The 138,203-nt window shown below is 54.7% G+C and overlaps 5 protein-coding genes across 7 annotated transcripts; 3 read left to right on the plus strand and 2 right to left on the minus strand.

Annotated features, from left to right (window-relative positions):
• The first annotated feature begins 6,749 nt into the window (after nt 1-6,749).
• On the plus strand, nt 6,750-30,378 carry DAGLA (diacylglycerol lipase alpha). The gene is made up of 19 exons (XM_069470100.1): nt 6,750-6,844; nt 7,318-7,529; nt 8,880-8,981; nt 9,458-9,596; nt 12,853-12,940; nt 15,017-15,151; nt 15,760-15,837; nt 17,641-17,765; nt 21,296-21,449; nt 21,978-22,061; nt 22,157-22,234; nt 22,657-22,737; nt 23,636-23,778; nt 24,282-24,350; nt 24,697-24,769; nt 25,980-26,176; nt 26,921-27,050; nt 27,619-27,806; nt 29,421-30,378. Exons 1-19 carry the CDS (start codon nt 6,750-6,752, stop codon nt 30,376-30,378), a joined length of 3,129 nt encoding a protein of 1,042 aa, XP_069326201.1.
• Nucleotides 30,379-38,202: 7,824 nt separating this feature from the next.
• Nucleotides 38,203-71,073, plus strand: MYRF (myelin regulatory factor). Of its 2 annotated transcripts, XM_069471468.1 has the most exons (27): nt 38,203-38,305; nt 50,223-50,310; nt 50,529-50,792; nt 52,899-52,960; nt 53,867-54,146; nt 55,012-55,262; nt 55,340-55,463; nt 57,080-57,275; nt 58,554-58,630; nt 58,827-58,937; nt 59,288-59,378; nt 59,768-59,968; nt 60,229-60,340; nt 60,865-60,974; nt 61,685-61,845; nt 61,919-61,991; nt 62,262-62,350; nt 62,633-62,701; nt 63,130-63,210; nt 63,379-63,464; nt 63,567-63,734; nt 63,975-64,226; nt 65,788-65,890; nt 66,106-66,180; nt 66,883-66,988; nt 68,338-68,412; nt 68,609-71,073. In XM_069471468.1, the coding sequence occupies exons 1-27, from the start codon at nt 38,260-38,262 to the stop codon at nt 68,687-68,689; spliced, it is 3,432 nt and encodes a 1,143-aa protein (XP_069327569.1). In that variant the 5' UTR covers nt 38,203-38,259; the 3' UTR covers nt 68,690-71,073. The 2 variants fall into 2 exon arrangements, with proteins under 2 accessions (XP_069327569.1, XP_069327570.1); XM_069471469.1 differs by lacking the exons at nt 38,203-38,305; nt 63,130-63,210 and adding an exon at nt 40,939-40,957 and having other exon boundaries at nt 63,376-63,464; nt 65,803-65,890.
• Nucleotides 71,074-71,779: 706 nt separating this feature from the next.
• TMEM258 (transmembrane protein 258) lies at nt 71,780-74,691 on the minus strand. Of its 2 annotated transcripts, XM_069470102.1 has the most exons (4): nt 74,671-74,691; nt 73,041-73,150; nt 72,392-72,528; nt 71,780-71,865 (listed from the first exon to the last, which is right to left on the minus strand). In XM_069470102.1, exons 1-3 carry the CDS (start codon nt 74,671-74,673, stop codon nt 72,402-72,404), a joined length of 240 nt encoding a protein of 79 aa, XP_069326203.1. In that variant the 5' UTR covers nt 74,674-74,691; the 3' UTR covers nt 71,780-71,865; nt 72,392-72,401. The 2 variants fall into 2 exon arrangements, with proteins under 2 accessions (XP_069326203.1, XP_069326202.1); XM_069470101.1 differs by having other exon boundaries at nt 71,780-72,528.
• Nucleotides 74,692-75,030: 339 nt separating this feature from the next.
• Nucleotides 75,031-78,836, plus strand: FEN1 (flap structure-specific endonuclease 1). The gene is made up of 2 exons (XM_069470103.1): nt 75,031-75,137; nt 76,937-78,836. The coding sequence occupies exon 2, from the start codon at nt 76,958-76,960 to the stop codon at nt 78,098-78,100; it is 1,143 nt and encodes a 380-aa protein (XP_069326204.1). The 5' UTR covers nt 75,031-75,137; nt 76,937-76,957; the 3' UTR covers nt 78,101-78,836.
• A 4,698-nt stretch (nt 78,837-83,534) lies between these two features.
• Nucleotides 83,535-94,914, minus strand: FADS1 (fatty acid desaturase 1). The gene is made up of 12 exons (XM_069471470.1): nt 94,696-94,914; nt 92,560-92,670; nt 91,810-92,007; nt 91,038-91,139; nt 90,802-90,930; nt 87,451-87,511; nt 86,045-86,121; nt 85,085-85,182; nt 84,801-84,897; nt 84,480-84,559; nt 84,265-84,390; nt 83,535-83,887 (listed from the first exon to the last, which is right to left on the minus strand). Exons 1-12 carry the CDS (start codon nt 94,897-94,899, stop codon nt 83,836-83,838), a joined length of 1,335 nt encoding a protein of 444 aa, XP_069327571.1. The 5' UTR covers nt 94,900-94,914; the 3' UTR covers nt 83,535-83,835.
• Between the last annotated feature and the right edge of the window lie 43,289 nt (nt 94,915-138,203).

The raw sequence follows: 138,203 nt of genomic DNA on the forward strand, positions 1-138,203 counted from the left end.
TTTGTAAAGGCTTAGGCGAGGGCCAAGACACTGCGGGCAACTTATAAATGATACAGGAACTGAAACAATGCACTCCCCGACTCACAGGCGGGCTACGATCTCCCTCTTCCCCTTGTCTCCTGGAACTCTGGAGCCGCCCTGCATGTTCATGGCGGTCCTAGTTGCTGGCCGACCCCTCCATCTGCCCTCTCAGTTAATCCTCACGAGCCAGTGCAGAGAGGCTAACTAGCCACCGCAGTCGTGCAGCTGAAAAGTGGAGAAGCTGAACTTCACCACCACCGTAGCCGGTGCTTTGGACGCCACTAAAGAGAGTAGGGAGCAGTTAGGCCAGACAGTGACCTGTCGGTGAGCCTGCCTCAGCTGGGACAGAGCCTCTGAACACACCTCTGCCAGGCGCCGCCACCACTTGCCCTGCAGGCTGCCAGGGGCCCAGCCTCACCGTGGTTAGTCTCCCCAAATCAGGTGTTCCCCCGACACTAGGCAAACTCCAGCGCTCAATACAGACACACTCAGAGTCAGACGGACCAATAGGGCATGGCAGGTGGCAGGCAGCAGTCCCTCTCAACTTTTTGGGAGCACCTTGCCTTCCAATTTCAAATCCCTTTCTCGTAGGAATCCCATTCATTATGGAAATGGGAGTCTTGGGCTGTCCCTTTCCGATATCAAGGATCAAAAAACCCTGCAGAGCTAAAAGAGCCCTTATGGACTAGCCAGTTTCCCCTTTCATTTTGGCCACAGGAAGTTTGGCGTCTCGTGACAGTGTTACAGCAACTATGGGGGCCCTTATGTCTCACATGTGTGCAACTGATTCATTCTCGAGCCTTCTATTTTGATTTACTGAGGCCTAGAGGGGCTGTGACTTTCTCTTCTGGGGACACTGCTTTTGGTCCAGCACTAGGCAGTTCTAGGGTGTGGCTCAACCTGGTCCCCGTCACCAGCTCCAGCAGGCGAGGGTGAAATGGGGGCCCCAAGAAGGTGGCTTTGGGCCTGAGAGTGTCCTTTCCTTCGCCAGACGGGCTGCAGAGATAGGGGTTCCACCCCCGGGAGGCTGCGCTGGCCATAGGTGACTGTTTGAAGTAGCCAAGTGATCGATGCCTCCTTGCAGATTTATCTCCACCCAGGGAGCTCGTGTGGATTTTGCCAGCTTCTCTGAGAATTAGACATCGTCAAGAGCTTGAAGGAGGATCTCGGCCCAGGCTCCCTGGGGTGACACTTGTTAATGGTAGTGTCACCGGGGAGTTTGAGCAGGGCATGCCATGAGGTAGGAGAAGGAGTACGCTGGCTCAGGAACGCTGGGGCCATGTGTCCAGCACCTGGTAGTGACAGTGTAGGGAGGGACATTATGGGAAGAGCTGGGAGCCTCTGTGTCCTTTCTGAACCTCAGTTTCCTCACCCATAAAAGGGACCGTTCTGAGACCCCTTCCGACTCTCACCTTCCTGCAGGAGGTGTGTGCTCTGGATGGCGGCAGGAATGACCTGTGCCTCCCGCCTGCTCAGCCTTTTGCTCCTCGGACAGTGGCAGGGCACACCGTCAGTGTCTGGGTCTCACTCCTCGCTCTTCAATAGTCGTAATAATGGAAGAGGCAGCACCCAGCGAACACTTACTATGTGACAGGTGCTGTGTTAAATGCATGACTCATTTGACCCTGGTGACAATTCTAAGGTGGTTACTCTTCTTATCCCATTTTAGAAGGGAGGAAACTGAGGCACAGAGAGGTTAACTTGTCCAAGGTCACACAGCCAGTAAGTGGCAGAGCCAGGAGTCCTCTCAGATGCAGTCTGGGTTTGGAGCGCATTCTCCTGACCACCCCTCGCTCTCTGTGGGATGAGAGCGACACCGACCCTGCATCACTGCTGCAAGGATGGAAGGCGGTGAGCCCAGGACTCGGGACACAGGAAGTGCTCAGCTGATGTCGGACAGATCCCATGGCCTGGACCTGGCTGTCATCCCCTCCTTTGGGCTCCACCTCCATCCCATCCCTGGGCCCGGATGCCCCAGGCCACCTGTGGCCAGGTGGGAAATCTCACCAGCTGGAGGTGGCACTGGACGGGGCTCACAGACACATGACCGTGGTTCCCCATGGGCACTCCGGAGCCCTGACCCACTGCAGGCAGACAAGGTGACCGCCCGTCTTTCACCAGTCCTGGCCAGAACTCTCTGTACAGGGCCATCCAGAGGCTGACCCAGCACCCTCCTCCCTCCCCTGAGAGCTCCCAGAGCACCCCCAGTGGGGAGCCCTGCTGCCAAGGGGCTCTGCTCTCTGAAACTTCCTAGGGCCAAGTCCATGGGGACCTTAGGATGAGAGGGCGAGGTCCCTTATGGGATGCTTTAACCAGCAGCACCGGAAGACCCATGGCGGGGGGTGCACTCCCGAGTTAGGGCTTATATGTGCTCACTCCAGCCCTTTCCTGGCAGCTGGAGCCAGTCATGGGCCCCAGCGGCACCTTCTAGACCCCCAGCACCCACTCACAGATCACATCACAAGAGGTCCCCACAAAGTCCCTCGGGTGCCCTGTGGATACAGTGGCCACCACGAACAGATCCTTGGGTGTGCCAGGGCCTGTGCAGAGCCCTTTAGTGACATCATCTCAGTCTATTCTTGCCACAGCCTTGGGAGGGGTGTTGTTATTCCCACTTCACAGAGGAAGAAACCGAAGCCTCGAAACGGTTCAGATACCCAGAGGAGGGGGTGACGGTTCTCCCTGAGCTGCCGGGGCAGGCGCTGGGGTGGGAGGGTGTGAGCTGAGAGGGGAAGGCGGCACTGTCCCGCGGTGAGGGAACTGCGCTAAGCGGGCTGTGCCCTGCCAGTGGGGATGGAGGGGCGGTTGGGGGTGGGGCCGAGGGGCTGGAGCCGGGCACTATAGGCAGGCACCAGAGCGTAGAGATGGTCACCACAGGGCCCTGGCCCCCAGGGGCTGTGGGTTGAGCTGGGGCAGGGATGGGCAGCAAGTTAACTGTAGGACCGTGTGACCAGGGCCACACTGGGGTAAAGGGCCTGAGGATCCCATAAGACAGTGGCCTGTCTCCCAGAAGGAGGGCTGGGTACATGGGACCTTCAAAGAGGAGGTGACTTTTGGCTGGCCTAGAAAGATGAGTAGGCTTTTGCTTGTCAGAAGAACTGGGGTAACCCAAAGCGTGGACCCTTCCAATGAGGTGGTTTTAGGGAGCATCAAGTTTGGGGGGGTGTCAAGAAATGAGGGTAGGGCAGTGTAAGAAGGCCAGAGGGACCTGCTAGCTGAGGGTGGGCTCCATGTTGGAGTTGCTGGAGTCTGTCCACACCCAGATCCCTGAGGGTGGGGGATAAGGAATGCATGGATTCAGAGAGGGCGAGGCACTTGCCCAAGGTTGCACAGCCTGCCAGTGGCTGAGGCCCTTCGCTGCTCACCTGAGGGCCCTAGGCTTTATCCCGCAGGCTATGGGAGCCATGGAAGGTTTTTAAAGTAGGGAGAGGCATGTGCATTTTAAAAAAGAGTTTTGCATTTTTAGAAAGAGGAACTCCTGGAATGGTTAATCCTTAACCCAGGGGCCTGAGTCACCAGCAGGGAAATTGGACCATGTGGGTGGGGGAAGAAAGAGGCTCCCTAGGGCGACTTAATTCCACCCATGGGAGGGGGGCCCCTGGCACCCCATTCGCACCTGCCTGGGCTGGGGGCCCAATCAGAGGCAGGCGGAGCCCCCAGCAGTGCCCCTGTGTCCCCCTGGATAGGAAGGGGAGGCAGTGCCCACCCACTCCTCTGTGGGTGTTGGAGGGCACCACCTCGGTGCCCCAGGGGACGAGAGCCAGAGGAGATGCTTTGTGACAGCCCCAGACCAGGAAGTAGCCTCTACCCTTCCCCCTCCTAAGACATTTCCTCCAGATGAAATCACATCCCCAGCAGGGGAACAGGCCCCCATTGTGACGGGCTGGGGTCTCTTCAGAAAGGCTGCCTTTCAGGCCCTTAAAAATAGCAGCCCTGAGACGGAGATGTGTGAATCAGCACCACCCAGCATGCAGCACAGGCCCTGCCACCCCCACCCCAGACCATGACCCGTTGGTGACCAGCTGGAGAATCCGCTAGCCCAGGAGGGGAGGGGCGGCGGGTCCGGCAGGAGGTTCCCATGCACTCCCCCCGCCTCCCCCACCCTGCTAAGACTGGCTTTGGCGCTCGTCCAGCACAACGAGGGCCTCTGCAGACCTCCTCTCATGGGATCCTCACCAGAGCTTTAGGAGGTGGAGATAATCGACACTTTACAAATGAGGAAACTGAGGCACAACTAGTAAGTCACACAATTGGCGGGTGGTAGAGCCTGGGTTTGAAGCCAGGCAGCCTGGCTCCTGGGCCTGGGCTTGCGGCGCTGTGCCTAGGGTGCTGCAGTGGTGGTGGGGCCCCAGGCACAGGACTGTCACAGGGTGCCCAGTGGGGCCAGCCCGCAGCGCCCCGCTGTGTGATCTAGTGGGCATTGGCGCTGACCATGGCTAGTTGCCCCCTGAGCCGGGGCAGAGTGCCACTGGCAATATCACTCCAGTTTTTGAGACTCCTACGGCCACCTCTGCAGGGCTTGGTGCCAGGCGCGGCTCACCTTGCCCAGCCTGAGAGCTGGGGAGGGTGGGCGCAGTGCGGGCAGAGAGGGGGTGCTCAGAGGGTGAGGGTATTGGGTGAATGGCTCGTGTGAGCTGAAGGAGTGCTGGCCATTCTGGGCTCCACGGGTGAACAGTGGGAGTGAGCGGAGGGTCCCCATGGGGTGCACCTGAGAACGGGCGTCCTGGGCTGCTGGCAGGGGCTGGACCCTCACCCAGCTGCCAGCCCCTCTGGAGTGGCACTGCCCCTCCTTCTGCCCCATCTGGCCTGATAGGACATGGGACCACAGCACCTGCGGGGGCTGTGCTGGCCCTGAACTCTGATTCATTCCATTCCATTCCTGTGAGGGGGTTCCCAGCAGCCCCCTGAGCCCGACCCCACACCCCCCCTTACCCTCTGTGAGCCACCTGGAGCTGGGAGGGGGCAGTCACACCAGCTGTGTCCTGCCCCAGCACAGCTGCCACCCGCGGTGCCCCAGCCCCTCCTGTCTCATCACTTGCAACCCGAAGCTGTGACCGGGCTGTCAGCTGCTGGCCGCAGACTCTGCTGCAGCCCCAGCCCTCTGCGGTCCACAGACCCCGGCCCCAGCTACCCACCACCGCGGCTCTCCACCCTTCTCCAGCTTCCCAGAATCCGTGCTCCGACTCCTCCTTGGAGAGACAGTGGGATGATGTCACTTCCTGAGGGTGGGGGGAGGAGTAGGCACGACCCCGGCAAGCCAGCCCGCCAGCCCGCCAGCCCGCCAGCCCGCCAGCTCCCGAGCAGCCCTGGCAGTGGCCGGATGAAGTGGCTGCACCCGGGAGAGGCTGCGGGGCCGGGCCACTCAAGCCGCCGGTCTCCCGGCCCCACGCCCTCTCGCCCACCCTGAGGGCTGTGCCCACTGGCCGGGAAAGACTTGGCTGCTTCCTTCCCAGACGATGCCTGTCTCCTCTGACACACGTTTTCCCCGGAGCCGTTTCTGGGGAGAGGAGGACCTGCTGCCCGCCCCTGGACCAGGTGCCATGTAAGCCTCTACTGGCCTGGGGGCAGCTGCCCCCAGCAGTGTGCATAGCCAGCCCCCCGTAGCAGGGCTCCCTCTGCCCAGTCCCGTGCGGGGCTACCCCAGAGCCCCTCACAGGTATCTCTGGGGACCAGCCTCCCTGTGGGGGCACCTCCCACCCACACTGTCACGCCTCTTCCTGGGGCTCTAAGGAGTAGGGGCCCCGGCTCCCAGACTCTCCTCTCTGAGCTTGCTTGTGGCTGACTTGAATGCAGCCACTTCAGAGAGTTGGGAACTGGGCAGTTAAGGCCGCTGGGCTCAGGGTGGGTATGGGAGGTGTGGTTGCCAGGAGGGGGTTACCCTGCAGGGCTCACCCCTATTCCTCCAGCAGTGTGGGCAGAGGGTGTCCCACGCCACGCTGCTGGCCCCATACCTCAGCCGTGTCCTTCCCTCCCCAGAGGCAGAGCTGTGGTGGGGAATTCTGTCTGGTGAGTGCAAAACCAAGCCATACAGCGTGCTCGCAGGTTCCAGCAGAGCAAGAAGCTGAAGACCTCACGCAGTACATACTAGCTGAGCACCTGCTGCGTGCTGGCCACTCCTCACCCTCCCTGTGTTGTCAGTCCCTGCCACCAACCAGACACATGCCCTTGCCCCCACCTTCCCCAAGGCCCGCAGCCTTCCTCCTGCCCTGTGGGCTTGTGCTGAGGAGTGGGCTCGTTCTTAGTCTGGGAAGCCCCTACCCTGACCCCAAGCACTGTGTGCACTCGGCCAGACCTCGTGGAAAGACAATAAGGGGGCTGGGGGCTGAGGGGGCAAGGCGGGGGAACCTAGGTCATTAATAGAACCGAACAGTTACTGTCAGGGTAACCCCAAGCACAGGCCAATCCCAAGGGGCCAGTGCCAGTCTTGGGGGACAGGAGCGACCTCAGGGGTAAGGCTGAGGCCCGTGTCCTGCTGCTGAGGTCCTCTGGGTTGGCCCCTGCCCAGGGATGGTCAGCATTTCCAGGGGCCTGGAGGCCCTCACGCTGGACTTGGGACTTGTGGCCAGCTCTGAAGATGCCTGTGCTGCTGGCCACACCAGGGACTGGCCCAATGGCCCAGGAAGGTGCTGACCCTGGGTGCTGCTGCCCACCCAGGCAGCTACAGGGGCCTCTGCTTTCTTTCAGGAGGTGAGCGCCAGGCCCGCTGAGCCTCTGCAGAGCCGCCAGCCATGCCCGGGATCGTGGTGTTCCGGCGGCGCTGGTCTGTGGGCAGCGATGACCTCGTCCTGCCAGCCATCTTCCTCTTCCTCCTGCACACCACCTGGTGAGTCTCCAGGGTGGAGGCCACAGGCCTGAGTGCAGGGAGAAAGGCCTGGAAGGAAGCTTTCGGGCCATCTGTTTTTCCCTGCCTGGACCTGAATCCTGTCCCTGTCATGCCCCCAGCTTCTGGGAGGAGGTGCCTGAAACATCAACCCCTTAAAGCAATGCCCACATGGAGCCCAGAGACCCCTCCTGGCCACCAGTGGACCCCACCCCTTCTCTGGGGGTAGTTGCTGCTGCTGTTTCCCAGTGGCTGTCCGCCGGACCTGCTGTTCTTACTCCCCTGTCCCCAGGTCTTTCACTGGCCGCCCATGCCCTCGGAGGCATTTGATGCCAGGGGGACAGTGGCCTCGTGGGGGAGGCGCATGCTGTCACCCCTCCTTCCGCCAAGTCCATGTGGGACAGGGCCTGCCTGCTAGGGGCCGTTCGAGGTGCAGGGGCTGCCCGGCCTCGCTCACACAGGTGTTCCTGTGACAGGTTTGTGATCCTGTCCGTGGTGCTCTTCGGCCTGGTCTACAACCCGCACGAGGCCTGCTCCCTGAACCTGGTGGACCACGGCCGCGGCTACCTGGGCATCCTCCTGAGCTGCATGATCGCCGAGATGGCCATCATCTGGCTGAGCATGCGCGGGGGCATCCTCTACACGGAGCCCCGCGACTCCATGCAGTACGTGCTCTACGTGCGCCTGGGTAAGGGCTGCCCGCCGGGGGGTGCTGCTCCGGACACCCCCAGCCCCGTGCTTCTCCTGTGCTCACTCATTCATTTGGCCAGTATGTGCTGGGCACATGCCATGAGCTAGGCTCTGTGCTAGCACCAGGGTGCAGCAGTGAACTAAGACTTTCTGGGGCTCACATTCTAGTCCTGGGGCCAGCAAACTACAGCCCGAGGGCCAAATCCAGCCTGTGTTTGCACATAAAGTTTTATTGGAACACACCCAGCCAGTCATGTATCATCTCTGGCTGCTTCGGCACTGCACTGGCAAAGTTGAGTCGTTACTGCAGAGACTGGAGGACCTTCAAAGTCCGAGATATTTGCTCTCTGGCCCTTTATGGAAAACGTTTGCCCGGCCCCATTCTAAACCACAGGCATCTCTGCAAAGCGTACCTGCTCCGTGATCCTTTTCAAAACAGGTCCACCCCTTCCTGGGGGGCCCTTCAGGGGCCTGGACCAGCTCCCCAGAGGGCCTGCCTTCGTCCCCTTCCTGGGCACTTCTAGCTACTTCTCTGGTCATTCCGTGAACACTTCTCTCGTGCTTCTGTGTGCCATGTGTTAACTCACAGGGAGGAGGTGTTATTAGCCTCGTTTTATGGATGAGGAAACTGCGGCCCAGGGAGGTTAATTATCTTCCTCAAGGTCACATAACTAGTAAATGTGTTAGTGACAGAGCTGGGATTTGAACCCAAGCTGTCTGGCTCTGAAGTCTGGTCTTAGCTGCCACATTATGCTGCCTGTGGAGCCAGAGCTTCCCATGCTGCCCCTGGGAGGCTGCCAAATCTCCTCCTCACCCCCCACCCCGAGCCCTCCCCTCCAGTCTCAGCCTGGCACTGGTGGGCTGGGTGCACTGGCCTGGGCAGGGTGCAGACCTGGAGCAGCCCGGCCACAGGGGCTCCTCTCACCTAATTCTTATGTGGTCCTATGACATAGACGTTGTCACTACCATTTTACAGGTGGGGAAAGAGGCTCATAGCTTAGGTAACTTGCCTAAGATACGTCTGATTCCAGAGTTCATGTGCATGATTCTGAAATCCTGAAAGAGCGAGAAATGCCTCTTCATCACCCGCCTTTGCAGCTACCTTCTCAGGGAGGCACCCGGGACCTGAAGGCACATGAGCTAGGGCGGGTGGTGGACACATTGCAAGGGACCGGGCAGGGCCAGCAGGGTAGAATGGTGATGGGACAGCCTTGGGGCCCGTGAGGCAGGGGAGTAGTGGGGGTCTGATGTGGAGGCCCTGCAGCAGCGGAGCCAGGCTGAGGTCCCCGGGCCCTTTCCCGGAGGGCAGACGGCGGCCATCCTTCAGCCAGGCCCACTCTCCTCACAGCCATCCTGGTGATCGAGTTCATCTACGCCATCGTGGGCATCGTCTGGCTCACTCAGTACTACACCTCCTGCAACGACCTCACTGCCAAGAACGTCACCCTCGGTACGTCTGGGCGAGGCCTGCTGGAGCCTCAGCCAGCCCTAGGGGTGGAGGGGACAGGATCAGTTTCCAGGAGAAGCAGCTTGGGCCCCACCAGAGGGCATCGGCTTCTGCGTGGGTGTCCAGCAGGTTGGCTGGGCAACGCTGCTTTCCTTATCCTTGTGGTCTGCTGCCCACCCTCAGGGACCATAGTCTGGGGGGCAGCGGCAGGCCCACAGCTGCCTGGGGCAACAGTTGAGGCTCCTCGACCCCTCCTTGGGAACCCCTAGAGCTGCCTGCTCCGTCTCAAGGGTGGGACTTGGGGCCACGACTCAGCAAGTGGTTGGTCACATACATGGCCAGAGACCTTGTCTGGGGCTTTCTGAGCCTTGCTCTTGGGCCCCAGACGTAGGTGGGGGTAGGGAGGCTCTTTAGAGCTGGTGAGCCTGGGAAGTGTCCCCAACATCTCCACCCCTTGCTTCCCACTGCCGGCCCCCCAGGGATGGTTGTCTGCAACTGGGTAGTCATCCTCAGCGTCTGCATCACTGTCCTCTGCGTCTTTGACCCCACGGGCCGTACCTTTGTCAAGCTGAGAGCCACCAAGAGGAGGCAGCGCAACCTGCGGACCTACAACCTGCGGTCAGTCAGCTGGGTGGGCGGGCCATCCCCCGGGGGGCTTTGCTGACCGGTGAGCAGAGGGGAGCTCTCTGCTCTCCAGGAGGCTGCCCCAGGCTTCGTGTGAGCCCTGGGCACTACTCAGAGGCCTAACCTCTCCCCGCCTCAGTGACCTTGTCTGTAACATGGGCACAATAGCAGTTCCTGCCTCGTGATGTTGTTGTGAGGTTTACAGGAGATAAAATGTGCTAAGTGGCTAACACGATGCTCACGTTTGGTAAGTGCTCAGTAGATGGTAGCTGTTGTCATCATCGTTATCAGCACCAATAACAAAGATAATAATAGTAGCAGACACTTATAAACCGAGCCAAGCACTGCATATAGTGCGTCACAACAACTCCATGAGTTAGCTGCCATCTGCCCTAGAATACAGATGGAGAAACCAAGGTACAGAGAGGTCATGTGGTTCGCCTGAGGTTACACAGCTAGTAAATGATGAGGCTGGGAACTAGCCCAGGCAGTCTGGCTTTAGAGCCCTTGCCTAACCACTAGGTTAGGCTGCCTTTAGGATTCAGGGGTTGGAAGAGGTTAATCAAGGAAGCCTTCCTGGAGGGGGTGAGTTTTGCATGGTGTTTTATTTTATTTTTTTTCTTTTCCCTTCAGATAGCATCTGAACCCATGCTTGGTGTTTTAAAGAAGGGGGAAAGTGTCATGGCAGAGAAAATGAGGGTGGGCACCTAGCAGGGTTACAATAATTCCTGTTTGTTGAAAGAAGAAAAGAGGGCGGCTTCCAGGGTGGGTCCCAGTAACTCCCGTTAATTGAGCTGCTGAGTTAGGCCTGATGCTGAGCCCTTTACACAATTAGTCCATTTAATTCTTTTGCCAATTCTTTTGCCGATGCAGTTGTGAGACCCATTCTGCAGATGAGGAATGCAAGTCCCAGAGAAGGCAGGTCACTCGCCCTGGGTCACACTGGTGGGGTGCAGAACTGGCACTCCTTCTGCAGCCCAGAGCAGCTGGCTCAGCAGCCGTCACCCCGGGAGCAGGCTGCCCAGGCGCCCTGTCCAGCAGGAATTCTCCCCATCCCACCCTCGTGTGCCTCTACGCTCAGCTCCCCTCGGACCTTCCACGTCAGCTCGGCCCTGCAGCCAGAGCCACACCCATGCCTGGTCTGGCCACCTCCCAGCCCAAAATGTCAGGTCTGGGAGCCAAGGCTCTGGAGGCCATTCTCCCTCCCAGCACAGCTGGCCACCGCCACCCATCCCATTCGTTCACTCTGAGCACATGTCCCCACCTGACCTGATTTCTGGGCTCCCTGGGTCCTGGAAAAAAATCTTCCCTTTCTGACTGTGGTGATTGTCTTTGGGGCCAGGGCGGCCAATGCCTTTGCAGTGGGGGCTGGCGGTTGCTGTCGTTTTAATTAGAAAGCTTTCCTGCAGCTTTCAGGCCCCAGTGAAGCTGAATAAGAGGACTTCAAGTTCACAGGCTGTCGACCTGCTGTGGTTTCTCCAGCTCTCGTGTGGGGCTTGGGCGGGCAGCCTAGGCTACGGGGTTTGGTTAAGTCTGACCACCTCTCAGAATGTTCTTCACTTGCTCTCCCTCTGCTCTGAAACTTACAAATAGTTTTTTTCGAGGACATTTTCAAGCCAGCATGGGGACCCCTGATGCCCCACACTGTTAGGTTCTCTGATTTTTGGAAGTCAGGTTGCTGTTTAAGCCCTTTCTCTTTCCAGTCATATCTGAGGGTGGTTATTCCCAGCGCTGCTCCCTGGAAGCCTTGACCTTGGATTTTTGCAGCAGGAATGTCTGCCTTCCTTTCACTTTAGTGAGCTGTGAGGCAGAGGGTTGCAGGGCCCAGGGACTTTCTGTTCAGACATGGTGTGTGGCTCCCCGTCTTGGTCTTGGTAGCCTTATCGATGCACTAGACCAAACCTGTCACTTTCTCACTGACATTCCTGAGATCATCTGCCCCCTGGTGTTTATAAATAGTACTGCCGTGCAGTATAGAGTCGGCACTTTCATCAGGCCAGGGGCCCAACGGGAAATTCTCTTTGATGCCCATTAGGTTAGAAACCTTTAAAGAATGTAATGCTCTGGGATCCCAGCTTGGCCATACCCCGTCCCTACATCAAGCCCCTGGAAGGTGGGAAGTTGGTTTAGGATGCAGGGCTGCCCAAGTACCTAAGAGCTGGCGGATCCCCAAAGCAGCAATTTCCTTGTACCCTTTCCTAAGCCCCTTCTATAGCCCTGGAAGACCCTGTGGCCCTCCTTCTCCCTGTGGCCAACTGCCTAGTACAGCCGGGGTTTGGGAGCAGGAAATGTTCCTTGGCCACAGAGAGGAGCCAAGAGGCTCAAGGAGAGCCCGGCCTGTCACTCCTGAAGAATATTAAGTGCCTTGAATGCCACCCTTGCCTTCCCCTCCTGACCACCCAGCACCAGGCTTTTAAGGGGCCAGCACATGGCACAAACACAAGCCAGCTCCTCTTGCTGGGTTTGGAAGTCTGCGTTTTTATCATTGGATCTGTTATCTTTACGCTCAAGCATGCTGGCTTCTGGACCACCGAGCACTGGAGGAGCCTCTCGCGGAAAATTGGCCCATTGCTCTGCCTTTGGGTGCAGACCCCTGGATACCCTGATTCCCCGTCCGAGCAGCCAGGCCCTTGGGCGGGTTGGGGAGAATGGACGGGGCAGCCATGCCCGTGAGGAGTGGGAGCCCTCCCCCTGCTTAGCCAGCAGATCCAGGGAATTGGGAAATGCAGAGGCTCATTTAGTCTGTAAATTTCCTGTAAGTACACAGTTTGTGAGTATCTGGAATCGTGTCTGAGAAGCAGGTCTGTCTGACAGGTCTGTTCCAGGCCTTGGAACAAGATGGTAGAGAGGCCCAACGCCCTGCTGACATGTCCCAGGGCACTTGGTTTGAGCCTCTGGACACTCAGGCTGCAGGGTAGCCCCCACTGTGGGCTCCTGGCCCTGAAGCCCCCAGGGCATGCCCGAGCTCAGTCTTCCAAAAGCTGTGGAGCATCCCCCCCCCCCACCCTTGGCCAACAGCACACACTGTCTTAGCCTGGCAGAGTCTGCCAGGGAGTGTCCCTGCTGGCCGACAGCCAGGTCACTGGCCACCCAGCTTCGGTGGAGCCTGGGCCCTGTTCTCCCCCAGACCCCCTGCTGGGGAGCCCTTTGGTAGGGTTGGGAACAGGCTGCCCCGTTTCCATAACATCTGGGCCCAGCTCTTCTGGTGCAGCCCCCTGGTCTCACACATAATGGCTCTCTGCCTTTGCAGGCACCGTTTAGAGGAGGGTCAGGCCACCAGCTGGTCGCGCCGGCTCAAAGTGTTCCTCTGCTGCACCCGGACAAAGGACTCCCAGTCAGTAAGTACTGGAAAGTCGCTTCCCTCGGGCTCACATCATGTGGCCAGGTGACTCAGGGGCCTTTCGCTCATTTGGCAAAGCCTGGTGGGACAGGGCTGGTGGAAGGGGGCTGGGCTCCCAGCGTGCGCAGGGTGACAGCCTGCTCACGTGAGGGTCTGTCACTGACCAACTCCCTCCGGCATGTAAGACGCGGCTTTGTGCACTTGCTTGGCAAGGGAGCAGAGAGATGTTTAGGAGAAGAAATACCCGAAAGTCAGGGCAACGCGAAGGCAGAGAAAAGTAGCCTGTCACCAGCAGCGACTCGGCTGGAAGATCTGGCGAAGCCGTAAAGTGCTCGGCACGGTCCTGGGCGGCACGGTCGGCCTCCCGCACCTGGGAGCTCTGAGGAGCGACCAGAGGGGCCAGACCTGGTGGTGCCAAGGCACTGCAGAAGGAAGGCAGGTCAGCTGGGGGTGGCCCCTGGGGGGCAGGGCCCTGGGATCTTCAAGGGGCGCCCCGCAGAGAGGCAGGGACCTTAGGGATCATCTAGTCCCACCCTCGTTTTGCAGATCAGGCAGCTGAGGCCCAGAGAGGTGGACTGACTTGCTCAGCGTCCCACAGCTAGTTAGTGGCAGAGCCAGTGAGGTCAGGAGACCACAGCTCCCTGAGGCAGACAGCAAAGTGCCCTCCACGGAAGCCACCGGGAAGCCTCGAGTGGCTCCTCCCCACCAGCCGCCCCTGGTGAGCCGTAGAGTGAGTAATCAAGTGTAAGAAAGCCCCTGAGGTCCCCTGGTGGGTGGGGAGCACCCCCACGGGTCTCTCTCCCGGGAGGTGTGAGGGGTCACAGCCCAGGGCCTGCGGCTGGCCCTGCAGAGCTCAGGGAGCAGCCCCCGGCAGATGCAGCTGGGTCTGCAGGGCGTCGAGGGCCCGCCCACCCCTCCCGGGCACGCGGGCAGAGTTGGGGCTGTCCTCAGACCCTGGTCCCATGAAAAAGGAGAAAGGGAGCACATCCCTGGGGAGCCCCAGAGGAAGGGTCCTGTTAGGCACTGGCGGCCCTGGGGCCAGGTCCAGTCCAAAGCACGTTTTGATCAGCCTGTGCTGTGTTGCTTACAAATGTGAATTGGATGCCAGCACTTAAAAATCAGGGTGTTTACACAAATGCCTGTGTTTCTGAATCTGGCAGTGCAGGCCCTCTCCCAGGGCCGGTTAGCTGGGGCTGAGTAGTAGCTGGCTCCGGCCCCATTAGGCATTTGAGTTTGCAGCCCTTGATTTATTCTCTTGCAAGTGCCAGACACTCAAGGGTGAGACCCGGTGAGACAGAATTAGTTGCCCTGGGTTTGCTCCCACCTCAGTCTCTCCTGACAGGTTAGAGAGGACGCTCCAGACTCCAGCGTGGCCCGAGGCGGGGAAGACGCAGAGCACACCGGCCTGCAGGGCTTGCCCCGTCTACCTCGCCTCCTACCCCAGGCCCAGACACGCTGTCCTCAAGCCAGGGGCCCAGAGAGAAGCCAGATGGGCCACTGGTCTGGCAGTAACACCCCTTCTCAGGCACGCTGTGGGGGTCACTGAGCCGGCAGCCCATGGGCAGCTGGAGGAGGGAATCTGAGACCTGGGGGGAACCCACAGCCCCCAGGGGGTCCTTCCAAGGTCACATCTGGTGGGGCAGAAACAACCAAGAGCTTAGTTTGGTTTCTGTGCTCAAGAGAAAGAAGCCAGGGCCATCCGGGCCATGGCTCCCAGTATCTAGGGAAAGGGAAAGGGAAAGGGGAATGGCTCGGTAGGCAGGGACAGCTGTAGGGACTCCCAGGAGAGAAGGGGGCAAGGCAGTAGAGGAAGAAGGTCAGTGCTGTCCCTGACAGCGACTGCCAGATCTGTGGGGCCCCAGCACCCAGACAGGGCCCTCAGGGCCACAGCTGCACGGGGCTGCTCGGGGCTGCTCGGGGTCAGACCCAGCTGGTGCTGCAGAGGTTCCAGGGCGAACCTGCCCAGGGAGCCCAGAGCAGATTCCCAGCTGCCCGGCCCCGAGGGATTTATTTTTGGTCTCTCGTCCTCTCTCCTGTTCCCCTGCCACCACCTTCTGCCTTCCTGGACCTGTAGGATGCCTACTCGGAAATCGCCTACCTCTTTGCTGAGTTTTTCCGGGACCTCGACATCGTGCCGTCCGACATCATTGCTGGCCTGGTGCTGCTCCGGCAGCGGCAGCGGGCCAAGCGCAACGCTGTGCTGGACGAGGTGAGTGTCGTGGCCCCTCCTCCAGGCAGCCTCCCCGCACCACTCTCCCAGGCCCCATCCTGTGGGCTCCCAGTGGTCACGCACCCTCTTGGGTCCTGGAGGTCACCTGCTACTCACCACCCCCCACTTGTCCTTCAGCCAGCCTTTCCATGACTACTGCTTGAGTGGCCTGCCTCTCCGGGCCACGTGTGGCTGCTTCTGGGGCCGGCCCCAAAGACTTCTAATCACAGGGGCCTAGGGAATGACGCCAGCTTTGAGCTTCAGGCCTCTGCGTTTGCTACTCCATCCCACCCCGAGTCCCTGCCAACACAGCCATCCCAGCTGGGGTCTCTCAGGATCTCAGACCAAGTGCCATCCCCCCCCCTCGGTGAGGGCTTGGAGCATCCCCATGGGCATGATGCTTTGGGTAGAAGGGGAGCAACTGGAAATATGGGGAAATGTCAGATTTTGGAAAACTGATTGCATTTTGGAAGAGCGAGAAGCCACGTGCTCCTGTGGGCTTCTTAGGCCTTTGGGAAGCGACAGAACCCGGGGCCTGGACCTCGTTTCTCAGCCATGCAGCTGGGTGAGGGGCAACAGGCGCCCCTCTTCACGCATCTGCTTTACAGGCAAACAACGACATCTTGGCCTTCCTGTCTGGGATGCCAGTGACCAGAAACACCAAGTACCTCGACCTCAAGAACTCGGTGAGTCAGAAATCACCTCCCACCCCATGCCCTGTCCATCTCTCAGCCAGCATGACCTAAGCAGCTGCCCTCCCAGTGCTGGCCACACGGCACCTGACCAGTCTCCCTGTTGGCTCTGCAGGGAGCCGGCCTGCTCAGCTCCTGCCCCCACAGGCACCCCTCCATCACACCGGTTCCACAGACAATCCCCTGATTCCTTTAACCAAGCTCAGAAACGTTTGGTCCCGGCCTTTTGAGGGTACAAAGTGCTTCACGAGGGTGAGCTGCTATTATTGCTGCTGCTGCTGTTATAAAAGGCAGCGGGACGTAGCACTTTGGTGCCCAGGCTTTTTTAGTAGGAGAACCTTCTCTCAAGCACCCTTTGCAGAAACCCAGTGTGCTACAGGGAAAGGTGGGGCTGGTCCCATGGAAACCACAGTTGGCAGCAGGGAGAGGCTGGCCCTGCCTTGGAAGCAAACCGATCTGGGTGTGTATCTGCTCCACCGCCTGCCTCCATGGCCTCGAGCAAGTCCCCATCCCTTCTGAGCCTGTCCCTGCATCTGTGAAATGACACCAGGCATGCAGAGCTGTGCTGGGAGAAGATGGCCATCGCAGGTCCAGGGCCCAGCACGGTGTTGGTCAGGATGCCGCTAGAAGGGGTTCAGTCCCTTAGAAATCGCAGTCCTTCAGGAAAGCCTCACTCTCCCCGTCTGCCCACTCCCCAGAGCAGGCATTTGTATCCTCACTAAAAACAGCCGTGTCCATAGCTGGTGCCACAGACCAGCTCGTCTCCGCCTAGCGGGGTCTGCCTGGCTGTTCTGCCACCTCTCATGCTGGGGGGGAGGGGCTGGGGCAAGCAGCCACGTGCCTTGGGGTGCTGGGGTCCACACCTGCCACCTGGCAGAGGCTGCCAGCGCCTGCCCCGCCCTCCCGGCCTCCAGGGAGCTCCCGGCTGAGAGGATAATTACCCCTCAATTACCCCTCTGCTCTCATTCCTGAAGAGCAGACAGAGCCGGCCCAGGGATGCTTCCACCCCTCTGGGCCCTGATTAAGGCACTACCTATTTCAGTTCACAAGGTGACTAATCATCCTCCTTAACTTTTACAAGGTGACTAATTCCCTCTAAATGCTGAGTCTTCCTGGTGCCTGGGGCACTCGGGAAAGACTGGAAGCTTGGCTGGGACACCTCTGCCTCCCCCTCCCTACACCCCAGCAGCTGATAACCACCATGGTGTCAACAGCAGAGACACACTGGGTTTCAAACTGGCACCTTTCTCCAGAGAGATCCCAATCTCCCCCAGAGGCAGCCCCTCCCCAGAGCCTTGGGCGGCTCTGACTCCTGAGTCAAGCTGGAGTCTCCTTGCATTGCAGACGGAGAACTGAGGACCAGAGAGACTTGGTCTCCTGCCCAGCACGGCCCATCCTGCTGCCCACGGCCTGACACCCCCAGCTGGAGGGCCGGGGCCTCTCAGGGTTAAATTTTCCCAGCAGCAAAGCCCCTACTCAGGGCCTGATTGCTGAGGTGGGGTGACGCTCTCTTCCCTCCTCTGGAAAATGGGCGAGGAAATCGATCCAGTGCTCCAAGTGATTTTCTGTCCCCAAATCATTAATTCTGAGATTGGAGCAACAGGACAGGTCTCAGGAGGATTCGTGCCCTGGTTGCATGGAGATAATTAGGGAAATGCAATTATCGTCCGCCAAGGCCCGCCCCCACGTCTCAGGAGGACACCAGTGGACCCTCCCTCTGGGGGGTGGCTCTGCAGGGCTGGGGGGCTGCAGACAGGGAGGGCAGGAGGTGACCACCCTCCGCCTCCTCTCTCCCAGCACGAGATGCTCCGCTACAAAGAGGTCTGCTACTATATGCTGTTTGCCCTGGCCGCCTACGGGTGGCCCATGTACCTGATGCGGAAGCCTGCCTGCGGCCTCTGCCAGCTGGCCCGGTCCTGCTCGTGAGTACCCTCTCGTCCCCAGCACGATAACGCCCCCCTTCCCGGCCTGTGTGCGATAAGGGGCTGAGACAATGAAGCTGGATGCCCGAGGCGGGTCCTCCTAAACGGGACTGTGCCTACTGCCCTGCTCCCTCCTGCCTTTGGCCTGAGTGCTCTCCTCCTCACCTTCTCTGGGCCCTTCTAGTTCTGCCTCATCCGTGGGCAGTGGCCTTATGGACTTTGGAATCACACAGTTCTGGGTGTGAGTCAGACTTGTCACTCGCAGCCTTGGGCAGATTGGTCTACCTCTCTGAGCCTCAGTTTCTTTATCTGTGAAATGGGAATGTTGAGACCTCATAGAATTTTTTTGGAGAGGACTAAAAGAGATGTTGCGTAATGTCCACACTGCTGGTTCCCTCCCCATCTGGATTTCTCTCTGCCCCCTCAAGCATTCCCTTCTGTCCACATTCTTCCTTCTCTCAGCTCCCCTCTTGGGCTCCGCCTTTCTGGAAGAAAGCACTTTCCTGGTAGGGAGGCCCAATCCATAGAGGTCTCTGGAAAGGCACCAAGAAGACCCTTTAAAGGCTCCAGCCTTCTTCACCGGGAACTGGGAAGGGCCCCAGCCCCAGATCTGGCCTGCAGCCTGGCTCTGCCCCAACCCACCACCTGGGGCTTGGGTGGACTCTGTTCTCCTAAGTGGACCAGAGAAGGGCACCTGCTCCAGGGAGAGCACCTCCCCGTCCTTGGTGTCTCCGCCCTCAGCCCATGCCAGGCAGAAGGAGGACAGCTCCCTGGGCTCCTGTTCCGGAAAGGCTGGCATGCTGGGCGAGCAACTTCTGTCCTTGACACCCCTGCCCTTGGGGCCCAGCCGCCTGCTCTGCGGTGCCTTCCTCTCCAGGAAGCTGGTGGTTCTCGGGCTTGTGGTTCTTGTGCTCGCCACCCCTAGCAGCTGACCAGAGAGGACCAGGGCCCCTCATGCCCCCTGCCCACCTTTGCCAGCTGCACGTGCCTGGCATTCTTCCCAGTATCCCTGGGAGTCCCAGCTGCGGCTGCGAACTTCTCAAAATGAGCACCAGTCCTGAGACTGGGGCTCTGGCGGGCCCTACTCCATTACTCACTGTTGGAGCCTCAGTTTCCTCATTTGTAACTGGTGGTGTGTGTCCTACCTGCCCCTAGGGTGCTTCAGAATCTAGAAAGTCACCGGCAGGTTGGGCTCTCGGTGCCCTGCAGACGGGAAGGATGTTGGCATTTGTGTCAGACTTTTTAGTGCTACAGAGAGAGAGCAGGGGTCCTCAGACCCCACAAGGGCCAAGCAGGCCCCTGCCTGGAAGGGGCGGGTGCCTGTGGGCAGAGAGGAGGCAGGCCTGCAGCACAGGCCCACAGACCACGATGGCAGGACAGAGGACAGAGGCCAGTGCCCGTCTCAGCACCCCAGGCTGTCCACGGCGGCCAGGCTCCCAGGACCAGTCAGAGGAAGGGCGGCCCACCTGCCTTGGGGCCAGGACTCTTACCTGGCGGGGTTTCTTCCATCCCAGAGCACTGCAAGCCCTCGGGAGACCCGCTCAGCTGCACCCCGCCCTGGATGTGTGGTAGGTCTCCCTCCCCCGGGCAGGAGATGCCCTGCCAGAGACCAGGCTGGTGCTCAGGCCCCACAGCCTCCTCGGGGTGGGCGTGCTGCCCTGGGGGGCTGTGGGGCTTCTCCTGTCTGGGCTGTGGGCCTCAGATCACCGACTCGGAGGCAGCCCTCTCCCCAGAGAGAGCAGGAACCACCACTTACTGAGCACCAGCTGTGTACCAGGCCCTTTGTGCATCTTGGGCCTTTGACCTCATACCTGCCTCGTGAAGTAGCCATCAGCACTCATTCTTACAGAGGGGGAAACTGAGGCTTAGAATCCTCATGGTCAGGAGATGACACACCAGAGCAGGGGTTCAAACCTGTCTTCAGTCTCCGGAGGCCACGCTGTGACAGCCTCGTGCTCAGTTGAGGTTGGAGAGAGGGACGGCTGCATCGTGCCCAGGCCCCGGACCCCCAGACCCAGGCCTGCTGCTGCGGGGCCTGGCGGCGTGTGGGCCTGGCTCTCCCAGCATGCACTGGGACATCTCCCACCCCCAGGCCCAGTGGCTTCCTTAGCGCGGCATCTCCTTGTCGGAAGGTGTGAAACGGGCCGCAGGTGCTCCTCCTCCGAGTGCAGACAAACCTCCCAACATCACCAAAATTCAGGATTCTTACTAAAATCTCAGCTCTCACCCCATGGCAGCTGGCAGGCGGGTCACATGCTCCAGGCGGCTGGTGCCCGATCTATTGGGTGCTGGCTCCCTCTGGTGGCCTGGGGAGCAGCCGCGCCCAGGTGGGTGCCCCCGGCAGAGGCCCCCTCGTTCACTTTCACGGGGCCTGCCGTGTGCCTGGCGCTGTTTCTGGCATGGGGACCTAGCTGTGAACCTGCCCCGTGGAGCTCCCTGCCCAGCAGGGAGCAGACAGCACACAGACGAGGAGACATGTAGTCTGTGGGAGCAGATAGGTGCTGTGGGCAGACGTAAAGCTGGGTGCCTGGTGGGGGTGGGGAATGCCAGGGGCAGGGGAGGGCTGGCTATGCTAGACGAGGTGGCCAGGGTGCCCGGCCCCGTAACGTTTGAACAGAGGCCTGAGGAAGTGAGAGCAGAAGAGCACTTGGGCACGAGGAGCTGCAGATGCAAACACACTGAGGCAGGCCTGTGTCCGGCGGGACAGTGTCCAGGCGTCTGAACAGGGCAAGGAGGTAGAGAGACCAGGCCAGGTGGGGCAGGCAGGGTATTGCTGCATGGCCTGAATTAAGGGTCACTCTGCTGCTGAGTTGAGAACGTAGGGGGCAGGTGTGGACAGGGATGCCGGTCACGGCCACTGCACTACTCCCGGGCAGATAGGGGAGGGGGTGGAGGCGAGGGAGCAGTCGGGGTCCGGCCCTGAGTCTGAAGGTAAAGCCGAGTGGGTGTGCTGACCAAGTGGCATGGCTGCGGTGGAGGGGGGCTGAGCACCTGGCAGGGCCCAGGGAAGGCCCTGGGAGGACGGGGGTGGGAGCCGGGGGCAGGGTTTGGGACCTGGAAGTTGCCGGATGTCCGAGGGGGGATGTTGCACAGGTGGTTGGGTGGAGCACCTAGAGGTCGGAGCAGGTCTGGAGTGGAGTCCCGAGCACCGGAGCACAGGTTGCACCTAAGCCAAGGCGGGATGAGCACACAGAGGAGTGAGCACAGCTGGAGGGATGCGGAGGCCCAGGGCTGGCCCCTGGCCCCTCAGTGTCGGGGTGCCGTGAGGAGGCCCCACCTGGAGGAGAGATCCAGGAGAGGAGGGGCTCTGGGTCAGCTGCTGTCAAGAGCTCTAGTAAGAGCACTGGGAACGGCCGATGGATTCGGCGATGTGGAGCTCACCCAGGACGTAGCAAGGGCCGTTTTGGAGATGATTTAGGAGAAGGGGAGGGGCTGAAAGCCCAACCGGAGCTGGTTCCAGGGAGGACGGCAGGAGAAGATTGCTCAGTCAGGGGTTCCCTGGCCCTGAGCTCTCTGCCACCCCACCCCAGGTGCTGCCTGTGCCCTGCGAGGCCCCGGTTCGCCCCTGGAGTCACCATCGAGGAAGACAATTGCTGCGGCTGTAATGCCATTGCCATCCGGCGGCACTTCCTGGACGAGAACATGACTGCGGTGGACATCGTCTACACTTCCTGCCATGACGCGGTGAGTGTGGGCTGGGGCCAGACAGGGCTGGGGCCTGGTGTCGCCAGGAGCAGGCAGCTAAAGGCCTGGGGTGCCAAGGCCATCCTTCCTGGCCTCCCCGAGCCGAGCAGGCCAGAGGTGGGCCCCTCCTCCCCGGGCCCTGGCCGGCACCAGCTCGGGGGCAGAGAAAGTGACACCAACCCCACACGCAGCACTGGGATTTTCCGGCCCCAGCCCTTTGGGGAAAGGGAACGAGGGCAGGGGCAGCGAGGCTTTGGGGAGGGGCAGCCATCCATCTGGACTCAGCAGGCAGGATGGCAGCGCTCAGGGCCGCCCGCGTTGGTGAGGAGCCGGGAGGGCAGGGCAGGCCTGTGTGCTGGGGAAGGGCAGGAAATACAGTGACCCCGGGAGCCCGTCAGTCTTGCAGGTGGCCAGGGCCCCATGGCTGGCAGAGTCAGGTTTCCTGGCCAGGAAAGATGCTGAGGTCACTTTCCCCGAGTTTGGCCCCATCCAGAGGCCACTCAGGCTCACAAGCTGCCCACCTCCTAGGTCTATGAAACACCCTTCTACGTGGCCGTGGACCATGACAAGAAGAAGGTGGTGATCAGTATCCGGGGGACCCTGTCCCCCAAGGTACGCTGCCCGTGGCTCCCAGCCCCTGGGGGTGCCTGCCTCCCTCTTCCTGTCCTCCTCAGCAGCCCCTCACCTGTCTCCTCTCTCGCCCCCAGGATGCCCTGACCGACCTGACCGGCGATGCTGAGCGCCTCCCTGTGGAGGGGCACCACGGCACCTGGCTGGGCCACAAGGTACCCCGCCCTGGGGGCCCCTCCCTCCGCTCCTCCCCTGCCAGCCTGCAGACGTGTGCTGCTGTTGGCAGTTCTCCCAGCCCACTGGGCTCACTGGAAGAGACTGGTCAGAGAGGTGTGGATTCATCTGGAGGGTCCACTGCAGCCCACCCACTGAGACCCCCAGGGCCCTGCCCAACCCAAACAGGCAGCTGGGAAGAGATCACGCCAGTTTCCATTGGACACACCATCCCTCTGAGCCTCAATTTCCTCATCTGTGAAATGGAAAGGATGTGATTAGTGTCCCTGGGCCCCCACGGCTGGGCTGTTATGAGGACCAAAGAGGAAAGTGGGCGGGACAGGGTTAGTGAGCCACATCCGCTGTGGTTTGCTGGTCACCGGGAGGCCTCCCTTCAACACCCCGCTCTGTTCCTCCTCACCAGGGAATGGTCCTCTCAGCTGAGTACATCAAGAAGAAGCTGGAGCAGGAGATGGTCCTGTCCCAGGCCTTCGGGCGAGACCTGGTGAGGCATCTTCTATGCCACCAAGCCCTCATTGCACCCAGCTCTCCCTCTGGCAAGACAGCAAAGGGGAGGGGACAAATGATGGGGCCTCACTTCTGCCCCCACAGGCCCGGCCCCTATGCCCCATCTGATGCTGCCTCCCACCCGCTCCTTGCTCTCGGTCCTGCCGACCCCTCCTCCTTGGTGCCAGCTCCTCCTGGCACCCTGCTTGGCCCCACCTGCAGTCATGGTCACCTGCTCTGTGCCAGACACTGGAGACACAAAGATAATCTGGGCTGGGTGGCTTCTAAGCCTCACAGCTGCAGAACCATTTGTCACAAGGAAATTTTATGGAGCAGCTCAAAACATGGAGCAGAATGGGAAAGTAATCACAGAGCAGATAGGAGGAGCGCTGCCTCGCTTGGGGGCGACTTGAGCCCTGCCCACGGCCACTCCCAGTGCCGAGGCTCCCAAGGCTGCCAGCTGCCCTTTCCAAAGCAAAGCAGTCCCTGGGCTCAGGGGACTCAGTCCAGCAGTCAGGGTAGAAGGGGATGGGGACAGATAACCAAATGATTATAACAGAGTGTAGTGTAACCACTATGGCGATTAAAAGGTCTGCCCCAGGTACAGATGCGAGGCCTAGGAGGGAGGGAGGGAGCTGCTCCTGGAAAGTCAGGGAGGGCTTCTTGGGACACGGCCTCTGGGCAAGGTCTTGAAGGGTAAGTGGGGGTTTGTTAAATAGTCTCCTAGGCAGTCACTCTGTGGGGACCTAGCTGGACTGTCCCTCTGCCCCAGCATCCACGCAACACAGACATGATCCCAGGACTCTGGGAGGACCCTTCTGTGTCCCTGGTGTCGGCTAAGGCAGTCCACTTGGCAGGCGGTGGGGCAGCGCATTCAGGCTTCTCTCGGTCCCCAGGGCCGAGGAACCAAACACTACGGCCTGATTGTGGTGGGCCACTCCCTGGGTGCAGGCACTGCTGCCATCCTCTCCTTCCTCCTGCGCCCGCAGTACCCGACCCTCAAGTGCTTTGCCTACTCGCCCCCGGGGGGCCTGCTCAGGTGAGTAGTCTGCGGTCTCCAGGTTGGCCGGGGCAGGTAGGACTGGTGGGGGCTGAGGGCCGCACTGGGCAGTCTGGCTTCCGGTCACAGGGAGGCCTGGGAATGGCCTGGTGGCTGGAGCATGGAGGTGGTGGGGACTCTGTAAAATGCCCTGCAGACCCTGGGATCTACCCCAGCAAAGCCTTAGCAGCAGGAGGCAGAGCGGGGAGTCCAGCCTGGCACCTGTCAGCTCCCCAGAAGGCCTCGAGTGCAGGAGCTGGGGGAAGGGTGCCACGGCAGGTGCAGGAGCTGGGGGAGGGGCGCCATGGCAGGTGCAGGAGCTGGGGAAGGGGTGCCATGGCAGGTGCAGGAGCTGGGGGAGGGGCATGGAGGCAGGTGCAGGAGCTGGGGGAGGGGCGCCGAGGCAGGTGCAGGAGCTGGGGGAGGGGCACCGTGGCAGAGCTACTCTGGAACACCATGGCCCCTTCCTCTCGACTCAGCCTCCACCTTGGCTTCCCTTGCAGCGAGGACGCGATGGAGTATTCCAAGGAATTTGTGACTGCTGTGGTCCTGGGCAAAGACCTCGTCCCCAGGCAAGTCACCCCTGCATATGGTCCCCTGCCAGGCTACTCCCCCCTCCTCCGGGCCACGCCCCACTCTCTCAGTCCTAGTCCCTCAGCTCCAGCCCCCACGTCTCCCTAGGGACCCCAGGGCCCCCATCCCACCCTCAGCTGCCAAGGTGAAGACAGGTTCCTCGCCCTCCTCAGCTCTGCTCTCTGAGCCACAGGCTGCCCTCCACCCCGGGAATCGGGGCTGACTGGTCTTCCTGCTGCGGGCTGGGCGTGCACCTGCCCCCACTGGCCCCACCGCCCTCGCCCTCCGCCCCTCCCAGCCCCTGGCCAGGCCCAGCTGACCACGCCCATCTCTCGCCCTCCCCAGGATCGGCCTCTCGCAGCTGGAAGGCTTCCGCAGACAGCTCCTGGATGTGCTGCAGCGAAGCACCAAGCCCAAAGTGAGCTCCCGCCCGGGCACCCTGGCCTCGGCAGCCTTGTCTGTCCCCATCCTTGTCCCCGCTGGTCCCTTGGGACAAAGCACAAGAGGCCTCAGCCGTGGCCAGGGCTGGATATGGCTGGTGTCGTCGAACTTCAGGCTATCAGACCCTCAGTATCTCCAAGCTCAACACATCCGACCCTTGTAATTGTGCAGATGGGGAAACTGAGGCCTAGAGAGGGAGGGATTTGCTTTTGCTCACGTGACAAGTCCTAATGGAATCAGGACTCCCGTCACATAGAACTGCCCAAAGTCAGGAGAACGTGATCCCTGAGGCTTAGCGCTGTGAGCGGGTGAAGGGGGGCCTCTGTGGGAGCCTCCCGGGACTCCCAGGCTCAAGGAAGCTGGAACTGCTCTGTGGAGAGGATTTGGGTACAGTTTGTTCTGATTTTCTGCGGTGGCCAAGAGGAGGAGGTCAGCCCTTCCTAATCTGCACGAGGGCTTTAGAGGACACTAGTGGGCTCTTCCCTGTGCCAAGTTGGCCTTCAGCAGCCAGGCCAGGCACCCTGAAGTGGGCTGGGTGCAGGAGGCAGCAGGTGCACACCAGCAGGTCACCCCGTTACCCCCCCAAGTAGGCCTCACCCCCATTTGCCGGTTTAGCCCGGTCTGGACTGTTCCCAGCTTTGGTGCCCATGACCCTGTGGCAGGCAGGGCCCTGGGCCAGGTAGCAGGCTCCAGGCAGCAGGCAGGGCAGCAGAGCTCTGTGGGACCACGTCTGCAGCAGGAGCCTGGTTCCGGGGAGGTGGAGCTGCTTCCTCCAGACCCAGTCCGGGCATTTGTCAGGCCAGCCCTGGCGGCTACAGCTGGACTGAACTTCGGGGTCTATTCTGCCTCTGACTTGCGGAGTGACCTGGAGCAAGTCCCTGCCCCTCACTGGGCCTGTCTCCCCATCCACTAGATGAGGGGTTGGCTGGGCTTCCAGCCCCTTGCCGGCCCTGAAATTCAGCAATTCCATGTCATCTGTCCTTGGCATCTTATTGGCCATCTGGCCACCATATACCTCAGCCTCTGCCTCTTCAGGTGGGCACCAACTTTGCTGCTCTGGCCACTGCCCTTCTCCCTCCCATCACCCGCCCCCCTCACCTATTGAGCCCTCCTCCTCGGCACCCCTGCTCCTGCCCCCCAGCCAGTGCTGCTCAGCTCTGTCCTCATCTCCCTGCTGCCCCACACAGTGGCGAATCATCGTGGGGGCCACCAAATGCATCCCCAAGTCAGAGTTGCCTGAGGAGGTGGAGGTGACCACCCTGGCCAGCACGCGGCTCTGGACCCACCCCAGCGACCTGACCATTGCCCTTTCGGCCAGCACCCCGCTGTACCCACCCGGCCGCATCATCCACGTGGTCCACAACCACCCTGCAGAGCAGTGCTGGTAGGTGCTGCCCCATGTCCTGGGTGGGCTGCTGCAAGGCAGCAGTGGCCAGGGCAGGGGCTGCGTCCTCCAGGGGTAGTGGGGGTAAGGCTGGCCTTGGCTCAGTCACCCCTTAGGTCTGGGGGCCAAGGCCGGCAGACAGTGGCCCACAGAGGGGGGTTCCCAGGTTCTGGAAGTGGAACCAGAGGCCAGCCCCGAGTGGGACTCCAGACTCCTCTCTCAGTGTCAGCCCTTCCTTGGTGGTTCCCAGGGAAGCTCCCCCAACTCATGGTCCACTTGAATACGGGGACCCTGGAAGGCTCCCCGCTAAGGCCTTGGCCAGCTCACACCCCCATTCTCACTTGGCGTCACTGAGAGGGTTAGTTGGCACATAGCCATGGGCAAGGATGGGTGTCCGGGGCAGGAGAGAGCAGGCATGGTAAGTAGGCAGACTTCCTGCTCCTTCAGAGGGTTGGGCCCTGGCCCCTCCTCCCAGTGTGGGGCCGCCCGACACAAAGCTGGGCAGCTGGGCCCTGCCCAGGTGGAGCAGGTGAAAAGGCCACGTAGGAGCTGTGGCTGAGGCTTGAGGTCTGCCTTCCTCAGGCTGAGCACAGGCCAGGCCAGGCCAGGCTGGGCAGGGGGCCTCCAAATCCACCCCCAGCCCTGCTATTCATGGGCAAAGGGCAGAGCCAGGCCCTGGAGGCCAAGGGCTGGGCAGGCAACCCCACCCCTCAACTTCTTTCTGGCCTGCTGTGTCCCTCTCAGCTGCTGTGAGCAGGAGGAGCCCACCTATTTTGCCATCTGGGGCGACAACAAGGCCTTCAACGAGGTGATCATCTCGCCGGCCATGCTGCACGAGCACCTGCCCTACGTGGTCATGGAGGGCCTCAACAAGGTGAGCCCCAGGCAGCCCCTCAGCAGCACCCACAAGTGCCCTGCAGGTCAGATCACTGTCCCCATTTCACAGAAAAGGGGGCTCAGGCTCAGGGAAGGCAGGTGGCTGAGCCAGAGTCCACAGCTGGGTTCTAGTGGGGCCAGAAGGCCCAGCTCAAGTCCTTCGACTCCACACCCTGGCCCTTTCCATATCACCGCATTGCCCCATTGTGGGGAGGCATTTAGGAGACTCCCAGGGGCCTGTCCCTGAGGCAGGCTAAGCTCAGAGGCCCCGAAGGCCACCTGGCACTTAACAGACACATGGCCAAGCAGCGACAGCCTCAGCTGTCCCCCTGGCTACTGAAAGGCGGGACACAGGGCAGTAGCACCCCAACCTTGTCAGTCTGTGGGGCAAGTCCCAGGCCTTCTCGAGGAATAAGGACCTCAGGAGAAAGAGAGTGGGACCCAAGGGACCCCATGATGCTCTGTGTGGCCCTAGAGGCCCGGGCTTGGGCTCCTGCCCGGCTCTGGCCCCAGGGCTGGGTCTGCCACCCCTGCACCACCCCCAGCTTGCCCCATCCTGTCCACAGGTGCTGGAGAACTACAACAAGGGGAAGACAGCTCTGCTTTCTGCTGCCAAGGTCATGGTGAGCCCCACTGAGGTGGACCTGACTCCCGAACTCATCTTCCAGCAGCAGCCACTCCCCACGGGGCCGCCCATGCCTGCTGGCCTCGCCCTGGAGCTGCCAGCCGCAGACCACCGCAACAGCAGCGTCAGGTGAGTCCTGGCCTCCCCCAGCCCATCCCGCAGTGTGTGGTTTCAGAATGCGTGTACTCATGTGCACATGCTGGGCCATGTGTGTTCATAAAGCTCCGCCCAGGAGGGCTTGAACTTGCCCTCTCTGCTCTGCAGCTCTCTCCCTCTGCTCTGACTAGCCCCCAGCTATGATCCCTGAAGCCCACGTGGACGAGGGGGCATCTAGGCACACACAGCCCCACAGACCTTGGGCCACAAACACAGATTCACTCACACTCACTTAGACCCAAACAGATGGATGTCCATGTATTGACACACACATACATATTAGTATGAAGCTCACACAAGTAGGTAATACATGTGCACACAATTATTAGTTATAAATACATGGGTAGCCCCATGCAAACATGCACACGTACAGGACACACACCAAAACAGAGGCGGTGACACACATGTACAAGGACACTTGCGGCAGACATGCATGTAAATGCATGAATGAGCCTCTGCCCAGACCCAGACACACAGACACACGTGGGCTGGGCAAGAAACACAGACATCTGGTCTACACATGAGTACATGTAAACACAGAGGCGTGGCCAGGCTCTGTGGCTCATGTGAGGATCACTTGAGCCCAGGGGTTGGAGATCACAGTGAACTGTGATTGACTGGGCCATGGCACTCCAGCCTGGGCGGCAGAGCAAGACTCTGTCTCTGAAAAACAAAAGCCACAGTGGCTTGCACACCTGCTCACGGGCGCGCACACGGGCTGCAGGCACTCTCCGCATTCACACACACTCTTACGGTGTCAGGCTCTGAAGCAGTGGCTCTTCCAGGGGAGGATCTGTGCCCTCCGTCACAGATCTGGCCAAGGGGCTGCTGAGAAGCGTGATCCCTGCTTCCTGGCGGTTGGTAGGGACCCTGGACATCCCTCCTCGCCATCTGTGCCTTTCCTGTGGCAGCCGCATGGCCAGATGAAGGAGTCAGTGTCCATTTTCAGCCACCGTGACTGCTGCGGCCGCCCATTCCCTCCCTGCAGGCTGGTCTGCGGGGTGCGGGGCTTCAGGGCTGTCTGTCCAGCGGAGGGCTACAACCTATAGGAGAGGCGGGAGAAAACCCCACGATGAGGGAGGAAGTGACAGGAGCCCTGGGAGTGGCACAGAGGGATGCTGGTCCTGAGGGGGAGTGGAACCACTGGGTCAGCTCTGGACAAGGCTCTGTCCCCTCCCTTCCTCCCAGCTTCCCTCCCTCCCTTTCCTCCTCTCTCCCTGCCTCTCTCTGTCTCTCCCATCCCACCGTGGGCTCATAAGTGACCTAGGGCAGCCAATCTCCCAAGGCCTCAGTGTCCCATCAGTACAGCAATAGGGGTCCCAGTGCAGGGGATCCCAGCAGCGTTCCTGGGGCCTTAGCCCCTCAGGGCCCCACGCTGGCTTCACCCAGCATCAGCTCTTTTGTCTTCCATGTTGGGTTCTTGTGAGTTGTTTTAAAATAAGCATTTCCTGCCCCAAACCATTCAACAGCTGCTGAATTAACTGTAGCCATGGTTCCTGCCAAGTGCCTTCTGGCCAGGGAGCTGGGGTGCTGGTCTCCTCTGCCCCTTCCGAGTGTCACAGCGCCTGCCCCGCCTTCCCTCTGCAGGAGCAAGTCCCAGTCTGAGATGAGCCTGGAGGGTTTCTCGGAGGGGCGGCTGCTGTCCCCGGTGGCTGCTGCGGCGACAGCCCGCCAGGACCCGGTGGAGCTGCTGCTGCTGTCCACCCAGGAGCGGCTGGCAGCAGAGCTGCAGGCACGGCGGGCACCGCTGGCCACCATGGAGAGCCTCTCGGACACGGAGTCGCTGTACAGCTTCGACTCGCGCCGCTCCTCGGGCTTCCGCAGCATCCGCGGCTCGCCCAGCCTCCACGCCGTGCTGGAGCGCGATGAGGGCCACCTCTTCTACATCGACCCCGCCATCCCTGAGGAAAACCCGTCCCTGAGCTCGCGCACGGAGCTGCTGGCAGCTGACAGCCTGTCCAAGCACTCTCAGGACACGCAGCCCCTGGAGGCCGCCCTAGGCAGCGGGGGCGTCACTCCTGAGCGGCCCCCCAGTGTGGCCAATGAGGAGGAGGAAGAGGTGGGTGGTGGGGGTGGCGGGGTGGCCCCCTGCGGGGAGCTGGCACTGCACAACGGGCGCCTGGGGGACTCGCCCAGCCCTCAGGTGCTGGAATTCGCGGAGTTCATCGACAGCCTCTTCAACCTGGACAGCAAGAGCAGCTCCTTCCAGGACCTCTACTGCATGGTGGTGCCCGAGAGCCCCACCAGCGACTATGCCGAGGGCCCCAAGTCCCCCAGCCAGCAAGAGATCCTGCTGCGTGCCCAGTTCGAGCCCAACCTGGTGCCCAAGCCCCCGAGGCTCTTTGCCGGCTCAGCCGACCCCTCCTCGGGCATCTCACTGTCGCCCTCCTTCCCGCTCAGCTCCTCGGGCGAGCTCACGGACCTGACGCCCGCGGGCCTCAGCAGCCAGGAGTGCCTGGCAGCAGACAAGGTCCGGACTTCTACCCCCACTGGCCACGGGGCCAGCCCCGCCAAGCAGGATGAGCTGGTCATCTCAGCACGCTAGCACCCCAGCCGCGCTGCCAGGTGCGCCCAGGCCGGAGCAGGTGGCCCTGTGGGCACCTACTGGCTGCCTCCAGCCGGGCAGCTTTGAGGAGAGGCCCGGGGGGCCAGTTTAGCCTCAGGCATGGGGCACTGCTGCTGAGCTGGGGGTCCGCATCCCTACCTCAGCTTTGGACCCCCAGAGCCAAGGCGGCTGGGATCTGGCCCCCCAGATGGGGAAAGATGGGAAGGGCATAGAGCAGGGAGAGCCTGGGGCAGCCTGCCAGGCGAGCGGGCTGTACTCTGCCCTCTCGGCCTGACTGCCCCCACTGGACATCCTGGCGCCCCCGTTCCTAGACAGGCAGTCGGCAAGCTGCCTCCCCATCACTGCCTCCCGCTGCCCTCCCAGGGCCGAGATGGAGAGCAGCCCCCTCCCCACGATTCTCATCTGTGGTCCAGGCTGGCATCTGCCCTGGCCACCCCCCAGATCTGGTGCCTGCTGGCCAGCCCCCTGGGGTGACACCCACCACGGTGGCCTGCAGTGCTGTATATGTTTACAGAAGCTGCTGGGCTTGGCTCAGGATGTGTCCTGGGTTTGCAAGCCCCCCATCCTCTCCAGTCGTGTTCGGTAGACCCTCTCTGAGCAAGGCCCAGGCAGCTGAGGGGCCTGGAGGGTCCTGGGGGAGGGTGGGGTCAGGACCGCCCCTCCTCCTTATTGTGGCCCTCATGCTGAGCCCTGTGTCGCTGGGTCCTGGCCCCAGGCCTGCCCTGCCTGCCTGCTGCTTCCGGGCTGCCTGGCCACTCAAAGGGTGGCGGGCACTGTCCTGACCACCCTGGCTGCAGAGTCACTGCCCTGGCAGGAAGGAAGGCACCTGAAGCCCTTCCTCTGGGGGCCCCACCTGACCCCTTTATGTCCCCCCATCATGCCTAGGCAGCTCTGGGCCCTGGAATCTGACACCAACACGCCTCTGCCCCCTCAGCCTTCCCTCCTCCCTGGCCTGGGCTCCCTCCCCCAATGTCTTGATGGCAGGAAGTGGGGCCAAGAGTCGGGTATTGTGGGCCTTGGCTGCCCAGGGGAGAGGCCAGGAGGGACAGGGACTCGGGGGCTGTACTGGGTTAGCCTGAGGGCCCCATAGGGGTTCCTTCCCTGCTGGGTTTGGGAAGCAGCTGGGGAGGTGGAGACCCGGCGTTTCCCCAGAGGAAGGGGGAGGTCGTGCATGCTAGTGTTGGGCGTGTGTGTGCATGTGCATGAGTGTGCACCGTTCCTGAGGAAGGGGTGCTGGGGGCCGCCCACCCTGCCTGCCCTGCCTGCTGCCTCTCCCAGCCTGCCCAGAGAACAGTCAGCGAGCATGATGGGACCTGTGCAGTGGGGCCGTGGGACAAGCTCTGCTTCAGACGCCATCTGTTTCCCTTGCGCCTGACCCCTGGTTTGGAAAAGTGGTGTGTGCTGAGGTGCTGACCGCACGGCTGACTGCCCGCTTGTGCCTTGTCTCCTTGGAGGCATGGTCCTTCCCACTCGGGCCCCGCCTGCCGCCTCCCGCGTGGGCTAGCTTCCCCTGACCAAGACCCCATCCCATGATCACTGGTATCCGGCCCCCCACCCCCACAGGACTGGCCTAGATGGCTGTCCTGGGAACTCCTGCCCACCCTGACAGAGGGGACAGAGACCTGGGAGCTGGGACTCCCTTCATCCTCTGGGACTCCCATCCTCACAATACCGCAGGACACCTGTCCCTGCCAAGGCATAGCCTCAGTCCAGCACAGAAGCAAGACGAAATCAGTGGCCCTTAGACTTTAAAAACCAAGACAAAATCTTAAATCAGAGGAAGGTTCCAACAAGCACCCCGGCCAGTCACAGGGAGAGACTTGAAGTCTGGCCTTTTAATTTCTCCCCTGCCAGGGTGGGTCCTGGACCTCTAAGGTGGGTGTGTTGCCGACCCATGCCCAGGACTGAGCCATCAGGGACAGACCCCCCCCACCCCCAAGGCTGCAGTCACACCGTGTTTCAGGCTTGGGGCTGGGGCAGGCTTGGACTCAGCCCTGGACACCCAGGGGCGGCCCACCCCTGACCTGCCCCACGAGCCCCTGCAGGATGGGCCTGCTGCACAGCTCCCCCTCCACCCCATACCACACTTGGGGGGTCTGAGCCACCCCCCTCGGCCCAGCTCGGCTCAGACCGACCCCACTCTGTCCCCCAGACCCGCAGCACAAGCTCTCCAGCGTGCGCTGGCCTGTCCTCCCAGGGGCCTGGGCGACTCCTTATGCAATCGGTAGCGAGCAGCCGGGCCCCACAGACCCTCACGCACTCTCTACGTGCCATTCTCCCATGACCTTTTTTGTACTTAATGTATGAAAGATCCAAACTAATATTGCTGTAAAAATGAGAGACAAATTAATATAGCTTATTCTATAAATATATCTGTATATAAAGGTTTCTGTATATTGTATAGAGCTGTGTATAAATTGGATGTTAGAAGCACACTGGCTCGAGTGACCTCTCTTCCATAGGGTGGGGACAGGGGAGTTTGAAGTCGCAGCAGAGTGAGGGGAGGGGACTTCTGTGACTATTCCCTGGACAAACCAGAAAGCCTAAAGGGGACACTCAGGTTCCTTGAGACCAGAGCCCGTTCTGACCCCCAAGTTGCAGGTGTGTTTGGGTGGTTTAGGTACAGCCCAGTCTGAGGCTGAGTGTTAGCTGGGTTACATCTGGGCTTCTCAAAGTTCGCAGTGTCCGTGACTCACCTGGGCTCTTGTTAAAATGCATGTACAGGTTCGGTGGGGCTGGGGTGGGGCCAGGAGTCTGCAGTTCTCTTCTCTTCTTTCCTCTCCTCTTTTCTCTTTTCTTGTTGCTGTTGTTTTTGTTTTGAGACAGGGTCTCACTCTGTTGCCTAAGCTAGAGTATAGTGGCGTCATCATAGCTCACTGTCCCCTCAAACTCCTGGGCTCAAGCCATCGTCCTGCCTCAGCCTCCTGAGTGGCTGGAACTACAGGCACACGCCACTGCACCCAGCTAATTTTTCTATTTTTGTAGAGATAGGGTCTTGCTCTTGTTCAGGCTGGTCTCAACTCCTGGCCTCGGGTGATCCTCCCGCCTCGGCCTCCCAGCTGAGAATCGGCATTTCTAACAGGCTCCCACTCTGCCAAAGATGGGCCCAAGGCCATGCTTTGCGTGGCGGTGAGGGAGCAGAAGACCCTCAGAGCCCCTGTGCATGAGGACAGCCACTGTGGAGTCCTGCTTGCGTGAGAGATGTACCAGAGGATTCGTGTTCACCACATCATTACAGCCCTGAAAGCTATAGCTTGTTAGTCACTTTTTCCTCCCTAAGGGGTCGGAGGCTCAGAGGGGGTAAGCTGCCCAAGACTGTAGAGCCAGAGATTGGGGTACCAGGCTGGTCTGACCATGCCTACCCCTCCCCCAGTGCAGAGAGCTAGGACAGGAGTGGAAGATCCCAGCAGGACAGCACTGAAATGCAGGGGCCACTAGAAGTCCTTGCTGAGAGCTTCCCTAGGAGGGCACAAAATATGTGGCCAGGCCCAGGGCACCCCAGGGACCCCAGCCCAGCCTGGCTCCAGGGCAGTGAGGCCAGGAGAGTGGCTGGAGGGGCCCGGGGTAGGCAGGCTGCTGGGCCTCCTGCCAGCCCCACGCCTGGGCCTGCCCCCTCTGTACAGCAGGTGGCGCTGTTCCGCCAGCCAGTCCTGCCTCGGCGGCTGAGTCTGGCCCGGGCACTGACGCCGTCAAACTTTCGCCAACCTTCCCCTTCCCCACCCTGCCTGCCCCCTCAAGTCTAGAGTGGCCCTACTTGGTGAGGGGTTGGAAAAGGTGATAGAACAGTGCTCTCAGCCTCAGAGCCTGTCTTCACCCATGACCTCTGAACAGAAGAGGAAACTGAGGCCAGGTAAGGATGAAGACCTGCTCAAGGTCACATAGACCAGGAACCAGAATCTGGGCCTCCTGGTCTAGGCCTCTGCCCCCACCCTCACCTAGTGGTTTTCAGAGGTTCTTCCCACCCAGGTCTCCTTGGCCTGCACATTATCCTGTCCGCTGAGCGCAGCAGAAGCAGAAGAAAGCAAGGGGAGAGAGAGGTTCTGCTGCTCGCCAGGGTCACGCAGCTGAGCGAGGGATGCGGAGGGCTCTCGCGAGGTGCTGGGCAGGGCGGGAGCAGCACTCTCCCTCCCAGTCCCCACCCAGGACCTGGGGTGCGCCCTCCGGTCTCTGTGCTCCTGCAGTCGGGGAGGGAGGTCTACGCCACAGGTGCCGGACTCCCAGGTGTGCCCTTGCACCCCAGTCCAGGGAAGCTGCAACCCGCCTCACGGGATCACTGGGTTCACACTCACCCCGCTTTGAACCTTCCTCTCTTCCTCTGCGACAGCGGCTGATGCCAGGGCTGTCTGGGCCCACAAGGAGGCCAGGTGTCCTGGGTGGAGAGGCCAGGGCTCTACCTCCTCCTGGGCTGGCCTCCACAACTCCACTCATTAACCCTTAGGACCCTGCGCCTCTCTCCCCAGTGCTACCCTCTGTCCCCCACCTCCTCCTGGTCCTGCTGCCACTCCAGGGCTAGTGAGGGGTGCCGGGAACTGACTGGAGCTGGAGAGAGCACTGTTCACTTGTCACCTCCCTATACTTCACCTGTCACTGTGAGGTGGGAACAATGAGCCGTGCTTCACAGATGGGGCCTCCAAGGACAGAGGGCAGATCAGAGAACGGGCTGCGCTGGCCACAGGGGACAGCCATGTCTGCTGGGCTAGGGCTGAAGTCTTGGCCCCTCACTCACTGTGGTTTGGTGGGGAAGCTGGGATGCAGTGGGGGACTCCTCTCCATGGATGCGACCCCTCAAGTCCCCTCTATGTAAGCCTCCCTGGGGCTCCCTCACCAGCCCAGCCACTGCCCTGGCCCAATCTCTGCCCAGCCGTGCTTGGGCCCCAACTTCATTATGGCATTGGCGGGCAGCCTCAGCTCCCGGCTGAGCCCTTGAGTCTGGGACGTTTCAGCCACCTCCTCCCCCAGTCCAGAGATGAAAACCCCTGGAGATAGTTGTTCCTTTGCTCAGTGACCTAGCAGAATCAGGGGAGGCGGCAGGGCCTGAGCACCCCCAGCCAGGTCAGCTCCTATGGGGTGAATAGCAGGCTCCTCCAGCCCACCCTGCCCAACTTCCCAGAGACTGCATAGTCTGTCTTCTTGATAGATTGTAATATAATGGAGTTGGGGTGCTAGGGACAAAATGCCTGTCTTCCCTTCCACCCTAGCCCTTGACGAGCAAGACAAGGGCAAGGTCAGCCCCCCGGATGGCCCTCAGATGGTGGGCGTGTAGGCACCGTGTGGGATGTGGAGGAAGGACCTGTGGGTGCGTGGAGGCCTGTAGAGAAGCTGGTTTTCCAGCTGGTCCGAGGCAACTCATAAAATAAATTCACTTCAAAAAAATCGCATGGTGTGGGCGGGTGTCTACTTTGTCCACGGGCAGGCCTGACCCTGGGGGGGGAGGAGGGGGCAGCGTGGAGAATAACAATTGTCTTAAGGGAGTCTGCAGAGGGAGAAAAACCTCTGGGTGTATCAGCAGGGAAAGAATAGGCGTCTCAGTGTAGCCCCTCTCCCCCCTCTCCGCCCAGCCCCTGCGGGGTGGGGGGGGAACATGGTCAGCACACACAGCTGGGGCCACCAGCAAAATCCCATCCTATATATCTAAGAGCAACAGCTCCGAGAGCGGCCCCCAGAGGGACAAAACCTCATTGTGAGGCGCCCGCCGGCCTGAGCACCCCCTCCCCCAGCCCCAGAACTGTTGTGGCATTGACCCTCCTCGGCGGGCCACTGCTGACTGGACCACATCTGGGGCTCGGGCACTGGCTGCCCCTCCCCCATGGCTGGCCACTGAGGGCCAAGAGGGAGGCTGGGGGTGGGAGCAGCTTTGAAGGCAGCCTGGCTTGTGCCCCACCCTCCTCCAGGGGGCCACTTCAGGCAGAGTTGCGAGTTCTAGGATACTCGCTCCGTTGCTGTCTTGATCTGCCAGCAAGTCTCCCACCCCTCTGGGCCTTGGTTTTGTCGCTTGCCAACCAGTGGTGGGATGCAATAGGTTTTTCCAGCTCTGACTCTCCGTGTTGAAGGGTCCTAAGAGGCTTCGAGTTGAGCCGCTCCGTCGTGGGATGATTCTCTGGGTCTGGGAGTCCAGAATTCTCTGCTTCCAAGCTATTAGAGGGCCAGGATTCTGTAGTTTGAAGATGCCACAGTCTAGTCACTCAACACATACTTATTGAGCACCTACTATGTGCCAGGTAATGTTCTTGGTGTTGAAGCTATAGCAGTGACCAAGACAGAAAAAGTCTTTTGCCCTCATAGGGCTTCTGTTCCAGAGCAAGAAGGCTGGTAACTGACACTAAATAACTATCTGACATTTGGTAAGAAAGAAAGTCCCAGGTAGGTAGAAAGACTTTAGGTTTGGTGACCAGGGAGGTGACATGTGAACTGAGACTGACTGCTGAGAACTAGCCATGTGGAGACAACCATATAGACTGATGAAATAGCATGTGCCAAGGCCCTGCGGCCAGTGTGGGCCTGGCAGTTTGAGTGATGGCACGGGAGGCCGTGGTGGCTGCTGCTTAGCAGTGGAGAGAAAGGGAAGAGCTAAAGTCAATGGTACGGACAGGGGCAGATCACACAAGGCCTCAGAAACCAGGGCAAGATTTCCAGGTGTTATTTGAGTGCCAAGGGAAGCCCTTGATTTTAGCAAAGGAATGACGTGGTCTGGTTTATGTTTTAGAAACAGTGATCTGGGAGGATTGCAGAGGAGATCAGTGAGGAGCCAGGCTGTGCGGCTGGGCAGGACAGAGGTGAGGAGGCACTCAGGGTGTAGGCAGGGCTTGAGGGCAGTGCGTTTATCCAGGACATGCTCGGAGGCAGCAGTGAACGAGAGCTTGGATTCCGGGGTCAGCCAGGATTTGGCTCTGAACCCTAATGACCTTGAAACTCTTAGACCTGCATTGTCCAATACTGTAGCCACATGTGACTATTTTTATTTGCATACATTTATTTATGTATTTATTTCTTTATTTTAGAGTCTTGCTGTGTTGCCCAGGCTGGTCCAGAACTCCTGGCCTCAAGTGATCCTCCCACCTTGACCTCCTAAAGTGCTGGGATTACAGGCGTGAGCCACCTGAACAGGGCTAAATTTAAACTAATTAAAATTAAACACAATTGACAAGTCACTTCCTCAGTCTCGGTAGCCGCATTTCAAGTGCTCACTGACTGCCGTAGGGGACAACACAGGGCACATTTCGATCATCACAGTAGTTCGACAGGACAGCACTTCCTCAGACAGCACTTAACCTCATTAAGCCTCAGTTTCCTCATCTGTAAAATGCAGATATTAATAGTATCCCCACGGCAGGGTGCTAAAGGAGACAGCACCTGTAAAGTGCTTAGTGCCGGCTGGGCACATAACACTTGCTCATTAAATGCAGACTGTCATTGTTGCTGAGACAGAGGAATTGTGGGACGTCTCAGCGGTCTGGATTCCGAGTCCCGAGGAGAGGGCGAGGACGGGGGAGCAGGGGTGGCCTCTGACCCCAGCCCCACCCAGCCTACCGCGACCCTGACGCCGCCCCCCTGCTCCGACCCCAGGCCGGGCTCCTGCGCCCCGCGACTGGCCGGGACCGACCCCCGCGCCCGGCGCCGCCCGAGGAGCAGCCGCGTCCTGCACGCGGAGGGCCGGCAGGGGGCGCTGGGCGCGGCGGGCGGGGCGCGCGGGCGGGCGGGGGCCGGGCCAGGGCCGCGCAGGGGGCGAGCGCGGCGGCGAACCGGGCGGGACCGCAGCCGGAGCCGAGCCGGGACTGTCGCGCTGGCCGCGCCGGCGATGCCGCGCCCCCGGGCCGGGCTGTAGCGGGGCCACGGCCGGAGTGCGCGCCGGGCAGGCCGGACATGGAGGTGGTGGACGAGACGGAGGCGCTGCAGCGCTTCTTCGAAGGTGAGAGACCGCGGGCCAGCGCGGGCGGCGACCGTCCTGCGCTGGGAACCTGCAGCCGATCTCCCGGGGACTGGGCCCCCCCGCTGTGTTTCCACCACGCCGGGACCCCCCAGAACGCCTGCTCTGGCTGGGGCTCTCCTGCTGGGACCAGCCTGCCGTGCGTGGCTCCTAGGACCCGGAGTCTCCTGGAGGCTGCTACCGCCACTGAAGTTGAGCGTCCCCTCCCCGTCCCCTATCTCGCAGCTTCCTTGGGGCGGTATCCCTTTTCAGTCTCGGACCTCCTTTGAGTTCTCCAGGACCTGGAGTCTTCCCTAAATTGTGACACCCTTCCCCCAGAACACTTCCCTAGTCTGGGGATCCTCTACTGTGCTTCTCTGGAACTCCAAGCAGACCAGAACCGGACCCCCAGCACACCTTCTGGGATCTTCCATGTCTCTTGAGGCTGGCACCCCAGACCCCTAGCTTGCTTCCCAGAGTTTGGGCCCCCGTGCCTAGAGACCAAGACCCCCTGTGTGCCTTTCAGGTTGGCACCCTCCCCCGTGCCTGAGTCCTAGTAGCTGGGACCTCGCCACTGTGCTTCCAGGAGGCTAGGGGCCCCTTGAGTTTGGGACCCCCTTCCAGACTGTCACCTGCCTTTTGCAATGCCGCCCCCTCTCCCAAGGCTGAAATTCCCCTTGAAGCAGCCGCTCCTCCCCTACTTGGGGCTGGGACCACCCTCCTTAGCATGCTCTCCTGGGGCTGGAACCTTCTTGAAGCTGGCATCCCTGCCAGCAGCCACCTCTGCTCTCCGAGACCCTCCCAGTGCTATGAACTGCATCCTGCCAGCCCTGTGAGGCTCCTCTGGGGTTATGTCCCCCCCACACCTGTCCCTGGAGCTATGCCTCCTCTGACTTTGTCCCTGAAGGAGTGACCTCACCTCCTCCCCGTGACCCTGAAAGGACCCTCCTCAGGATGGGATCTATGCACACCCCACAATATTTTCTTCCTCCCCCACCCCCACATTGGTCTTGGAGGTCTGCTCCTGCATCTCACCAATCCCCCCTCCTCCTGAGCAGCCCCCGGCCCTCCTCCAGGGCTGTCCCTCCTCCCTGAGTGCTGGATTCTGGAGGGATGGGACCAGGTGTGGGAGGGGAAGGAGGAGGGGAGGTGCAGGCTGAGGTCTCCCAGCCCACTTTGCTTCTCAGAACCTCCCTAGAACTCTAGCCGGACCCCCTCTCTATTACCTTGGGGGCCCAGCCCCTGCCCCCACCCTTTCCCCAGTCCCTAAGCCACACACTGCTCCTTGGTGCATTCAGAACCTTTCAGAAGTGTGAACCCAAGTTTTAAGCCCAGTCCCCAGAGCCCTTTGGAGTCCCGTGGAGGAGAAAGGAAGGCCTTTCTCTGCCTCAGTTTCTCTTTCCGTGACTTGGGGGGCAGGAACTCTTGGCCACTCCTGCTTGCCGAGCAGCCCAGGGAAGGGCACCCCCCTCCAGGATTCTGGACACCCCAGTGCACCCAGGCCCCAAGAAACCAGGCTTGGACTAGATGAAATATTTGATCCTGAGGCAGCTGGGCCATGTGAAGGTCTTAGGCAGCCACCATCAGTCCCAGGGCTCTTGTTCTCCCCAGGCACTGTGCATCCTTTAGGAGCTCTTGAGGGGCTTTATGGGGCTTAGGGACCCCCAGGGAAGAGGAGCGGAAACAGCAGTGCTTGCTTGGGGGACACTGTTTGGGATGCCCTGAGCCTGCTAGGTACCCACATGGTCCATGGGCCCAGCTGCCCTGACTCCTGAGGATGTCCCCAGGGCCGCCTCCCGCAGGACCCTGGGCCCGGGCAGCGGGGTGGGGGGCCTGGCTGGCCGGGCTGCTGCCTCCTGAGCCAAACTTCCCTCCTGGCCGTGGTGGGAGGGGCGGGGGCTGACGCCACGGCTCAGCCATGCGGCCTGGCTGGGAGGCTGTGCTGCTCCCTCCAGAGAGATAAGAGGAGACTCAAGAATGTCTGTGGGGAGCAGGGGCGGGAGTGGGCCACCCGCCCAGGAGGGCCGGGCTGGAGAAGTGCTCCCAGGGCCTGCGATGGGGGGAGGTGTGGGTGGGCGATGGTGTGTGTGGGACCCTGGTGTGGGTGCGAAGGAGCGCCTGGGAGCCACAGGGCCTGGTGTGCTTGTGAGTCCAAGCGTGGCAGTGCGGGGGAGTGGGAAGCTGGGCTTTCTGCGGGTGGATAAGTCACTCCTGAGCACGTGGGCACAACATGCGCTCTCACACGTGGGGCAGGGGACACCTGAGTTCTCGTCTTGGTCCCAGCTTGGCCGAGGTCACTCCCTCTAGACTACTGGTAGAGGGGTCTGTGCTTTGGCTCTGGGCTGGGAGCCTGGGCAAGGGTTTTGCCGAAGGGGCAGCAGCATTCCGAGACCCCTCACCTGATGTGGTGTCCCCTCCGTAGGCACATCAGGCATAGGTCCTGGGTCCTGCCCTGTGCCGGCGGTGGGCTGGGGGCTAAGGCGCTTTGGGCCTCGGGTGGGAGGCCGGGACAGGGCGGCCCCCTCGAGGCTGGTACAGCCGGGCCCCCGTGACTGCCCAGCTAATCCCCTGGACAGAGGCAAGGCAGCCCAGATCGGCGGGCACAGGGCCTGCAGAGAGGGGACCCACCAGGCAGGATGCACTGGCTCCCAGCAGGTAACGGGGTCTCGGTGTGGGTGTATTCCTCGTCATTTGGCTGGCTGGGGGCTCTGACCCCAGAGCCAGGTTGGGGACGGCATGGGCAGCATCTGAGGATCCTGCCAGCCCTCAGAGGTTCTGGTGCTGCTGAGCCACTGAGCTGAGTACCCTGTGTGTGCCCCCAGAGACGCCCCAGGGAGCATCTCTGCCCTCTCTGGGCCCTTTTTCATCATCTGCAAGACAGAAGGGGATGGCAGAGAAGGTTTCCATGATGCCTTCAGTCCTGAAGAGGCTCATCTCCCAGCCCTGGAACATTTTGGAGCCTAGAAGGGGGCGGGTGCTGGCCCCTGATTGTAGGGGCACATGAGGCTCAAGTGAGCAGCCAGTGCCCCAGAAAGCAGGTGGGTGTGGAGGGAAGTGGGCTTCCAGCAGGTGCCTCCACCTGGCCTCTGGAGCCCCACCGGGGCTGGAGGTGGGAGGCCCCAGATATCGCGACTTCTGAACCTGATGGGTGGCCAGCCTGGTCACCTTCTCTGGCCTCGTTTCCCCTCCCAGGGTAAGTAGGTGCGTTGGACCAGAGCAGGGGCTTCCAATGTCATCTTTTTAGCCATCAAACAAAGACAAACTCATGACCTCCTGATGAGACAGACGGGGGGACAAAGGGGGAGCTGGGCTCCCTGCAGCCCCCAGAGTGCCAGGATCCTGGTTTGAAAGCTGCCCTTCCCCCAGCCATGGGGTGGGTGCGTAGGATGGCACTGGCTGAGGTGCCGGGAGAAGGGAGTTGGCCAGAGCTGGCCGGGGCTGGCCAGAGCGGACACCCAACCCCCAGCTCTCTGCTCTGCCACTGGGGCCTTGGGGGAGGGTTGGGGGGCCACGTGTCAGGGACCAGTATCTCTGCCTCCAGAGGGCAGGAGGAGGCCCCAGAGATCAGCCTGACGACTGGAAGAGAGGACCTGCACCTGGACAAGAGTCTGGGGCTGAACTGGGGTGTGCGATGGGGGTGGCACCGCACCCCGGCTCAGGCTGTCTGTCTGTCTGGGATACACACAGGGAGTAGGCAGGTGGCAGAGGCAGCCAGGCGCAGGGCTTGCCGAGCCCTACTCGCAGGGAGATGACAGGAGAAGCCCTGGAGGACTCCTGTCCCAGGCCCCATCCGTGGAGCTGACTGCCAGAGCTGCCCAGGTCCTGGGCCCAGGTGGGAGGGGAGATGGTAGTGGGGGGTCTGACTCATCCCATGTCCCGGACACAGAGTGCAGGGCCACAGGGCAGGGGTGGGGGAGGCAGGAAATGTTCTTGGGACAATGGAGGCAACAATGGATCTGTGAACAGAGGTGGCGGGGTGGGGGTGTGCCCTGGGAAGTGCCTCTCTGCGAGGGCCTGGGGTCAGCGCAGGGGTGAGGAGCATGCCCTCACCAACCAGCTGGCCTCAGGCCTCTCCTGGGTCTTGGGGGCCGGTCACAGTGCCCCTTGGGGTCTTAGGCAGAGCCAAGGAGGGCTTGTGAGGGCATGCCTCTTCCCTGGGGACCCAGCCCCCCACTTCCCAACTCCCAAGGGGTTACAGCACAGGGGAACCCTGGCAGCAGAGGCTGCTGGGTAACAGCCCAGCGGGGCTGCTGATTGGCTGCTGCCCTTGGACTTTGCCCTCCCCGATAAGGAACTCGGAGCAGAAATTATTAACTGAATCATTAACGGGGTGGCCCCGCCCTGCCTGGGTGGCCTGCCTTCCTTGCTACCTTCTTCCTCCTCATGGCCTAGCGCCCTCCTCTGGGCCTCAGTTTCCCTCACAGCCTGGGGGGGGCCTCCTCTCCCATCCCAAGATCTCAGAGATGATGCAGGTGGCCCCGTGGATGATGTTACGGTTTTGTGCACTTACTGGGGTGGGCAGCTGGGGTCTGCTGTCAGCTCTGCTGCTCTTGGCCATGTCCCTGCGCTCTCTGGGCCTGTAGCCATGTCCCTGCGCTCTCTGGACCTGCATCGTCCCACCTGTAGAATGGGAATGCAGTTGTCATGCCAGTGCCCTGTGGGGTTAGGCGAGATAGTGCCCGTGCAGGGCCTGGCTGGGGGATGCTCCCCAAAGTCAGCCTTCATCCAGGTGATTGTCCCATGGGGCTTGCACAGTGCTGCTCTATAGGCCTATGGCAGGTGTCATGCACCGTCACCGTGAGGATTATTCACCCACAGATAGGTCGATGCCCCCAAGCTTGGGCTGAGGCCCTGCGGCTGGCACTGTGTGCTTTGGGAAGGCCCCTCACCCTCTCTGGGCTACGTATTCCAGAGGTGAAGGGAAGCCATCAGCCTTGCTGAGCATGTTCTGTGTGCAGGGGTCTGTGCCCTGGCAGCTCTGGCCCTGCGTGGCCCTGATGCCTGGTCCTGTCCCTGGCACATCCAGCGCATCTGCCCCACCCTCCACCTCAGAGATGCGGAACTTGTTCCTGCCGCACGCAAGGTGGAAGGGGCTCCACCCAGGCCAGAGCTCTTTGCAAGAGGCAGGTGGCACCCCCTCATTTCTGAGAGAGGGCGCTGGGGCAGGAGAAGAAGGTGACACCTCAGGCTCACTCAGGGCGGCCACGGCAGAGCTGGGACGGGACCCTGGGGTACAGTCGGTGCCAGCCGAGAAGGGGGCTGCTCCTCCCTGCATCCTGAAGGTCCTGACCCACCCCGCTGGCCATGCTAGGTGGTGTCCGTCCAGCTCTCGCCCTTTCCAGACCCCAGAACCCTCTCTCAGATGGTCACAGCTGTGTGACGTGAGCAGTTTGACCCCAAGAGTACCGAGGCCTGGAGTGGGAGGGGAAGAAGGGCCAAGCTCCTGGGTATGGGGACAGTTGGGTCCAGAGCCCCCACTGGCCTGCACTACGGACGGGGGCTCCAGGACATCTTGTCGTCCCTCTGCCTCCGGTCACATCAGTGAGGAAAGTTCTTCCTCCAGCTGACCTGGATCCCCCGAGCCCCTAGCTCAACCACGGCCTGTCTCTCCTCTGTGGAGTTTGGGGACCCTGCCTCCCTTGGGGCCTCCCTCAGTCCCCTCTCTTCTCTCTCCACAGTTCTTCCTCTGGCGGGGAGGGGAGTCGCAGGCCCTTGCCCTGCTAGCTTGAAGGCAGGGGGCTGCCTTTGAGGGGGAGTTCGGCCTGTGACACTAAGTTCACTCAGTGGGATCGGGCTCCAGCTGGAGCTGATGGGGAGGGGATTGAAGGGAAGAGGAGGAGGAGGAAGGTCTTCCTGGGTTGGGCCGTGGCCTGTGCATGCGAAGCTGTGCCCGCGGGGAGGTGCGTGTGGTCTGGGCTCACCATGGGGTCTGTGAGCACCGTGTGCACTTGTGTCCTGGCACCAGGCCTGTGCGGTATGCTGAGATGTGAACACGCCCCGGCGTGCTCACGCCTCGGGGCCTATGCACTGGCTGTCCCACTGCCTGGGACCTTCTAAAATGCTATGTATTCTACTGATCTGTCCTGTCGTCTGACTCCGCTCCCTAGAGTGTCAGCTCCGTGTGGGCAGGGATCTGTCTGCCGTATTTACCGCTGTATCCCTGATGTATAATAAGTGCTCGATAAATAATTGCTGACTGAAGGAGCACACGTGGAGAATGCTGGTGTGCACGCACGTGGGCTACCGTGTGCATGTGTTGGTGCTATGCTTGAGTGGCGGGCACACCGGCACGTGATCATGTGCGTGTCAGTGGGTACCTGACTGCGGGGTGTGCCCTGCTGTCCACGCATGAGTGTTGGAGTGTGGCCGTTTGGGGAGGCACGCTGGTGCACGTAGCCCTGGGGGAGACCTGCCCCCACCTACGCTGCATCTGTGGCCTGCCTGCCCTGGACCCTGTGGACAGGGTCAGGGCACTGGGTGGGAGCTGACTCAGCCTTGGGGAGTCAGGGCTGTGGCCCCCAGAGCAAAGCAGAGATCCCTGGGAACCAGCGTGGGGGTTCCCTAAGAACAGGTCACAGCCACTGGCCTCAGTTCTGTTGGCGCTGACTTGGGAGCATCTTGGGGCTCTGAGTTCAGCCTTGTGTTGGCCTGAGGACAGGGTGGCAGTTGTGTGGGGTCTAGGGGAGGACATAGCTGTAGCCTAGGGGTGGCTAAAGATTCTGGGTCCCCTGGAAGAGAGGGGTCTCTACAGGCAGGCTGTGGGGCTCTTCTGCATTTTTGATAAAAAGACGGGAGGGAACAAAAGCAACTGTGGCTCTGGTTTAAGGACCTGAGCAACATTTTGTCAGGTGTGGCTCTTGGCCTGAGTTAACTAAGGATTTCATGCAGAGGTGCGAAGCATTGCTGGCACTATCAGGCATCTGACTGGAAGGCATTTTGACTGAGAAGGCTCTGATCATAAGTTGAAGCCTTCATAAGTTGAAGCCTAAAGCAGGGACAGCTAGCAGTTGCAGATCATATTAATAAAGATAGAAAATCCAAACCAAAGGAGGTGAGGGCCCACTGTGCCTTGCCCCAGCGTGAACTTGTTTGGAGCATGTTGGTTAGCTCAGTGGACATTGGGAGGAGAACCACAGCACTGGGGGCCCTCTGTGACTGGGGTGACTGGGGAGGGGCTGCCTGGGTAGCCAGGGAGGCAGTCACAGAAGGCTTACCCACTGCAGGGGATGGCAGGGGCCAAGGCCTGGGGCTGGGCTGTGCCACGCATGTGCAAGAATAATAGTATAGTACCGGTCGTGCCTCAGAGGGAGGCTCCAGAGCAGACATGCAGCAGGGCGGAGAGGCCCCGGGCAGAGCGGGACAGCCTGGGCAGAGGTGTGAGGGCAGGAAAGGAGATGGCAGTCCCAAGAGAGATGGAAGCAGAGCTATCATCGACTGAAGACTGGCCTCCTGGGAGTGTCGCCTCATTCAACATTCAAGGCTCGCGACCACCCCACGATGCAGGGATTCATGCTCCACTTGATAGTGAAGGAAGTTGAGGCTCAGAGAGGTCAGGTCAACTGCTGAGGCCCTCGCAGCAGGGACGTGGGGGTCCATTAGAAGCCCCGGGGGCTCTCTCAGGGCACTGTGGGGATGCCAAGGTGGGCAGCCCCCTGGCCACTACCACACTGGTCCCTGGCTACTGCCTGGAGTCAGGCATGCTCAGGTTCAGATGCCTCGGCTGGACGCCCAGGGCACCTAGGGTCTTCAGGGGACAGGCTTGGACCCTGGTGCCCTGTGCACCCCAGGTTCGGATCACCCAGGCCTGGCCAGCAGCCTCAAGCCCTGGCCCACCCTGCCCGCAGCCACGTGGCTGACGGGATTTCCGCCATGTTTGGGGCATGAATTGACAAGTGCCCCATTGACGGGGCAGGGAGGGGGTGGGCAGGGCACAAGCCTCCCACTGTGCCGGGTCCCCACCCTCCCCCGTCCCCCGGGACAATGGCCGAGACTCAGCCAGCGGCCACAGCTGGTGGGGGGGGGATGAGCACGAGGAGGGTGGGAGGGGTCCAGAGTGGAGGGACCACCTGGGCCCCCACCCGCTCTCTTCTCACACCTGGCTTGGGTGCCCTGGGCCCCTTTCCTGCCTAGCTGGGTGGCCCTAAAGGGAGGAGAAGAGAGGAGGGAGAGGATGGGAAGGGGCTACCTCCCCCTAGCCGGGATCCCAGCCTGCCCGGGGAGGGGCCGTGTCTGGCTCCTGTTGAAGGCAGGTAATAAAGGGTGTAATTAATGAGGAGTGGCTGGGGCCAGGGCGGTACCTGGAGGGGGCCTGTCTGGCCTTGGACCCTGACCTCGGCGTGGCCTAGCTGAGGTCCCCAGACTTCGCAGGCCTGGCTCCAGTCTCCTGCTGGCCACTTGGCTCATTCACTCCATGAACATTTCTTGGGTGCCTGCTATTTGCTGGGATACTCATATCCTAGAGAGACGGAATAGGGCAGTGCTCCTAAGCCAGCTCCCGCCCCTGTGAGCCTTCTGAGCCTCAGTTTCCTTATCTGTGAAATGGGGAAAAAGAACATCACCTGCACAGGGCTGGTATGAGACAACACGAGCCGTGTAAAGGGCCTGGTATGGGGCTGGGCACAGAGTGGTCAGCCAGTGAGCAAGCATGGGCAGCGGGCAGCTGGGGACAGACAGGCACCCTGCCCAGGGAGGTCTGTGCTGGCAGGAGAGTAAGGAGAAAGTAGAATGGGTCCCCTGAAGAGAAGGGGAGAGTCAGAGATGGCTTCTTTGGGCAGTTTACATTTAAGCCAGAACAACCTAGAGTGAACGGGAATTGGCTTTCTCTGGCTGGGAACAGCATGGAACAGCATGTGCAAAGGCCCTGATGTGGGGTGGGGGGTGGAAAGGAGGCAGGGGGTGGACTGTGGAGAGGAGGGAGGGACCGTGCCAGGCCTTGGCCTGCCGGAGGGCTCTGGGTTTATCCAAGCAGTGGCAAGTTGTTGAAGGATTTGAGGAGGGAGAGGAAAGAGATGCCGGTTTGTGACCTCATGGTGCCATTTCCTGGTTGTTGGGCCGTGGGCAGCCTCTGGCAGGCCCCGCCTGGCCTCTGCTCAGGGAGGTCTTGAGGATCAGAATAAGACGTGTGTCCTTTGCCTGGCTTCTTGCCTGGCAGATCCCTGTTGTTAGGATCCAGTGATGTTTTAGGGCTCCTTTGGGAGCAGAACAGTGGGATCCCAGGGGACCCTGCCCCACCCTGGATTCCTGGGGGCTCTGCTCCAGCCTCAGCAGACCCTGGGCTCCGGAGTGTTTGTTAGGAATCTCCAGTGTGGTTGGTGGGGCAGGCCGGGGCCGCTGCCTGGTGTCTGGACACGGTGGGGAGAAGTTGAGGCAGGCCTCCAGGGAGAAGACAGTGTGGGGTCAGCGTTCCTCAGGAGGCCCTCCAAGCCCCCAACCCTCAAACTTCTCCCCTCCCGTTGGCCCACCCCCACCCTGCCCCATCGGCTCCCTCCTCCCTCCTCCGTCCTCCGTCCACCTCGGCCCCTGGCACGGAGGGTCCCTCCTCCCCCCAACCACATCTGGTTCTTGTTAGGGTCTCCCAGGGTGCCTCTGCCTGAGGCCCCCATCCCGGGGGAGGTGGGCAGGAGGATTAGGGGCGATTAGGAGTGCTCCTGGCGGGGGGAGGAGGAGGAGAAAGAGAGGAGGGGGCTGGGCTGTTATAAATAGCAAGGCCATGACTGCGTCAGCCCATCACTCACTGTAGATTTCAAGTTCAGTCTCAGAAACTTGCAGCTTCAGCAGCCAGGGTGGGGGTGACGCTCCAGTACCCCCTCCCTCCCCACTTCAGGGCTGGATCCTCCCCAAGGAAACTTCCAGCACATCAGATGGGACAGCTTAGGTAGGCTGGGGAAGGTAGGCAGCCACCAGCCACACCTTACCTCTTAAAGTCGGCCCCTGCACCTGGGTTTGAATCCTCCTTGCTGTGTTGCTTGAACCAAGAGACTTGACCTTTCGGAACAGTGGGGATGGGGATAATGACACCAAGGTCACGGGGTGAAAAGCACTTAGAATAGGGCTGGGCCTGGTAGGCACTCAGTTGGTGTGAGCCCTGGTCACCGTCACTGTCATCATCGTCGTCACCATTATGTGTTGAAAAACACTGGTAGTTACTCCGTATGAGCCGCCATCACTGTCACTCTCACTGTCACGGTCACCGTCATGGGATGGTAGGATTAAGTGACACACTGCACGTGAAGAGCCTACAGGATGCCTTGGATATGATAAACTCCTATGGCTATTAACATACTTGGCTCAAAGAGTGCCTGGCACACAGTAGGCGCTCAGTCAATGGGAACTGTGGTTACCAGGACAGGGTGGGGGCCGGAGCAGAGGCGGGAGTCCTGGAACCATTCAGGCTGGTCACTCCGGCTCGAAAAGCTCCTCTTGCCCTGGCCACATGGGGCCCTGGACAGCCGCTGGTGGTGCTTGGTGGGTGTCCCTTGTCCCCAGCTGGTGAGCTGGGGGTGGGGGGCAGCAGGAGGGCCTGGCCTGTCGCAGGCAGCGCGTGACTCCTCGGAGGGCTTAGCTGCTCATTAATCACCTAAGCGGGGCTCAGCATTCTTGAAATGCCAGCCGGGGCCAGGGAGGGGCCTGGGCGGGGGGCTCCGAGGGACCCCAGGGCTCTGGGGGCTGGGAAGTGAGGACAGCCACTCCATTTGCTGAGTACCCACTATGTGCCGGGCACTTTTCAGACCTTATCTCAGTTTATACTCACAACAGCCCTGTGAAGTGTTAGCTGTTCATGTCCCCATTTTACTAAGGAGGAGACTGACGCTCAGAGAGGGTATGTGACCTGCCCAAGGCCACACAGCAGGGAGTGCCTGAGCCAGAATTTGTTCCTGGACCTGTATGAGCTCTGTTCCAGGTCTCAGAAAGGGAAGGGGCATGAGGGCAGACCCCAGATTCCAGAGGCCTGTGGGAGGGGCCCTCCTGCCTCAGTGGGGCTGGCCAGCCCAGGTTAGCAGTGTGGATGGGGCTGCCCTCCATTATCGGGGTTGACGAATCTCCCACGTCAGCCCCCTTATCACCCCGCCCTCTGGCTCCCCTCGCAAGGTGACCCTGGGAGGGAAAGGCCAGCGCCTCCCCTCGTGGTGCCCGAGAACACTGGGCCGAACTTTCTCTGTGAGCCCCTCCCCATCATGGGGCCGGGGCCAGCGGGAGGGCCCAGGGAAGGGCGGGCAGGCAGAGGAGCAGGGCGCGGACAGCCATGGTTCCCTGCTGTGAGGTCCGAGCCAGCCTTTGCCTCTCTGGGCCTCTGCCTCCTCTGGAAGATGGGGGTAGGCTGGGCCCTCTCCATCCTGATCGCCACTCCCCGCTGCAGCTGGGGGCCTGGGGTGCAGGAGGCCCCCCCAGCCCTATGGGGCCCCCGGATGTGGGGTCCCACCCAGCTAGGCCTCGTGCTCCCGCGTGCTGCAGCTGGGCCATCTGGAACTGACCGCTGGAGGCCGGGGCAGGCCTGTCCGTGCTGGGTCTCGGCCATCACGGCCAGTGGGCACCCACTGGGCACTCCACTCCATAAAGACCTGTGTGCTCCTCAGAGCACCCCATGAGACAGAGGGACAGTAACCCCACTTTACAGATGAGGGGCAGGGACTCGAATGGCTAGAAAGAGGCACAGTGGGGCAGGATCAGCTTCTGTGGCCCCAGATCCATGCTCTGGGCCTCTCCCCTCCTTGGAGACTCAAGGTGGCCTTGTGGGCTCCTGGAGGGGCGTCAGGTGGTAAAGGGTGGAGGACCCACCCCCACCTGGATACCCAGATAGGGAGGGGCTGGGGGCATATGTTTTGGAGGGCCCAGCCTGGGTGGGGACAGAGGGCTGCGCCCAGGGGCCTAGGGTCTGCAGGGAGCCAGACCCCTTCCCTGGCTCACCTCCCCTGCCCCGCAGGCCACGACATCAACGGTGCCCTGGAGCCCTCCAACATAGACACCAGCATCCTGGAGGAATACATCAGCAAGGAGGACGCCTCTGACCTGTGAGTTGCCCCGGGGCCAGCCCCAGCCCCTCTGGCCTCCACGCCTCACCTGGGAAGTGTGAGGACAGGACCCGGGGGCTGGCGTGGTCCCACCTCTGAAGCTGCTCCCCATCCTTTCCTAGCCGCTGACTCCCCTGCAGTCTCCATGGGGGTGGGGGAGGCTGCCTCCCGGGGGACTGGGGGCCTAGCTGGGGCTGAGCTTCCCCCTCTGTCCACAGCTGCTTCCCTGACATCTCTGCACCCGCCAATGCGGCCTCCTACTCCCACGGGCAGCCAGCGATCCCTGGCTCCAGCGGGGTCCACCACCTGAGCCCCCCTGGGGGTGGACCCTCCCCAGGACGCCATGGTCCCCTCCCACCCCCGAGCTACGGTGCCCCGCTCAACTGCAATAACAACAACGGCATGGGTGCTGCTCCCAAGCCCTTCCTGGGGGGCTCTGGGCCCCCCATCAAGGCGGAGCCCAAGGCTCCCTATGCCCCAGGGTGAGTGAGGGCAGGGAGTGGGGGGTGCAGGGGCCCAGGGACAAGGCAGGGTGTGGGCCATGGCCGTGGCCTGGGAGGTGCTGGCCGCCAGCCTGGCAGTGGGAAGGGCCGGGGTGATAGGCTCCCGTGGGTAGGTGAGGAGAGGGGAGGAGGGACTCATGGGTTTTGTTCTGGGGCAGTGGGCAGCCACGAGGGTTCTAAGCAGGGGAGTGATGAGGGCTGACGTAAGTGCTGGAAGAATCTCTGAGAGCTGTGTGGAGAGTGGACGGGAAGGGGCAGGACTGCAGGCCATGACTGTTTGCCTTCATGGAACACCTGCACATGCGTGCACACACGCAGGGCAGCCAGACACCCTTCACCGTGCCAGCCCCTACTCACTCGTGCATCTAGCTGACGAGGTCCCCCACCCACGCAAGCCCTGCAGAGCCAAGGACTCGTCCCAACCAGGCCTCTTCCTCCCAGGCCCTTCTGCTTCTGAGGAGGCAGCACCAGTGGCCTGACCCAGGGCAGCCCCCAGGCAGACACTCACGGAAGAGGCAGGCAGCTCAGAGACAGCTCTGGGTTGCCCAGCCCGGGGCAGGGGCCCCCATCTCTGGGTGGATGAATAATAAAGTGCTAGGTGCAGGAAGCCTGGCCCCGGCCCCTTCTGCCTTGGGAACCCATAACCTCCATCAGGGCCTCAGTTTCTTCATCTGCAAAGCGAACCCCCAAATGCTTACCCCGGTGAAGTAAGTGGGGGTGTGCACAGAGGAAGCACTGGGTGGACAGGAGCGTTTCCTGTGCCCTGCCTTATAGGGGGACGGTAGTGGAGGCCAGGTCCAGGGCGCCCAGCGTGAACTTTGCTGCAGAAGGCAGACGTCTGCTTGAGGCCATGAGGCTGTCCCTAAGCCACAGACCCCTTGAGGGCCGAGAGAGGAAAACTAACATTCAACAGGTGCCTGCTAAGTGGCTGCCACCATATCACATGGCTGCCTGAGCTCAGCCTTCTCCAGGAACCAGCGGCCGGGATTCTGGGGGTGCACTGAGGCTAACAGGGGAAGGACCCAGGCCCAGGACAAGGTCTAGGTGATAATCAAGACAGACATTTCCCTCTGCAGCTGGGGGGAGAGCTACTAATCAATACAGCACCAAACGGGAATAATGAGAAGCCAGAGGAACGTATGAGGAAGGAACACAAGGTCCTATGGACTTGGGGCATTTGACTGCAGGGATGGAGAGTGTGAAAGACCTTGACACATACAGAAACCCAAGGCCATTGTCAGGGAAGTGCAGGGAGGGGGCGGGAGGAGTGTAGGTTTGAGTCCTGTCCACATTTTTGTGTCATCCTCACAAAACCTGCAAGGTCCATATTCTTGAACCTTTTTTTAGGTCTACACACGAGGCCCCAAAGGTGGGTGGCTTGTCCAGGGCACACTGGGACTCTGGAACCGGCCCAGGGCTGTGTCCATGACAGTGTGATGGCCTTTCTGGTAGCTCCCTGGGCAGGGTGTGGGGAGCCTTTCCAGACGTGGAGACCAGGGATGGCCACGGAGATGGACCCTGCGTGGCTGCAGCTGCCCCTTGCTGGGCAAGTACAGGGCTCATGCAGGACGCGTTGACCTCTTGGGTTGAGTTTGTCTTTTTCCTGAACCACTGATAAAATAAAACCTGCAAGAAAAAAATAAACCCAGGCCTGGCGGCGCTGGCCCTCTGCCCAGCCCACACCTGCCTCTGGCAGGGCAGCCCCCCCAGTGACCCACTGACCCTCCCCAGGCCCAGCCCCCAGGGCCTCACATTTCCAGGAAGCTGCAGGGCTTCAGTGGGTGCAGGAGGAGAGGAGCAGGCCCAGCCCCTCGGTCTGGAGCGGGAGCCCTTGAATCCCTGTGCCATCACGAGGGACACTAGTAACTGGCCCTCCAGTGCCCAGTAGGTCTAAGAGGGTCCTGGGCAGGACCTGGACCCCCCCACCCACAACTCAGCCCCAGGCCCTGCCAGGCACCCCCAGGTGGGTGGTACAAAGACATGTCGCTAATGGTGGGTGTGAGGAGACCCCACCATGCAGAGGTGCTGCCTGGCCGAGAGGCAGGGCCCTGCTGGTCACTCCGGCCCTCCCTCCGGCTCCCGCAGCACACTGCCGGACTCGCCCCCGGACTCGGGCTCCGAGGCCTACTCCCCACAGCAGGTGAATGGTGAGTCCAGCGGGCACCGCCCTCCCCCTCTGGGGTTCGGGCAAGTGGTTGGGGCGGCCTTATCGGGGAGGGAGGGAGGGGGCCAGCGGCTGCCCAACGGGCCGAGATTATCGCTGGTCAAATACTCCCCGGCGCTGGCTATTGTTTCCCCACGGGCGGGTGGGGAGCCTGGCCCTGCCTCTGAGCTAGCGTCCCTGCCGGCAATGCCACCCGCCTGCCTGCCTGCGCCATCATGGATGTGCCCTTCAGCGGTAAGTGGACGGCTGGGGAAGGCCGTGGGTGCAGCCTGAGCGCAGGCCTCGCAGGCCGGGCCCACCTCACCTCGGAGGGGGTCCAGCAGCCCCCGGTGGCCAAGAGCAGAACCACCACAGGCAGCCCTGAAAGGGGTCAAGAGTTCTGTTTATCTTACCAAAAACATCCCTGGAATGCCTCCTGGGGAACAAAGGGAGCTGGGGCCACCCCCACAGGCTGGGGGGCTGGCCCCTGGGAGCCCAGGAGAGGGGCTGCCGGGGAGAGGAGCGCTGGTTAGGGACTGGGGCTGAGGGTCTCTGGAGACTCCTTCCTGAGGCCCAGAGGAAGATCGGGCATGGGAGGAGTTGGGGGACTTGGGGGATCTTGGGATTTGGCTCAGATCTCCCCCAGGGAGCTGGGCCTGGCCTGGGAGAAGGAACTGGCCAGGATGGGGTGAAGGGCTGCTCACCCCCTGGACCAGGTCTTGCTTCCCTGCCCAGGCCTCTAGTGGCTGGCTGCCCAGCCCCCTCCTGGGCCACCAGCCCAGCCAGACTCCTGGGCAGGCCCCGGGCTTGGCTCAGGAGGAGCTGGAAGCAGGAGACCCTGGTAGGGGAGGCCGGTGCCGGGGAACCTCAGTAAGGTCAGTCTCTGACGCCCACCCCCATCTTCCTGCAGACCCCCACCTTCTGCGCACGATAACCCCTGAGACCCTGTGCCACGTGGGAGTGCCCTCCCGCCTGGAGCACCCACCCCCACCTGCAGCCCACCTGCCAGGCCCCCCGCCACCCCCGCCGCCCCCACCTCACTACCCTGTCCTGCAGCGGGACCTGTACATGAAGGCCGAGCCCCCGATCCCCCCCTATGCTGCCATGGGGCAGGGGCTGGTGCCCACCGATCTCCACCACACCCAGCAGTCCCAGATGCTGCACCAGCTGCTGCAGCAACACGGAGCTGAGTAAGACTTGGGCAGCCGCCCCCCGAGGGTGGGAATATAGTTTGAGGGCATCAGGGCAGCGCCAGGCAGGCCAGGATGGACGTAGGGATGGGGCTGAACCCCGGGAGGGCAGAAGGCTCCGCAGGGCAGGTCGAGGGGCAACATATTTATACACACGTGTCCAGAGTATCTTGGGGGACTACAGCCAGGGCAATTGCTCACAACTACCTTATTTGGTGGGTACGTAGGTAAACTGAGGCTCTGAGAGGGGGAAATGGCCTGCCCAGGTCATGAACTAGGAAGGGCAGAGCCAGGACTCAGGCCCGGGGCCGTGCTCTTACCCAGACACCAGTGACTTTCTGGGCGTCTGACGGAGTCCTCGGGTTTCTGAGGAGGTTCTGGGCCTGGATCCAAGGTCCCCACTCTGACTTCACCTGCACAATTGTCTTTTTCTCTGTTCTGTGTATGGGGATTTCATGAGAGATGTAGTCCAAGGGAGGATTCTTCTGTCAGGACGTTTTGTAAACCAGAAGGAGAGGGTGCTGTGCAGGCCCCCAAACCCCCTGCCCCAGGAAGCTTTCCTTCCACGGCTTTGTGGCCTGGGAGCCACTCTCCATAGAGCCCCACTGTAAAGAGTGACACTGAGAGTGCCACCGAAGGAAGGGACCAACTAACTCATTCACTGAGTGATGGAACAGAGAATGCCAATGCTGAGCCATGAGGGGAGCACCAAGGGGGCAAAGCCCAAGGGCTTCCTGCAGGAGGTGTCCTCTGGGCTGGGCATCTCCTGCCCAAACAGGGTGGAGAGGGGAGAAGGGTGGGCCCTGCCCAGTGGGAGGGGCTCAGAGAGGGCCAGCCCCCACGGCACACACCTCTGTCCCCCCAGGCTCCCCACACACCCCTCCAAGAAGAGGAAGCACTCTGAGTCACCCCCCAGCACCCTCAATGCCCAGATGCTGAATGGAATGATCAAACAGGAGCCCGGGACCGTGACAGCCCTGCCCCCGCACCCCGCTCGAGCCCCGTCCCCACCCTGGCCTCCCCAGGGCCCGCTCTCACCGGGGCCCGGCTCTTTGCCCCTCAGCATCGCCCGGGTCCAGACACCGCCTTGGCACCCACCGGGTGCACCCTCCCCAGGTATATGGCTGGCCCACCCTTCTAGTTGGGGAGTGGGGCCAGGGCCCAGGGCCCACACGGGCGTTCCCTCCCTCCAGGCCTCCTACAGGACAATGATAGCCTCAGCGGTTCCTACCTGGACCCCAACTACCAGTCCATCAAGTGGCAGCCGCATCAGCAGAACAAGTGGGCGACCCTGTACGACGCCAACTACAAGGAGCTGTGAGTGATCTGTGCCACTCCCCGCTCATCCTGGCCACCCCATCTTGGGACACCCCAGCCCAGGACCCCATCGAAGCCCTAGAGCAGGGCCTGGGAGCACACTGGGTACAAGATGGCCCCAGAAGGGCAAACAGGCTCAGGGAAGAGCTGGGCCTGGCTCTCGGGCCTGACCTAGGCCAGCCCCAGGCTCCCCGAGAAGGTGGTGCCTGCCAGGGCGGGCTGGGAACCAAGTCAGGGAGAAGTGGGCGGATGGGTGTTTCCTGGCTCCTCTTTCCCCTCCTCCTCCTGCATTCCAGGAAGGTAGCCGGAAGCTGAGTGTCAGCAGGGCCGGCCCTGGAGGGAGGGCAGAGGGGTGGGGAGGATGGGTCAGAGGCTGCCTGGGCATTCCTAGCTCTCCCTCAACACCCACGTGGCTTCAGCTGCCCAGACCCCAGGTCAGGAGCCCTGTGGGGACCACTTCCCCAGAAGGCCAGCGGGCAGGGTAAAGGCGACTCCCCTTATCCCACTGTGGACATTGCCAGGCATGGACCAGGTGGCTGGGACTTGCCGTCTCACAAGAACAGTGGCTGAGACCAGCCTCCTGGAGTTGGGCACCCCAGGCTTTGTGGGATTCCTAGCTGGAAGTTCCCAGGGCTGGAGATGGGGGGCAGGGTCCCATGAGGTCCTATCAGGACCCCCCAGCATGGAAGAACCCACCTACTCTGGCCTCCATAGTCCTTGGGCCATCCCTGCCACCCCAGACCTGAAAGTGAGGAAGCTGGCAGCTGCAGCACCCAGGGTGGCCTAGGTACTTCCTGGGTGTTTTGCTAGGTCCGGCAGGTGGGCAGAGCCCCGGCGGGGAAGAGGTGATGAGCCCAGGCCTTCTGGAGACATTAGCCAGGCCCAAAGGCCTCTTCCCACTGGCTCAGAAGCAATCTCCCTGGCCAGCTTCCCCCGGCAAGCAAGGGCACTCCTGTGACCACCCCCGTGCCTGGGCACCCGGGTGAGGGTGGGCTAGCCATGAGTCAACAACTGCCCTCTTTCCTGCCACCTAGAGGTCCCCAATGGGCAGAGCTTGGGACACTGTCCCCAGCAACATAGGGGCCAGCTGGGGCTGAGTGTGAGGGTGAGTCCAGAGGTGCCTCGGGCTTGAGCAAGCCGGTGGGCAGCGGTTGGGCCTGCGGCAGAGCCGGCACCTGGTTCCACCGTTTCCAGGGCAACCAGCTGTCAGGCACCCTGAGCCTCTGCAGACGCGGCCCCTCTCGCCCCATCTCCCTCGAGGGAGGGGGCTCCAGGCAGCCTTCTGGGAAGGAGCCAAGCGTGGTGAGGGGCTGTCAAGCCCCTCCTCAGCAGTTCCCTCCCGCCTGGTGGGCCTCAAGGGTCTTGCCCTGCGTCCCCCATCACCAGGGCAGGGCGGTTGCCCCAGGCAGGAAGTAGAGGAAAGGACACTGGCTGAGGGGTTGGTGGACCTCTGCTCGGATCCTCTCGGGGACTCAGTTTCCATTTCTGAGAAGTGGGGCCAGCCCCACTGGTGGTGTGAGGGTCCCGGGTTCGGGGCAGGAAATTGCTCTGGAACCGGGGCAGGTGGGAGGAAGTGGCTCGTCGGGCCTCAGGGTGAGTGCCTTACCTGCTCCCAGGCCCATGCTCACCTACCGCGTGGACGCCGACAAGGGCTTCAACTTCTCGGTGGGCGACGACGCCTTCGTGTGCCAGAAGAAGAACCACTTCCAGGTGACAGTGTATGTCGGCATGCTGGGCGAGCCCAAGTACGTCAAGACGCCCGAAGGCCTCAAGCCCCTCGACTGCTTCTACCTGAAGCTGCACGGAGTGAAGGCAGGTTGGGGCTCAGAAGGAGGGGAGGCCAGGAGGGCCCGGAGCCTTGAAAGACCCCGAGACGCGGTGTGTGTGTGGCGGGGGGACACCCCCCATGGCTAAATCCAACCGCCCTTTCTCCCCACGCCTGCCCCTAGGCAGACCGCTCAGCCTTCTCTCGTCTTCTTGTTCCCTGTTTCTTGCTCTACCCTGTGGCCCCCAAGTCTGCATCCCCTGCCAAGACCCGTCTCCTGACCCCTCTATCAGCTCTCTCAGCTCCAGGTCCCCAACTAAACTCCCTGCGAACTCCCCCCTCCTTAGGGAATGGGGCCCCATCGTCTTACCCAAGCCATAACCCCCACCTCATCACACACCTGGCCCTGCTGCGGCCCTGGAAGGTCCCTCCACCTGGTCCCTTCCTCTCCTCCTCTGCTTCTCCCCTGCCCGAGTCACCACCTTCTCACTTGAATGTCCGCAGCAGCTTCCACTCTGGCCCCTAACTCATGCTCCACCTGAGACGCAGGTGGCCACGCCACTCCCCATCCTTCCAAGGTCCCCGGGCATCCTCCCAGCAGAGCCCCAGCTTCTAAGCTGGGCCCACAGGGCCTTGGGGATCCAGCCCTGCCATTTGCTGTGGCACAGAGCTCTTGTGCCCACTCACAGCCCCTGCCCTCCCTCCTGCGGCTCCCTTTGCTGTGGGCACCCTCCCAATGCCCCACCACTCCTTTCCTGCTCCCTCCACAATGGCGCCCTCTTCAGGGACACCTGCCCTGGGGCCCATTGCAACTCAGTTCTCAGACCCTCTCCCACACCCACGTCCCCTCCACCCCTCCACATGCACTGGCTGAGCCATGCCAACATGCCAGCCAGGCTCACTCATGACATGAAGCCAACCTGGCCTCAGGGGGCTCACAGGCACAAATCAGCCACCACTGTGGGGACTGAGTGGCGTGGGTGTGGACGGGTGCGCATGTGAGGGAGGGTGGCGGCTGTGTGCGCACACGCAGGTGGGGGAGTGTGCGGGTGTGGCTGTAAGGGGTGTGTGTGCATGGGGGGTGACGCGTGTGCGTCCCCGTCGGAGTGGAGGAGTGGAGTGCTGAGAGGGAGCGGGGTGCGCGTGGGGTGTGCAGTTATGCAGGAGAAGGCACCTGGGCTGGTGGCGAGTGAAGCTGAGGGCAGGGCGCTGCATTTCGTCGTGAGCTCCAGCTGGGCCAGGCCTGGGCTGAGAAGGTGAAGGAGGGCGGTGGGGAGCGTCTGTCCCCCCGTCCTGAGGTGCCACTGGGCTCTACTCCCCGCCAGCTGGAGGCCCTGAACCAGTCCATTAACATCGAGCAGTCGCAGTCAGACCGAAGCAAGCGGCCCTTCAACCCCGTCACGTGAGTGTCTGACCCTGCAGGCGGCGGTGGGGGGGGGGTACCTGGAAGGGCCCACCCTGGAGCTGGCTCGGGAACAGAGGGGGCCAGGGAGGCACGGCGTCCACCTCCTACATGTGCTGGCCTGGGTGCCCCTCTGTGACCTGGCTCTTGGCAGCCTCCCTCCCTGTCCCCTGAGCACCCTGTCCCTCTTCTGCAGGGTCAATCTGCCCCCTGAGCAGGTCACGAAAGTGACCGTGGGGCGGCTGCACTTCAGTGAGACCACCGCCAACAACATGCGCAAGAAGGGCAAGCCCAACCCTGACCAGAGGTGAGCAGAGGACCCCTGCCCGGGGCCCTCCATTCCGAGGAGGGCCAGGAAGACACCACCCGGTGTAGCGTGTCAGGCACAGAGTCCCACAGACGGGCCCATTTCACAGGGGAGGGACCTGAGATTCGGAGCCCTTAATTGACTTAAGGGCGGGAAGGCAGAAGCCTAACCTCTGGGTTAAGAAACAGCTCTATGGCTTCCTAGCTGAGAGCCCTGGGGGCTTTCTGCCCCCTAGTGGAGACTCGGGTCCTCTGTAGGATGGAGAGCACTCTGTGTCCACTGTGCACCTGGCCCGAGGGGTGGCTGGGGGGCAGGACCCTGGGTACCTCTGAGACTCTTGTGTGTCCCAGGTACTTCATGCTGGTGGTGGCCCTCCAGGCCCACGCACAGAACCAGAACTACACGCTGGCCGCCCAGATCTCAGAGCGCATCATTGTGCGGGTGAGGGCCACCTCCCCCTAGTGGGTAGATAGAGTCTTCCCCAGAGCTGGGAGAAGCAGCACCCAGGAGAAATACCAGGATGCTGGGGAGTCTGCAGCCGGAGTGCTGATCCTGCTGGGCACTGGCTGTGTGGCCTTGGGCAAGGCTTCCACCCTCTCTGGGGTGCAGCGTCTGCTTCACAGTAAAGCATGGAGGTGGACAAAACCTGGTAGCTTCTGGGATCTCACAAATGACTAAAAATTGTCACAATGGGAGGAACAGTTTCAGTTGGGCACGGTGGGGTGAGAAGCCTGGCTGAACCAGAAGGGGCGGCTGTGGGGTTTCCCCCAATCCCAGGACCCTGCAGGTCCCCTATGCCCCAGGACTGATCCAGCCCGAACTCGCGGTAGGCCTCCAACCCAGGCCAGTTTGAGAGCGACAGCGACGTGCTGTGGCAGCGGGCGCAGGTACCTGACACAGTCTTCCACCACGGCCGCGTGGGCATCAACACAGACCGGCCGGACGAGGCGCTGGTTGTGCATGGCAACGTGAAGGTCATGGGCTCGCTCATGCACCCCTCGGACCTACGGGCCAAGGAGCACGTGCAGGAGGTGGGGGCGGGGAGAGCTGGGCTACAAGCGGGGCGGGGCTGGGGGCGGGACTGGAGGCTGGCGGGTGGGGCCCGGCAGAGGGGCGGGGCCAGGTGGAGGAGCGGGGCTGCCGGGGCCGACCCTGGATCTAGATCTTGCAAACCCGGGTAGCTGGGTCTGCCCCGCACACTGCAGCCTCCTGCTGACGTCCTGGGCTCGGGGGCCTGCTGTGCACGGCCGCGGGAGGGAAGGGGCTCAGTCTCGTCCCTGGTCCCTCCCAGGTGGACACCACGGAGCAGCTGAAGAGGATCTCGCGCATGCGGCTGGTGCGCTACAGATACAAGCCCGAGTTCGCAGCCAGCGCGGGCATCGAGGCGGCAGCACCGGAGACGGGTAGGGACCGACCTGGCACGCCCTGGGGTCCGGGAACCCAGTAACTTCAGGCCTCCGTGACCCCGCCCCCTGTCTCCTGGAAATCACACTCCCAGAAGCCCCTCCTCTCGACTGCTGCAACTCCGCCTCCGGGGATCCTGCCCTCTAGAAGACCCGTTCCTTAGCCCCTGGAAAATCCGGCCTCCCAGGTCCCTGCAACTTCACCCCTGGACACTGGAAGTCTGAGAATTGGGGCCCCCTGGGTGAATCCTGTCTTCAACCTCTGGGAACCCTGCCCCCTTCCCTTGGGATCCTCACTGCCAGGAACCTGCCCCACCGCAGCCTGGGAACCCTACACCTTGAGCCCTGGAATTGTGACCCTGTGAACACTTGTCCATGGGAGCCCTTGGCTCCAGGGCTCCTTGGAATTCAAATCTCTAGGCCCTAGAACGTCATCCTTCCCAATCTGCCCCTCTTCACATTTGAGAGCTGTGCAGCAGCTTCCCGGCTCCACACACACATGTCCTGGGCTTGTCCCTCACCAGGTGTCATCGCTCAGGAGGTGAAGGAGATCCTACCCGAGGCTGTGAAGGACACTGGAGACATGGTCTTTGCCAACGGGAAAACCATAGAGAACTTCCTGGTGGTGAACAAGGTTTGCGGGTGGGAGACTGGAGGGAGCTGGGCGAGGGGTGGGCCAGCTGGGGGGGCTCACATCCTCCATAGCGAGGCCAGAGCAGCCCTGTGTCCTCTCATGCTGTCTCCAGGGCCCCGTCCCCACCCCACAGGGAACGGGGTGTGTGGGTGGGGATTTGGCCACTGGAGGCTGTGACCAAGGGCAAGAGGAACCTCGCCGAGGTTCATGGCCTCCCCCCACCCCAGGTGAAACGAGGGCAATGATAGAAGTGCTGAGACACTCTACTGGTTATCTCAAGGCTTAACCATGTGGCTTACTGTGGGGGTGATGTTTGCAACCTACCTGGCAAGAGGCTGGGCACCCAAGGAGGCACGTGATATGTTTCCACCTCAACTGAACAGTGATGTGCTGAAGTCTGAGATGCCATTGTCATTAGAGGGGGCAGATCTGAGGGTGGAGCCTTTAGGCTTGGGGAGCCTCTGAGTACAGAGAATTCTGGCAGGAGGTGGGAGGGCCGTTCAGGCAGGTGGGACAGCCTGGGCAAAGGTGCTTCGGTGCAGGTGCTGTTTGGAGGCAGGCACGGGAGCTTTGGGAGGAGGGGCCCTGGTAGGGAGGCTTTAGGGCCTCCATGCAGCCGTGGATAGCTCCCCTCCTGCTGCCTGGGGGCCGACAGCCTGGGGCTCCCGGCGTTGACCGTGCCCTCAGCGCTGGCCCGTGGCCCGTGGCAGGAGCGCATCTTCATGGAGAACGTGGGTGCCGTGAAGGAGCTGTGCAAGCTGACGGACAACCTGGAGACACGCATCGATGAGCTGGAGCGCTGGAGCCACAAGCTGGCCAAACTGCGGCGACTCGACAGCCTCAAGTCCACCGGCAGCTCGGGCGCCTTCAGGTGGGGGGGTTGGGTGGGGGAGGGCAAGAAGCCCCTTCCCAGAGCACCCTTGACCCTGGCACTCTTGCTGCAGCCACGCAGGGAGCCAGTTCAGCCGGGCGGGCAGTGTCCCCCACAAGAAGAGGCCCCCCAAGATGGCCAGCAAGGTGAGGGTGGGCAGGGAGGGGAGACAGGTTGGACCCGGGCTTCCCATCCCTCATGGCGCTCCCCAGCTCGCACCTCTCCGGCCACACTGACTCCGGTGCTTCCCCTCTCTCCTCCCGACCCTGTGGCCCTCCCAGCCCCCACTTTCTCCTTCCTCTCCCTCTGCCCCCTGGGAGACGGTGTAGCCCTTAGCATCCCACTTCCCGCAGAGCCCAGGGCAGGTAAGGCCATGGCCCTCTTCTGTGTCTTCCCCTTTTCCTCTTGGTCCTCAGGCATCGTCTGTGGTCCCAGACCAGGCCTGCATCAGCCAGCGCTTCCTGCAGGGAACCATCATCGCCCTAGTGGTGGTCATGGCTTTCAGGTGACTTGTCCCCCAGGCCCTGGGGGTGGCTGACTCCATGGGGTCAGCTGCTCATGGGCCCGGGCCTGGGGGAAGAGGAGGATGTAGTTTGGGAGCTCAAGTGGCTGAGGTCTTGGGGAAGGTGGGCCTTGTTCTGTCCCCCACCCCCAGGGCCGGGGGCACCCATTTGCGGGCATTACTTGGGAGCCCAGTGCTACAGCTGAGGACCACAGGCCTGGCCTGGAGAGGGGGCACTGGATGGTGGCTTCAGCTCTAACAGTGACCCTTTTCTGTGACTCCCAGTGTGGTGTCCATGTCCACACTGTATGTGCTGAGCCTGCGCACCGAGGAGGACCTGGTAGACGCTGATGGGTACGTCCCTGCAGGCCTGGCTGCTGGCCAAGCCGCCAGACCAGGTGGGGCTTTGGTGGGCAGCCCAAGGTCAAAGGAGCCATGGAGGCTGTCTCCTCCGAAGGGGTTCAACTTCAGGCTCTCAGCTTGCTGGGCCTTGTGGGGGTGGCTGGGAGGGTCTCTAGGAGGGTGGGCAGCCCTTCCCAGACCCTGCTGGCGCCCAGGTTTCTGTCTGGCCTGCTCAGTGCTCCCCCGGGCAGCTGGGCCTAGTGGCGGGGGCCACCTGCGGGGCCAGAGTTGGAACAGGGTGGGAGGAAAGAGGGCCAGGGCAGGGCCTTGGGCTCTGTCAGCCCGCTGTCACTCCAGCTCCTGGGGCCACCTCTGACTGTGTCTTCTCTTCTCTCCTCCTCTGTGCCTTTCTCACCCTTTGCCTCTCTGCTGCCCCTTAGCTCTTTTGCCGTGTCCACTTCCTGTCTCCTGGCCCTGCTCCGGCCCCAGCACCCTGGGGGGAGTAAGGCCATGTGCCCATGGTACGTGCTGACAAACACCCCTCCCTCCTGTGGCTCCCACCACCCTTCTTCCTGCCTCTGTCCCCCTCCCTCTCCGCCTCCTCTTGCCTTCCTGCTTCTCCAGGACACCCTGGCCTCCCCGTCAGGCTTGCCCAGCCCTTCTGAGCTCAGCTCACCCTTCCCCAGCAGGTCCAGCCAGAGCTTTGGGACCACTCAGCTCCGACAGTCCCCTGTGACCACTGGGCTGCCAGGCATACAGCCCTCTTTGCTGCTGGGTGCGTGTCTGGGCAGGCGTGGGGTGGGATGGGAGGTGGCTGTGTCCTGGGCCAGGGCCTGTGCGGCCCCCTTCCAGCTCATACAGCCTCTGGCCTCCTCAGTGACCACCAGCCTGACCAGCTCAGCCCCAGGGCCTGCTGTCCGCACCTTGGACCTGTGCTTCAGCCACCCCTGCCCTGTCATCTGCTGCTCCTCACCCACCCCTAGCCCTACTACTGCCCCTGGCCATGGTGTCAGCCCCAGTGCCACCCCCACTGCCAACCGCTCAGGTATGGCTCTCTCAGGGCCTGGGTTGGGGGTTGGGTACCTGCGTTCAGACAAAGGCCCCAAGGACTCATTGGTGGGGGGGGTTCTCCTGGAGCCCCGAATGAGGCTCTGGAGAAAGGGGAATCCCTCTGCAGAGGCCAAGAGACAGATGGGGTTCACTCAGTCCAGGGGGGTCCTAGAGATAGCTGGATAGGAGGCAGCCAACTCCCTTCTTCTTAACCTGACCCTGCTTTTATCCACAGGCCCCAGCCAGATGGCCCTGCTGCCAGTCACCAACATCAGAGCCAAGTCCTGGGGCCTTTCAGCCAATGGCATTGGCCACTCCAAGCATCCCAAGAGCCTGGAGCCTGTGGCCAGCCCTGCAGTCCCCTTCCCCGGGTGGCAGGGCAAAGCCAAGAACAGCCCCAGCCTCAGTCTCCATGGCCGGGCTCGCCGAGAGGCCCCCCAGCCCAGCCTGGGCCCTGCTCAGCCCACTCGGTCCCAGGACCAGCCAGGTATCTGCCTCACCCCAGTTCCTCCCAACCCAGCCCAGCAAGGCTCACTGGCCAGGGCCCATTTCAATCACATGACTGCCTGGGTGCAGAACTGTCAGTCAACTGGCATTTGCTGAGCAAGTTCTAAGTATGAGGAATCAGGTCAGGAGCCTTAGATGGTCTCATTCAATCCTCACAACACTCCTGCAGGAAAGGAATTGTCCCCTTACTCAGATGAGGAAACGGAGACTTAGGTAAAGTGACTGGCCCAGGGTTGCCCAGCCCATCAGCAGCAGAGCTGGAATTTGGTCCCAGAGCTGCCTGCCAGGGTGAGGAGGGTGCTGGACAGGCTCCCCAGGACTTTTCTCCAAACCTCAGACCTTTGGTTTTAACAAAGCTAGAGAACCTTTTGTTGTAGAAGTTTTCAAACAGGGTTCCTCCAAGGTGCCCCAGGGGTTGCCTTGGGAGGCAGGGAGCCTACCTGGCTCCAACTAGGCAGCCATGCTCTAAGATTTGAGGCTCCTCGTCAAATTTCATTTCATAGGCTTTGTGGCTTAAAGGAGAAAAACAGCTTGGAAACTGTGGTTTGCAGAGATTGAAGTTCAAAGTGATGGGGAAACCCAAGGGGCAGACGCTCACCAGGTGGCCGTTTTCTGGGCTGCTGCTCTGTGTAGCTGGCTCTGTCCAGGGCACTGGGGCTGATGAAGACAGACCCGCCCCTGCCCCCAAAGACTCGCAGAGATGAAAGCACAGAGTGTGATGAGACTCTGAAGGGACAGGCAGGCACCTTTGGGCCTGGGGAGGGCACTTGATCTGGGCTAAGGTGGGGAGGTGATCAGGCAGGAAGTAACATTGGAGCTGAGTCTTTGAGGACATGGGGAGTTTGCCCAGAAGGGAAGGGCACCTTTCATCTTGTCTGTATCTGATACCTGTCCCTGGCTGCACAGGGCATTCTGGGGTACCTTGGGTCCCTGGGTTGTGTCTCATAGAGCTGAAAACGTACCAGGTCCAGCAAATGTTCAGTGGCCCCAGCTCCCCCGTGCCGGGGTGGAATGGTTAGGCAGCAGCAAGCCTGCAGGACAGTGAATGACGATGAGCAAGAAAGCCTTGTGTCCCCTGCCTCCTACCTAGCTAGCCAGTCTGCAGCGGGTTGGTTCAGTCGCGGTGTGCTGGTAGGTGTGTGACACTTGGTTCTCTGGGGTGCGGGAAGTCCTGATTTGTGTGTGCGAGTACTCCCACCACGGCTGGTTTCAAGCTACCAGTGTCACGTCACTGAACCCAGAGCTGAGGAGGGCTGTGTTCTCAGGAACAGAGGCCTGTGTTCCTGTACACTGTGGGCCATCCCTGCCTCTGGGTGTTCCGGTTCTGTGGAGGAGCAGACCTCAGGCTCGTGCAGACTGGCTAGGCCGAGGGCTGCTGGGAAAGGGGTGTGGTGTGAGCCCAGCCACTCTGGGCATCTGGAAAGAATAACCTGAAACTTATTCATACTAAGGTGTGAGTGACTGATCCAAGCCTGGCAAGGAAAGATTTGATTGCTTCTCATTTGTGTCCTGCCTTGTCACCTTCCTCCCTGCCCCAACAGCCTCTCTCCTTGCAGACCCAGTACCCTCCCTGACCTCCATCCAGGTGCTGGAGAATTCAATGCCCATCACCTCCCAGTACTGTGCTCCTGGGGACACCTGCAGGTGGGCTGGGCTCCTCCCCTTCACCCCAGGGAGGTCCCCTCAGGTGACATGAGCCCAGGCAGTGTCTATGCCTAGATCTTGCCCTCCTCAGGGAGGAACCTCCCCGCAGGGCCTCCAGTACAGACAGGGGGCAGGGCTGGGGAGCTGACGGGGCGGTGGCGGGGGGGGCTTTGGCAGAGTGGTCTTAGGCTAAAGCACCAGCTTTGCCCCTTCAGGCCTGGAAACTTCACCTACCATATCCCCGTGAGCAGCAGCACCCCACTGCACCTCAGCCTGACCCTGCAGATGAAGTGAGTGCCGGCGTGGGGGTGTTGGGGGATGGGAGGGGAGCCAGGGAGAAGCCCCTGCGGAGCCTCAGAATGGCCAGACCTGAGGCCAGCCCAGGGGCCCAGCACATTTCCCCGCAAGGTAGACCCAGACAGCCTGGGGGAGGGCTCAGGAGGGCCGCTCACTTTATTGCCCGCTTCACGGCTCACTGGCTAAATGACCCTGCCTCACAGGGCTAGGAGGACCACCTGGGATGGTGGATGGGGAAGGTTTGTACCCTATGGCACTGGTCCCCAACCTTTTTGGCACCAGGGACCGGTTTTATGGAAGACAATTTTTCCATGGACCGGGGCAGGGGCGGGTGGGGAGGCGGCGCTCAGGCTATGATGCGAGCGATGGGGAGCGGCTGTAAATACAGATGAAGCTTCGCTCATGCACCTGCTCCTCACCTCCTGCTGTGTGCACCCCCTTCCTAAGTTTCACAGAAGACAGTTTTTCTGTGGGGAGGAAGAGGCAGAGCTCAGGTGATGCACGCCCAGGTTCCTAACAGCCCACGGACCAGTGTCGGGCTGTGGCACAGGGGTTGGGGGCTGCAGCCCTATGAGGACCTCGGTTATTATGCATTGTTCTCAGGCTGTGTGAGGACCCAGCAGCTTGTTGCATTGGTGGGCTTGGGGTGGAGGGCTCCAGAACCCCATTTCCCTACTAATTGGGCCTGTCCCCAGCTCCTCCTCCCCTGTGTCCGTGGTGCTGTGCAGTCTGATGTCAAAGGGGGAGCCGTGTGAGGAGGGGGCCTTGCCGCAGAGTCTCCACGCCCACCAGGACACCCAGGTAGGTGGGACTGGGCTGTGGGCTGGAGCTTCCTCTCCGCTGGTACAACTGGGCCCCCGAGCAGGTGAGGAGAGGGAGCGAGGAGTGAGAGTGAAGGCATCTCCACAAGGGACTCTCTGGGGCCTGGGCCTCTGTGCCCCAGGGAGGGGGTATGCGTGCATGCGTCCATTCCACTCCCTGCCGAGCATCTCCCGTCTCTGCCGTGATGGGGCCTCAGGGAAGAAAACAGCCCCGCAGGACTGACCGGGATGAGTGCAATGGTGGAGACAGGCGGGCGTCCTGGGAGCCCACGGCAGGGAGGGCTGTGAGGTCCGGGGAGGTGGAACGTCGGAGGAGCGTCCAGAGGCAGGAAGGAGCCCAGATCTCATCCTCAGGCTGGGGCCAGGGCACAGTTCAATCTGCAATATTAGAAGACACCTCGGGCTCTACGTGGGGGCTGCCTCTTGGTCTGGGAGAACTGGATGGCCGGACCCTGTCACCGTCCAGCTCCTCCCTGGCCACATAACCAGAAGTTAACAACCCTCTGGTGCCCATGGACCACTAGTTTCTCCCTGGGCCTGAGAGGTCATAGGAGAAGACTCTCAGGACTCCGAGTTAAGGGAAGTAGTGATATCTCTTCTCATTCCTTCGTGTGTTACGCAACAAATAATTATTGGGGTCCCTTCTGTCCCAGGCCTGTGCTGGGCCCAGCTGCAGGGGCACAGAGGTGGAGGAGAAATAGGTTTTAAGTTCCAAAAACACATTCTAGTGAGGGAGAAAAGACGTGCAGAAAGTACCTTGCTGCAGGAGGGGAGTGGGTGAGGGCCCTGAGAGCCCCGGGCCCTGTGACCCTGCAGAGGAGGGAGAGCCCAGCTGGACGCTCACTAGGCACGGTGCTCAGGCCTGAGCCCACAGAACAGAGGCAAAGCCAAAGCTCAGGTAGGAGATGGGCACGCTGCCTGCAGCCTCCTGCTGCCCTGGGAGGGAGGGAGCCAGACAGACCTGGGTTTGAATCCCAGCTCTGCCACACTGTGTGATTTTTTGGCAAGTGACTCGGTTTCCTCATCTGTGAGACAGGGCTAGGAGCAGCACCGCTTCATTGGATTGTAATGAGGATGAGGTTAATGACATACTTCAATGTGCCCAGGGCACAGTGGGTGACGGAACAGGGCACAGGGGACAGGAAAGGGAGGCGGGGCCGGGTGAAGTCTGCTAGGACTTGTCTGTTGTGTGGAGTAGCTGTCATTGCTCCCTCCATCTCTTCGAAGCCTCGCTTTTTTCCCTCCTAAACTTGCCGCATCCCCCGGGGCTGCAGGGGTAAGGGAGATGGGGCACGGGGCCGTCCTGACCCCTTTCCCTTCTCTCTCCAGGGCACCTCTCACCAGTGGCCAGTAACCATCCTGTCCTTCGGTGACTTCACCTACCACTTCCGGGTGGCACTGCTGGTGAGCAGGGGCACCCCGCCTTTCCCCGGGGGTCCCGGCTCCTCTCTCTGTGTTGTGGGGCTTTGGGATGAGTGGGGCATTTGCAGAGCACGTGGGAGGACTTTGGGGCACAGCATCAAGCAACATCAGCAGGCAAGTGCCACCTGTCCTGTATGTGGAGAGCCACCTCACCTGTTCCCACTGCCCTTCCCCCCAGGGTCAAGCCAACTGCAGCTCAGAGGCCCTTGCCCAGCCAGCCACAGACTACTACTTCCACTTCTACCGCCTGTGCGACTGAGCTGCCCTCCTGAGGCAGCACCACACGGGGGACCAGGGGTCCTCAGGCACCCCTCTCACACTGGATGCGACGGTGTTACACTGGAGCCTGCTGCCGGCCAGCTCTGCCGTACGCTGGCCCTTCCCTCGACTGGTGAAACTGGAAGTCCTCACACTGGAGTTGCTGTTCCAGCTGGTCGCCCCTCACACTGCACAGAGGGAGCCAGAGACAGACTTCCTGGGCCGTCCTGCCTGCCACCTCCTCTGGGCCAGGAATCACATCTGTCCAGATATGGTGGTTGGAAGGTTGGCTTCGGGTGTCCTGGAGGCCAGGGGAAGCCTGTGACCCCGATTTGTCCAGAGCCCGCTCTCCCCTGCCTCCCCTTTTGAGACTGGGAACCACCCTTCTCGGAGAGGACCTGCCTGCCTTTGAGGTCAGCTGGGGTCTTGGATCCAGCCCTAAGAGACTTGGCTGGACCCCCATGAGTCAGTCAATGGAGGGCAGATAGCTCTCCCCCTCAAAGCTGCTCCCCAGGGACAGCTTGGTAGAGGACCTCTTGGGGTTTGACTGTTACGCTGGACTTGGATTTCTAAGCTTTAAGTGTGGCCCAGGTGCTTGGCTCCCCCAAACTCCCAGGGCAGCCAAGGCCAGCCCTGGATGGGTCAGAGAGACCGACTTTGTGCCTTAAGTCCACTTAGTGCCTGGTGAAGCCACCCTCGGCCCTTCACAGACCTGAACCAGTGGGGGCCAGGGGCCAGTGGCCAGGTAAGCCTTGGACCCTTGAACTTGGAGCATCCCAGAAGAGGAAGTTCTCTAAGAGCCCGCAGACAGTGTTGCCGCCCCACCGCCTGTGTTCCCGGGAGCGTCCCCAGCTCACAGGGGTGATAGTAACCACATCATTCTCTCTGAGCAGAGGAGCGGGAACCCTGCAAGCAGCAGGCTGGTCTTGGCTGGTGGGCAGATGCCAATAGCTTTTGCTGTTATTAGTGAAGTAATTACTAAATGCACTTAGACCAGGGTGGGAAGGAGTGGAAGGATGGAGCTGGAAGGCCCAGAGCGGGCCAGAGCTGTGGTGTAACACTTGCTCCCGGGGAGCCTCAGAGATGCCCCTCCCACTCCCGACCACCAAGACTCTGGCCTCTCCCTCCACTCTTGCCTGCTGCTGGCCTCGTCTCTCCAAATCAAAGGCTCCTTTGCTTGGCTTGGACAGTCAAGCTGGAGGGACCCAGGCTTGGCAGTAGCCTCCATCTGTTTATCCCTCCCAGGAGCAGGAGCGGTGGGCTTGGGTTAGGGAAGAAGTCTTATCTCAAGTGCCAACCCCAGCGTTTCACAGTGGCGCCTGGAGCACTGTGAGGCCACACCCAGGTTCGTGGAAGGAGTGTGGTCATCATTTAGCCACATCTGCCACGGGTCCAGAATTGGGAAAGGGAATTGCCGTCCGTGCCCTGTGGCACTCCGCCAGCTCTTTGGGAACCAGGCCTCGCCCCATCCTACCTCTCATTCTCAGCTTTGAATGGGAGGCCTTTCTGTGGGGGAGCCGAATTCTTGAAGCCTATGAACTGCGGGCCCCCTTCTGCCCTGGATCTCAAAGCACTTATCCTCAGGATAGGGAAGCACCAGGGGATACAGGGATACCCCACCTGCAGCCCCCTGCCCAGCTGGGCTCCAGTCCCTCACTCTGACATAGGAATTGTGTCATGCAGGCAGCCGAGCCTTACTTAGGACTACACTGTGCTCCCTCCCACTGGGGAATCTCTCTCTGATGCCTTAAAACTGCCGAGCCCCACCCCTTGTAATAGGATTCTACGGCTTCCTCACTAGGGGTATGTGTTCCTGGACTGTGGCCCTTCCTTAACTGGAAAGTGACCCTCCTCTGCCCCTCTGGAGCCTGTCTGGACACAGCATAACCCCAGTCCCATTAGCAGCTGGATCTGTTTCCATGCCTGGGGAGGGGGTCCTCGGGGCAGGGGTTGGGGCCAGGGTGGGGCTCCAAGCTGCTTGAGGGGGTCAACCTTGGACCAAAGTTGCCTTAAGCCTGTGGTAAATGGGCCTCGGGGAAGGCGAGGGGGCCACCTGCTGGAGGCTGCCTGCTGCCAGGCTGGCACCGGGGTGTGGGTGTCTCAGCTCCAACCCCCACCTGGGGTCCAGCGGGCCATCCCTCCCTTCCTCTCTCCCCTCTGGCGTCTCTTCCTGTAGCCACTGGGCTGATCTCCCCTTAGCTTCAAGCTGTACATAGGGCCTCCCAGTGCAACCCCCCCTGCCCACACCGTACCCCGTTAGAAGCCTGCGTGTGCATAGAGCACCCCCAGTTAACCCCCAATTCCCCTTCCTGAGCTCTGACTCATATTTATCATGTACCAACTCTGACTCTGCAGTGGGCAGACAGGGAGGCAGCCCGAGCCTGCTTGCTTCCTGTCCCCCGAACTGTTCTTTTCTTCTGAAGTAAATATACATATATAAATAAATGTATAAATACTGCTTTGTATCTGAGCTTGCCTCTTGTCTCTTCTTGGATTGATCTGGTGGGAGAGAGAGTCCCCTGTGGGGCTGGGACTAACTGGAACTCCAATGTCTTCCTGAGAAGTCTGGAATCTCCAGGGCCCCAAGCCAGATTGACCCTTCGTACCCCTTACCGTTCTTAGCTTCATACTAGGGCTGGGAATGGACTCAGCAGCCCCACCCCCGGCCACACCTCCCACTACCATGCACCTGCCACTGAGTGAAGAGTAGCCACCCAGCAAAAAAACTTTGTTAGGGGACAAGCTGAGCCTGGTAAGGGTGCCCCAGCCCAGAGAAGGGTGGCTATGTTTAGAGAGGATAGGCCAGGGCAGAAAGGATTGGTGTGGTTCCTACAGGTTTGTTCTAGAAACAACAGAGGAGGGTAGGCCTGGACCCTTCCTCTCCACAGGTGAGCTTTAAATTCCGATGACAAGATACCCCGGCCACAGCCCTCATCCCCCAGCAGAGAAGGCAGGTTTCCCAGCAGCAGGAACCGTGTGACAGGCAGAAGAGAAATGGGAAAGAGTGGGACAGGGGGAACCACATAGGTCCCAGCACTCCTACCCCCACACAACAGGCACGAGACAGGACTGTCACACATCTGCCTTTATTGTGAGCAGCAGGTGACACACTTCCAGCAATAGTAAAAAAAATTAATTTACAAAAGCAGAGATTCAGTGAAGCCGCCTGGTTGGTACCTGAAAGAGGAGAGGGGTATCAAAATCTGACCACTGACTTCCTTCCCACCTTCCTCTCTCCCTGAACCCCTGGGCTCCCGGGGCAAGGGCTGACGAGTACACTCCTTTGAGGATGAGCCACCAGGGCAGAATCTCAGTGACCTGTTTGGTGGACTATCTGCAGCAAGTTTGAAGTCCCAGATCTTGACCCCCTTCCAGCCAGCCCAGCAGCCTCTCCAAGTCAGTGCATGACTTGTAAGAACGCAAATGTATAACCACGGAAAACTTGCACCCACATCCCTGTGTAGCCCATCTCAAAGCCAGACGGAGTCCTTGGGCTGTGTGAACTCCGAACTGACAAGGGAGGCCACACTCGGCTCAAATCCCCATGAGGGGCAGGGAAAGAGGCACACATGGCTAGCGTCTCCATCCACTCCCCTGAGTCAGTCGCTATTAACCAAGGCATCACAGAGGCAAGACCATGAGGACCCCGCTGATGTGGGCATGAAGAAACTTCTCTAGGCTGCCACCTTGTCACAGCTCTTACCCTTGGGAGCTCACACGTAAATGCCGACCCAGAGCAGCAAGAAGAGCACTCCAAAGCCCATGAAGAGTGAGGCCACCAAGGAGATGAGAAGCTCTTTGTAGATATCTCGAGTGTACTTGGTGGAGGTGACCTCATAACTGAGTGGGGCTGTTAAGGCAAAGCAAAGGGATGGACTGCGGAGTGCAGGAGCCCGGCCAGTGGTGCCCTGGGGAAAAAGGCACGGGGTAGATGCTTTCTGGCTCACTGCATCCAGGCACAGGGGCCCAAGAGATGATTTGGACTATGTTGCTCCATACTGACCCCCCCACCACCCAGGAAGAAAATGAGACCCAGAGGAGTTAGGTCACTTGTCCTAGGTCACACAGCTCGTGAGTGATGGAGCTGGGACTAGCCCTCAGACCTCCTAACACCTGAGCTCATCCTTCCTTATACCACTTTGCCAATTTCAGCTCCCCCATCTCCCTCGTCCACACCACCCAGGCCCTCTGCTCGCTGTCCTGGAAATCTGAAGAGCAAACTGAACTCATCTGAAATTGGGAAATAAGACCACAACCTGACCTTGGGTATCAAGGCATGTACCTAGCACAGTTTCTCCCTCAGCTCCCCACATCACTAATACTGGCCCACTGGCTGCTCAGTGAAAGGATACACGAAGAACCAGGCGGTGAAGAACATGCCAATGGCCAAAAGCACCACAGTCAGATGGGGGAAGACAGCCGGATTCACTGGGCTGGTGTATCTGCTCATGGCCTCGAGCTCCTAGGGGAGGGCATGAGATTAGAACCATCAAAGAATCATGTGATTTTAGCCTGGGGAGACTGGGGGGTTATCGAGAAGCCTTGTGCTCTTGTGACTGCTAAAGGCCTATTTCAGCCTAGAGATGTGGAAAGCCTTCAGAACCAACATCAACTGATTCAGTACGGGAATGACGATTACAGGTCTACCTTAAAACTGAGGTGGTACTTTATCTTTTCAATATTAACACAAGAAGCGCAGCCGAGAGTCAGAGGATGAGACATAGAAGGTGACAGCTACACATCAATCAATGCTCCTTAGCATTTTCCGAGGCCAATGACACCATGAAAATGTAATGAAAGGTATGAACTCTCTGCCTGGGAAAAATCACATATGAGAAAAAGTTTGCCTACAATTTTGGAAGCTTTATGGACTCACATGTATAGACATTATGCTAAGAATCCTTGCTGTAAGTCACAGAGCCTGGATTGGTACCCAGATCTCAACTTCTGCGTATTCTTCTCACCACACTATTATGGAATATCAGGATCTACCAGTAAAAGACACCAGTTAAAATTCTGGGTTTACTGAATAATCTGAATCTCAGGAAAGCAGTTAGGATGGTATCTATTTCACAGTGTTGATCTATGACATAAGAAAGATGACGAATGTCGAAGCATGTAGTTTAGTGCTTGGCATAGAGTAACTGCTCAATAGGTGTTTGTTTCCTTCCTAAGGTTGTAGGGAAGATTATGAGATAATGCCTGTGAAACAGAGCTGTAAACGTAAAGCTCTGTATGAATGTTAACTTCATTGTCACCCATCAGCCAATGCTTCTAAAATCCAGAACATAACAACACTAGAGAAGTAAAATGACCCCATTGTTCTAAGAGACACGGGAATTCAATTCAGTAAACAATTATGTTCCCCTCCCCCTAAAATGATAAAGACAATCACTGCCATTTATTGAGCCTCCAATTACAGGCCCTGTGTGTGGCACTGGGAATACAAAGATGAATAGACATCATCCCAGAGCTAGATGCACGTCAGACGGTGGTCACTAGGAGGCGTGGCAGAAAACAAAGAAGTCCATGAAACGTGGCCAGAGGTCTGTACAGAGGTTGTGGGCGCTCCCAGGAGGGACTGGCCAAGTGCCTGAGAGAGCTAGAAGTGCTTCACCAAGAAATAACATTTACCCAGGGCCTTACAGGATGAGTACGAGTTCAGCAGGGGGAAGAACTTTCCAAATAGAGACAGCAGACCACAGGTAACAGAGATACAAGATTGAAGGTATTCAAAATACACCCCACGCCCCTCATCTTTATAAATCGCGAGCTCTGAGCCAGGTCCGATCAAAACCTCAGCCTAAGGACTTCACGGCAAGGGGTTTCCTTTCCCCATCCCTCCGCCCAAGCCAGAGGTTCCAGGAGCGCCCAGCCCTCTGGATCTCTGACGTCTTGAGGTCTCCGCAAGAGAACCGCGGTGTGGGTCAGGCCCCAGGTGGTCCTCACAACCCTGTCCAAAACTCCCCTCAACGGTCTCACCATTTCGCCCCGCACAGGGTAAGCCGCCACTCCGCCACCGGAAGAACACGTCGGCAGGAGCAAAAGCCTAGCGCAGCCGGAAGAGGAAGTGCCCCCGCGCGAGAGGCATTGTGGGACCTGTAGTCCTGTGATTTCGGGTGTAGCGGGAGCTGGGGCTTACGGAGCCCTGTTGTGGGTGGAGTGGGGGCAAGCGATGTAGAAGGGTATGGCAGGGCCGCTGAGAGAATCCATTCTCCCTGGAGGGACTGTTTGCCGTGAGAGCAGCGTCTGAGGGGGCGGGGCCTGCACTACACTCCCCGGGAGGCTGTGCGCGGCGGGCGGGTCACGTGACGGGAGCGCGGGCTTTGGAAGGCGCCGGAGCAGGAGCCGACCCGCGGCCAAGCGGAGAAGGGGAGCAGACTTTAGGAGTGTCCTGGACAACACCGGACCAAGCTCTAGCTGCCAAAGCGTTGTGCCCCAAAGGCCAGGTGAGGCCCCGTGGGAAGCGCCTCGTAGAGCAACGCGGTCCGCTCTGCGCTGGGTGCCGTGGGGAGCCGGAATCTGGCGTGCACGAGATTCGCAGTCTGGCGGTCCTGCCACTTTCCGGCTGTGAGACTTGGGCTAGACGCGTACCTTCCGAGCCTCTTTCTTCACTTGTAGAAAAGACGTTAATAACTTAGACCTTATGAGTTCGGGGTGTATTTTTACTAAGACTGTGGACGAGAAACATTTTTGAAACTTTTCTTGTTTAGGCCCCTTTCCTGCCTGCTTCTGGTAGATGCCGCGAGGAGATAAACGGCTCACTATGAATGGTCATTTCAGTACACATTCTAGCAAAGCTGCCGGTTTGCGGCAGGAAGGAACGGATTGAATGGGTTTTGGATGGGGAACATTTACAAAGTACCTGGTGTTATGTCGGGACAGTAGAAACTTACAGCTATTGTCTCAGTTAACCCTGGCAGTCATCCTGCAAGACAGGCGTGGTTGTCCTTTTATAGAAAACCAAACCTAAGTAACTTAGGAATGTCACACAGATGGTAAATGCTGGCCCCTAGACGCAAGGCCAGAGCTTTTGCCATTGCCATTCACAGGAGAACTAAAATGAGATGGATCTTGAAGGAGGGGGTGAGTGGATGGCAGGAGGAGGGCAGAGTCATTAATGCTTTAGAAAGAACCATGTGAAGGAAGAGTAGGAACAATTAAAAGGCGTGGTAGAAAATTTCTTAGATTGTTGGGCACCTATGGCCAGTGGGTACAAGATGACTTTAAGTTGCACCCCAAAAATATCCTTTTTAGTAGGTACACATTTAACAAATATTAAAACGTAACTGATGTAACAGATATTATTGCTTAAGATGAGTTCTCTTTTCAACTTAGATTTTTAAAAAAATTGTCTCCATTTAAAGAAAATATTAAGTGAACGAAAGTACAGATTTTAGTTGAAAGTGGCAAAAGTTATAAGGTAGTTTGGGAAACACTGCCCTAGAAAGGAGTTGATGAGAGGCCTGAACCACAGAAGTGCAGTACTGGGCTGAGTGACTACAGCATGCCAGGCTCCTAAATCAGGACCCGGGGTAGGGTAGGAGCCATGGTGTTCACTTTTCAGACTTAGTGAAATGTGGAGAGATACAAGGGGAAAGACTTAAAACTCCTGGCAACAGCATGGTAAAAGTAGAAACTGTTATGTGCTGAGGGGATGCTGAAGAGAGGTTAGAGCAGCATGTGAGAAAGCCACATTACTCCCCATTTGCCTATGTTTGCTATATTAGTCTCCAAGGCTACTGTATCAGTCAGAGTTCTCCAGAGACTCAGAACAAACCACTTATATTTGTGTAACTGGCATTAATATTTGCCTGTCTTTCAAGGCTCAGTTCTGTCATGATTTCTGGGCTCCTCAAGCTGCCAAGCACTTCCTCTGGCTTTCCATGGTCCTTGATGCAGACATTACGTTGTAGTCCTGTTTGTATAATAGATAATGCTGTTGCCTTAGACTGTCAACAGTGTTTATTCCCCTCAGCACCCAGGTCAGTTCCTGGTACTCAGTAAGCCTTAGTATTAAATGAGCAAATTCTCCTGCTAGACTGTAAGTTTTCTGACAGTGGGACCTTCTCTTGTTCATCGTTTCATCTCCTGCAGTGCTGACTTTGCTTCTTGTTTTTTTTTTTTTTTTGTTGTGCTAAATTTGATTAGGTGAATGTGTGAATTTGGTGAGGTAGTACCAATTATAACCCTTGTTCCTTTTGCATCCTTAAAATTCGTCCTTTTACTACTCGCCTTTCTCTTTTAGCCATCCCTCCTCTATATCGCCATGGGGATTCAAGGCCTGGCCAAACTAATTGCTGATGTGGCCCCCAGTGCCATCCGGGAGAATGACATCAAGAGCTACTTTGGCCGCAAGGTGGCTATTGATGCCTCCATGAGCATTTATCAGTTCCTGATAGCTGTTCGCCAGAGCGGGGATGTGCTGCAGAACGAGGAGGGTGAGACCACCAGCCACCTGATGGGCATGTTCTATCGCACCATCCGCATGATGGAGAACGGCATCAAGCCCGTGTATGTCTTTGATGGCAAACCACCGCAGCTCAAGTCAGGCGAGCTGGCCAAACGCAGTGAGCGGCGGGCTGAGGCAGAGAAGCAGCTGCAGCAGGCTCAGGCTGCTGGGGCCGAGGAGGAGGTGGAAAAATTCACCAAGCGTCTGGTGAAGGTCACCAAGCAGCACAACGATGAGTGCAAACATCTGCTGAGCCTCATGGGCATCCCGTACCTCGACGCGCCCAGTGAGGCAGAGGCCAGCTGTGCTGCCCTGGTGAAGGCTGGCAAAGTCTACGCTGCAGCCACTGAGGACATGGACTGCCTCACCTTCGGCAGCCCTGTGCTCATGCGACACCTGACTGCCAGTGAGGCCAAGAAGCTGCCCATCCAGGAATTCCACCTGAGCCGGATTCTGCAGCAGCTGGGCCTGAACCAGGAGCAGTTTGTGGATCTCTGCATCCTGCTGGGTAGTGACTACTGTGAGAGTATCCGGGGCATCGGGCCCAAGCGGGCTGTGGACCTCATCCAGAAGCACAAGAGCATCGAGGAGATCGTGAGGCGGCTCGACCCCAACAAGTACCCTGTGCCGGAAAATTGGCTCCACAAGGAAGCCCAGCGGCTCTTCCTGGAACCCGAAGTGCTGGACCCAGAGTCTGTGGAGCTGAAGTGGAGCGAGCCGAATGAAGAAGAGCTGGTCAAGTTCATGTGTGGTGAAAAGCAGTTCTCTGAGGAGCGAATCCGCAGTGGGGTCAAGCGGCTGAGCAAGAGCCGCCAAGGCAGCACTCAGGGGCGCTTGGATGATTTCTTCAAGGTGACTGGCTCGCTGTCTTCGGCTAAGCGCAAGGAGCCAGAACCCAAGGGATCCGCTAAGAAGAAGGCAAAGACGGGGACAGCAGCAAAGTTCAAAAGGGGAAAATAAACGTTTCTCCCCATTGTACCTCCTCGTTGTACTGTCTTGTACCCTGAAGAGCTAGAGCTAGAGCAGCCTCCATGGAGGCGGGGAGGAGAATCTATTGCTTTTCTAATGCTGCCCTTCTCAATAGTGCTTTTCCCTTTTTTACTTGATCTTAATGGCAGGAAGGCCATCGAGGTAATTTGTTTTCTTTTTTTAGCTCAGGAAAGTATGTCAGGCTCAAACTCAAACCACTTCTCCGGTAGTTTATTGGACACTGAATCCACTGTTACGTGTAATTGATAGCAATAAGTCTTAGAGAAGGGAGAGGGAAACAAACAGTGGAGACAAAAGACTGTGTGGAAATGATTTCCTGGCTGGCTAACCGGTGGCCAGTGGGAGGTGATTGTGGACTCAGACGGAGCTTCTCTCTCCAGCTCAGCCTTGACCTGCCTTGAAAGAGACCCGTCAGGAAGACCGTCTTGGCACCGGAAGAGCTGCTGAGAGAGAAGACAGGCAGAGAGCCAGAGCCCCTGGGGGTGGCAGCAAGGGTTTGATTATTGGCTGTGTCTTGGTGTGGGCAGAAACTTGAACTTGCTATGTAGTGAGTCTTTACAGTGGTTATTCAGTGGAGTAAGATGATGTTCTGGCCTTTTTGAAGTAATTAACTGTGTTGAGACTTTGGAATAATACACTGGTTTTCGTGTGCTGTTTTTATTTTGAAGTTATGAAGAGAAAAAAGTCAATAAAATTATAAAAGTAACCAAAGTGTCATGTTCTTTGAGAACATTTGGAAATATTAATACCCCCAGGCTCCAGATAGAATATAATGTTCTCCTTTTTAATTAAATAACATGCTGGAGGCTGGGTGCTGTGGCTCACGTCTGTAATCCCAGCACTATGGGAGGCCAAGGCAAGAGGATTGCTTGAGGCCAGGAGTTTGAGACAAACCTGGGAAAAATAGCTAGATGCAATCTCTACAAAAAAAATAAAAATCAGCCAGGAATGGTAGTGCACACCTGTAGTCCTCACTACTCAGGAGGCTGAGGCAGGAGGATCACTTGAGCCCAGGAATTTGAGGCTGTAGTGAACTAGGATTGAGCCACTACTCCAGCCTGGGCAACAGAGGGAGACCCCGTCTCACACAAAAAAACTCTGCTGGAATGGCGCCCTATTAACAGTAGGTGGTTTGGCAGTGGCCACAAGGTGGCGCCATGCCACATAAAATGGCCTCGGCTGCTGTGGTGGTACTTCAGCCATTTGGAGGAGGATGCCTCATTTATTTTGTCTGTCTGGGAAGGGAATTTTAATAAATTGAATGGATTTCAAGCCTCCCACCTACTCTCTGTGTGTGAGGTAAGGAGAAAGCCTCACAGTTTAGATCAACTACCTCATAACATCCAAGCATTTACATTGCCAGTTTGTAAATATGAAAGCTGCCCTTTAGAAACCACTTTCTTGCTCCTTTTGTGACATCAAATTCAGGTTGCCGTTTCTCATAAAGTTGGAATGTTTTTGAACTTTGAAAGTTTTCTAATCCTGGTAAAGCTTGGTGGGGAGCTGGCCCATTTGGGTTTCTGAATTTTTAGCATTTCTATCACTGCCATTTCAAGTTAACAGGGACACTTAAGTAACTTTCCGATATTTAAGTTGACAATGTCTTGACAGATTAAACATGTAGAGGACTGAAGACCAGTGGTTTTCAAATCTTTTAATCTTTTGATGGAGCTAAACTATTTTTTTTTTTTTTTTTAAAGACAGTCTCAATCTGTTGCCTGGGCTAGAGTGCCATGGCATTAGCCTAGCTCACAGCAACCTCAAACTCCTGGGCTCAAGCAATCCTCCTGTCTCAGCTTCCCAAGTAGCTGGGACTATGGGCAAGTGCCACCATACCCAGCTAATTTTTTCTATTTTTAGTAGAGATGGAGGGTCTCAGTCTTGCTCAGGCTGGTCTCAAACTCCTGAGCTCAAGCAATCCTCCTGCCTCGGCTGCCCGGAGTGCTAGGGTTACAGACATGAGCCACCATGCCTGGCCTGAGCTAACTATTGTTAAAGTGAAATCTCAGGGTATAAGAGTGCCTCTGGTGGCAGGGATGGAATATTGTCTCCCCTGCAATGGCCTCATCATTAGGCACCCTTTTGAAAATCACTGATAGACACAAAAAGTTCTATCCTGAAGGCAGGGAGCTTAGCTTTGTTCACTGCTCTACTCCTCACAGGTGATGACAAGTGAAACATTTCCCCAGATTGAACCAAGCCATACAACTTATTTGAGCTGCATTTTCTGATTCAGGTAGTTTGATTCTAAACCTGCGGTAATGGCAATAGGGCTTTGGTGATGGTAAGATTTCTTAAGCGTTACCACCTCAGTGCCCCTAACTGTAATTAAGGGCTTGTACCCCGTGGTAGTCAAGCATGTAGTGGTTTGTTTTTCGAAGCTGAGTTGCTTGATCTTTTCTAGAGTTTGTTAATCTATGTATGGGCACACTGCAGGGAAAGTCAATTATGCCTCCAAATGTGTTTTTGCTCAGGAGAGCTGTTCTGGTAGGATGGAAGGCTAAGAGGAATTGCTCTGTAGTTCAGCTCTGAGGCACTGCTTGCAGAGAAAGATTTAGGCAGATAGGACTCTTACGGACTAACCATTTGGCAATTTCCTAGAAATGAGTTGAAAAGTAAAAGGAAAATAATTCAAAATGGAAAACTGAAGGACAAAAGGATGAGGGCATTGAAACCTGGCAAGTCTACCTGGGCAACCTTGCATCTGAACACATAGGTGTCGTGGGAAGGACTTGCTCTTCGTTGCCACCCTTTATGTTTTCTAGAGGGTCCTTATGTGCCTTCCTTCCTCTGCCCAAGGGACTTATAGGGGTCTGCAGTAATTCATGTTCAGAAAGCAGTTACAGCACACAGAGGTGAACAGTAACTTGTAGTCAGGGCACCAGGGAATCCTATGTACACATATAGATGAGCATCAGGGGCTACAAATGAACAACCTTCATTTGGTCAAAATTAACTTTTATTTTCCTGCTTTACTTCAACGGGATGTAACAAAATTGGTACACACAAAGAGGATACTGATACCAGGCCTGATTAAAGGAGGTGCCTCTGGCCAGGTAGTAGAAAGATGAAAGTAATAAAGATAAACATAGAAGTTGGAGCTGTACAAATGCGAGTTCAAATGTTAATTCTGTGACCATGATCTGTGACCAAGGTAACTTTTCCTCTCTAGGCCCATTTTCTCATCTGTCAGTAGATTTGAGATCATTCATTTTTACCTCTGTAACACTCTGAGCCTTTTGTCACTTTGTGGCCATGAGACCATATTGCTATAGGCTGAAGAGAGAAGGCCACAGTGGTGCAGGTGCTTTGAGGACCTAGTCTTGGCTCAGTAGAATCTCACTGGTGTTTGCTTAGATTGGGTAGTCTGGACCCAAAGCCAGTTGGCTTGACAGGCTGGTGACACCACCCCCAAACCTTAGGTGTCAGGGAATAGAGGAATGGGGAAGAAATAGCACTTCTTTTGGAGGGAGAAGCCAAGAAAGTAGAACTCTTCAATTCTGCTTCTAATTTTTTGACCCAGGCTATTTTAAACCAGATTTTCCAGCCAGGCAAAATCTGCCCAAATGGAAAAGATCTGAACTCTCCTGCAACCTGTTCCCTAACTGTATTCCCCTCCAAGCCTGTCTTGGTTTTGCCAAACTTCTAAGTAATCCTGACAGCCTCTCTGCAGGTGGTGCCTCTAACCTTATCCCAAGGTGCCTTAGGACCTTCATCTCCTTCACGGTCTGCTGTTCCCTCCCCAAACTGCACGTGGGCTCTGCTGTTTCCTTCTAGTGTGAGGTTCTCTTCTCCCAGTGTCGAAAATGGTCAATGTGCCAAGAGTAGATGCTGTTGAACAGGCAAAAAAATAATCCCCCTCACCTGGACTGAAAGGCCAAGGAGGGAGGCAGCCCTGGGAGTGAGGGCAAGACTCCTGGGCATACTCCTGTGTTCCCTCTCTGCAGAGACGGCTTAAAATGTTTTCATCTTTTAAAATCCAGAAGATTAAAAAATTGTATTTTAGTATCACATGGATGTGCTTTGTAAGAAGTCATCCTAAATTCCTATCTGGTCTCCAGAAGAATAAGACACCTGAACAAGAGTGGACAGAGTAAGGCACCTAGCTACAGCAATGACGATCACAAACGTTACTGTATTTTTAATTTTCCTATTTCTTTTTTAAAAATTTTTAAAATTTATTTTTTGGAAAGCCAGTCAAATTTAGCAGTGGAGGGGTTGAATACCAACTTTAGTGACACTAATGTTAATAAGTTCTGATAACCTACTACCTAATCTTCCTATTTCTGATTTAGAACTATAAACTGATTATATTGAACCCACTGCTCGTGCTCAAAAATAATGCTGTAACGTAATTTACTTTATAGAAAGTTTCTGCTTATAGCCCTTACACTCCTTACGACTGAAACTTGTGTCTTTTCTTGTGACTGGTAATTAGTATCTCCCAATTTGATCACTTGTGTTCACTACTTGCTGTTTTATTAAACTTGGAATTGCAGGTTGGGAAGCAAACGGGAACCACTGGGTGCCCCTTTTGTTTCTAGGGAGGACAGTTGCCACATCTGCTCAATTGCTGTGGAGCGAGAAGTAGACTCAGTTCTCTTCTGTTCCTTAGGAGGTGGCTGAAGAGGTGAAAGAGGAGGTGAAGCCAGCAACTCTCTGTACCATCCGTTCTGGCAAGAGCTAGGACCTAGTGTTCCCTCCAGACCCAGGATGGAACAGACCAAAATCAGTGGCACCAGGATCCTTTAGGACCTTTGCCCTGCCTGCTCCTGAAACTGGAAAATGGCTTCTCCCATCAGCCTGAGGCAAACCTAGGTCACAACTGGCCCTGGGCAGTGAGCTGAGCTCCCTGGCACTGTTATACCAGGCCCCAGAATTTCAAGTGGTTTGTTTTTTGAGGTTTTTTTTTTTTTTTTTTGAGACAAAATCTCGCTGTCACCCCAGGTACACTGTAGTGGCATCATAGCTCACTGCAACCTCAGACTCCTGGGCTCAAGCGATCCTCCTGCCTCAGCCTCCCAAGTAGCTGGGACTACAGGTGCACGCCACTACACCTGGCTAATTTTTCTATTTTGGGTAGAGATGGGGTCTTGCTCTCGCTTAGGCTGGTCTTGAACTCCTGACTTCAAGCAATCCTCTCGCCTCAGCCTTCCAGAGTGCTAGGATTACAGGCGTGAGCCACCATGCCCAGCCAACGCAGAATTCTAAGTGTTATTGCATCCTTTCTAAATCTTGCTCAAAAGGTTCAGTTGCTCCATCCATCTGAGGTTTTCAAGTGAGGGTGGAGAAGTGGACCAGTGAGATGAGCTCACCCTTTATATGAGTGGAGTTTTAGTGCTAGTTTAGTGCTAGTTTTAGTGCTGCCTCTGGGCTCAGTAGTCCCCCTCTTCTCATGCCCTCCCAGTTCCCTTTGCTCACCAGCCACCTGCATCTGCCAAACCAGAAAAAGGAAACAATAAAACTGTCTCACATCCCTGCCCCAACAGCTCCTTCTTTCTGGGGGACTTGTGTGTCCCCCTCACACCTCTTTAGATCTGTGCCTAGAGGATAAAAAGGAGAGGCTGGAGCCAGAGCCTTTATGTCCCCAAGCTCATCCCTCCTCTGAATACTAGAATTATAGTGGCATTGTCCCTCAAGCTCCACTCTGGTTTGGCTCCAGAGTCCTCCTCTTCCTCTTCCACGTGGGGCAGGGGGCGCTGTTGTTATTGGTGAAGATAGGCATCCAGCCAGAGCTGCCCCGACTCCTTCAGTGAGCTGCAGGGACAAGATGGAGCAGACAGTGAGGGAGACAGGCAGAGCTGGGCCCACCAGACATGGAGCAGTGCAGTTCTTACAGACAGACGGAGGCCGAGCCCCGTGACTTAAGGCCCTCTTCCATGTGGTGGCTTCCCTTCCTCCCCTTTGCTTCTGAGAAGCTGGCTTGGGCCGTGGCACCAAGGGGAAGCCCAGCGAGGGCACAGGCCTGACCTGGCCACAAGACCGATAGAGCACCCTGCCTCTGCCTTGGTGACCTCCACTGCTAACGACTGGGAAAACCCTGTCCCTCCCACCCCATGCATCACCACCATTCCCATTGTCCTGCCCTCTTCCCTCCCTACCAGCCACAGTCCTGGGCTCAGTCAGATACTCACTGGACAATGTCGGCGAAGGCTGAGAGCAGGGGCTTGGACTGGTACACTATGCCATGCTTGGCACACAGGGACTGCACCAAGGGAGCCACTTTGTGGTAATTGTGTCGGGGCATCGTGGGGAAAAGACTTCAGGGAGAACAGGAGAGTCAGTGGCTCCTGCTCCTCTGCTCCCACCTGCTGCCCACCCTACACGCTCCCCAGCTCCCCCTACTCACTGGTGCTCAATCTGGAAGTTGAGGTGTCCGCTGAACCAGTCATTGAAGGCAGACTTGTGGACGTTGCATGTTGCCTGGAGCTGGAGGAAAAGACCCAGCTTTTGCCCAGCCTACTCCAGGTAAGGCTGGCTGACAACAGGGCAGGGACTGTCCTGCTCACTCACCTCACAGAGTGGCAGGAGAGAAGCCTCAGCTAAGGAGGAAATGCTGCTGGGGGGCGGGGCTTTATTTATTTATTTATTTTTTTTGCAATTACTCTTACCCACCCACCCTTTTCATTAGTTGTGTTATGCATAGGTGTTGTGAGTGACCATCCCTTACCTGGGTGGAGACCCAGTCCTTGTTCCGGTCGTGATCAATGTGCATGGGGATGTGGTTCATCTGTGTCACCCACACAAACCAGTTGCTTTCCAGGAACCTGTTGCACACAGACAAAAACAGTATAGCAGAGCCCAGAGTTTTCACTTCCCTTCCAGCTTATCTACCCTTCCTGAGCCAACTCCTGAAACACCCCTGCTACCCAAAGTCCCGGCACAGCCCCCAGGTCAGACTGGTCACCCCCCAGCATCTTGCCTTCCTTCACCAATCCCTGGTCCCTATACTACCTGACCATGAAGAAGAGGCCCAGGAAGCCTTTCAGTCCCAGCAGCGGCACATAAGTGAGGAAGATGCGGACGTAGAAGGTGATCATCCAGGCCAGGTCCTGCCGTGAGCAAGGCAGAGGGCGTTTTAGCCACAGTGCAGCTCTTCCTCTTCCTCTCACTTCACCCATCTCTTTGCATGCTGCAGCCATTCTCCTGGTAGTCGCTCCTTTTCAGCTTCTCCTCTCAGGGGCCCAACCCTACAGTATCTAGTGCCACTGCTCCTTCCTTCCATTCCTAGTGGCACCTCCCAGCCCTCCTTGTCTGTCACCTTCACAGATAGCAAGGCCTACAGGGTCTCCCTGCCTTCAGCTCCTCCCAACCCATCTGAACCAAATGACTCTTCCGGGACCAGGCCTCAGTCCATGCTAGTGCCCCGATCAAAACTCCAGTCACTGTTCTGCACACTGAACCAAGCATCATACTCTTCCCCCGACATCTGAGTCTTCTATGATATGTCCAGTGGCCAAACTCACGCCTCACTTCTCAGCTTCTCTGCTCAAGAGTCCATCCTCCCCCTGGCCCACCTCTGCTTGTCAAGTGCCTATCCTAAGGCCAGCTAGAAAAGTGACTTCACAAGGCCAGGTGCAGTCAAGCCCCTTTTGGAATCCCTAGAACCTTTTGCCTGTATCTCTTTTCTGCTAACAACCCCATTCTGCTTCATCAGAATTTTCTTGAGAATAGGTACTGTTTCCCCCTCACCTTCCCCATCCCCAGGCTGGCCCTGGCATCATGCCCAGCACAGAACCTCAGGAGATGCTGGCTGTAAGCCAAATCACTGCATCCCACTTAGAGATAAGGAGAATCTATACCTGGTTCTATTATTTTGCTCTACATTAGGCCTGAAATCAGTCTCAGCTTCCCCGGGAAAACCTGTCTGGGTACTGGAGACAAGATGTGGGACCTTTGGCCATGGATACTCACCACCCACTTCTTCCGCTGGATAACAAAATAGAAAACATACCACTGGAAGTAGAGAGGCACCAAGGCTGGGGGCCCAACTGGGGAAGAAACAGAGACAGGGAGGGGCATGAGCCACATGAGGGTCAGGAAAGGGCTTATTGGTGCTGGAGAGACAGCCTCCAGCATGGGCTGCCTTGTCCGCCATCCCCTGTCACCTCTCCAGCTGCCTGAGCACTCCTCAATCCACTGGAGCCAGCAGGCACTGAAGGCGGCACAAATGCAAGTCTGGACAAGGAGAAACTTCCCAAGACAGTGCCCTGGGGGTGAGGGGTGGGAGTGGCACTCTCCCAGCTTCCAGCAGGACAAGCAGCTCCACCTGTGGGACTTGCTCTGCTCCTGTGTCCTTAAAAAGCTCCCTGCGTTACCTTGCCCGGGGCCTTCCTACTGGCACTAGGCCTGTCCCTGCAGTCACTGGCCCTGTGTCCGGGCTGCTCTACCACGTGGCTGAGGCGGCAGAAGCAAGGCAGCGTGTGTGTGGGAGGAGGGCCGTGCTGATCCTGCCCAGGAGGAGCAGCTCACTTCCGTGGACCAGGGAGATGGGCCTGTGCCACCTCAACCTGGAGCCCTGGAGGTCAGCTGTGAGAAGGAGCAGAGGGCTTCTTTTGAAAAACAACTGGGAGTTGAAGAGGTGGGTGTCATCCCACATGCTGCCCCATTTCCTGTTCTGTGTCTCTTCCCTGCAGTGCCTGATGCTGCCTGTGACCCCTTGCTCTACCGGGCCCACCCATGGCTCCTCTATCTTCAGGTGCCATGGATTCTAAAATTCTTTCCTCCAGAGGTCTCTTCTCCACCCTTCCACCCCATCCACCTTTCTCTCGTAGGGATAGTTGGTAATAGACAGTTAGGACGAATTCCTTCAAACTAAAATGGGATCAGTGAAATCCTTCCTTCCCTTCCTTTTAAAAATTGAAATTTTAAAAGAGTTTTAAAGCTCAAATTTTGAGCATTATGGAGCAGACTCGTAAAGCAGGGAATTTATAGCAGCTTCAGAAAGTGCTTCAGACAACCACAGAAATGTCTTCTTCTCAGTTCTAATAGCTCTTCCACTGCCGCCCCTCAGAGCTATCTGTACCTTTGCTCCCCTGGGAGTTGGACTAGACTCAGCTAGGTCACCGTGGCCCAGGTCTCTGTTTCACAAGGTTTAAGATGAGGTTCGCCTCCCAACCAAATGACCAAACGTTAGCCTAACTGTTGCCTTTGCTCAGCTGAGAGGGCAAACTGCTCCCATGCAGGGAGTCACCGGGGTTGGGGTGCTTCTTCCAGCCTCCTCCCCTAACATACCACTGTCCCTTGGAGAGCCATTTCCTCCTCGTACCCGTCAGCACCCCCTCCCAAGGCAGCTCCCCGTGTTGGACGAGGACACTCACTCAGAAAGAAGTATTTGTGCTGGTGGTTGTACGGCATGTACTTCTTCTTCTGTTTACCAAGCTGTAAAGAAAAGCAAACAAATCAGCATCTATAGACCAGTCACCTGTTTCCCTTCCCCTGTGACCTTAGTTTCTCCCTGCTTGGAAGTGTGGGCCTGCCGCAGAGCTGTCAGCTTGTTGGTGCTACCGGAAGGCTCCAGCGGGCCCAGCCTTACCTCCAGCACATGGAGCATGAAGCGCCGGGCCGTGCCCTGCAAGTGTGCCACGCCACGGCCTGCAGCTCGACGGCCATGCCTCTGTGAGGGACGTGCACAGTGCAGTCTACAGGTCCTGAGGACTCCTTGTGTTCACCCAGAGACACCTTTGTAATGAGGTTTCCAGGCTCCACTGTCGTCTCCCCTTCCTTTCTCCCATCTGGTACGTTTTTGACACCAGACTCTCCATGGACAACCAGAATCTACCCCTATACAGGTTAAGTATTCCTGCTATATCCAGCTCCTAATCCTCCCCATCAAAATATTTGGGTCTCATGAGCTTTACAAAATCTCTTGAAAGCTAAGCAAAGTCTGGCAAATATTTGTAGAAAGGATACCAAGAACAACCTGGCAATCTGGAAGTTCTGGCAAAGTTTTCCCCAGCAGGTGGTGGTCATTTTGTAAGCCCAGCTGCTGAAGAGACAGGCTGGGACTGCCAGGACAGACAACCAGTCAACCCAGAACCCCTAGCACGGGCTCACAGAAACATGACAGCAAAGCTCTGCTGTCTGTCAGTCCCCGGCTCCTTCTATTTCTCTTGTCCCAACTAGTTCAGGCGACCAGACAACCATGAGGGCACCAGAGGAGCACTGGACTCCAGAGCAAATGCCAGCTCATCCCTCCATGCGTCCGCCCTCTGTGTTCACAAGTTGTTTACTGAGGGCCTACTCTGTGCAAATCGCTTTAGCTAGATGAAGTGTTCTTTCCACATTAACAGAGTCATTCAACAAGTACTTGAGCGCCTACTGTGCACCTGGCACTGTTCTAGCTGCTGAAGATAAGAGAGGTGAATAATACACAGTTCCTACCCTCATAGCCTACAGCCCGAGGAGAGGAAACCGGTGATAAATTTGTCAACGGAGCTCAAGGTGGTTCACAGATTAAAAAGAGGAAAACAGGACAGAGAGAGGGAGGCAGCAAGGGTCAGACACGGCCTCCCGCAGGTGCTGCCATCTGAAGTGAGACTTGACTGATGAGAGGGGCCAGCAGTGCAGACAGGCAGTGGAGGAACATTCAAAGCAGAGGAATGGCCAGCGCAGAGGCTCCCGGACACTCAAGGGACAGGAAGCAATGGGAGAGTGAGAAGACCAGAAATGCAGGGAGGGGCCAGATCACACAGGGCCCTAGAAGGCCTTGGTAAGACCATGGTAAGGAGTTTGGGTTTTATTTCAGTGGCAATAAGTCGCTGGAAGGTTTTCAACAGATGTGGCATGATCTGCTTTGCGCTTTAAATTGCTCACTCTGGCTAGAGGTGAAGAGAATTGTAGGGGGCAGGTATAGCTGCAGGGGGGAGGCTGGAGTTAATGCAGACCAGAGCCAGACCAGGCCGGGGGGAGGCACAGCCGTAGGGCTCACGAAGTCAGTGGGTTTGGGATGTGCTTCAGAGGCAGTGTGAACAAGGCCTGCTGGTGAGCTAGATGTGGTGGTGACAGTCACCCCATCCTGATCCACATTAACTGAGGGGGAAACCGAAAGAGAAGCACCCTTCTTGTTTGGTGGGGTGGGTAGGGCAGAACCCTGGCCTCCTATCTTGGAACTGTTATGAAAAGGAGCCCCGTCCATTGCTGCCTCCTTGAATGGCAACCAAATGCCATTATGATCCTAATAACTTTGCCCCATCTTGTTTAGACCCTCAGTCAGAAGGGTTCCATTTAGAGCAAAGTGTCCCCTGCACCTCGTTGTCCTCCAGGAGAGATGGGAGGCACAGAGGTAGATGTCACAGGGTCAGCACGGGCATCAAGATCCAGTTAAGCTGTACCCTGAGGGACTGAAGCAAGCCCCCAACAGCTGACAGCCCAGGTATTCACTAACAGGCAGCCTATCCCCAGCCTCATAACTAGCGGGCAGAAAAAAGAAAGAACAAAAGGAAAGGCTATTTTGGGTCCCAGATCATCCTCCATCTTTCATGTCTGCAGATGGAATACCCGAGTACCAAGAAGCAATAAAGGTAGTGGTGTGAGATGGTTCCCTGCCCCTTAGCCTCCCCACCTGTTTTTTTGACCCCCTGTAGTGACAATGGAAGTACTACTGCCCAGTAAATAACCACACTGCCCTTGAAGCAGCCAACCGAGCCAGGTTGGGGGTCAGGGCTGGTTCACACAGGGTTGGAGTTAGACATGTAACAAACCCAAGAAGCCCATGTTCAGGAGGTAGGAAAACTGGAACATTATGGACAGGTGGGGTATGAACCTCAAACTATGAGCTGCTCCTGTCAGGACAGCCAGTGCTGCCAAGGCCTTCCACAGTGTTCTCATAGCCAGGGGGGAGAACAGAGCCAGGCTACCTTGAACTCATGCCTAGAATTGAAATGCGTTTAACAATAGTTTAATTCCTGGCAAGCTGAAATGTCACTGAGTTGGGGAAGAGGACCTGGCAGAACTCTAACTGGAGCCTGGAGCCTTGGGACTCGGGGTAAATTTTAAATGAACTTTTCAAAGAACTTTGCTGGCATTTCAGAGCCTTCCATTGCCTGATGCTTACTAAAAGCTCCCCAGATCTCTACCCGGAGACATTCTTCCTTCAGCACTATGTTATGATTTCTGCTCAAACCCAATGCTGACCACCACGGAAGTCGGGCTGGGATCAGAAGGGTGGGAAGCACTCGGTGAGTGAATGTTCCAGGCACTGGGTGTCAAAGAAGAGTAAGACGGTCCTATCTGTGTTCTGGATATCAGTCCAGGGGACGGGGATGACTGACAGGTAGGAGATCCAAGTGTTGAGAGCAATACCAAGTGCAGGGGGTGACTCCCTGGGGCAGGAGGGTCAAAAGCAGCCCCAGGAGGTGCCCTCATCACCCCCTCGGATGAGCAGAGCTCACAGTGATCTCCTGGTCATCCTCTGGATCCTCTGCAGCACATGGTACTTTCTGTGCAATAACTATGCGCTGACTGAACTCACTAGGGAGGATGGTGATGCTGTCCTGGGCAGCCCCAGTCTACTGCCTGTTGATTCCCAGAACTTCCAAATGGCAAAGCCCCAGCCAGCCCCGCCCTTGATGTCTCACCCACACTGACAACATTGTGGGCATTTCCCCCAAAGCCCTCCGTGCTGGCTGTTTTCCATTCCCCAAGACCTTTCCACTGATACCTCTGCTCACCTCCACAGACAGGATCTTCCCCAAGGCAAAGAGGAGGGGATGCATGTTGATGTCTGGGTCTTTGCGAAAGCAGTTGGGCTTGGCATGGTGCTGGAAGTGCAGGTGGTTCCACCAACTGGCAGGGGCCCCCTGCAGAAAAGCGGGGACACGAGTATGAAAACCTAGTTCCCCTCCCCTCTGCCCCAGCAGCCCTCTGTTGCCTGGAGTTTCAGAGAGCCCCTCTCTATCCCACTGACCTTCAGGTGGCCAATGACAAAATGATGTAGCAGATGGTTCCACATGGAGGTGCTGAAGACTGACAGGTGCCCAAAGTCATGCTGCAGCCAGCCAGCCTGGGCCTGGGTAAGAAAAGTCAGCACTGAGGACAGCCCACCAGCCCAGCGTCCCTCTCACTGACTTCAACGCCTCCTTTAGCCCCTCCATCTTCCTTCATCCACCAAAGCCCGCGATGTGCGTCAGCAGTCAGGAAACGTGGGTCCTAATCCTGGCTCTGCCACTGATTCACATGTGAGTTGCAGTAAATCACTATCCCTTCCCTGTTCTTCAGTTTCCCCAGCTCTGAAGTTCACGGCTTATGGAGTGGCGTCCAGAATCCAAAAAGGGTCACAGATGAGGAGAAGGCTTGCCAAGTGGGTCTGACAGCCAAGAATTGGGGCCCAACCATTATTAGCATGTCAGGCAATGTCAATGGTGGGGAGGGAACCAAGTCAAACCAGGATCTTTGTTCTTGGCACACTTGGGCTGTGACAGAACCTGAACCTCAAGTTTCAGAGAACAAATTCCATAGGAGGAAGGGAACCCTGGAAGCAGCAGGTGGAGAGGCAGTGAGAGAAATGAAGATGCAAGTAGCTGATGAGCAGATAAAAGCCTCAGAAATGGAACATACATTCTCCTCCTGTGCTAACTCTCCCTCGGAGGGCAGGGCTCCTTGGCCTTCTGAAGGGGTCAAAGAGCTTTCCCCAGGGGCGCTGAGCATGCCTGTGCACTTGACAAGCCAAAGGCTCTCACCTGCACTGCACTGAGCAGCACCGCACAGAGGAGGAAGGGCACGAAGGATGTCCCAAAGACCCAAAGGGTGAGCCAGGCAGTGACATCCAGCAGCAAGATGTGCAGCAGGTACAGCAGGAAGAACACATGGTTGGCCTTCATGAGCCCCATCTGCTCCACTGTGGCCCGCAGCTTCCGGAACTCATCAGTCAGCTCTTTCTGGGAAGGGAGAGGGGGCCTATTATTCTTCTCAGGGGCAAATCAACACTGCTGGAGACAACAGTCCTCTCAGGCTCAAGGAACTCCCACTAAGGTGGCTGTGGGAAGTCCAGAGTCCTAGGCAGAGACACCACAATAATGAGGATGACAGGAGGATCGTGCCTAAGAGTTAAGCTGACATAAGTCCCTGCTTTGCCATTTACTGGCTGTGTGATCCTTGGCCATGTTGCTTAACCTCTCTGAGCCTCAGTTTTCTCATCTGTAAATGTGTGGGAATTTATGAGTTTATGCTTGGCACATAGTAAGTGCTCAATAAATAGGTCTCGTGTTAATGATGATGGTAGGCATGGTAGCGACAGTGTCGGGAGAGCCATAGGTTTCCAAGCCCTGCTCTCTTGGGCCTGTGACCCCATGACTATGCAAGAGAAGCAGGGACCTCGAGACTCCCTAGAACTACTGACTGTGGTCACCTGTGATCCCATCTGGGCTTTCCTTCTCCCCGCTCCCCACTCCCAACAACCAGGAGTCTCCCAAGAGCAAACAGGGTCTCACGTTCTTGGTGGACTCAAAGCTGGGCTGCTCTGGAGACAGTTCTCCAATCAGGAGAGAGTTCATATACTTCCTCACCAGGCCCTTGTTGATGTGGAACGCCACAAAGGGGTCCTGCAAGCAGGAGACAAGACAGAAAGGTGAGGGAGCCAGCCCCCAACTCCTAGAGGGCTCACACCAAAGGCATCCTCCTGCCAGCAAAAAGGCTGTATCCAAATTGAAACAGAGACCACCTTCCTGGGCCAGCTGCCCTTTGCGGGTGCTCAGACCTTTCCCAGGTGTCCACAGCTCAAGACCACCCAGCTGCCGTGTCCTAATTAGAAGGGCACCACCTAGAAAGACCTGCCTGGGCTGGCCCTTTCCCTGGGTGTCTCTGGGGACAGCTTTTGCCCAAGGATTTAGGTATTGGTAGGGAACAGAAGGGATAGGTGGGGCTATAAGACTTCTCAGTCTTTTCTTGCGGAACTTGTTAACAAGTCCCTTCTCTCTCACAGCTAGTGTCTCCATAACTGCAAAGAGGGGGGCATCCAGTGTCCAAACTGGGGAACTTTTGTATTCCTCCTCCTCTCCGCCATTGTTCCGGGTAGCGTTCTGTATTTCCCCAAGCACTCTGACCACGCCCTGCTCTAGGGTGGCTAATTTTGGTTATGCAAGGTGGGATCCCGGCAACAAGATTCAAGATTCACATCCTAAGGTTCCAGGAGCTATCGGAGACCCGGCATGTGGGGAGGGGCGCGGGGGATGGGGCGGGGGCGGAGCCGGCGGCCGGTGGCGCCACACATACTGGACCAATCGCAGTCCCTACCGCGGTATCCCTGGCCCCAAATCACACTGCGGGAGCCCCAGCGTCGGTGCCTGCTCCATCTACGCAAGCGCCAGCCCACGCCTGCGCTGTCGGCCGCCCTCTGGGCTACCCGCGAGTGACCACTCCGGGTGATCAGCACAGACTCTGGCCTCGCCCCCTGGGCGGGTTGGTGTCAGAGGGTGGGGCGGGTCTTCGCCCTGCAGCGTTTGAGCTCCGCTGCGACCTCGTTATGGGAACCATGGTGACCCGAGGCGCACTCTGGGCCGCCAGGGCAGTGAATGGGGACTGCGGAGGAGGTCCTGCTGCAGGGCACAAGATCAAAAAGGGATACATGGGGAGGCGACGCTATCCTGGCCGCCAAGAAACGTCTCAACATTCAGGTCGCAAGGGAAGCCCTCCCTCCTCTCTGGCACTACAGCCCGGTAGGGAGGCGCCAGGGGCCTTAGCTCTGAAGACTAGTGGTCTAGAAAGAGGCTGCAGGACCCGGGTTTGGAAGCGCGCTGACCCCGCATTGAGGCCCAAGGAAAGGAGGGACGCGACCCCGCAAGAGGCCTAGCGCCATGAAATGCAAACAGCTGTCCACTGCGCCGAATAGCTGGAGACCCGAATAGCTGGAGACTCGCTGGCCTGCGGCCAATGAGCTCCCCGGCAGGATTCGAGGACACGTCCTCGCTAAGTGTATGCTAATGCTGTTCCCATTTCCCCCAGAGTGCCAGCGCGGCTTGCCCTTTCCGGCGCATGCTGTCCCTTCCCCGTCCTCTAGGCGCAGGGGTTCCCAAGGCAGTGGGCTCCCCAAGTTTTCCCGTTTCAGCCCTATCTTCAAGAGGAGTCCCCTCTCTTCCTCCCTCCCCGCTCCTGCCAGCGAGTGGAGCCCGGCGCGCGCTCGGTCCATACACAGCAGCGCTCCCCCTCCCAGCCTTCGAGACAGAACGTGACTCCCTCTCCCTGCGACTGACCCCTCCGCCCGTGGCGCCCAGCATCCTTGCTCTCTTCCCTTCTAACCCAGCTCTGGGTCCGGCCCACGCCCGGAGACCGGAGACTCGGGCTACAGGCGGAATGCGCGGACAGCGCAGCCCTTTGTTTGTGTGTGCATGTTGCTGGCTTCCACCCCCACTCCCCAGGCTCCGATTTCCAGAGCCCCCCTCCGGCCCTTGCATCCTGTGCCCGCAGGACACCCAATCTCCGGGCAACAGGTATGCTCCGGCGCCTCCCGGCTTTTCTCCGAATTAGTCGTTAAGCCCTCGGTGCCGAAATTCCTGGCTCCCACGCAAGCAGCTTCGGGTCGCGGCCGCTCGGCCCTGCCCTCTCCCGTGCCCTCGCCTGGCAGCGCTCACCGTGGCATCCTGCCCGGCGTAGTGGCTGATGACCCGGGAGCCACCAGGGTGCCGGTGTGTGAACTCACTGATGTTGTACACCTTCCGGTCGATCACGAGCCACCGCTCCCCGCGCCCGGAGCGCTGCGCCACCTCTTCCCAGGTGAAGTAGCGCGGCGTGGGCCCCTGGGCCGGGGTCTCGGCCGCCGGCGGGCCGGGGGCCATGGCCGGCCTGAAGACGCCGCGCGCTGGCCGTGCAGGGGCTGTCAAGCGTGCGCTCAGCGCCCGCGCCGGCCTCGCGAGTTCAGGTAGCCGGTCCGCCGGTGCGCGCTGGGAGCGCGCCGCCCACGGGCCGCGTTTTCGGCGCCAAGGCGCGGACCTCCGAGCTGGCAGCGCGCGCTCCCATTGGCCGGGCCTTGTGGCGCAAGGAGCGAGCCCCCGCCCCCCGCCCCACGCCCGCGAGACCCCGACACTCGTAGTGGGGTCGGCGCGCGCCCCCTGGCGGGCTTCTTGGGTGCGTCGCCGCCCGATTCCGCTTCCTAACGTCTGGCTGGTGTCTCGGCGACCGCTCCCGGGAGGCGCCGCAGTGGGAATAACGGTTCCCGTGGAGGCAGAGGGTCCTAGTGCGAGCAGGAGTTGGCCCGGCCCGGCCAGGCTGGCGGCGGGAGCGGAGCGAAGCTCGAAGCTCCGTAAGTGAGTGCATGGAGGCGTCGGGGCCGAGGGGGTGGCTGAGAGGCGGCCAGGACCAGGGCAGGGGGCGGAGGGAGGCTCTCCCTGCGACGGGGGTCGTCCCGCAGCCCAGGCTGTCCCGGGAGCGGGGTTGCCCAGGGGCATCTTCTCTACGCAATGGTTGCCTTAGCCAGGGTCTCCAGATGGGACACCACATGGATGGAAACTCCCGCCGCCTCGCCGTGCTGTTCCACGCCTTGTGCTGCCTGAAGTATTAATATTTTTCTACCTATCAACATAGTTCACATCCTGGTCTTTTTTTTTTTTTTTTTTTTTGATACAGGGTCTCCCTCCGTCTGTCACCCGGGCTAGAGTGCAGTGGCATCATCATAGCTCACTGCAAACTCAAACTCCTGGGCTCAAGCGATCCTCTTGCCTCAGCCTCCCAAGTAGCTGGGACTACAGGCACAAGCCACCACGCACAGCTAATTTCTTCTATTTTTTTTTTTTTTTTTTGAGACAGAGTCTCGCTCTATTGCCCTGGCTAGAGTGAGTGCCATGGCGTCAGCCTAGCTCACAGCAACCTCAAACTCCTGGGCTTAAGCGATCCTACCGCTTCAGCCTCCCGAGTAGCTGGGACTACAGGCATGCGCCACCATGCCCGGCTAATTTTTTCTATATATATTTTAGTTGTCCATATAATTTCTTTCTATTTTTTTAGTAGAGACGGGGTCTCACTCTTGCTCAGGCTGGTCTCGAACTCCTGACCTTGAGCGATCCACCCGCCTCGGCCTCCCAGAGTGCTAGGATTACAGGCGTGAGCCACCACGCCCGGCCTAATTTCTTCTATTTTTGGTAGAGACGGGGTCTTACTCCTGCTCAGGCTGGTCTGGAACCCCTGACCTCAAGTGATCCTCCCACCCTGGCCTCCCAGAGTGCTATGCCCGGCCCACATCCTGGCCATTTTTAATCACTCCTTAATTCTTCCTTGTGCTAAGAGATCCCAGTGAGCTTGGTGATGATTTTCTTCTTGCCAGGGCTTGGGGTTGTTTCCAGTTTTTGCTATAAAATTTGCTATCTTTGCACAGTCGCCCCACCTCCTAGTTTCCCCAAGAGTGAAATTACCTGATCAAAGAGTACAAATCATTTTATAGCTCTTGTTAGACATTGCCAAGTTGTCAGGCAAGATTTTTTTAAAAAGGCACATTGACTGTACAGAGGGGCAGCTGCATGAACCACGGTGCAGTGGCCTGGCATCTTAAGCGGAAGTCAGGACACCGAAACTTCCCAGTAGGAACTTGGGAAGTCCCTTCCCCATCATGAACCTCAATTTTCTTGTCTATAAAGTGAGGGATTTGGATTGAATAGATAAAGGTCCCTGTCTACCAGAAATCTGGTCTCTGTATCACCCTCTCCTGACTCCTAGAGGCTCAGATGCTAGCCCGGTGCCTGGGTTAGGCAGGCTTCCTTTCCTCTGGCTGTGGAGTCCATCAAAGCGCCCAAAGACTAGTGTAAGCAGAGGAGAGACAGCAGAGCCCAGGACTTCAGAGCCCAGGGCTCAAATCTCAGCTCTGCCGCTTAACTAGCTGAGTGACAAAATATTCAGCCTCTCCTGGCTCGGTTTCCCCCTCTGTAACTGAGGTTGGTAACAGTTCCTACCTTGTAGGGTTATGAGAATTAAATGAGTTAATGTTTGTAAAACATGAAGAACAGTGCCTAGAACATAGTACGTGCTTTATAAAGTGTGTGTAGAATAAATAAAGGACAATTGCACACCTAAACTCTGGGTTTCTTCAGGACTGAGACAGCTTCTTAACTGGCACGCCCACCTGTGGGTGCATTCCCGCTCCTCTTTCAAAAACCCAGAAACTTTTTTTTTTACAGCACTTTTTGTGAAATCATGGATAAGTCAAAAGTTCCTGTTGTTTTTGAATATTAGTTCCATCGTGGAACCAATGCAGCGCAGACAGTTCGAAATATCAACGAAGTGCTTGGGAAGGATGCAGCTAATGAACGAATGGTACTTAGATGATTTGAGAAGTTCCCGTTCTAGTGATTTTAATCTTGAAAGTCAGCCACATGGCTGACCTGAGACCAAGGTGGATAATGATGAGCTTGAGCTGAAAGCTGTAGTGGAAGCAAATCCATCTCAACCTACACATGAATTAGCAGCAAGGTTTAATGTTACTATTCCAATAATATTGGACCATTTGAAACAAATTGGCAAGGTAAAGAAGCTGGATAGATGGGTACCGTATGAATTAAACAAGCATCAGCAGAGAAGTTGTCTCAAACCTTGCCTTTCTTTGCTGTCATAACATAAAGGCAGATCATTTCCACACCATATTGTTATGTGTGATGAAAAATGGATTTTTTGAAAATCACAAGCATTCAGCACAACGGTTGGATAAAGACGAAGTGCCAAAACACAGTCCAAAACTGAATATTCACCAAAGAAACACTAAGGGTGTCTGTTTAGTGGTCCCGAGCTGGTATTATCCATTACAGCTTCACGAAACTTGGTCGGTCAACTACAGTGGATGTCTACTGCAACCGGTTGGATGCAATGGTGAGGATGCTTGCCATTAAGCAGCCCAGATTGGTCAATAGAGACAGGCCAATCCTCTTGCAAGACAACTCTTGACCACATATTGCATAAACAACGCTGCTCAAACTACAGAGGCTGGACTTGGAAACTCTCTGTCATCCAGCATAATCACCAGACCTTGCACCAGTTGACTACCATTTCATCCAGGCTTTGGACCACTTCTTGCAAAGAAAAATATTCCATTCCCAACAAGCTTTGGAAAACACCTTATGCGATTTCATCGCCACTCGTTCTCCAGGCTTCTTTGCTGCTGGTGTAAACAAGCTACCATTAAGATGGCAAAACTGTGTCGATAGTTCAGGTGCATACTCTATACTGCTTATTGTTTGAGATATAATAAACTAAACTTTTGATTCAAAATTGGACATTTCATATTTAATGACCTAATATCTTGTGAGCAGCAATTAGTTTATTGGGCTTGGTGAGGGAGGGTTAATGCTTTAATTCACTCAATAAAACATTTAAAATGCCCACAATTTCCATTTGCCTTTTTTGTTTTCATTTTTATTTATTTATTTAAGAAAATCAACTGGGTTCCTTAACTAATGATCCCACTATCTCCTGCCCTGTAGGCAGCCCTGTCTGAAAGCCCTGGGTCTTCAAGTTGAGGCATTTCTATTCTACCCTGGAGGCACCTCGGACCCCTGGGAGACTTTTTTTTTTTTTTAATTTTTGACAGAGTCTCGCTGTGTTGCCCGGGGTTAGAGTGAGTGCCGTGGTGTCAGCCTAGCTCACAGCAACCTCAGACTCCTGAGCTCAAGCAATCCTCCTGCCTCAGCCTCCCGAGTAGCTGGGACTACAGGCATGCGCCACCATGCCCAGCTAATTTTTTCTATGTATTTTTAGTTGTCCAGATAATTTCTTTCTATTTTTAGTAGAGATGGGGTCTTGCTCTTGCTCAGGCTGATCTCAACCTCCTGACCTCGAGTGATCCACCCGCCTCGGCCTCCCAGAGTGCTAGGATTACAGGCGTGAGCCACCGCGCCCGGCCTCTGGGAGACTTTTAAGCAGAGAGATTTGGGACTCAGGTTTCTGGGTTTTAGAAAGAGGAGCGGGAATGCACCCACAGGTGGGCGTGCCAGTTAAGAAGCTGTCTCAGTCCTGAAGAAACCCAGAGTTTAGGTGTGCAATTGTCCTTTATTTATTCTACACACACTTTATAAAGCACTTACTATGTTCTAGGCACTGTTCTTCATGTTTTACAAACATTAACTCATTTAATTCTCATAACCCTACAAGGTAGGAACTGTTACCAACCTCAGTTACAGAGGGGGAAACCGAGCCAGGAGAGGCTGAATATTTTGTCACTCAGCTAGTTAAGCGGCAGAGCTGAGATTTGAGCCCTGGGCTCTGAAGTCCTGGGCTCTGCTGTCTCTCCTCTGCTTACACTAGTCTTTGGGCACTTTGATGGACTCCACAGCCAGAGGAAAGGAAGCCTGCCTAACCCAGGCACCGGGCTAGCATCTGAGCCTCTAGGAGTCAGGAGAGGGTGATACAGAGACCAGATTTCTGGTAGACAGGGACCTTTATCTATTGAATCCAAATCCCTCACTCTATAGACAAGAAAATTGAGGTTCATGATGGGGAAGGGACTTCCCAAGTTCCTACCGGGAAGTTTCGGTGTCCTGACTTCCGCTTAAGATGCCAGGTCACTGCACCGTGGTTCATGCAGCTGCCCCTCTGCACAGTCAATGTGCCTTTTTAAAAAATCTTGCCTGACAACTTGGCAATGTCTAACAAGAGCTATAAAATGATTTGTACTCTTTGATCAGGTAATTTCACTCTTGGGGAAACTAGGAGGTGGGGCGACTGTGCAAAGATAGCAAATTTTATAGCAAAAACTGGAAACAACCCCAAGCCCTGGCAAGAAGAAAATCATCACCAAGCTCACTGGGATCTCTTAGCACAAGGAAGAATTAAGGAGTGATTAAAAATGGCCAGGATGTGGGCCGGGCATAGCACTCTGGGAGGCCAGGGTGGGAGGATCACTTGAGGTCAGGGGTTCCAGACCAGCCTGAGCAGGAGCAAGACCCCGTCTCTACCAAAAATAGAAGAAATTAGCTGTGCGTGGTGGCTTGTGCCTGTAGTCCCAGCTACTTGGGAGGCTGAGGCAAGAGGATCGCTTGAGCCCAGGAGTTTGAGTTTGCAGTGAGCTATGATGATGCCACTGCACTCTAGTCCGGGTGACAGAGGCAGACTCTGTTTCAAAAAAAAATTTTTTTTAAATAATTCCATGTTTAGGGATATAGCCTTTTTGGAAAAAAACATTTATAAACAAAAAAAAAAAAAAAAAAAAAAAGAAGCAGTATTTATGACGGCAAAAAAAAAAAAAAAAGAAAGAAAGAAAAAAAGGAAATAATCTAAATGCCCATCAGTGAAATATTATGCAGACATTAAAAATAATGTAATGAAAGTTTGGCTGCAGAGACAACCACTCTATGGAAAGAGACTAGAAGGAAATGATAATAGTGATTGTTTCTAGATTGGGTGGATCAACATAATTTGTATTTTCTTTAATACTTTATGAATTTTTTTTTTTTTTTTTTTTTTTTTTTTTGAGACAGAGTCTCACTCTGTTGCCCAGGCTAGAGTGAGTGCCGTGGCGTCAGCCTAGCTCACAGCAACCTCAAACTCCTGAGCTCAAGCGATCCTCCTGTCTCAGCCTCCCGAGTAGCTGGGACTACAGACTACAGGCATGCGCCACCATGCCCGGCTAATTTTTTCTATATATATTTTTAGCTGTCCATATAATTTCTTTCTATTTTTAGTAGAGATGGGGTCTCGCTCTTGCTCAGGCTGGTCTCGAACTCCTGAGCTCAAACGATCCGCCCACCTCGGCCTCCCAGAGTGCTAGGATTACAGGCGTGAGCCACCGCGCCCGGCCTCTGGGAGACTTTTAAGCAGAGAGATTTGGGACTCAGGTTTCTGGGTTTTAGAAAGAGGAGCGGGAATGCACCCACAGGTGGGCGTGCCAGTTAAGAAGCTGTCTCAGTCCTGAAGAAACCCAGAGTTTAGGTGTGCAATTGTCCTTTATTTATTCTACACACACTTTATAAAGCACGTACTATGTTCTAGGCACTGTTCTTCATGTTTTACAAACATTAACTCATTTAATTCTCATAACCCTACAAGGTAGGAACTGTTACCAACCTCAGTTACAGAGGGGGAAACCGAGCCAGGAGAGGCTGAGTATTTTGTCACTCAGCTAGTTAAGCGGCAGAGCTGAGATTTGAGCCCTGGGCTCTGAAGTCCTGGGCTCTGCTGTCTCTCCTCTGCTTACACTAGTCTTTGGGCGCTTTGATGGACTCCACAGCCAGAGGAAAGGAAGCCTGCCTAACCCAGGCACCGGGCTAGCATCTGAGCCTCTAGGAGTCAGGAGAGGGTGATACAGAGACCAGATTTCTGGTAGACAGGGACCTTTATCTATTGAATCCAAATCCCTCACTCTATAGACAAGAAAATTGAGGTTCATGATGGGGAAGGGACTTCCCAAGTTCCTACCGGGAAGTTTCGGTGTCCTGACTTCCGCTTAAGATGCCAGGCCACTGCACCGTGGTTCATGCAGCTGCCCCTCTGTACAGTCAATGTGCCTTTTTAAAAAATCTTGCCTGACAACTTGGCAATGTCTAACAAGAGCTATAAAATGATTTGTACTCTTTGATCAGGTAATTTCACTCTTGGGGAAACTAGGAGGTGGGGCGACTGTGCAAAGATAGCAAATTTTATAGCAAAAACTGGAAACAACCCCAAGCCCTGGCAAGAAGAAAATCATCACCAAGCTCACTGGGATCTCTTAGCACAAGGAAGAATTAAGGAGTGATTAAAAATGGCCAGGATGTGGGCCGGGCATAGCACTCTGGGAGGCCAGGGTGGGAGGATCACTTGAGGTCAGGGGTTCCAGACCAGCCTGAGCAGGAGCAAGACCCCGTCTCTACCAAAAATAGAAGAAATTAGCTGTGCGTGGTGGCTTGTGCCTGTAGTCCCAGCTACTTGGGAGGCTGAGGCAAGAGGATCGCTTGAGCCCAGGAGTTTGAGTTTGCAGTGAGCTATGATGATGCCACTGCACTCTAGTCCGGGTGACAGAGGCAGACTCTGTTTCAAAAAAAAATTTTTTTTAAATAATTCCATGTTTAGGGATATAGCCTTTTTGGAAAAAAACATTTATAAACAAAAAAAAAAAAAAAAAAGAAGCAGTATTTATGACGGCAAAAAAAAAAAAAAAAAAAAAGAAAGAAAAAAAGGAAATAATCTAAATGCCCATCAGTGAAATATTATGCAGACATTAAAAATAATGTAATGAAAGTTTGGCTGCAGAGACAACCACTCTATGGAAAGAGACTAGAAGGAAATGATAATAGTGATTGTTTCTAGATTGGGTGGATCAACATAATTTGTATTTTCTTTAATACTTTATGAATTTTTTATGATAAGCCTGTATTAGTTTTACAATCAGGGTAAAAAGGTTATAAAAAATACCACTTGCAGGATGCTTCCTTGATTAACCCCACCTACCTAAAACCATTCATTAAGTGTCTTATTCAACATTTGTGGCTCATTTGCTCTTTGTCACTTACTTTGATAGGTGCTGGGAATACAAAGTTCAGTACCATAAGGGCTGTGCCTAGCCGAGTCTACTGGGGGAGACAGACAAGCAATCCCTGATCACAGGTCAGTAGGATAGATGTGAATTGAATTCATCTTTGTGATTCTCAGCATTTATGCAGTTTGTGTGACACGAATTTGCATTCGTGTTTCTTTGCTTTTTGTGTGTTCTTAGGCCACTCACGTGTTTTGGTTACCTACCTAACTAGGTTATAATCTTCTGGGCCCGGGAGTATGGGTTATGTTTAGTATTACCTGTTGTATATTCAGAATACCTTAGTTTGGAGTTCTATGTGGAATCCCACATAAATTTGTTGAGCTAACTGATGATTTCAACCTGAAAAAATACAAGCGAGCAAGCATACAGGCTCCTAGGCAAATGTCCCACTGCCTTCTTGTGTCCCTGTGCCCCTCTACAGATAGTCGTGCAGACCGTGAAAACCCATTTCCAGGCCCGAGCGGGGGCCAGCTAGATAAACCCTGTGCCTTGTGGGCCCTGCTGATACTGAGCTAACTTGCCTTATGCAGAATATGAATCATATGCTTAATTCCAGATTGGCACTTGTAAATCCTGATTGTTCTGGCCAAATTTTTTACTCAGGGAACAGAGCAAAATCAGCTTAAGACTTAAATGCTGATTCTAATCAGGCCATATTTGAATGACATAACTGATCGAGGCCGTTGGAATAACCTGAAATGTGAGTTCAAATTTTGATGCGTTTTGACAGAGGATCACAAAGATGATAGTTGAACAATGGATGAGATCCTTTACAAAGCCAGCGAGTGTGAAAGAAGCGGTATTGGTTTTGCTCAGCTCGTGCTGCAGCCTCCTCTCAGAGACAGCCTTTCAGGCCATTAAAGACCAAGGCCATTTTCACAAAAACCTGGGTTTATGTGAAGTTAGGTACTTTATGGAGATGCAGTGAGTTCAGTGCCTGGCACACAGTAGACACTGATAAAGTTAACTGCGCCAGTCTCCGTTTTCGGAAAAGTCATCTGTAATAGTTTTCCAGGTTAATGTCAACTAGTATATTGTTACAAAATAACTTATGCTATATAGTACTACTAAAGAAAGAATCCCAAGGTCACACCTCTGTTGGGCAAAGAAAAGAATTAGAAACAGAATTCTTTCATTTTGCCACATGCTAAGAATGTAGGAGATTTGGGGGTGGAGGGGGTGTGAGCTCATGGAGGATGAACTCACGGGGTTTCCTTAGTGCAGTCTTCTTGTTATTGCTGTAGGGGGTACAGTCGCCTTAGAGACAGATCTATCGAACTTATTATTTTATAGATAAGGTGGCAGGTCCAAAGAGTTGGAGCCTAACATGAAAAATAGGAATTTACTCCAGAACTCATTTATACCTTTTAGTTCCTTTCTGCAGGAGTTCCTAAACAGTGGGCTTGACAAATATTTTTGGTACAAGGCCACACTGGTGCAAAAAGGAGAAGGCTGGTTCAGTTTTGTTGTCATTGCTTCTTTGGGGCACCTTCTTCCTCCTAGGCCCTTAGACCTGCCTCTGTAAAATGAGAGCAGGGAGGCCTGATGGTGGTCCCATAGCTTCAGATTGCCTCACAGCATTAGTCTGGAGTGCTCTGAGCATTGATGTAAGCAACTTGCTGGGCTCTTAATGCAACTTTACAATACAAAGGTTCTCTGTTTAGAACAAAACAAAAAAGCTAAGCTTAGAATTTTATAATGAGAAGATTGTTTACTTCCCTGTAGCAAGTCATCATATATACACATAAATATGTATACCCCCTAATATATTTAACCTTTTTCCTATTGTTGGACATTTATGTAGAAGTTTTGCTTGTATAAGTGTTACGGTGATGGACATTTTTGTATATAGATATTGGTTTCTATCTCTGAGCATTTTCTTAGGATAAATCCTTCATATGTGATTAGTGGATCAAATGATAAGAACATTTTTATTCTCAAATAGCCAATTTGTTGCCAAATTGTTTCACAAGTATTTATTGAGCACTTACTATGCATTCCTTCATTTCACTGGACCTGGTGTCACCAGAACAAGAAAGGAATGGTGTTCTGCAGTTCTGCCTCTCACCATACTGTGAGCTCTAAACACACAGGAAAAGAGCACTACACTCTGGCGTGTAAGGGTCCCTTGAGGGAGCCTCCCAGCTCCCCCTGATTCTATCCAAATAATTGCAATATGAAATTACAATCAAATTCTATTCTAAATGCACACTTTAGAGTTGGAGAGGGATCCATCAAGTTTTAACAGGATGTAGCAAGGAAGGGAGGCAATGTGGTAGAATAGAAAGTATAGAATTGTATTTGAGAGACCTGGGACCAAGACCTGCTATTCCACCCACTGCTGTGTAATCTTGGACAATCATGTCAACCTCTCTGGGTTTCACTTGCCTTATGTGCAAAGTGAAAGTGTTGGCCAGATGCCTGCCAGTGCTAGCAATCTGTACTTCTTTTTAATTAAAGTTTTATACAACATACCTTACCTCTTATCAGTGTTCACCTAGTGATAATGCTTTTGGTAATAACTCAGTTTCTTAGCCAGGCTTCCCAACCTGTCACTTAAGGCAATTTAAGTTGACACCTTTACTAAGTTTATGCCATTTTTATTGTTGAAAATTATTGAATGTTTTAAAGATTGTTATGGTTTTCACCATATGTTAATAAATTGTTATCTAGTGAGCTTGGTTAAAGTAGTTTGGCCTGACCCATACTGCTAGCGAAGATAATGTGTGTATGGCATTTTCACACACCTTGTATCCTTTGATCCCCGCCCCCTCCCTTTTTTTTTTTTTTGAGACAGAGTCTCGCTCTGTTGCCCAGGCTAGAGGGCAGTGGTGCAATCATAGCTCACTGCAACCTCAAACTCCTGGGCTCAAGCGATCCTCCTGCTTCAGCCTCCTGAGGAGCTGGGACTACAGGCATGCGCCACCACACCTGGCTAATTTTTTCTATTTTTAGTAGAGACGAGGTCTCTCTCCTACTCAGGCTGGTCTCAAACTCCTGACCTCAGCGATTCTCTTGCCTCAGCCTTCCAGGGTGTTAGGATTACAGGCGTGAGCCAGCGCGCCCAGTCTGATCCTCCTTATTAAAAAAAAAAAATTACATGAGATAGGTCAGAAATTACTATCTCCATTTTATCATGAGAAACCGAAGGTCGAGAGACTGTGAGATCTGACATCGTGTGCTAAGTGCGGAAAAGAAAGGCAGTGGTGGGCTGTGCTTACTTTTGATTTGTGACTCCTCAGAGGAAGAAACAGACCCTGTTCCCCAAAGCCCAGGTCTGCTGCTGGGCTCGTGACCTTGGCCAAACAGAGTAACTGAGCCCTCTGACAACAGTGGCCCAGCGGTTAGACGTATGACCCAGAGCCCATCAGCGTCTTCCTCTGGAATTAATCCACAGAAGCAGGGAATGAGGGAGAATTCTTCCTGCTCGGGTTGCTTAGCAGGCGCAGCCATATTTTCGTCACGTGGAGAAGACCCGTCTGCAGTAAGGAGAATCAAACCAACAGGTAAAGAAAAGCAAAGACAACTAGAAAATGTTGAATTGCTGCTTCCAAAGGCCCTGATTCCAGAAGCTCTTTAGTTCCATGACCCACCTGGCTAGTCAAGCCAATAAATTTCTTTTTTTCCTTACACTGGTCAGAATTTATTTTCTTTGTATCTTTTGTTTTCTTTCTTTCTTTCTTTCTAGGCCAAAGCTAAGAAGATACAGAATTTATTTTCTATTATTTGTCTTTTTCTTTCTTTTCTTTTCTTTTTTTTTTTTTTGGAGACAGAGTCTTGCTCTGTTGTTCGGGCTAGAGTGCCGTGGCATCAGCCTAGCTCACAGCAACTTCAAACTCCCGGGCTCAGGTGATCCTCCTGCCTCAGCCTCCTGAGTAGCTGGGACTACAGGCATGTACCACCATGCCCAGCTAATTTTTTCTATATATTTTTAGTTGTCCAGATAATGTCTTTCTATTTTTAGTAGAGATGGGGTCTCGCTCTTGCTCAGGCTGCTCTGGAACTCCTGACCTCTAGCTATCTTCCCGCCTCGGCCTTCCAGAGTGCTAGGATTACAGGCGTGAGCCACCGCACCCAGCCTATTTTCTGTGATTTGTAACCAAGAAATGAACCCAGAACCTCTGGCTGTCAGGCCAGGGTCCTGTCTTCTGATGTTAATTAGCAGTGAGTAGTTGAGCGCTTAACGATGTCCCAGGTAGTATACTGAACACGTTACATGTAGTAATTTATTTACTGGACCAACACGAAAGCCCCAGTCTTGAAAGGCTAAATACAGATCCCTGGAAAAGAGATACCCCCTCCCCAGGTACTATGGCATCTAAACTGTATTAAGAACTTTTTTTGTAAAATGTGGCCAAGTGATTCTGCCCCAGTAGGGAAGGACACCAAGTCTGGGGAGAGGGCTCCAGGCTGCAGCATCCCCTTCTGCATGGGAGCTCCCCCTGCCTGCCTCTTTCCCACCAAACGCTCCTGCATTCTCGTCCGTCATCCTGACTTGTTAATGTGCATTGAGTTTTTGAGAGAAAGGCCCAATATATGTGTAAGATCTTTTCATTGCTAAATCATTTTAGATTGTAAAACTCTAAATGTTCATATCATTAAATTTAATTACTTGCTGGCTTCGTGGGGAAAACACCAGGAGCACTGCCCATTGCATTTATCTGTGTAGTCCAGACTGCCCTTTAGAGCTTCTGATTCACGTATCTCCTGCCTGCTTGCCGTTCGCATTAGTCTGTCTTCCCACTGTGTCCAAACTGTCACGTCCCAGCCTGAACTTTCCACTTCCCACTTCACCTTCCACTTACTCCCCCCGCGCTGTCCTGCCCGTTGTTACGAACACTCTGCTCACTCAGGAGGATAAGCCAGAGACCTGGGAGTCGTTTTGGAAACTTCAGTCTCGGTGATTCATTAGGAAGTCCCGCCAGTTCCACCTTCAGAAACACAAATATCTTCAATTCCCTCAATCTCCAGTGCCTCAAGCTAGTGTTACTTGCTTTGATTCCTGTAGTAGTCTAACTGGCCTTCCTGCCTTTGTCTACGTTTGACTCCCTCCTCTTTATTCTCTACGGAGCAGCCAGAGTGGGCTCTTAAAATTTAAGGTGATGTCACTTTCCCTGCTTAAAATATGTCATTGGTTTCTCACTGCACTTGAAATAAAACTCATTCTCCCAGGTGCTTGGCTACCTCTCCAGTTCTCATCAGGTGGCCCTCTTCCGCTTGCCAAGTACTGTATAGCCATGGAGGCCTTTCTGTTCCCAAAACATACTAAACCCAGTCCTGAATTAGAGCTTTTGCATATGGCTGTTCCTTCTGCCCAAAACATGATCTCCTGACCTTCACTCGACCGTCTCCTTCTCAACCATCCGTTCCCAACTTAAATTCCGGTTTCCCAAATGCTCCTTACATGACGACTCTTTCTAAGGAAGGTGCTCCCCTCGCCCCCCCAACTCCCATTCTGCCTACTGCTGTTTACTCTTGATTTCAACAGCCCCTTTGTTTTCTTCTTACAGGATTTGTAGTTATTTTATTTTCTTTGTTTTCGTTGTCTGTATTTTTATCCTCTGTTCCCCTCCCTTTGTGAGGGAGGGGCTTTGTCTTGTTCGTTGGTGTATCCGTATGGATACAATGAGTTGAATGAATGAATAAAATCAATAAGATCGATGAGATGAAAATAAATGAAAATGAGTGACGCCAATAAGAGGTCATAACAAAAAATGCACAAAGAGCCAATAGACATAAAAGGACATGCAAACTCTGTTCCATAAGAAAGAGAGATTGCATTTTCACCTATCAGACTGACAACAATTAGAGGTTTGACCTTAGCTCTTGGATTTGGCAAAAGTCCAAAAAACAGGTCATGAAAGGGTAAATTAGTGCAGTGTATTTAGAAATTATCTGGAAATCTTTGTTTCAGTTTCTCTATTGTCAGTATATTTATGTTAAAATGAGTTGGCCTAGAATTTCATAACTAGATTATCTCTAAAATGCTTTCCAACTCCCTAATTTCATCATAGATTCAAACTTGACTGATTCATTCAATCAGATCAATTGCAGTGGGAGTGATTGTAAGGCTGGTGGCAGGCACCCCTCCCTTCCCTAATGAAACAAGAAGTCCCTCCTATCCCTCAATACCCCCAAAGCTGAAACAAAGAAATTCCTCACTCCTCACGCCGATATCTCCTGGCCGAAGAAGCTCCCATCCCCCAGTCCTAAGAACCTATATAAACCCACTCAGACTTCTGCGAGGGCGGCTTCTCTGGTTCCACTCGTGGGACTGTGAGGCTCTCCCGGGTCCCTCTCTCGGGGACTCGTTACCCCCACCCAGGAGCGCCCCAATAAAGCCTCTTTACTTATCCCTTTCAACTCTGCTCGTCTTTCTTTCTCTGGTGCCAGCTACTTCAAAGAAACCTTACATTTGGTGCCGAAACCCGGGATGGGCATTTGGCTGCGCCGGCCCGCTCTGGGGCTTTGGCTGCACCACCCCTTCCGAGAACTCTCGCATTCCGGACCGGGACCTCCGCTGACTGCATACAAGTCCCTGATTGACGACCTCGGCCTGGGTGAGTCACCCCATGTTATCCCAACCCGGATCCCCCAGGAGCCTCCATTCTTTCCGGGAAGCTGTTCCCTGTCCATTAAACCGTGGGCCCTCGTCGGAGGCTCCCCCGTTCCAGGGGCTGAGGCTATTCGGGGACGCCTGAATTCCTCTCACCCCTTTCCGTGCCGGCACACTAGTCTCAGGCGGAGACGTCCCCCCAGACTTTTGCTGCCTCCGTAGCCAGGAAGCTGTTTCTGACTATTTCCCCATCCGGGTTGAGGTGACATGGGTAACCAAACTTCCCCGCGAGACGCCCCTGGGGTGTCTGCTGGCCAATCTGAAGGCCCTGGATTTAGGCATCCGGCCCAAGCGCCTCATTCTTTACTGCAATACTGCCTGGCCAATGTATAAATTGGACAATGACTCCCAATGGCCTGAAAATGTGACTTTCAATTTCAATATTCTGCAAGACCTTGATAACTTTTGTCATAGGAATGGCAAATGGTCGGAGATCCCATATGTCCAAGCCTTTTTCTGTTTGCGCTCCCATCCCGTCCTTCTCTCTGTCCGACCTGCCAGCCCGCACAGGTCCTCCTTGTGCTGGATCCCCCACCCCCCTCTGCCTCTTCTCCCTCTAACTCTCCACCGGACGTCTCTTCAGACGCCCCTTCTGCTTTCTCCGATCCACCCGACTCCCTCAGCCCTCCCCCTCCACTTGACCTCCACCATACCCACAGGCACCCGCCCATCCTCCCACACCGCCCAGCCGCTCGCCGCCGACATCTCCAGTCAGCCAGCACACTCTCTCCCATGCAAACCCCTCAGACCAGCCCCTCCTCTGTCCGTTACGGGAGGTGGCAGACACCAAAGGGCTTGTATGGGTACATGCTCCCTTCTCCCTTCCTGACCTTTGATTGAAAAGTGCCTAGGTTCATTTTCTAATGACCCTCAGCCTACACCAAAGAGTTCCGTTACTTGACGCAGACATATGACCTTACCTGGCATATTTTTATTATACTGTCCTCTACCCTTACTACTGATGAAAAAGAGCGTGTCTGGGCAGCAGAGGGACCACCTGTTGCAGTGTGTCCTTGCCGGCCTCCAGGCCGCTGCCCACCGTGCTGTAAATTATAATAAACTCACGAAAATCACTCAAAGGACAGACAAAAACCCCGCAGCCTTTCTCAGCCGCCTTACAGACGCCCTTATCCAATATACCCGCCTAGATCCTACCTCCCCCGCTGGGACTATTGTCCTTGCAACTCACTTTATTACTCAGTCCTCCCCTGACATCAGAAAGAAACAAAAAAGGCAGAGGAGGGCCCTCAGACCCCTATCTGAGACCTGGTGAATATGGCATTTAAAGTGTTTAATTCCTGAGATGAACAGGCAGAGGCCCAAAGGGAGGCCCGTGTCCACCAAAAGGCACACCTGCAGGCCCAAGCCTTGTTTGCAGCCCTGAGGCCGGCGGGACCCGCAAAACCATCGACCTCGTCTAAGGCGACCAGCCTCGCTCCACCAGGCACCTGCTTCAAGTGCGATAACGAAGGCCACTGGGCCAAGAGGTGCCTGCAGCCACGTCGACCCTCCACGCCTTGCCTGGCATGTGGTCAAGAGGGACACTGGAAAAGTGACTGCCCCTTGGGACAGAAGTCTGGAGGGTCAGTCCTTCCATCCCTAGACCTGCCGATGGCAGCTTTGGGTCTGGCTGCTGAAGACTGAAGAGACCCCGACTCAACGACCCCATCACCCTCACTGAGCCCAGGGTAACAATCAAGGTAGCGGGCAGGGCAGTGTCCTTTCTGGTTGACACGGGGGCTACCTACTCTGTCCTGCCTTCCTTTTCAGGCCCTACCTATCCTTCCCAGGTGTCGGTCGTGGGTATTGACGGCAATCCCTCTCGACCCCCCACCACCAGTCCCCTAACCTGTCTAATAGATGACCGTCCCATCACCCATTCCTTCCTTATCATGCCCTCCTGTCCCACTCCACTATTGGGAAGGGACTCATTAACCAAGCTGGGCACCACCCTCCACTTTTCCTCCGGAACTTCCACCCTCCTTCTTCTCTCTCTCTCTCTCCAGATTCCTCAGCTCCGCCCATAGCCTCTCCTGCTTTATCGAGTCCTACATACCCCCTCCCACCAGAACTCGTAGACCCCCAGGTTTGGGACACCTCCACCCCAGTGGCGACCACACACCACACCCCCGTCCTCATTTGACTCAAAGACCCCTCATTCTTCCCTTCCCAGCCACAGTTCCCTATTTCACCAACCCACTGCAGAGGTCTAAAACCCATCATAGAATGTCTTCTGCACAAAAAAAACTTTTGATTCCAACCGACTCTCCCTATAACACACCCATTCTCCCGGTAAGAAAGCCAAATGGCTCCTACTGGCTAGTCCAAGAACTCAGACTCATTAATGAGGCAGTTGTCCCCATACACCCTGTGGTGCCTAATCCCTACACTTTACTCTCTCATATTCCACCCTCCACCACCCACTCTTCTGTCCTGGACCTCAAGGACGCTTTCTTTACCATTCCTTTAGACCCAGCCAGCCACAATCTCTTTGCCTTTACGTGGGAAGATCCTGACATGAACATGTCTCGACAACTCCCTTAGACTCTCCTGCCCCAGGGGTTCAGGGACAGCCCCCACCTCTTTGGTCAGGCTCTCGCCCAAGATCTTCTTCAATGCCCCTTACAACTAAGCACTGTCCTCCAATATGTGGACGATTTATTACTCTGCAGCCCCTCATACTCCGACAGCCACACACACACTGCCTCTCTACTCAACTTCCTTGCCTCTAAGGGCTACTGGATGTCCCCCTCCAAAGCTCAGCTATCTAAGCCTACTGTCACTTACCTTGGACTTAGTCTCACCCCCACTTCCCATCATCTCACTATTGATCACCGGCAGGCCCTCCGCAACCTCCAACCTCCCACCACTGCGGAACAAATTCTATCCTTCCTTGGGCTTATCTGTTTCTTCCGACACTGGATCCCCAACTTTTCTCTCCTTGCCAAACCCCTCTATGAGGCAGCACGTGATGCCTCTGCTGGCCCTCTGTTAAACCCTCAGGCTGTCTGCCGCACGTTCCTAAAACTTCGCAACTGTCTCCTGCAAGCACCCCCTCTAAGACTCCCTCAACCTCTACACAAATGAGCGCCAGGGCCTGGCCCTTGGTGTCCTCACCCAACCTCTGGGACCTACTCCCATTTCCCCAGTGGCCTACTTATCCAAACAGCTGGACACCATGGTCCGTGGCCGCCCTGTCTCTGCGCCTTAGCTGCGGCCGCTACTCTCACCAGGGAGGCCCTCAGACTCTCCCTGGGACAGAACTTACATGTCTTCTCCACCCACCACTTATAGGACCTTCTAACTCACCGCTCTTTAGCCCACCTCACTCTGTCTAGACTACAGGAATTCCATCTTGTGTTTATTGAAAATCCCACCATTACTTTATCACAGTCCCCGACTCTAAACCCTGCCACTCTGCTCCCCATTCCCTGCCTAACCCTGTCCTCACACTCCTACTCAGAAATGGTTAAAGCCTCCAGTACCCCTAAACTCAATCTGTCAGACAAGCCACTTCCTGACAGCGGACTTAACTTTCTTTCTTGATGACAGCTCTGTCACAGGTGAGGACGACAAACGCCGGGCAGTGTATGCCATTGTCTCTGCCTCTCAGGTAATACAAGCCTCCCAACTTCCGGAGGGCACCACCTCCCAAAAGGCAGAACTCATTGCTCTCACCCGAGCCTTACACCCAGCCCAAGGCAGGAGTGTAAATATTTACACGGACTCCAAATGTGTGTTTATGATAGCTCACTGCCATGCTGCCATATGGAGAGAACGGGGCTTTCTCTCCACCACGGGCTCCCCTGTTATTAACGCCACCCTTATCTCCCGTCTCCTCGAGGCCCTTCAGTTACCCACCCAATTTGCTATCATACACTGCAAGGGACACCAGACAGACGGGTCCCCCGTCACTAAGGGAAACAACTATGCTAATACTGTCCCCCATAGTCAAACATCCTAGTCCGGCTCCTCTTCTTTTCCTTCCCATTCCTTCCCTCCAGCCTCGCTACACTCCAGAGGAGCGTGACAGCCTTCTCGCCCAAGGGGGATCAACCACCACCGAAGGGTAGGTCCTTCTGAAAGATGGCAAGCTGGCTCTCCCTGAGGCACAGGCCCTAGAACTCATTGGCCAGGTCCACTCTTCACTTCATATTGGCACTAAGGGCCTCTTCCACCTCTTACAGCCTCTATTTTCACACCCTGCCCTATATTCTGTCATCAAAACTGTTTGCTCAAACTGTGACATCTGTGCCTCTGTTAACCCTCAAGGGGGCCTAAAACCCCCTGTGTCCACCCCCCAGATGCGTGGTCACCTCCCCAGACAAGACTGGCAGGTCGATTTCACTCATATGCCACCTCACAGACATTTCAAACTCGTGTACGGCCGGCCTTTTCTCATTGACCATTATCTTCCAGCCCAGCCCCCACATTTGGCCTCCTATCTCCCATATCTCTCCCTCGCCAGGCAACTTCTCCGGGCCCACACAGACAGATATCTACCTCAGCCTCCAGAGACTGACTCAAATATCTCTCACACGGATATCCGCGACCCTTGAGACCAGCGTTGGAAAATTAAAGTCACAGGCAAAGTATACTGAAAAATACATGACTATTACCCTTCAGCGACTATTCACGTCAGCCGTGAATACGTCCTGGCCCACCAGACACAGATTCAAATATCTATCAATATGCTGGAAGCAGAACAAACTCTAGCAGGACAACTTTCCTCCTGCCCGAAACATCCCCTTCTTACCTCCTGGCTAAATATTATTCAACATACCCTCGCCTTCCTAAACTCCTCTAAAATAATCTCTAATGTCTCCCACTGTTTCCTCTGTGCCTCCCTTCAGCGACCCCCTACTGGCCACTGTTCCCCTAAACTTTTTTTACCCCTAAAAGACTCCCTCATCGGGTCCCTCATGCTCCACTCCGCTCACTCGAGTTCCCCTATGGGAACCTGAGCCCACAGGCCAACCTTATGCAGTTCACATATGCTTTCTCACCACCCTCACTGACCCCACCTACAACTTCATGGACGCTGTCTCACTAACCGTACTGTGACCACGACCACCTCTTCTGCTCCAGGACAGTTATTCTGGTACAACGGAACACTTGCCCGCTGCATCAATACATCTACCCCGGGTCCTTGTTTCCCTGTCATGGTCGTCCCTCAATTAACTCTATACGCCTGAGGACTTGCAGGAGGTGCCCTGGGCCACAGTGTCATTTCTTCCCAAGACTTTACAGATCACCTACAACTATCCCTGGAAACCACGTCTGCGTCACTAACTTCCCTGCAGAGACAACTGACTTCTCTGGCTCAGTTTCTCCAACGCCGCCTGCAGGAATTATCCAGAGTAGCCATAAAGCAGATGCTTCTTCACCCCTACTCTCCCCTTCCAGTCACCCCTCCACCAGCCAACTCCGGCCCATAGCCCCTACTATGCCCCTCAAAAGCAGGAAGCAGCCAGAAAGACCTCGGCGCCCTATTATCACTAAAAGGCGGAATGTAAGGCTGGTGGCAGGCACCCCTCCCTTCCCTAATGAAAAAGAAGAAGTCCCTCCTATCCCTCAATACCTGCCCCAAAGCTGAAACAAAGAAATTCCTCACTCCTCACGCCGATATCTCCTGGCCGAGGAAGCTCCCATCCCCCAGTCCTAAGAACCTATATTAACCCACTCAGACTTCTGGGTGGGGCGGCTTCTCTAGTTCCACTCATGGGACTGTGAAGCTCGCCCGGATCCCTCTCTCGGGGACTTGTTACCCCCACCCGGGAGCACCCCAGTAAAGCCTCTTTACTTATCCCTTTCAACTCTGCTCATCTTTCTTTCTCTGGCGCCAGCTACTTCAAAGAAACCTTACAGTGATGTTGTCAGAACAACCAGTTGCTTGACTCCCCTGGGTTTTGCTGGTGTGTGCACGTGTCCCACAGCTGCCTCTCTTTGGCGTTGACTACTGCTGGGTCTTAACACCATTTAGCCAGACAGGAAGGAGACACCCACATTTCATTAGCAGATAAAATTTATATCTTACTTCTCCACCTGTTGCCTTTGCAAGGCATTGGTTCATTAGCTAAAGAATGAGGCACGTGTTTAAATTTGATGAATTTTAAAGGAATTGGCATAAATGTTCTGTAGCTAAAAATTTTAAAACAACCAAGGAAGTGTTTTCTCTTTTACAGTTTTGCCCACAGATTCTGAAGTTAGTGGTTGCTGGGTGGGAATAGAAGAGTTATAAATTGAGCTCTGGAAAGGAAGATGAAAGGGAATTTATGGACTTTAATTGATCTGTCAGACTCCTGTTTTCCCAGTTTGTAACGAAACACATATTCTCCCAGTCTTTTCTTTCTGGAACATACACAAAAGGTTCAAGATTAACAATCTGGGCAAAAGCTTACTGTTTTAGAAACCTGTGTATTAGGTGTGTTTTTCTGCAAGTTCAGCAGCCCAGGAAATTACTGTGGAGTCTATAGTAAACCACTGAAGTGCAGTGTATCTATCCAGGAAAATCAGTGAATAATTTACCTTATCTGTTAACATAAAATAATTGGTTGCAAATTGCCTAAAGCCATAAAAACTGAATTTCCATTTGGGAGGCCAAGGCAGGAAGATTGCTTTAGGCCAGGAGTTTGAGACCAGCCTGGGCAACATAGCAAGACTCTGTCTCTAAAAAAATTTTAAAAATTTTAAAAATTAGCCAGGTGTGGTGGTGCATGCCTGTAGTCCCAGCTACTCAGAAGGCTGATACAGGATGATCACTTGAGCCCAGGAGTTTGAGGTTGCTGTGAGCTATTATGACGCCATTGCATTCCAGCCTGGTGACAGAGAGAAACCCTGTGACTAAAACAAAACAAAACAAAACAAAAAAAACCCCCAAAAAACCCTCTGAATTTCCAGTATGTATATTAAAATATTGGGGCTGAAAAAAAGAGAGAACATTTGGCAATATCTGTCAAGTTATAGAAGGCATATAGTCATTGATCCAGGAATTCCGGAGACATACACAAGAATGAAAATAAATATGTTCCAGAATGTTCACTGTTGCATTGTTTGTAACAGTAAGAATAATAGATAATATTTTTGAGTACTCCCATGTTCTAAGAATTGTTCTGAGCATTTCACATCCAGTATTTCATGTATTTCACAGAAACTCTGTGAAATGGTTATTACCATTATACCCAATTTGTATGTGGGGAAAACAGCTGAACTTGCCTAAGGACCCACAGCCAGTAAGTGACAGAGCTAAGAACTTAACCCAGAGGTGCACACGTAATCATTATGCCGTACTATCATTTAGAACAACTTAAATGTCCATCCGATTAGGGGACAAGTTTCATAAATATGGTATTTGAAATTCTACACTGTTATGACCATTCCACCATAAACACCTGTGAAACTGGACAAAATATGAAGCGGCTATTTTTGGACATTATACAATACGCAGTACAGAGTGTGAGCCCCAAGGAAGAGGAATCACACAAAGTGAGCCAGTATCTCCCTGGCTTTCTGCCTGGAGGTTCTTTCTGCTGTGTAGTGAGGTGGGATCCAAGCAGAACACGGCAGAAATCATCACTTGAAGCTGCGGAGGCAGCTGGGATTTGTGGGCCAGTGTCCTCCAGAGGAGGACATGCCGAGTAGGAGCTCTAGAAGGCTGCCTAGAGAACCCCTTAAGTCTTTAGCCAAATACTAAAGACTCAAGTACGTTCAGGGTGACACTCCACAGGCCTGGCGGAGAACAGCTGCTGGGTCTCACGGTGCTGGGAGACGTAAGAGTTCCTGTTAGCCGGAATAAAGAGACCACGGTAAACACTCTGAGCATTCAATTGAGGCCCCAGAAAAGCTGTGCTTTAGGAGTAGGGCTACTGTAGCCCTAGACTGGGCTGCTATAGACCTTTCCAATAAAGCTTAAAAAAAACCTCGAAAGAATCAAGCTTATCTGCTAGGAAATTTTACCATCTGCCAGAACAAAATGCAACTGTCCTTAAAAGAAGGCAAGAAAATCCTGAAACAAAAAATTTAGTATTGACAGCATCCAGCATAAAATTTAAAACTGCTAGACATGAAAAAAATCAGAAAAATGTGACCTATAACCAGGTTAAAAAAAACAATAGAAATTGACTCATAGATGACAGATGTTAGAAAGAGCAGATAAGAAATTTTAAACAGCTATTATGAATACGCATAAGGATTTATAGAGAATAAAAGGGCTGAAAAAAAGAACAGTGACCATTAGACAATATCAAGCGTTCTAAGGTGCATATAATTACAGTCTCAGAATGAGAGGAGAGAAAGATTGGAGGAGAGAAAACATTTAAAGATTAATATATGCTATTCACCACATTAACAGAATAAAGGAGAAAAACCATATGATCATTTCAGAATAGATGTAGGAAAAGCATTTGACAAAATTCAACACCCTTCACGATAAAAACTCCTAGCAACCTAGGAATAGAAGAGAGAACTTCTTTAATCTGGTAAAGGCATCCATGAAAAACCTGCAGCTAACACCATATTTAATGGTGAACGACTAACCTCTTTCCCCCAATATAGAGAGGGAAAAAATGTCTGTTTTTGCTACTTCTAGTCAACATTCTACTGGATGGCCTAGCCAGTTTCATAAAGCAAGAAAAGGAAATAAAAGACATGCAAATTGGAAAGGAAGACATGTAGCTCATTATTCACAGACAACACGATGTGTATGTAGAAAACAATGGAATCTACAAAGCAAAAAGGCAACTAGAACTAATTGAATTTAGCAAGGTCACGGAATACGAGGTCTATATATAAAAATGGATTGTATCTCTCTTCACTAGCAATCAATGAATGGAAAAGGAAATTTAAAACCACCTGTTACAGTAGCGCCAAATATATGAAATATTTAGGGATCTATTTTAACGAGAGAGATACAAAGCCTCTATACTGAAATCTATTTGACAGCTCCATGTCAATTCCTAATAGATGTTTCAAACTTAATGTTAAAAATGGAATTTAAAAATTTTCATCCCCACATTGACTGTCACTCCATTCCCCCATCTTGGTAAATGGTACCATTTATCTACACAGTTGCTCAAGCCAAAGGCTAGGAAGATTTCCTGATTTCTCTTATTCCCTCATTACCACCATCACCTCTGCCTCTGTGTATCTAATTCATTAGTAAGTCATCTTGATTCTACCTCCAAAGCTTCTGAATTTATCCACTTCTCTCCATCGCTTTCGTACCTTATTGAAGCAACTTAACTCTTTTGCCTGGACCACTGCAGTAGTCTCCCAGCTGGGCTGCATGTTTCCATTCTTGCCCCTTCACACTCCTTTTTTTTTTTTTCAAATAAACCAAAGTAATCTTTTTAAAAAAACTATATATGTCAGATCATTTCTCTCCCCTGCTTAAAACCTTCCAGTGTTTTCTCAACGTGCTTAAAAATGCCTCGCCAAGACCAGCGAGATCTTGAGTGATCTGGCCACTGCTTCCCTCTCAAACCTCGTTTCTACTGGTCCCCCTCAGTCACTACCTCCTCTGGCCACACTCTTTCTGTGTTTCGAAAACGCCAAATTCCCCATCCTCTTGTTCTGTCTTTGTGGAATGCTTTTGATTTAGATCTTTATAAGTCTGGCTCCTTATCATCATTTAGTTCTTAGCTTAAATAAATGTCCTTGTCTCAGAGAGGCCTTCCTTGCCTTCCTGCAGTGTTACAGATTAGATTAGAGATTGGCAAGAAGAGACACCACACACGCAAACATGGAGACATGCACTTGTATTGCAGATTCCTAATTTATGTAACCATGGCACAACATGCAGGAAGTGACAGGGATACAGAGCAAAGCTGCACATCTGTGTCAGCTTCTACCTTGCTTTCTAGTCCCCTTGCACGAGAAGGGTCAGCCTGGCCAGAATTGAGAAGGAAACCAGATTCTTGCCACATCACTGCTTTTTTGAACTCAGACTTACATCACCAAGTGGGAAGAACTACACTAACAGTCTGTGTGCTTCCATTTAAGGGCAGCTTTATAAATATTGGGATCTGCTAGTTCTTCACTGTACTCAGCACTGGCAAGACTAGATCTTCATCTGGGGGAGATAAGCTACATCTTTGCTCCCAGCTTTTTAATATTCCCCGTAACCTGTCTCCCTGTGGCGCTCCATTTCTTCCTGCCCTCTGTCTCTCTTGCCCTACTTTTGTTTCTCCACAGCACACTTACCACTTTCTGAAATTGTTTGTTATCTATCTCCCCCACCAAAATATAAGCACTATGGGAGCAAGAAGTTCTTCTTTTTAGTTTTTTTTCTTTTCTTTCTGTCTTTCTTTTTTTAAAATAAAGACAGGGTCTTGCTCTGTAGCTCAGGCTGGAGTACAGTGGCATTGTCATAGCTCACTGCAGCCTTGAACTCCTGGGCTCAAGAATCCTCCTGTCTCAGCCTCCCAAGTAACTGGGATTACAGGTGCATGCCACCACATCCAGCTAACTTTTTAATTTTTTGTAGAGACAGGGTCTTGCCATGCTTCCCAGGCTGGTCTCAAATTCCTGGCCTCAAGCGATCCTCCCACCTCGGGCTCCCAAAGTGCTGGGAGTATAGGTGTGAGCCACCGCACCTGGCCAATAACTTTTTCTTTCTTTTACACAGTTATGCTTCCAATACTTGTAACAGTGCTTGGCATATAGTATATATTCAATAAATATTTGTTGAATGAATGAGTGGATTACCTCCTACTGCCAGCCAGTCTTGTCACCTTCTGCTTCATTCTCCACCCGTAGCCAATCTCCTGGCTTCTCACTGACCTTAAGATAAAGTCTAACCCCTAACACAGCTTACAGGGCCCTTGCAGTCTGTGCTTGCTTGCACCGCCAGCCTTGTCTCTCACTCTTCTTGCCTGAAACTCTTCCTTCCACTTCCCCAGCCCCTGGCTGTTTCTGTGTTCCAGACCTACTGAACTTCTTTCAATTCTCAAAACTGCCAGGGTCTCCGACTTCTGAGCCTGCGGTAGTCTCTTCTTACTTCCAGGAACATTTTTACCATCCCCACTCAGTCTCCTTCCCACACTACCTTCTTGCCTCTCATGTTACTGTGCAACCTTCATCGTAAGGCTTAGCCCTCTTAGCACTTACCTCCCTGTCCTGTGTTAGGTGCTGGCTGCTTCCTCTCCAGACTGGGCGCTCCATGAGACCAGGGGCTGTTCCACTTATACCTATGTTTACATACACACACAGGAATCTTGAAGTACATACACAGCAGTAGTAAAGGTAGTTGTTTCTGGGTGGGCAGAAGAAGCATATTTTTAATGTTTTAGCTTGCCTGTATTTTCTGATTTTCAAAATGAACATCTCTTGTTTTTCTACTAATAAAACAATGACAACCTGACTTCAAGCCTTACTACAAAGCTACAGTAATCAAGGTAGTATGGTGTTGGCAAAAGAATAGACAAATAGATCCGTGGAACAGAATATAGAGCCCCCAAACAGACCCACACAAATATAGTCAACTGGTCTTTGACAAAGGAACAAAGGCAATACGATAGAGAAAAGACAGTTTTTTTCAACAAATGGCTGGAACCACTGAACAACCACATGAAAAAAATGAACGTAGACACAGACCTTACTCCCTTCAGAAAAGTCAACTCAAAATGGATCATAGACCTAAATATAATAAAACACACCATAAAACTCCTAGAAGATAACCTATGACCTTGGGTTTGGTAATGACTTTTTAGATACAACACCAAAGGTATGATCCTTGAAAGAAATAGTTGATTAGCTCGATTTCATTAAAATTAAAAACTTCTGCTCTGTGAAAGACACTGTCAAGAGAATGAGAAGACAAGCCACAGAGTGGGAGAAATATTTGCAAAAGACATATCTGATAAAGGACTTTATCTCAAATATACAGAGAACTTTTTTTTTTTTTTTTTTTTTGACAGAGTCTTGCTCTGTTTCCCAGGCTAGAGAGTGCAGTGGTATCATCATAGCTCACAGCAACCTCAAACTCCTGGGCTCAAGAGATCTTCCTGCCTCAGCCTCCCAGAGTGCTAGGATTACAGGCATGAGCCACCACGCCCAGCCTACAGAGAACTCTTAAAACTCAACAATAAGACAATTAACAACCCAATTTAAAAATGGGCAGAACACCTCACCAAAGAAGATGTAAAGATAGCAAGTAAACATGAAAGGATGTTCAACATCGTTATGTCATTAGAGAATTGCAAATTATAACGAGAAACCACTATACCCCTATTAGAATGGCAAAAATCCAAAACACAGCCAATGCCAAATGCTGGCAAGAATGTCAAACAACAGGAACTCTTATTCATTACTGGTGGGAATACAAAATGGTAGAGCCACTTTGAAAGACAGTTTGACAGTTTCTTACCAAGCTAAACATGATCTTACCATATGATCCAGCAATTGCATTCCCAGGTATTTTCCCAATTGAGTTGAAAATGTACATCCAGGCTGGGCGAGGTGGCTCACGCCTGTAATCCTAGCACTCTGGGAGGCCGAGGCGGGTGGATTGCTCAAGGTCAGGAGTTCGAGACCAGCCTGAGCAAGAGCGAGACCCCCGTCTCTACTAAAAATAGAAAGAAATGATCTGGCCAATTTTTTCATATGGAAAAAATTAGCTAGGCATGATGGCACATGCCTGTAGTCCCAGCTATTTGGGAGGCTGAGGCAGTAGGATCACTTAAGCCCAGGAATTTGAGGTTGCTGTGAGCTAGGCTGACGCCACGGCACTCACTCTAGCCCGGGCAACAAAGCAAGACTCAGTCTCAAAAAAGAAAAAGAAAAAAAGAAAGAAAATGTATGTCCACACAAAAACCTGCAATGAATGTTTACAGTAGCCTTATTCATAATTGCCAAAAACTGGAAGCAACTAAGATGTCCTTCCGTAGGTGAACAAACAAACCGTGATGTATCTATACAGTGGGCTGTTATTCAGCCCTACAAAGGAAGGAGCTAGCAAGCCACAAAAAGACATGGAGGAATCTTAAATGCATATTACTAAGTAAAGAAGTCAATCTGAAAAGGCTACATACCGTATCATTCCAACTCTATGACATTCTGGAAAAGGCAAAACTGTGGTGACTGAAAGGGCCAGTAGTGCCAAGGTTTGGGGGCAGGGAGAGAGGGATGAACAGGCGGGGCACAGAGGATTTTTAGGGCAGTGAAACCACTCTGTATGGTGCTCTAATGGTGGATACATGTCATTATACATTTGTCAAAACCCATAGAATGTACAACCCCGAGAGTGAACCCTGACGTAGACTATGGACTTTGGGTGATAGTGATGCACCAATACAGGGTCATCAGTTGTAGCAAATACACCACTCTGCTGTCTGCTGTTGGTCATGGGGGCGGCTATGCATGTGTGGGGGCTGGGGGCATATGGGAGCTCTGTACTTTCTGCCCAGTTTTGCTGTGAACCTAAAACTGCTCTAAAGAATAAAGTCTTTTAAAAAAATAATTAAAGAGACCTTAAAAATAGAAAACCACCTGTTCTGTCAGATGTAATCCCACCTTGAGTCAATCTCTGTAGTATCCAGTTTCTAATTCTAGGGCTTTGAGCAAGTCATATAATCACTCTAGGGCTTGATTCTTTTTTTCTACTTGAAAATGAAGAGATGGGCTGTATCAACGGTTCTTGCACATTTGGGGTTCCCCTGGAGAAGTAAAAATGTAAATCAGTGTAAGATTGTCAACTTTACATTTTGTCAAATAAACTTTCGTTGTTGTTTGGTTTTTTTGTGCTTTTTTTTTTTTTTTTTTTTTTTGAGGATCTTTCTCTGTTGCCCAGGCGTGAGAGTAGTGGTGTCATCATAGCTCACTACAACCTCAAACTTCTGGGCTCAAGCGATCCTCCTGCCTCAGTCTCCCAAGTAGCTGGAACTACAGGCATGCACCACCATACTCACCTAATTTTTCTGCTTTTTGTACAGATGGGGTCTAGCTAGACCCCATCTGGTCTCAAACACCTCAAGCTATCCTCCCACCTTGGCCTCCCAAAGTGCTAGGATTACAGGCGTAAGCCAATATGCCTGGCCTCAAATAAACATTTTTAAAACTCTACCACCTACCATCACCATTTCATTATAAAAAAAAGTACAAAGAAATTAGGACATAATTTTTAATAAAAGGCAAATGTTTAAATTAAATACCCTTAATTTTATGGAAAACTCTACATTTTCCTTTATTTTTCTCATTTTTCCATTAACTGTCAAAAACTCATATCTGGTACCAGTTTGTGGACCAGCACTTGGGACGGATGAAATGGTATCTGAGGTATCTTCCAACCCTAATATTCTGAGACTTTATGCACAAGTAGTTTTGTGTTGCAGAAAGGTCCACAGTAGATGCATTCAGTGCTGGACCTAAGCAAAACAAGGAAGTATAGCTGTCAGCGCTGAAGCCCCTGCTACATATGCTACGCATGTTATTGTTAATACTTAAAACAACCATATGGGTTACGTATCATACATGATAAAAATGAGGCTTAGAAAGATTAAATAATCTGTCCAAAGTCACACTGTAGTGTGGTGACACCAGGACACTGACCCAGGCCTGTCTTGACTCAAAGCCCATATTTTTTCTGCCCTCAGATTCTGGTTTTCTGCCTAGCACTCTCTTTTCTTCTAGAAGCATCATTTTCCTCTTGCGAAAATGGCTGCTTCCCCTACTCCAGAGTGTAGATTGATCTCCAGGGAGGTCAGTCTCCAGGCCACAGTTGGTTCATCCAGGCCTGGGAACTTGACCCAAGGAGGGAGCGCCAGTCAGCGTTGTCCCTCTGAGCTTGCACCTCAGAGACAGAAGGCTTCACACCCCAGTGCAGCGAGCCATCAGTCCCAAGACATCTACCCACCAGAAACTGGCCTTCAGGGAGAGAGAACTAGCTGAGCTCAAAGAGAAACAGGAGACAGAACCTGGCAGCATTCCAGGTTCTGTTCCCGACGCCTCCACCATCCCCACCTTTCCCACGGTTGGACTGTGCAACCTTTCCTTGACTTTAGTGAGGGGACAAATTCCTCCTTTTTTCTAAGCTAATTCAAGTTCAATCACATGCAGCCAGTACAGCTCAGATCCCACAGCTCTCAGCCTTCGTCCCCAGTAAAGAGGCAGCGTGCCATCGTGGAAAGGACACGGACCTCGGAGTAAGAGCCTTGGCAAGATGTGAAGGAAACCATGCTTCACGGCGTTACAGGTTTAGACACCATCAGAAGCACTTACGTTAAACCACTGCAGAGGGAACAAGAGACTGGGCTGTTGTCTCAAACACCAGGTGGTACACTGACGCTTTTGTCAGGCTGGAGGACAAAGGTCTTAGATCTATCCGAGACAGGAAAAGGAAACAAAAAGCCCTGTATGTTCATTTTCAGTTGAGTTATAGCAGGTCCTCGAATAACGTTTCGTTAAAACATGGAGCAGAAAAAAAATCAATTCCTGGCCCTGGCCACTGGCTGGAGCTGGCACGTCCTCCCCATGTCTGTGTAGGTTTTCTCCAGGAATTCCGGTTTCCTGCCACATCCCAGAGATGCGCACGTAGGTGAACTGGCATGTCTACGCAGTCCCACTCCGAGAGAGGGTGGGCGTGGGTGTGAGTGTGGGTGCTCCCTGAGACAGGGCAGTATCCTGTCCAGGGTCACACTCACCTTGCCCCCTGAGTTGCTGGGATAGGCTCTGGCCACCCATGAACCTGAACTGGAATCACAGGGTAAATTATTATCTTACTTGTTTTTATTAATCTTTCTTAAATGTATGTATAGCTCACATTTATTTCAATGTTTAATATTAGAAGTGTTTTGGTCTTTATTTAGAAGTCTGGTGATGTTTTGTGGCCAGAAATATGCTGTAGGAACTTAACTCTTGTTTATATCAATGAGCCTATGGGAAAATTGGTTTCGTTTACATCGTTTCACTAGAAGTTGCAGTTTCCGAGGACCTATCGGTGACATTAAGAGAGGCCCGACTGTATTTTTGAAGTAATAACAAAAAGTTCAATTTATGAACAAAAACTATCTTCTTTATCAGTCATGCTTTATAACTTTAATATTTTACAATTGCATTTAGTTTTTTTAGAACAGGTTCATTCATATGGTTTAAAATTCAAAAGGTACAACAAAGAATACAGTACAAATCCTCCCTCTCATCCCTGGCTCTGGCCCAGTCCTCCCTCCCCACAGCCAACCAATGCAACCAGTTAGGAAAATCTTTCCAGAGATATTCTCTGCATGTCTATGTTGGCTTCTGCTGCATGACAAGCCACTTCAAAACTTGGTGACTTAAAACAACAAGCATCTTTATTTGCTCAGGATTTTATGGGCCAGCTAAGCAGTTCCAGTCTGGGTTTGCTCAGCTGGGCTGGATGGTCTAGGACGGCCTTAATCACATGGCTGGGGTTGGCAGGCTGGTGGGACCAGGGTCCTTGCATGTCTGGAAGTTGGCTTGATACCAGCTGGGGCGATGGCCAGGTACCCGTCACCGGCCAACTGGCCCAATTCACACGATGACAGAAGAGTTCTCAGCAGTAAAAGGGGTTATATACGCCAATGTGCAAACACTTCAAGCCTCTGTTTTCGTCATATTTGCTAATATGCCTTACATGGCTAAGTCCTGATTCAAGGGTTGAAAAAATAGACTCCACGTCTTGATGGAAAGAGCTGTACAGATAAATTGCAAAATAATTTGTGGCATTTTGCAGTCTACCACAGCATATGTTTGTGGACGTGAGTGTGTATATATGCATGGACGTGTGTGTGTATACTTTGTCTTTACGTAAATGTTAGCATACTGTTTTATGGCTTTTTTATAGTTACTTAAAACCTGTTTTACAAACCTTGATGTCCATCAAACCATAAAAGTTTATATGTTAGATATTAAAGGCATATTGTAGTCAAACAATTTGACAAGAGAGTTCTTCTGTCTTTAAGTCAAATGGTAGGAAAATCTGTAATTTATGGAAGAGAACAGAACAGAGTTCACTTGGTACCTTTGCCTGAGTTGATTCATCAGCTAATCAAGGATCTTCCTTCGTATAGTTCTCTAAGGTGGGAAGGTCAGCTTCCCACAGAAGCACCCACAGGGCACCCAAATAATGAAAATCCTTTGAGTCTAAGGATTTGCTTCAGTCTCTGTTTAATTAGAGCTGATTCCCTTCTGAAGACTTGTCTTGTCGTTATCCTTCCTCAGAGAGTGGGCTTGTACTGTCCTCCTTTGCATCTCAGTGCCCTGCAGTGGGGCCTGCCCACCGGGTGTAAGCGAGCAGCCACTTGGATCCTGGCTTCCCCTTCCTTTCCTGCTTTATTTTTCGCCCCCTGACACACTCGATGTTGATTTGTTTGTCCATTTATTGTCCATGTCTACCAACTAGAGCAGCAGCTCTAGGAGGGCAGGGACTGTCCCCTGCTTACTGCTGCTTCCCTACACCAGAACAGGGACTGGCACATAGAGGGCCCTTGATAAATATGTATTGAATGAGTACAGTGAACTTTTCCACACAAGTTAGGCATCTTTCCGAGCCCCAGTCAGCTCATCTTTAAGGTGGGGATTTTAATACCCCCTTCACGAGGTTTCCACGAGGGGTGAGCGAGTCATGTACGCACAGCACCTCCAGACATTGCGGCGCTGGACAGGCCACCACGGCTCTGTCGGTCTGCAGGGGTTTCGCAGCCTTCGCGTATCTGATACAGGACACAAATGTCCAGTTATGTAACAGCAATTGGGACCTCTTTTGGGACATTTGAACTTGGCTTGGATCAAAACCTTCAAATAAAATGGAAAAAGGTAGCCTTTTGTAAGGTTAGCCTGGACTTACCTTGCAAGTATAGCAAACTGAACATGTTTGTCTTTCTTACCCACCCCCCATGACAATTAGAACAGGAAACAGAAAACTAAGCTTATAATATTGAGGAAAGGAAGATGGGCCATCAGTGGATAAGGGATTTGATTGAATTTCTGGAAGGTAGAAAGTAGATAGAAATTTCTCGAAGGAGGAAACCACAGGCAGAAAGGAGCACTGGAGGATACGGCCAGCCGCGGGGTAGAACCCGTAGAGGAGGATGGACAGAGGGTGGGTAAGACGGGAGGGCCAGGCTGGGATTCATGAAAGTCTGTCTGCTGAACAACTGCCCCTGTGCTGCTCACACGCCCGCGTGCTCTGCCTCTACCCTCGTTCCTGTGCTAGTAGACACCAGCCATTTAGCCCTAGCCAAAAGCACAGGTGGATTCTTCTCCAGAGAAACTGAAGGAACTGCTCGAGGAGAGCTTTGACCGATACAGTGAGTGTTGGCGCCCCAGAGGAGGGCCCCTTTCATTTACCATTTTAAGTTTCCCACAACCCAAAGGCCAGCTACTGGTCCATTCATCCTAAAGCAACACATGCAAATCAGCAAGCCCTACCCACGTGCATAGATGGGCCAGTCCAGAAAGAGACTTCGTGCGAAAAGAAGAAATGCCCACCAGCTACTAGAATGATCAACCTTGCCTTCATTGATAAATGTAAAATGGCAGCCAAGGCTGAACAGCAGCATGGGGGAGAAAGACAAACTATTCCTGTACAGAGAACCAAGTTGGCCGTTCCCTCAGGCCTGGGATAGCTATCTTAGGGAGGAAAGAAGACAGACTGCAGGTATAGAGGAAGTAAATGAGAGGGGGAGGGGGGAATTCATTAAGCCCTGTGCTCAAGCGTTCACATATATGTCCTCATTCAACTTTCCCGACAACTTTATGAGGTTGGCACTGTTATTGTTAACCGTTTTACAAATGAAGAATCTGTGAGTCAGAGAAGTTAGTAACTTGCCCTAAGGAGAGAAACAAACAGCATTCTTTATTAAAGTCTTTGTTGTTTTCATTTTATTTTATGACAAAGACAATATGCATGATGCATGCTTAACCTAACAACTTTTAACAAAACAGAGTTTTGTTAAAAGAGAGTGAAAGTATCCTCATAAAGACCTTCTATATCTGTTTCTCCAGATTTTTTCTATGCATATGATAGTAGAGAAGTATCTTTTTTTTAAAAAAGTTTTTATTTTAAAATATCAGGGGTACAAATGTTCTTGTTATATGGGTGAATTTTATAATGCTGAAATCAGGGCTTTTAGTGTGCCTGTCACCAAAATAGTGCACATTGTACCTGATAGGTCAGTTTTTATCCCTTCCCTACCTCCCCATCCTCCCCACTTCTTAGTTTCCAATGTCCTTTACCTGTGGCCCCAACTCCTGGGCCACAGCCAGGTACTGGTCTATGGCCTATTAGGAAAACAGGGCTGCGTATCACTGCCTGAGCTCTGCCTCTGCCCCCACCCCTACCCTACACCCATGGAAAAGTTGTCTTCCATGAAATCAGTCCCTGGTGCCAAAAAGGTTAAGGGCTGCTGCTTTACACCACTTTATGACCACGTGTAAACATTGTTTAGCTCCCACTTATTAGTGAGAACATGTGGTGTTTGCTTTTCCATTCCTGAGATACTGCACTTAGGATAATATTCTCCAGTTCCATACAAGTTGCTGCAAATGACATTATTTCATTCCTTTTTATAGCTGAGTAGTACTCTATGGTGTGTGTGTGTGTGTGTGTGTGTGTATACACACTACATTTTGTTTATCCACTCATCCATTGATGGGCACTTGGGTTGATTCTACATCTTTTACATCTTTGCAATTGTGAATTGTTGCGTTTGGGTACACGTGTCTTTTTGGTATAATGACTTCTTTTCCTAGTAGATACCCAGTAGTGGGATTGCTGGATTGAACAGTAGGTCTATTTTTAGTTTTTTGAGGAATCTCCATACTGTTTTCTGTAGAGGGTGTACTAATTTAAAGTCTTACCAACACTGTATAAGTGTTCCTTTTTCACCATTCATGCCAACATCTATTGGTTTTTGATTTTTTTATTAATGGCCATTCTGATAGGAGTAAGGTGGTATCTCATAGTTTTAATTTGCATTTCCCTGGTGATTAGTGATTTTGAGCATTTTTTCCTATGTCCGTTGGCCATTTGTATATATTCTTTTGAAAAAATGCTGTTCATGTCTTTTGCTCACTTTTTTAATGGGGTTATTTCTTTTTTTCTTGCTGATTTGTTTGAGTTCTTTGTAGATTCTAGATATTAGCCCTTTGTCAGATGTGTAGTTTGTGAATATTTTCTTCTATTCTGTAGGTTGTCTGTTTACTCTGTTAAATAATTATTCTGTTAATTATTTCCTTTGCTGTGCAGAAACTTTTTAATTTAATTAAGTCCCATTTATTTATTTTTGTTGTTGCTGTTTTTGCCTTTGGGGTCTTAGCCATAAATCCTTTGTCTAGGCTGACATCTATAAGAGTTTTTCCTATGTTTTCTTCTTGGAAACACACAACCTTCCAAGCCTGAATCAGGAAGAAATAGATATTGTGAACAGGCCAGTAATGAGTAGTGAAATTGAAACAAGTAAAAAAAAAAATCTCCCAATTAAAAAAAGCCCCGGCCCAGACAGATTCATAGCCAAATTCTACCAGACCTACAAAGAAGAAGTGGCACCCATTCTACTGAAACTATTCATAACATTGAGAAGGAAGGAACCTTCCCTAACTTACTCTATAAAGCCAGTATCACCTTGATACCAAAGCCAGGAAAGGACACAACAAAAATGGAAAACTACAGACTGATATCACTTATGAACATAGATGCAAAAATCCTCAACAAAATACTAGCAAAATGAATTCAATAGCACATCAAAAAGATAATCCACCATGATCAAGTGGATTTCATCCCAGGGATGCAAGGATGGTTCAATATACACAAATCAATAAATGTGATTCACCACATAAACAGAAGTAAAAACAAAGACCATAAGATCATCTCAACAGATGCAGAAAAAGCATTTGGTAAAATCCAACACCCATTCATGGTAAAAATCCTCAACAAACTAGGCATAGAAGAAACATACCTCAAAATAATAAAAGCTATATATGACAAACCCATAGCCAACATCATACTGAATGGGGAAAAATTGAAAGCATTCCCCCTAAGAACAGGAACACTTGCTAATACATATGGAAAACTCTGGCTCTCTCCAAGGGCTCTCCTTATCTATTTGCTCATGGAAAAGACTATTTTCCAGTAGATAGAAGAGAGGCTACCATGGACTAAGTTGAGACAGCTATTCCATGCTGAGAAGGCAGAAGTCAAGCCAGGCAGTTGCTTGCCACTACACAGATAGTTCAAGAGAGAGAGATGAACCTAAACATTGAAGTTTCATTTCTGCCACTTTCCAGTTGGGGGGCTCCAGCACTCAGCTAAGCACTGAAGACTTAAGTCTGAACAATGAACAAGGCTCTAAGGAAGAAGATATTAAAACCATAATTAATTCATCTCCAGTGTACAAAATGCTAGCATGGAGAAGTGTGGGTGCTAAGGGTGCTAAGAGGAGCATGCCTGGTTGGAAAGTCAAGGAAGGCATCTCTGAGGAAGTAAAATTTAGCTCAGATCCAAAGGAGGGTGTTCCACAGTGAGTGGATCTATGCAAACCTACCCCCAAGGGCCAAGGGAGCTGAGAGGCCAAAGAAAGACGCAGATAAATCCATTTCTCAGAAAGAAACATTTAACAGGGACTTATGAACAGAAGTCAAGTCTCAGGCAGCAGCAAGATTAGGCAAGATGGTGGATCCCCCATGACATTACTTCCCAGATGTAGGGCTTATATACACTAGGGAAAGAATGTTTAGGACAATTGAAGTTGACCTCTTCAGGGAGAGGCAAGAAAGCTATAAGAATCTGCCTAAGGGCAGGATTTATGGGCAGGGCCATTCTGATCTAAGGACAGAATTTACAGTACAGTAGAAATCTTAAGAGGCATTCCCAGAACAGGGGTTAATCAGAAGTCAACATAGTGGATTAGCATTCAAGATGGAGTTGCTTTAGCCTCCACAGGGGGTAGGCATCATCTGGGAGTGGGGAGAGGAAATAGCATGTGGAAAAGCCCAGGGTAGGAGGAAGTTTACAGAACCAAGAGAAGCCCAGGATGGCTGAGGTGAAGTAAGTGAAGGAGAGAGTGGTAGAGCTGAAGTTGGGGAGGCAGCAGAGAGGTAGAATTATGGAGGTCAGTGTGAGGACTGTGGGCACTGTTTTAAGGCATGTGGAAAAATACTGAAGGGTTTTCAGTAGAAAAGTGGCCTGGCTATTTCTTCAGATATTTTTTTCTGTCATCTCCCACATTTCTCTCCTCTCCTGCAACTCTAATAATATGTATACTAGAGTGGTTGCTACTGTCTGCAGGTCACAGTAGGTTCATTTTTTGTCAGTCCTTTTTCTCTTCATTCTTCATTTTGGGCAATTTCTATTGCTATGCCTTCAAGTTCACTGATCTTGGGCTGGGAGCGGTGGCTCATGCCTGTAATCCTAGCACTCTGGGAGGCTGAGGCGGGAGGATTGCGGGAGCTCAGGAGTTTGAGACCAGCCTCAGCAACAGTGAGACCCCATCTCTACTAAAAATAGAAAAAAATTAGCCAGGCATGGTGGCTTGCGCCTGTAGTCCCAGCTACTGGGGAGGCTGAGGCAGGAGGATCACTTGAGCCCCAGAGTTTGAGGTTGTAGTGAGCTAGGCAGATGCCGCAGCACTCTAGCCCAGGCAACAGAGTGAGACTGTGTCTCAAAAATAAAATAAAATAAAATAAGAAGTTCATCGATCTTTTCTTCTGTGGTGTTGAATCTGCTGTTTTCCCATCCGATGTAATGTTCATCTCAGACATTGTAGTTTTCATCTCTAGAGGTTCCATTTGGGTCTTCTTAATTTCTTTCCTCATCTTGTTCCTGTTTTCCCATAACTTCTTGAACATATGGAGCCCATTTATGATAGCTCTTTTAATACTCTCATCTCCTAATTCCCTCGTCTCTGTCAATAGTGGGTCTGTTTTTATTTATTGGTTTTTCTCCAGGATATGGCAATATTTGCTGCTTCTTTGCATGCATAGTAATATTCGGTTTGCTGCCAGCCATTGCCAGTTTTACATTGATAGATGATAGATCTGTTGTGCTGACTTAAAGAGTGTTTGGCCTTATTCTGCCATGCAATGCAGTTTGTCACTTGGAATCAGTTTGATGCTTTTGAGATGTGCTTTAAATTTTGTTAGGGTAGGTCATAGCAGCCTTTAATCCAGGGTTAATTCCTTGCCACTACTAAACCATTGCTCCGTATGTTGTAAAGTCTCTCCACTCTGGCTGCTAGAACCTTCCCAGCCCTGTGTGTGCTCCAGAAATCATTCGGCTTCCAGCTTTCTGGTGGTTTTTCCCCTGGCCTCAGGTAGTTTCCACTCACACGTGTTTCCATCACCACCCAGCCAGAGACTTGGGGAGATTCTCCTGCAGCTCTCCATGCAGCTCCTTCTACTTGGGACTCTCTCGTGACTTGGTCAATGGTTTGAATGTTTATGTCCCTCCCTAAATCCATATATGAAAGTCCTAAAACCCTCAAGGTATTTGGGAGGTGGGGTGGTCATGCGGACAAGCCCTCATGGGTGGGATCAGTGCCCTCATAAAAAAGGCCAGAGAGAGCGCCTTGTCCCTTCCACCATGTGAGGTTACAATGAGAAGACACTATCTGTGAATCAGGAAGCAGGCCCTCACCAGACACCGAATCTGCTAGCACCTTGGACTTCCAGACCTCTGGAACTATGAGAAATAAATGTTTTGTTGTTTATAAGCCACCTAGTTTATGGTATTTTGTCGTAGCAGCCCATATGGACTGAGACAGTCAAGATGAGCTTAGGATGGAAACAGTGTTGATGGTTCCTTCTCTCCAGGGTCCTTGGCCTGGCCCCTGGCACGTGGCTCTTGTCCGTGGTCCTCCGCTCTCTCTCCCATTTCAGCAAGAAGGTGTGGCTTTCTAGGAATGAGACACTGTGGTTCATGAAAGTTTTTTTTTTTTTAAACTGGAATAATGTTGATTAGGTAAAACAAAAGAAAAATAGCATCTTATATAATCGTGGTCTGAGGGGGTCTCCTCTGTAGTCTTGCCCATAAGCTGACTTTTCACCTGTGGTGTTTTGTGTCTGTAATAACAATGGAATCTGCTTTTTCTGACTTGCCCTGAATACAATCCGTGGAATTCAGTCATGTGGGCATACGTGAACATCACACTGGACACTCTGGAACACCAAGACTCAGGGCCTGAAGTTTCAGAGGGATTGTCAGAAACTTCTAGAGACAGATTCTTGAGGAAAATTAACAGGAAGGTTATCTGTACAGAGAGCTAAATCCCTTGCTGTCTTAGCAATGGCCTCAGTGCCTTGGCAAAGAGGGGAAGGGAGAGCCCAAATGCCCAACCTGTTAAAGGAGAAGCCTTTTATTTAATTTATTCTCTCTTTAAATTGAGGTAAAATTCATGTAACATAAAATTAACACTGAAAGTGTACCATCCAGTGGTATTTAGTCCATTCACAGTATTGTGTAACCTTCACCTCTATCTAGTTCCAAAACATTTTCATCACCCCAACGGGAAATCCTGTACCCAAAAAACAGTCACTCCCTGTCCTCCCCACCCCCTGGGAGAAGCCCTTTCTTCCTAAGAGGTTTCTAAGTGCCAGAGTTGGCACTAAGAATATCTTCTCCAAGGCTGTGAGGCAAGGGGACAGAGCACGTGTGGGCTTCAGGGGCAGACAGGGCCAGAATCTAAAGCCAGCTCTGTCACTTATCTGTGTGACCCTGAGCTAGTTGCTTAATCTCTCCAAGGCTCAAGTTGGGGATAACATCCACCTCACATTCAGTTTTAAAATACCTGGAGGGGAGTATTTGTTAAGAATTGAAACTCGGGTATGGTTGGTGGTTGCTGGTCCCTGGGGCTCTGGGAAACTTAAACTTGGTCCTGATGTCCTCCCATTAGCCTTTAGCAACAGGGATGCCTTGGGGACTTACTTTCAAGTATATTTCAGGACATCAAAGTCTACTTCCAATACTTGACACTAGGCTTGATTCATGGATACTCAAGAGTGAATGAAGGCCGGGCGCGGTGGCTCACGCCTGTGATCCTAGCACTCTGGGAGGCCAAGGCAGGAAGATCAATTGAGCTCAGGAGTTCGAGACCAGCCTGGGCTAGAGTGAGGCCCCACCTCTACTAAGAATAGAAGAAAAAAAATTAGCTGGACGTGGTGGTGCTGCGTGCCTATAGTCCTAGCTACTCTGGAGGCTGAGGCAGGAGGATCCCTTGAGCCCAGGAGTCTGAGGTTGCTGTGAGCTAGGATGACACCATGGCACTCTAGCCCAAGTGACAGAGTGAGACTCTATCTCAAACAACAAAAACCAAAACAGAATGAATGAATAAGTGAGGCAGCCATTACCCAGTCAGGCAATTTGGCCGATGTATTGGGAATTAGTCTGGGTGTTATTTAGGGATCACAATTGTCATTCCATGGGAACCGTCAGCCCCTAAACAAGTAGTGGGAGTAGACTTTTAGGTTTAACAAGCACCATTACCTCTTAGGAATTTTCTGTTTGTAAGGACACTGTCTCTTAGACCCTTCCACTTAAGTGCCACAATGGCAGAGGATAGGGGCTAAGAACCCCAGGCTTGGGCCAAGTTCATCCTGTAGCCTTGCATACCCTCATAGGTACTGGCCTTCCAGTCCAAGAGACACAGCAATGGGATAGGCACTGTGCTCCCACCCCTCTCTGCTGTGCAGGAAAACTCCCTGCACACATTCTCAGGGCACCCACAGTGGGCACATTCATCATTACCAGTCAGAGTGCATTCCAGGCTTTTCTGGAACTTTTGTAAGCTCCTTAAGTGGATTCTGAGGGTCAAGGATAATCTGGTTCTGGGATTTCTGGCTGGAGGAACAAATTGGCAGGGGCTCTGGGGTCCCTGGCAAGTGAGCAACTTCTGAGAAGGCCTAGCAACTAAGTGTTAGCAAACTCACCAGTCTCAGAGTGAACACAGAGCTGGCTGTTCTCCAAGGCCCTCCTGGGGGCCTCTAGAACTCGTGGGACTCCTGGGAGTGATCAAGTCTGACCTCCTGCATCCAGACGAGGTGGTTGTTTCCAGTCCTAATGGTCAGTGAGACACAACCTGACCTGCTTAGCAAGTCCCAGCAAGGGGAGGGGTTCCTGGGGTTGGAATGAGCCAGAGCCTGTTCCTGCAATGCTGGTAACATCCCAAGAATGTGGTCTGGGCCTGGGCAAGCCTCAGGGCTCAGAAGAACTGTGCCTTATTCAGAAGATGGGGCTTTCTGGATTTCATAGGTTCAGGGAGAAAAGCCTGGGTTTCTGAGGAGTCAGGGAGGAGGTATGACAGGCATGGCTAGATCCATGATAGGGGCTTTTCTACTGTGAGTTAGAGTTCCCAGAAGTCTTGTCAAAATTCAATAACAACCTCCCTGCTGTTTTCTGGCAGGTAGGTCACAGCCCACTGGTGGCTCTTTTGCCATAAGACTAAGCAAGACCCTGCTGCCATTGGTCTTCCTGAAGGGCAGTGGCTCTTTGCATTACAGAATGAACAGATCTGGAGGGTGGGTGTCATTACTGACTCTGGAACCCCTTCCCAAGCCTTGGGCCGGTCTCTGGAGATCACCTCCAGAAGGGAAGGGGAGCCAGGAGCCCTGATGGCCAGTGGGGCTCCGTGTGCCCACCTCTGTGAAAACAATGGCCCTGGACTTTCTGCTGAGATATCGCTCTCTCTGTCAATGCACTCCTGGAGAGATGTGAGGCTTTTTTGTTCATCCAAGAATGCACGAGCCTCAGCATTTGTTCTGGTAGTTTCCCCTGCAGGTTTGTGTAATGAGACCCATGTGGAAAGCAAGGAGGCAGTCAAGAAAGGTGCACAGTACCATGTGGGTGGGAGAAGGGGAGGACGCCTAGGAACCTGGGAGGGAAGGCCTCAAGGACAGGGTGCTCAGCAGAGAGGGCCGGAAGCAAGCTGGGGGGTGGTAAGAAAGGTAGACACTCGGACAGGGCCCTGGTCGTGTAAGCCATGGTCAGGGGGTTGGACTTTATTCTAAGGAAAGTGAGGAATCTGGAATAGTTTTAAGGAGCAAAGGGGCATGAAGACACTTGGTGTGAAGGACCCCCCGGCTGCACTGTGGTCTGGGTGGGGTGGAATCACGGGATGGACAGGCCTTGTGTTGATTGAATATGACAAGGCACAGAGAAACCAATCATGGCTGTTGTTTTGGGCCATTGGCCAAGAGTAGGAGGAGAGGTTGCAGAGGCAGGCGGAGAGAATATGAAGAGTTTAGATTTGGATGTTCTGAGTCTGAGAAACTTGTGTGATACCTGGACAAAGCCATCCCATCAGCAGCTGGGGAGAGCTGTCGGGAGAGACTCAGGTCTGGGGGCCGCTGGCCCTTGGGCGGTGAAGGAAGGCACCTGTGGAGAGTGCGAAGGAAGTCCTGGGAGGGAGCCCCTGCGGAGCCTCTGCAGGGAGGTGCTGGGCAGACGAAGGTGCCGGCGAGGGGGCCTGCACAGGGCAGGCGGAGGGAGGAGGAACCCGGAGAGGACAGGTCATGCCTCCAGGGCCAGAGCCGGAGTGCAGTGGTGCCATCGTAACTCACTGTAATCTCAAACTCTTCTCATATGTCATTATTTTTATTTCTTGAATTACCTGTTCAGATCCACCGTCCATTTTTCTATTAAGATGACAGTGTTTTTTTCATTTATTTGTAAAAACTCTCTACTAAGGATATCACTTGTAACATATCTTTACCTATTTGTTGTTTGTTATTGAGCTTCGCCAATGATGTTTTTTCTGTACTGGAGTTAAAAAACCATTTATAGGCAACTGTATTGTTCTTCTCCTGTGATCTAGAACCTGGTGCTTTTGCTCAGCTCTGGCAGCATACTGGTGGCCTCACTTCTGACTGTCACGAGTTTCGCCGTCTTTCTTTCTTTTTTTTTCTTTTTGAGACAGAGTCTCGCACTGTTGCCCAGGCTAGAGTGCCGTGGCGTCAGCCTAGCTCACAGCAACCTCAAACTCCTGGGCTCAAGCAATCCTCCTGCCTCAGCCTCTCGAGTAGCTGTGACTACAGGCATGTGCCACCATGCCCGGCTAATTTTTCTATTTTTAGTACAGATGAGGTCTTGCTCTTGCTCAGGGTGGTCTTAAACTCCTGACCTCAAGCAATCCCCCTGCCTTGGCCTCCCAGAGTGCTAGGATTACAGGTGTAAGCCACCATGCCCCGCCCATCTTTCATTTTTTTGACTCTTCTCTTGACCCACACTTCTTTTCTAAGCCTAATTGGTGTCCACAGTTTTTGCACATGGAAAAAAAAAAAAAAGCCAACGTGCCTTTTGTTCTGTTTTCTCTGATGTCTTTGAATACTTTTCTAGGGTGAGCAGGTGGATTCCGAGTTTGCTTTCCTTGGATGAAGGCTGGAAAACTTCTTCAAGGTCACTGGCAAAAACCCATGGTGGCAAAAACCCATGACATTCAGTCATCGGGGCGAGGTCCCAGGAGTAAACTGTTGCTAATCCCTGCAGAAAAGTTGCTCAGCCGTCCCGGTACCCGGGGAAGGCCCGGGCTTCCCTGGACCTGCCTTCTACCCTCTCTTTGTGGCTCGCACCTCAGCCGTTTGTACTGCCCTGTACCGCCTGAAGAGCTTTAAGCAATGAAAGTACCAAGTAATTTTAATATTGCTTTTATTCTTCGAGGACTCAGGAGGGTGTTACCCGGAGCCCCTGTTGCCACTTTGCAGTTCCTGAGGACCGTCTGTCCTCGCTGTCTTTCCCTGGTCCTTCTGTGACCTGGGTGCTTGGATTACAGAGGAGATGAGTCGTCAGAAAATGTATCCCATTGTTGGGGGGGGAAGATATGGGAGATTAATGTGTGGGAGAAGAGAGAAAGAATAGTTTTCATTTTATCGTTTGTATAAAAACTTTCAAGCACAGGCGGAAGTGGCGAAGGTAGCGTAGCGCATCCTGGTGCTCCCCTCACGCAGCTCCAGCAGTTTCCGTCCACGACCAGATCTGTGTCGTCGCTGCCCTACCCACTTCCCCTCCGTGGGACTGTGAAGCAAATCCAAGTCATTGCAAAATTTCATCTCTAAGTATTTCATTACATATCTCATAACAACGAACTCTTAGAAAAATA

Source organism: Eulemur rufifrons, chromosome 6 (genome assembly GCF_041146395.1).
Source record: "Eulemur rufifrons isolate Redbay chromosome 6, OSU_ERuf_1, whole genome shotgun sequence".
Classification (NCBI taxonomy): Eukaryota; Metazoa; Chordata; class Mammalia; order Primates; family Lemuridae; genus Eulemur; species Eulemur rufifrons.

Coding starts and splice junctions, on each gene's coding strand:
- FEN1 (XM_069470103.1), top strand. CDS start 76,958: ATGGGGATTCAAGGCCTGGCCAAACTAATTGCTGATGTGGCCCCCAGT.
- DAGLA (XM_069470100.1), top strand. CDS start 6,750: ATGCCCGGGATCGTGGTGTTCCGGCGGCGCTGGTCTGTGGGCAGCGAT. Junction 22,235..22,656: donor GCACCTGGCTGGGCCACAAG/GTACCCCGCCCT, acceptor CCTCCTCACCAG/GGAATGGTCCTCTCAGCTGA. Junction 26,177..26,920: donor CACCCTGCAGAGCAGTGCTG/GTAGGTGCTGCC, acceptor TGTCCCTCTCAG/CTGCTGTGAGCAGGAGGAGC.
- TMEM258 (XM_069470102.1), bottom strand. Junction 72,529..73,040: donor TTCACCGCCTGGTTCTTCGT/GTATCCTTTCAC, acceptor AGCCCCACTCAG/TTATGAGGTCACCTCCACCA.
- MYRF (XM_069471468.1), top strand. CDS start 38,260: ATGGAGGTGGTGGACGAGACGGAGGCGCTGCAGCGCTTCTTCGAAG. Junction 38,306..50,222: donor GCTGCAGCGCTTCTTCGAAG/GTGAGAGACCGC, acceptor CCTGCCCCGCAG/GCCACGACATCAACGGTGCC. Junction 61,992..62,261: donor CCCCCAAGATGGCCAGCAAG/GTGAGGGTGGGC, acceptor CTTGGTCCTCAG/GCATCGTCTGTGGTCCCAGA.
- FADS1 (XM_069471470.1), bottom strand. CDS start 94,899: ATGGCCCCCGGCCCGCCGGCGGCCGAGACCCCGGCCCAGGGGCCCACG. Junction 92,671..94,695: donor ACGCCGGGCAGGATGCCACG/GTGAGCGCTGCC, acceptor TCCTGCTTGCAG/GACCCCTTTGTGGCGTTCCA. Junction 87,512..90,801: donor GGAAGATCCTGTCTGTGGAG/GTGAGCAGAGGT, acceptor TTTTCTTTACAG/CTTGGTAAACAGAAGAAGAA.